The sequence below is a fragment of the Chlamydotis macqueenii genome, chromosome 1 (assembly GCF_036417535.1).
Source record: "Chlamydotis macqueenii isolate bChlMac1 chromosome 1, bChlMac1.mat, whole genome shotgun sequence".
In the NCBI taxonomy this organism is placed as follows: Eukaryota; Metazoa; Chordata; class Aves; order Otidiformes; family Otididae; genus Chlamydotis; species Chlamydotis macqueenii.
Genome location: NC_141556.1, coordinates 82,351,288 through 82,495,466, shown reverse-complemented (window position 1 = coordinate 82,495,466; position 144,179 = coordinate 82,351,288). Strand labels below are relative to the sequence as shown.

The 144,179-nt window shown below is 39.9% G+C and overlaps 2 protein-coding genes and 1 long non-coding RNA gene across 3 annotated transcripts; 2 read left to right on the top strand and 1 right to left on the bottom strand.

Moving 5' to 3' along the window:
• Positions 1-54,892: 54,892 nt before the first annotated feature.
• On the top strand, positions 54,893-114,987 carry NTF3 (neurotrophin 3). The gene is made up of 2 exons (XM_086758353.1): positions 54,893-58,802; positions 113,863-114,987. Exons 1-2 carry the CDS (start codon positions 58,785-58,787, stop codon positions 114,655-114,657), a joined length of 813 nt encoding a protein of 270 aa, XP_086614479.1. The 5' UTR covers positions 54,893-58,784; the 3' UTR covers positions 114,658-114,987.
• Positions 58,814-129,326, bottom strand: LOC147602176 (uncharacterized). Its single transcript, XR_015260058.1, has 3 exons — positions 129,222-129,326; positions 86,412-86,467; positions 58,814-59,035 (listed from the first exon to the last, which is right to left on the bottom strand). It is a non-coding gene; the product is annotated as an uncharacterized LOC147602176 (long non-coding RNA).
• LOC147602177 (uncharacterized) lies at positions 66,218-73,672 on the top strand. Its single transcript, XM_086739894.1, has 4 exons — positions 66,218-66,239; positions 67,201-67,251; positions 68,674-69,548; positions 73,493-73,672. Exons 1-4 carry the CDS (start codon positions 66,218-66,220, stop codon positions 73,670-73,672), a joined length of 1,128 nt encoding a protein of 375 aa, XP_086596020.1.
• Positions 129,327-144,179: the final 14,853 nt, after the last annotated feature.

Below are 144,179 nucleotides of genomic sequence, written 5' to 3'. Positions count from 1 at the left end.
AACAACGGAAGCTCTAGAGAGTGTCAAGATTTGTGATTCATGCCCAGGAACCATTACAAAGTAAGCAGCAAATGACCCTAGGAGAGATGGTGTGGACTAAGGGGAGATGGCGGGGACTTAGAGGGTCCTTTTTCTCTGAGTTGTTCCACATATGAGGCTGAGAAATTTCAGCAGCAATTCTCTTATGAGGTAATAGAGTCACTGATCACTTATGATCACTAAAAATCTCTTTGCTAACTTTAATAGGACTGGAGTTGGCAAAGAGATTTAAGATTTCAGTGTAGCTAATTACGTTCTACCTGCTCAAATTACTCTGCATTTTCAATACTAGAGTATTATATTCCTGCAAATTGCTGGGTATTAATTTTAGGAACAATAAGGAGAGCTACTCAATGACAGATGACTAGCAGTTGTTGCATATAAGTCAAGAATAATGTTTGTACCTACAGCTGGGCAAATACTGCTGGATATTTAAAAAATTATATTTCAATTAACCATTGTAGGAGTAATCGTTTATTCTTAAAGAGAAAGAAAGAAAGAAACATATAGTTGTTGAGATATATGTCAGGTGGATATTTATATTGCTCTTTTGAAATTTATTTCTTTTCCTGCTTATAAAAGTTTTAATTGTCCAACCAGGCAAATTAAGTGACCTGTGGCACAACGGAAAAATAGATAACACCAGACACTTAGACAGTTTTAAATCAAGAGTTTTCTGGTAAATAGATGATTTTTAAAAAATCTTACCTTGTTTACTGAACAATTATTGGTAAAAAAGAGAACCATAAAAATCAATACGCAAAAGGCTACATTTGTCCCCAAAAAAATCACGAGACTTGCACACTTCTTTCCAAGTATGATCTTGCTCTGCTTGTAAAGACTGTAGGGATCCTATGGGATCAAAGTTATTACATAAGTCTGAGGATTTGAATTAGAATTAAAAATTCTAAGACATTTTATTTCAAGTGCTGCAATGTTTCAGTGACAAGCACTAAGTAGAAAATCCACCTCACACAAAGACTAGAAGGGCCCTCCCACAACGGTGTCACATAGAAACAGCATTATTTCTCACCATTATGTTTGCTGTCTGGAATCTTGCCACAGGGAATTGGGTAGACTTGTCATTGCATTAGCTTTGACCTTAGTAAAGAAAGTCATTGCTATCACATACATGCTCAGTCCTATCAGTCAATCAACTGAACTAACAGCACACAAGCTAATAGGTCAGTCTGGAGTTCCAAGCCTACACAGCCACTCCATTGGAAATTTTTTCATGCTGTTCATAATAAAATTTGTCTGATTTTGAAGTTTCCTATGCTGGATACTTCAGTTAAGCACTTTAAGCTAAGTCATATCACACATTACACTTTGTGTTGAATGAACCAGGGCCTTGGTTCAAACCAACATAGAATCATAGAATCATAGAATGGTTAGGGTTGGAAGGGACCTTCAAAGGTCATCTAGTCCAACCCCCCTGCAACGAGCAGGGACATCCCTGACTAGGTCAGGTTGCTCAGAGCCTCATCCAGCCTGGCCTTGAATGTTTCCAGAGATGGGGCCTCCACCACCTTTCTGGGGAACCTGTTCCAGTGTTCTATAACTCGCATCGTAAAAATTTTTTCATAATTTCTAATCTAAATCTACCCCCCTCTATTTTAAAACCATTACCTCTCGTCCTGTCGCAACAGGCCCTACTAAACAGCCTTTCCCCATCTTTCTTGTAGACCCCCTTGAGGTACTGGAAAACCGCTATCAGGTCTCCCTGGAGCCTCCTCTTCTCCAGGCTGAACAGCCCCAACTCTCTCAGCCTGTCCTCATAAGAGAGGTGCTCCAGCCCTTTTATCATCTTTGTGGCCCTCCTCTGGACCTTCTCCAACTGGTCCATGTCCTTCTTGTGTTGGGGGCTCCAGAACTGGACACAGTACTCCAGGTGGGGTCTCACCAGGGCAGAGTAGAGGGGAAGAATCACCTCCTTCGACGTGCTGGCCACGCTTCTCTTGATGCAGCCCAGGATGCGGTTGGCCTTCTGGGCCGCAAGGGCGCATTGCCTGCTCATGTTAAGCTTCTCATCCACCAGCACTCCCAAGTCCTTCTCCTCAGGACTGCTCTCAATCTATTCCCCACCCAGCCTGTATTTGTGCCTGGGATTGCCATGACCCAGGTGCAGGACCTTGCACTTGGCCTGGTTGAACTTCATGAGGTTGGCACGGGCCCACCTCTCCAGCCTGTCAAGGTCCCTCTGGATGGCATCCCTCCCTTCCAGCGTGTCGACGGCACCACACAACTTGGTGTCGTCGGCAAACTTGCTGAGGGTGCACTCTATCCCACTGTCCATGTCGCCGAGAAAGATGTTGAACAGGGCCGGGCCCAGCACGGACCCCTGAGGGACGCCACTCATGACCAGTCTCCACATGGACATTGAGCCGTTGACCACCACTCTCTGAGTGCGGCCATCCAGCCAACTCCTTATCCACCGAGTGGTCCCTCCATCAAACCCATGTCTCTCTAGTTTAGAGAGAAGGATGTCGTGCGGGACAGTGTCAAAAGCTTTGCACAAGTCCAGGTAGATGATGTCAGTTGCTCGTCCCTTGTCCACCGATGCCGTCACCTCGTCATAGAAGGCCACCAAATTGGTCAGGCACGATCTGCCCTTGGTGAAGCCATGTTGGCTGTCACCAATCACCTCCTTGCTCTCCATGTGCCTTAGCATGGTTTCCAGGAGAATCTGCTCCCTGACCTTGCCAGGCACAGAGGTGAGGCTGACCAGCCTGTAGTTACCTGGGTCTTCCTTATTCCGCTTTTTAAAAATTGGGGTTATGTTCCCTCTCTTCCAGTCATCGGGGACCTCACCAGACCACCACGACTTCTCAAATACGATAGCCAGTGGCTTGGCAACTTCATCTGCCAGTTCCCTCAGGACCCGCGGATGGATCTCATCAGGACCCATGGACTTGTGCACCTTCAGGTTCCTTAGATGATCCCGAACCTGCTCTTCGAGTACAATGGGCGGTTCTTCATCCTCGCAGTCCCTGCTTGCACCTTCTACAGCTTGGGCGGTGGGACAGGAACTCTTGTTGGTGAAGACTGAGGCAAAAAAGTCATTGAGAACCTCAGCCTTCTCCATGTCCTGGGTAACTAGGACACCAGTTCCCTTCTGGAGGGGGCCTACATTTTCCCTGGACTTTCTTCTGTCCCCTACGTACCATGTACCCCTACGTAACATGAGCAGCTTTGTGTTGTTCTACCTTTAGGCTGACCATTCTCTTGAAGGTTTGTGAAGGCAGGTGAAGCACTGTGGTTTGAACTATTTCTTTCTTTTGTAGACTTTTGGGTTTTATGTAATCTACAGTGAAACATCAAGCAAAGCTAAGTCCTGGATGGAATCCCTACAAGCAGAAACTGGAAAACAGTGCCTTTGAGCCAAACACATTGCTTTGGTGCATTCAAAACTTGCACATAGGTCAGTAGAAATAGAAGCAAAGTCCCATGTCCACACACTCTGGAGTATTGCCTTTTTCCAACTTCCATTATCTTTTAGTGATGGCTTGTATCTTCAAGGCTGGTATATACAGCATCATGGACTGTTCCCTCTATTTGAAAGTTGAATAGTTGACTGTCTAGGTATGTTGGTAGTGGACAGGTAGGCTGGCATAGCAGTCAAGATGTGCTTGAGAAAACAGGGAAATAAAAATAGCCTAGGACACTTGCCTCAGAGACGTATCATGGCATATCATTTTCGCAAACCACTCAGTTTCCAGTGAACTTAAATCTCTGCCAAGTGTCTGCTTAAATGTTTGGTCCCAAAATCTAGGCCTACCTTGTTAAGAGTTTGCTATCATCTAAGTGCCTTCTTTCTTCTAGTCTTTTCTTTTGCTGCTCCAGTCAAAGTTGGTTTTCATTTAAATGTGGCAAACATAACAAGCCCTTTCATGAAACGTTAGAGGTCAAGTACACTCCCTATTTTATTTAGTGTATATTTCTTTACTGCATTTCAACAGCAAAACCGCAAACTGAAACCAAATATCATCAAGCATTGAAAACAAAACGGTGCTTGTGGGATTGGAGTGCTGGGAAAAAAAAATAATCCCAAAGCATGCAGAAAAGCACATTTGATCTTCTTATTTCATTCTTTGGTGCCTGATATTTCAGCCATCCATCCTGACTAAGTCAGGAACAGACTTTACTAGCTGGGTCAGGGTGCAACATTGGCTCTGTTCAGGTTTTGGGGGTTCTCCATACATCATTGTTCCTCTGTGGCCTGCATATCTGTGCCTCTGTATCTCTCTGTGTGTCTCCTTTTCCTTTCTGCCCTTTCCCCTTCCTTTCCAAATACAAGTTTTTTAAACCAAATATTAAATCTTAGCCATATTTTTCAGAGGACTAGAGAGCTCAAAAATGCCAAGTCCTGAAACACTTTGTAAAAATGAGCTGTTGGACAGCAGAAAGCTTATTAGTTCTAATCTTCTATCATTATTAATAGAAGATCTGTTAGTTCTTCAGTCAGGGGAAGAATGGAGCATGAGTTCAGTCTTTGTCAGCTACAAGGAAATCCACACCAGGGATCAAGCTTAAGATATTAACTGTGAACTGTGTTAAATTCACTATAAATAGAACAAGTTTGAGCAACACTTAGAGGCTCCTTGACAGATTGGAACATTCATGCTCTATGTGTGAAGTTAGGAGCTCTGGAGACAAAATTGCCATAGTAAGAAGCTTTTTTCCTTGCATCTAGAAATAAGAAACATGAACATAGGTAATGTGATAAATAGCACATTGACTGGGAATGACCTTGCTTGGGAAGCTTGTGATTACAGCAAGAAAAGCATAAAAGTTGTAACTGTAAATCTGATAAAATCAGTTTGTGTATGTGTGTGTAATAATACTAAAGTAAACCTAGATAGATCTAATAAAGATATTCAACACTGAAAAGAGAATTAGTAACTTAATCTGATAACATGTTCCATGTGGACTTCAAAGTCACATGACAATAGACCAAATAGCATGTCTTTTATTTTGTTTGAATCCACATAAAGCAAGTATTGCTTTTAAAACTGAAATTCTGAAATAGTCTAATACTTCAGTCCCTTTCAGTTTGTCTAAAATTGTGCCTGTGCATGCTTCTGTATTCACTGATAAGTAAAAAAACTCTGTGCGTTTTTTAATTTATTCTATTTGCACTGTTTGGAATGATTGAAGGGAATAGTACAGAATGGCAATATACTAGGTTCGTGTTATGCTATGATTTTCCCTGAAGAAGCAAGGTTTGCTACAGTAAGCAGGATTACAGTTACAGAGGCATTTAGAGTTGAATTCAGAAAGGGTGTGTACAGGTTATGCTTTTATGAATTTGATTTTGATGGGACAAGTTCATGTGCAGGATTATATTGGATTCAAAGCAGTACTTGCATATCCTCATATTTCAGTGTTACAAAACTCCCACAGATCATTTCCTACCATACAGCTCTGATAAAAACAGCTAAATATGGTTGGAATGTAACAGATGAGAAGAGTTGTTTTTAAAGGCTGCTTGCTGTACGTTAAGTGGCAGAACAGCAGTTTTTCATTTATTCCTTTGTAGATCTGCAGTGAAGAATACCAGTGAAGGATATAGATTTAGCAACAAACAGATGAAGTGGTTGGGATGTCTTGGTCTAATGATGTTTTGCAGTTTTTTTTTTTTTTTAATTGAGGACTTTATTCCGTATTCTTATTCAAACATTTATTTGTTTAAGCAGTTTCCACAGCAATTGGCCACTGCAAACACACAGAGTCTTAAAGGGCTAGCATAATGAGCCTGCTCTTAATTTATGAAAATAAATCACCACTTACATGTCACTTTGCAGTTCTGTGTAGGGAACTGAGAGCCAGCTGGAGAATTTTAACAATATGGTAGTTTCCCTTTTTTTTTTTTTTTTTTTTTTTTCCCCATACAGTGGCAATGAAATTTGTTCTCAAGGTTGACCAAAACCCCAGGACAACATAACAGCATCAACACTAGTTAGTACAAGCCAATACTTTGGGTCTTCATTGCTTCCAGTGTGGAAAAATGGCTTTTGGTGAATTGTACGTTACAGAAATCTTCAAATTGCATAAAGATGTAAACAGATGCCATATAGTTGGATATCTTTACAATATAAAGTTACTCCCTGCTGTTGATTTCCTGAAGCATCTTCCCCAAAACTGGCAACAGGCACCAGCTAGAGCTGCCTGGAAGACAAGAATTTCAATTTTTATTAACATCTTAGAAACTTCAGCATTTGTTTTGTCCTGCTGTTTTTGGAAGAAAAAGCTCATTGGAATGAAAATTGCATTGGAACAAAATCTTGCCCTCTTAGGAGAAATAAGAAAGACCAGACCTACCATTGGAACACACACTGAGGGACAGAAAGCACAACTGTGCCACTGTGGGACACTGAGGTTCAGAACCCTGCTTTGTCTCCTTCGGCTACCTGGATGACTGCTGTGCCTTCTGGGCTACAAAATCACCCTGTTGTCCTCATTAATAGACTTTAAAATATTTATATACTAGCAAAATCAATGCCAACCAAAACAAACAGCTTTTGTTGAAGTATTAATTTCCAAACCTACTGAAATACCTCCACAACCACAATAATTAGTAGTTGTTCATAAAAAAAACACAGAATCCATGAACCCTTTATTTGTGCATGTAAAATAAGACAAACTTTATCCAATGCACTAAAAGCTAGTTAAAAAAATAAACAACTCTCTTGCCCCAGGATGAACTTTTCAAAAACAGATAAAGGATAGGGACATCCATTATTGACAGAGTATTTTTCACTAAATAATTGTTCTATTTCTGAGCTGACAGAGATGATTTTGCAGAGAAGCACATCTTTAAAATGTGCATCTGGAAAGCTGACATTTGTTATTCTATTAGATACTAAAACACACTGGCCTGATGCAGATACTGGTTTTAAAGCTCATTATAATCTTGTTGCCCACATGCTGATCTCTCTCCGTGTCACCTGCATAGCAAAATAACCCTCTTCTCTTAATTTAACTGCTCTTTTTCATCTCAATTCAACTAAATTATCAGTCCAAATGGAAGGATTCAAGATCTTTTACAATCTATATTTAGCTTTAAGTTTCAAGCTGTGACAGACCCAATTGTGTGAATTTTTATTCAGTAGCTTGCTTCTCTTTTCCAGCTATGCCTGCTGGACTAAGAAGGCATTATATTTCCCTATTACACTTGCTTCTGTTTCTTCTCAGAGTATTAGTTACAACATTCCTGCTATTAAGTTGTATCCTTCAAGTTTCATTTCAATTTCTGATCGTTAGCATTGAAGGTGAAATCTAGTGTTCGAATCAAATTGTGCTGTATCATCCTCCTGAAAGGGTCTTGCAAAGCTTTTCTGTCACTGTCAGTAGTTGCTGTTACATTTAAGATACCATATAATGCCACATAAACTGTCTTCTATGTAATTCTTGTATACTATAAAATGATAAAATAAATAAAACGAAAGCTATCTGCCCATTCTGCTGCTGCTCCAATGATGCTGTTCTCAGCTCGCTCTCCTTCTCTCACTGCTATTGCATGACGTGCTATTGCTCGGAAGGCAACCAGTCAACACCCTGTTTTAACACTTAGAGAGACAAACAGACATCTGCAAGACAGACTGGAAGTAGAAGGCCTCTGGATTTTAGAGAGGTGAATGAGAAGGGATGCACCAGAAGGGACTGACATAAATTATACAAACCATGCAGTTTAGTTTATTTTGACCTATAATTCAGAAGCAGAGGGAAAGCAATAGAATTAGAAGTCAGTAAATTTAAAACTGATAAAAGAGAAGGGATATTTCATTAGAAGTTCAATTCAGTTACCTTTTATCTGTATCTATTTTTTCACAGCTAAAAAGAGTAAAAACTGGTAAGAGAATAATACATTCTTTTCATGTTAGAATGTATAACTGAATATACCCCAGAAGTAGCTATCTTGAGGAAAAATGTGTCAGACTTATAAAGCTACTTTAAAGATACTAAAGCGTACTAAGCCAGTTATTCATAGGATCAGTCAATTTTTAAAATACTAATGAATACATATTTTAAAACATAGATTGCATAGTTTATAGTTACTATAAAGGGAAAACTATAAATCTAATACAACCTTTAAACTCACTTGTTTCTGGACTTAAAATGTTCAGACTAATAAACAGCAGGGATAATAATCAGTCAAGATAATGACTGTTTGAATGTACTTATGTGCGTGTAAGTGGGAATACTACGTGTGAGGAAAGAGAGGATTAGGTCTCATTCACTTTAAAAATATTTTAAAAGATTAAAAATTATGATTTTAAAAAATCGTAAAAAAAAATCACTCACTCTTTAGTGTAATTGAGATAAAAATGTAGGCTGCCATAGAATTTAAAAGGTCATCCAGTCCATTCTCCTACCCTAGACAGGATTACATATAAGCAAACTTCAGTCTCATAATTCACCTGGCAAATGTTTGTCTAAATTACTCTTTAAATCTCCAGTGAAAGACTCCATAGCTTCCTGAAGCAAGCTAATCCAGCACTTCACTATCTTGCCATTAAAAAGCTTTCCTTGCTAATGCCCACCCTAATTCTGTTGAGGTAATTCAAACACATCATGTCTTGTCCTGTTCATAGTGGCTATTATCATGTCTCTCCACATTCTTCCCTTCCCTAGACTAAACAAACCCAACTCTTTCGATCTTTTCTCACAAGTCATGTTTTCTGGACCTCTAATAATTCTTGTTGTTCACCTCTGGATTCTTGCCAATTGGTACAGACATTTCTCGAACTGTTATCTGCCCTTAGCTGGACACAATATCCTAGACAAGTCTTTACTCATATGGCAAAGAATTATTACTTCCCATACTTTATATAGTACATCCTCATTGATAGTGTCTGTATGAGGTTTCCTTTTTTTGCAGCAGGATAAATCTGCTGACTCACATTAAAATTCCCTTTTTTAGGTCTCAGTTTTTCCAGACCTTGTATTTGTCTCTTGATTGCTTCTACCAAGGTACAGCACTTATTCTTCCTCATATTTTTCTTATCATTGGGGCGTTTCTTTGAACTCTTGAATTAAATAAAAGAGCAATTCCTAAGTTCAGAAGATGAGATACTCCAATCCAAAAGAGGACTTGTACATAGGTTTATAATGGTGGAAAGACAGGGAAAAAAAATGTTGCATATAACTTCTTACTTATCATTCATAAAAAAAAAAAAAGTTATCATTAAGCAAATGAATGAATAGAAGGACTTCAGATAAATGCGAAAGGATGTATGGGTTTTCCAGCCTTATCTAGAAAATTTAGGAAAAGAACTGCATTTTCTTTGCTTCCTGTTAAGTTTTTAGAGTAAAAGTTTTCATTCCCTTCAAATGAAAGAATGAGAAAGTCTTTATTCAGAAAGAAATACTTCAATCACAAGTCACCTTTCCTAGGAACATGAATCGTTCCATGATCAGCAAAATGCCTGAAGCCTGATTCTTGTGAAGCTCCAGGTTTTGTGGTTGAGCTGTCCTCTGAATAACAAATTCTGGCCAAAGCTTTTTTAATTACTAGAGCACTAACGTTGCCTTGCTTCTCTGTTGCCACTCTGGTTTCTGAGATTAAGTTTGAGCTTCTGCTCCAGGTTTTCTCTCAGTAAAGACTGTGTTGGATCTTCTTCTGTCCCAAACACCAATTTACTGAAATGTGCAGTTTAATGCCTCTGAAAACTGAAGTTATCTGTCAGATCTAGCTGAAATTGGAAAAAGGTTTCAAGATTATGAATAGAGAGAACAGTAGCAGACATCAAAACTGGTTGTTAACATCAATCTTATTTCCATAGGAAATCAAACTGGAAAGCCTGCTGCCGTCTATGCACTATCACATATCTTCCTACAAAATACAAACTGCATTGTACAGGCTTTCTAGAAATAAAGGGGACCAAAGAGAAGTCTTGCTATAAAAGAAACTTTTTGAGGATGTGAATGTGAGATGAAACCAAGGAAAAGGCTCCCCTTGACCAGAGAAAGTTTGGGTAAAACTGGTACAAACAGTAAGACAAGGGGTAAAATGAAAACTGAAATTTCATGCTTAATTCTAGCTGACATCAGTGAAATCCCCTCTCCTAATTCACTCTGCAGCAAGAGTAAAAACATTATAATGACACTATCATTTAAATATCAGTGATAATAACACAAAAGAACAGACATTAGAGTTTCAGCTGGACAAAGCTTTTATGTTTTCCATTTAAAATAATTTACATATTTCTGTTACTTCCACCTCTCTATTTAGAGCTATTGGCAACTGTCAGGTGACAAAAGCAAACTGTGGAAAACCTGTGAAAAACACTATGAAAATTTATGAGATCTCAGGCATTTATGAAATGTTTTCTATGGTCATGTATCTGAAAAGTGAAACAGTAATCTGCTTGGCAATTTTCAGTTCTGAGGTATTTTCTTTTTCAAAAAGTAAACAAAATCCAGTCCTCCTCTCCTCCCTTCCAAATCAAGGAACTGACAGGGTCACAATACATGTATTTCCACTTAAACATTTATTTCTGAAGAAAAGGATTTCTAAAAAGACAGAGGAAATAAACTAGAAAAAGTATCTCTGATCTGTTTTGAACTTGATCATTACATTGAGAATTTTTCCTACCTTCTTGCTTTTCCAAGGTCCCCTCTGTCTTTCCTTTGGAAATTCCTTGCATTGTTTCAACAGTAGTTCCTAGTTCATTAAATCAGGCTTAGGCATCCAGTTCTTTTAAAACAGGGTTCCCTCAATCATTTTCTGGTCATGCAAGTAACCTTCTTCTCAAATAGTATTTTTTTTTTCTCTCAAAAGCAAATCCACCAGTATTATATTTCCCTATTGGAGAACAAATATATGAATTACAAATTCTTCCTTCTCCTCCCCACAACAGCCCATTGATTTCATGCACAGTTTCCCAGAAAATCCAGCAGCTTCACATTCTCCCTGCCCCCAAATCCATCAGGTTTCCCATTCCCACAGTCTACTCCAGCCCCTCTGAACACACCGTGCTTTTATTCCCAAGGACTCAATAAACAGCCCAGAACCGGGATGTCTTCTCTGGCAGCTCTTCTGTATAACAGTACCAGCATGACAGTGGCAGCAGATGGGCTGCCTTGCAAGCCTCTGCTAACAGCACGACGTGACAAACCAGCGTTCCTGTGGGACTCTAATTTTTGGCTGGTTGGCAGGCTAGGAAGTGGGAGAACCCGACCTCCCTCGCTTCGGTACATCAGACAGGAAACAAAAGCCTTCCCCTCCCTCACTGATTTCAGAGAGAGACGGGCTTAAGACGTTCACATTGTGCAGACTACATAGACTGTCCCATTCTCCTTTGCTGAGCTAGAGAAGGTAAATGCTTCCTGCTGCTACATCACCTGCCTTCCCATGGCATGCTGAAAGTATGATTCCTGCTGTATACACCTACAAACCACAGAAAAAAGACAGATTGCTGTTCTCATGCATCAGTGATGAGCAAAGTATAGTGTGAGTGTGTGTGTATGTGTGTGTGTATGTGTGGTAAAGCTCTGCAAACCTTTTAGAGATACTTGTTTGAAAATAATAGTAATTTATATCATGATACCTCACCTGCAAGTAATTAGTAAATTTCCAAGTATTCTATTTCTTTAAGTTGTTTGCTTGTTGGTTTTATTAGGTTCAGTCCTCTAAACATTTACAAATGTTTTTATGTTACTAATGTGATTACATGGAAATCAGTTCAGGCAAATTCAAGCAAGCCAAAGAGAATATGTGTTAAGGAATTTGACTGCAAAAATCAAAGTTATTATAATGAAAGAGAAGCTCTTTTATTTACCCACACGGCAGAAACAAAATGAAGGTCATAATTTGCAATGTTACTTCAGGGAACAAATCCCGAAAGCTCTCTTTTAACATCCTTTCAAAGTAATTAAATTACTTATTATTTGATCATCCAAATATGGCATATGGAACTCCATAATAAGCTCAGGGTTCTGTATTCTGTTAATAAACATAACTTAATCAGCATTTTCATCACAGTAACACTAAATATTTAAGACATGAAAAATTGTTTCACTGAGAGTAATATCCTAACATAAAAATAACTGATTTCTCACAGTAGCTGATCTATTACAAATACCAATTTGTTCTCTTCTTTCTCTGCTTTGGAAACACACTCCAGTTCTGATAAACTGATAGACCATAAAATAGCTACAAGCTAATCCTTGTGGACTGAAAACTCCCAAGACTTCTTTTTCCCCCTTGGCAAGAATTAAATACTTCCTCTTTCATATGGCAAATCTCCTTCTCCCACCTATTTGCTCTTAGACCTGTGTTTTACTAGGCCTTTTATCTTACAAATCCAAATTCTTTCTGTTCTGTTGTTTGGTTTTTGTTTTTTTTTAAACTGAAATCCATATGTACAGGCAGTAGGAGTAGTAAGAATACACATATTCTTCCTCCTCTTTGAAGGCACTCGGCTCTCTAGTGTCCAGAGGTAGTTGGTTCCTTTACTTGCATCCAGTATCATACAGAAGAGAACTAAGAACCTTACGCTTATAAGTTCACGTACACCTTGCATATGTGTAAGAAAAATGCTGTGAGTCCTGTCAGATTGCTCGTTCATGTCACCTGTATCTCCACGGACCATTTTACCTCTACGCCCATTTCAGTTGCTCCCTTGCTGCTATCCCAAAGGAGAACAAACAGCAAATAGCTGAGTTGCGGAGGCAGCACAGATGTAGAAAAAGTTGTTCTGCCTTGATGGAAGAAGTACAGGGAAACCAGCATTATCCCTAGTTTTACATTACTTCATAGCTGCTAGAAACCCCTTTGGTTCCGTGGTTGATACCTCGTTGCATCAGTGAGGCTTGAAACTGCAACAGTCCACCTTCCACACGAAATCCATCAATAATGTTTCTGCATGAATATAGCCTAACAGTTTATTTATAGTAGTTCCCATCCTTTTCTCTCGGAAAAATATGCTCAGGTATTACCACTCCAACTGCATGTTCATAATTCTCCAGCTGCAACCTTTAAGAATCTGATTATGTGCAGATCTATATAGCCACATTATATGTGGATTCAGAACTCCCCTGTAAAATTGATCAGAGTGTTTGTAATAGGCTTGCAAATGTTTCTGTCAAATTAGTCACATTGTGACTTTTACAGTGTGAAATGTGCGGCAATTATTTTTTCCATTATCCATCTCTGTTATCTTTGGTGAGATGAAGCTGGATGCAAGTCGAAAGCTTGCACATTCTGCAGCTAACCTACAGAAGGAAGAGTCCTTCCAAAGCAGCTTTATGAATGGGAGTCAACAGATATGCTAAAAGGGATGTCAAAGGTGACACCTCAGGTGGGATATTACCCTAGGTGATTCTAAATGCCAGCCTAATGTGGAACCAGCCTTGCTTTGAGGCTTTTTTTCCAGGCTGCTACTCACCTCTTCAGTAATACTTTTTGAAGAGGCTTGACCTGGTGTTGGGATCATACTTCTTTCAGAACAAGTCATCACATCCAAGCTGACAATGGATTTTGCCATAAGAAATTGCCTCCTGTCCCACCTTCTCCATTAAGACCCTCAAAGCCAGCAGCGTTAGAGCACTTCAAACCTTCATCTGCCTCTCTGTTGGTGCTGCTCTGTGGATGTGTCCTGCTACGTGCTAAGCATGCTCTACAAACTGTGAGTGAACTCACTCGCTGTGATGTAAAGATGTTGGCAGGGGAAATCTTCAGTTGCTGTTTTTAAAGCTCTACGGCTGTGCCAGAGCAGGAGGCTTAGGATGGACCACAGTTTAATCTGTCTTTGAAATGTTTGCTTTTAGCCCAGTTGTTCCTTATTAGAAAGCACTTCCATTTCTTCTTGTCATTCATCAGAACTTTTGTTTGAGCAGTGTGTTTAATGGTACACTGTGAGCATCAACTTAAGACATCAGCTTTTTTTTTTCTATTAAAAAAATCGTTCTGTGTTGAAATAAATGGTATGATGTCTGAATCTTGAGGATACATTATTTAAAGGAGCATGTTTTATGCATTTTTATGTGCCAAAAATGCATGCACCCTGATTTACGGCATACATATTTATACATTTGTGTAAGTAAACAGACTCAAACACTAACTCACAGACAGTCTGACTCAGTGCTTCATATGTAAATCAAAGCATCATCTTCACATTCCTGCTGACTGGTCCATAGGGGAACAGAGTACTGACTTTATCACCACTCCCTCTCTACTTTTCCAATAAAAATTCATAGAGGAATAAAGCAAATAGTGCATGCACTCCTAAGTCTTATGACTTTGACTTTTTATATGGGCTGCCTGTTTTGTGGGATCTCCTCACTCACTACAGATCTGCGATAAAATCAAGAAGCATTTAGCATCATGAAAGCAAACTGACTGACTGCTGCTATCTGTCCCCCACCATTTTCCTACCTCCTGTTTCACGTTTGTGGCACAGGTCTTCCATTTGCTGCTTCGTTGCACCAGATCCCTAAAGGTGCTCACTCAGATAATGTAGATCCACTTCATGTGTAGATCCACTACATGTCTCTTGCCTTCCAAGAGACATGTATCTTCACTGATTCAGGTCTTAAAAGTGAGCCAAAAATCCTACAGAAATATAGATCTTATTCCAGCTGTTGCTAAATTTGTAAGGACTAATGTGGATGAGGATCAAGCTACTTTTGCAAACTGATGCGTAGACTGAGAAGATTATAATCGAAAAATGTAATTCAGAAAAGATTTTAAACTGTGCTTCATTTACACTTGTAGGCAGTCTCAAAGAAATCAATGGGATTATTCATGAACATAAAGTTAAATGCACCCATAAATCTCTGTGAAGCTGTGACCCAAGGGTCCAGTCCTGCATTTATCTTCAATATGAATTTTAGTACTAGAAGCAATTTCATTGATGACTTACATATACTCATACATAATAGTAGTATCTCATATTCATGGCTGCATGTATCTGATTGATCAGGTGCTTAGATAATATGTGGAGTGGCAGAAAAGAGCAATTTTTTTTTTTCCTGATTTTTAGTATTGTAACCTCAATCAGCTTTAAATACTTCTATTTCCTTGCATTTTAACTCTGAAAAAGCAGAAAATATTCCCTAATACTAAGTTAATCCATTTCTTCAGTCTTCTTCAGGACTCCTGATTTCACCAACCATAGCTCTTAATTTTAGTTTATAATTAGATTATTAGTGATAAATTGGTATCCCCCTTACACATGTTTGGACTAGACCATATTTGATTTTTTTTATTATGGCTGATTTAGTGTTCCCTTTCCTGTAGGCATTTCCTTTCCCTTTACCTGGGTAAATATGATCTACCCTCATGTTAAATGCTTTGGTTTTGACCCTTTGACACTCATTGATGTATATTCAATTATCTGCAATTAAATATAACTGGCCTAAACAGGGAGCTGACCTCATATTTTTACAGCTCTATCACAATTTCTTCTCTCTAATAAATTCATATTTTATTTGTTACTATTCATCACTTCACATTAAAGATATATCAGAAAAATCTTTTTTATACTTATTGTGGGACTCTTGATGTTTATGCTCATCTGCCCTAAAGTTCTAAAATTTCCACCAGGTTTATTAACTTTACCTATTTTCAAAGAATTAACTGGGTTCTGATCACCCTCCTTTGAAGGATTGTTATCTGAAAATTTTCTGTCTTCAACACTCTAATTCTGTCAACCTGAAAGACAATTTTTCCTAATGAGCCTCTTCATTAATACTGATTAATACACTCTGCCATTGAGTCTTAACACAGTATAGCTCCACAGACTTCAGTAAAATCATACTAAAATTGAAACATTGTAAAAGTAGAGAAAGAGACAAAATCATATGGTTTGGAACCATGATTCTGGTTTTCCTTCATGAGTTCCACAAAAAATGACATATATTAACTAATAGTAGTAGAATTATATTGGTCAAATACCTGTATGAGATCAGAATCAATCCTTACATAATGGAGAGGACTTTTGACATGTGCATGTAATGATAGGACAAGGGGTAATGGCTTTAAATTGAAAGAGGGTAGACTTAGATTAAGCATAAGGAAGAAATTCTTTACTGTGAGGGTGGTGAGGTACTGGAACAGGTTGCCCAGAGAAGTGGTGGATGGCCCCTCCCTGAAAGTGTTTAAGACCAGATTGGATGGGGCTTTGAGCAACCTGGTCTAGTGGAAAGTGTCCCTCCTCATGGCAGGGGGCGTGGAACTAGATGATCTCTAAGGTCCCTTCCAACCTGAACCATTCTATGATTTCTGATCTAAGATAATGTGATCAGACAGATGGAAGCTGGAAAAAAGCAATTGTTCAAATTGACAATTATCTGCCAATCACTGTATATTGCTCTGAAAAACAGGTAGCAGCTGTAACCTGAATTTAACCAGTTAATAGACTCCTATATGTGTCTAGGCATATAGTGTCCACAATGCTTTAATACAATGATGTATTCTTTTCTGAGTTAGTTAAGTTTGATTTTGGTAACATTACTTGCCACTTTTAGCTAATCCTTCCATCCACCAGTCACATTCTGGATTTACTCTAGCAGGGAGGCTGCTAGCTCTTCTGTCCTGTGAAAGCTGTGCTTGCACTGCATATGCTGTATTGCAACAACTTGGGGTTGTTACTCTATAAGGTTGATTTAATGTGTTCTAAAATCAGCCCACAGGCTTGCATTTTTCTGATATCTCCTATCTACATGCACGTGGATGAATCATAGAATCATAGAATCATAGAATGGTTAGGGTTGGAAGGGACCTTCAAAGGTCATCTAGTCTGTCGTAGTTCAGCCCCGATCGGGACCAGACTATGCAGTCTCTCTCTCGCTCCCCCCACCCTCCGAGAGAATAGGGGGAGATGATATAAGAAAAACGGCTCAAGGTTTGAGATAAGGACAGGGAGAAATCCTTAAAGTTACCGTCACGGGCAAAACAGACTCGACTTGGGGAAAACTATTCATTTATTTCTAAAATTAGCAGGAGAATGAGACAGGGAACAAGATAACCTCCCCCCACCCCTCCCTCTTCCCGGGCTTAACATTATCTCTACTACCTTCCCCTCCCGAGCGGCACGGGGGGGGAAAAGGGAATGGGGGTCGCGGTCAGTTCATCACGCGTTGTTTTACGCCGCTGTATCATCGTCGGGGGAAGAACTCCTCGCATTCCTCCTCTGCTCCAGCGTGGGGTCCCTCCCACGGGCCACAGTCCTTCGTGAAACTGCTCCGGCGTGGGTCATCTCTTCCACGGGGTGCAGTCCCTCTAGAATAGCTGTCCCAGCGGGCCCTCCACGGGCCACAGCCTCCTTCAGGCCTCCACCTGCTCTGGCGTGGGGTCCTCCACGGGCTGCAGGTGGATCTCTGCCCCTCCGTGGACCTCCATGGGCTGCAGGGGGACAACCCGCTCCACCATGGTCTTCACCACGAGTTGCAGAGGAATCTTGGCCAGGAGCCGCATTACTCCTCCCCCTCCTTCTTCACTGACCTTGGTGTCTGCAGCCATTCCTCACAACAGGCTGGCAGACGCCTCTCAGGATCCTTTTTACATCTTATTCACTTCTCATCTCCTCTCCACTTCTTGCAGCCGGGCCGGGCCGAGTTGGGCCCAGTCGGCTGCCCGGTGGGAGGCCAGAGGGTGAGGCCTGCAAGGCCCACGAGGCTCGCGCCTCCCCCTCTCTGCCCCCCGCTCAGCTGCTTCACATCTTCTCTCCTCTTTTTCCTGTTTTCCCCTACTTAAATACGTTATCGCAGAGGCGTTATCACGGGACATTCTGCTACCAATTGGCTCGGCCTTGGCCAGCAGCGGGTCCGCCCTAGGCCCGGCCGAGTCCACTGAACAAAGGGGAGCGACTTCTAGCAGTTTCCTACAGAAGCTACCACCTTAGGCCCCCCCCCACTAACAAAACCAGAACATTCCACCCCTCGCCTCTGCGAATTACGTATTTAAGTATTATAAGTAAAATACACACACATCAACAGAAGAAAATAGAATTCCCTGCACCAAAATCAAAATAATATCCTCACAACACCAACAGTGGGTAGACAATTAACAAACAATTCACCACTTATCCCTTCACCACAATCAGAACATAAATTCCCCATAATAATTTTGCTCTTTTGTCAAGTTCAATCCCTGTTTTGCCCGTTACTGCTCCCAATTAAACTCAATCCTTATCTCAAATTCCTCGAGCCCCACGTTGGGCGCCAAAATAACTGTCGTAGTTCAGCCCCGATCGGGACCAGACTATGCAGTCTCTCTCTCGCTCCCCCCACCCTCCGAGAGAATAGGGGGAGATGATATAAGAAAAACGGCTCAAGGTTTGAGATAAGGACAGGGAGAAATCCTTAAAGTTACCGTCACGGGCAAAACAGACTCGACTTGGGGAAAACTATTCATTTATTTCTAAAACTAGCAGGAGAATGAGACAGGGAACAAGATAACCTCCCCCCACCCCTCCCTCTTCCTGGGCTTAACATTATCTCTACTACCTTCCCCTCCCGAGCGGCACGGGGTGGGGAAAAGGGAATGGGGGTCGCGGTCAGTTCATCACGCGTTGTTTTACGCCGCTGTATCATCGTCGGGGGAAGAACTCCTCGCATTCCTCCTCTGCTCCAGCGTGGGGTCCCTCCCACGGGCCACAGTCCTTCGTGAAACTGCTCCGGCGTGGGTCATCTCTTCCACGGGGTGCAGTCCCTCTAGAACAGCTGTCCCAGCGGGCCCTCCACGGGCCACAGCCTCCTTCAGGCCTCCACCTGCTCTGGCGTGGGGTCCTCCACGGGCTGCAGGTGGATCTCTGCCCCTCCGTGGACCTCCATGGGCTGCAGGGGGACAACCTGCTCCACCATGGTCTTCACCACGAGTTGCAGAGGAATCTTGGCCAGGAGCCACGTTACTCCTCCCCCTCCTTCTTCACTGACCTTGGTGTCTGCAGCCGTTCCTCACAACAGGCTGGCAGACGCCTCTCAGGATCCTTTTTACCTCTTATTCACTTCTCATCTCCTCTCCACTTCTTGCAGCCGGGCCGGGCCGAGTTGGGCCCAGTCGGCTGCCCGGTGGGAGGCCAGAGGGTGAGGCCTGCAAGGCCCACGAGGCTCGCGCCTTCCCCTCTCTGCCCCCCGCTCAGCTGCTTCACATCTTCTCTCCTCTTTTTCCTGTTTTCCCCTACTTAAATACGTTATCGCAGAGGCGTTATCACGGGACATTCTGCTACCAATTGGCTCGGCCTTGGCCAGCAGCGGGTCCGCCCTAGGCCCGGCCGAGTCCACTGAACAAAGGGGAGCGACTTCTAGCAGTTTCCTACAGAAGCTACCACCTTAGGCCCCCCCTCACTAACAAAACCAGAACATAGTCCAACCCCCCTGCAAGGAGCAGGGACATCCCTGACTGGAGGTGCTGCTTGTTTAATCACAAGGGGTGCCTAAATATCTAGCATTGACTGGCTACCTGTAAGATACCAATGTGAAATAATGTAAAATCTACATGAAGAGAACTTAAAAATCTCATTAAATGAAACATAACTAGGAAATGGAAGTCCCAAATTTGATGTTATGCAAAGGAACAGGAAAATTGAGGGGTTTTGTCCATATGTGAAATGCCATGGATGTGCTTTTTTTTTAAAAAAAAAAAAAAAATGCTGCATCTTCTTCAGTCAGGCTGCCAGAAAAGAGTTTGACAACATTTTTTGGCCAGTTCTAGTTGTAGCCATGTGGGCTGGTCTCTGGTTTTTTCATGCTCAGTGTCTGAAGCGTGCCTCATTCCAGGAGGGCTACTGTTCATCAGGGTTTGTAGAGCGCTCTGGTCAGCCAGACAATGATAACTGATTTAGAAGCTGCAGACTTACAAATTGTATGAGTTCCATGAGAACAAGGTTACAACATGCAGAAGCTTACAAGCGCTGAAGAAACCACAGATTCTATAATGTGATTTTTTAATTTTTTTTTTTTACTGCTAAAATGTTACATACTGGACTTCTTAAGCTCTTAAGGACACATTATATCTATATTATTTTCATCTTCTCTTTCTCTCCACTTCTCTGATAATATTTAGTGTTTCACAGTGGGATACAAATTTTATTTTTTAATTTTCCAATAAATTTCAGAAAATATGTTCCACTTGTCAGAGAGATATTCTCTAGCTTTAAAATACTACTGAAGTTTTATGTGATTGCTTCTTTGAGTAATTTTTGGATGTTGTAATGACTCAGGATGGCAGATGCCTAGAAATTTCAGAAAAAAAAAGAGCTCACATTGTGTAAACTTTTCTGACTCACTGACTTATTAGACTAGCTGAGGTTTAATGTGGTCTGCTTCTCTTTGTGATGCCAGCTGTATTACTGTTTTAAATGACTATTTCATAAAGCTATCTAGCAAGAATGTCCTATGAATCATTAACAATATTGTTCACAAGATTACTTTCATCTTCCTCATGGTTTGCTGTAGTAAATTTTCACTTTAATACAAACCACAACTACATCCTTAAGTGGAAATTCATTACCCTTAAGCTGAGTGGAGGTATCTGCAAACAGATTAAGTTTTGCGCTTGTTAATTATTAACATTTAATAGGCTCTCTTATGAGGACAGGCTGAGAGAGTTGGGGCTGTTCAGCCTGGAGAAGAGGAGGCTCTGAGGAGACCTGATAGAAGTCTTCCAGTACCTCAAGGGAGCCTACAAGAAAGATGGGGAGAGGCTGTTCAGTAGGGCCTGTTGCGATAGGACAAGTGGTAATGGTTTTAGGATAGAGGGGGGTAGATTTAGATTGGAAATTAGGAAAAAATTTTTTACGATGCGAGTTATAGAACACTGGAACAGGTTGCCCAGAAAGGTGGTAGAGGCCCCATCCCTGGAAACATTCAAGGCCAGGCTGGATGAGGCTCTGAGCAACCTGACCTAGTCAGGGATGTCCCTGCTCGTTGCAGGGGGGTTGGACTAGATGACCTTTGAAGGTCCCTTCCAACCCTAACCATTCTATAATTCTATGTTCAGTCAAGTGCAAGACAGAACTGAAGACAGCCCTTTGACTCAGTGATTTTTAAAAAGTGACAGTGTTAGCATATCAATTCAGACAGCTAGGGACAAAAACTGGAGTTACAAGTACCTGTGGACTTTATTCAGACACTGATTCTGTAGGTAACAGGATCCTGCCAGACGCACAGACAATACAACTCCTACAGATTACTACTTTTGTGGAGGCTCTTATAGCTCAAAAATGTGAGCAACAGTGTGAGTAAATCTCTTTGATGGCACAGAGGAGGAAAATTTGGATAGGGACATAACAGAAATACAGAAATCCATGGCCATGTAGGAAATGATCCACTGAATTACTGGTTCTGAAGTGGCCACATTCATGTTTTATAGATGCTTGGGCTGCTGGCTCTGGTTCATGACTACTCATGAACTGCACATAAAGTAAGCTATATTGTGGACATTTCATCTAAAACTTTGTCTGATCATTGAAGTCACAGACATCATAGATAGCTGCTACTGTGTTTTGGCCTAGATTGTTTGGTCTGTCTTTTGCCTGAATCATACCGTTCTTTCATTGTGCCCTTCCAGCTGGATTGTAACAAAACACCTATCTTTTACAAGCCAAGTAAGGTTGAGTGCTCCCATTCTTAACCCTGAAGAAAGATCCTGAACATTGAAGAGAAGAGACGGTGAGAAGAGAAATTGGATATGGCAAGTAAGGGAAATTGTGTTGAGGTCACAGCAATTCTATATTTTTGAAATGTTAGCATATCTCAACAGAGAACAAAGGATAACATAATGGCAGGTAGCTTAAAGCAATGGTGGAGCTTTGCAGTAATTTTCCAGGCATTTTTGCAATTTCAAAAATAAAACATGAAACACAAGCAAACCTGTAATTGATTAAAAATAGTTTTTATCCCATTTATTTTTCTGAACTTGAAAAGTCAGTCAAAATTTAGATAATTTGAAACATTCTACCAGCTTTCACCAGTACTCTTATTGACATCCTTATTATTTGTATTATAGCACTAGGTAGGAGTTCAAATTATGGACTAGACTACACGGTGTAAATGCAATGCTATCATAGTCCTATTGTTTCTATATAATACAGGAGAAAATATCACTCAAGAAAAACAGAATGCCAGAAGGAAGCAATGCAGCAATGCTGATTAGGGTAGCAGACAGATCAATGTGTTAACCACTAACTTCCCTGTAAGCATCACGGCAAAAGAGAGGCTAAAAGTGGAATGTGAAGAAAAGTTGCAATGTTTTGCTAGAGGTAATTCCATCAAAAGGGAGTAAAGTTTGAGAGAAGGCTTGGGATGACTGTCAGTCAAATTTGATTAATGATTTGTAGAGACTGGCATAAAGGAGAGATGGAAGAGTCAGCACCTAAAAGAAAATAAGAAAAGAAAGTCTGAATGGAAACTGGGCACCAAATCCACTGAAAAAAAAATAAAATCAGTACCTTACTTAAAGACAGGAGATTAAAACAAAGAAACAACATTCTGAGAATATCCTCTGGGGACTGAGGAGCTACAGAAAATAACAAAGCCAAGATTTCCTACAACTCATTCCCCAAAGAAAACCAAGCAGCTTATTGCTGCGACACAGGGGATCAATAAATGACCTAGCAGAGCACGTGCACTCAGTGATTAGTGCAATACAAAGGTCTGGTTTGCCTTAACTAAATGCATTTACAGAGAGAAGTATTTGTAACTTCTGAGAGAAGTTCTGGGAGGAGTTTCTGATAGTAACCATTTCTTGAAGCTGGATAGCATCTTTGAGTTGCTCCTAGCAGAACCAGACATACGACTGTAGTGTCTCTCCAAACACAGGTTGTGAGATGTTTTTCTATAACATCAAAGAGCAAAAAAGGAGCACAGGCAACATAACACTACTGAGCTCAGTTTGTTAAGTGGGCCAGCAGAGGGATAGACTGCATCAGGAAAAGGTTTACACACAAAGACACACAGTTACAGTTAACTGAGACCTGGTTACTGCTCCAGTGAGACCACACTGTCAAGCCTGCGGAAAATGTGACACTTCCTCTGACTGGTCTTGGGATCTTGGATGGTGGCTTGACCCAACATGTGGTTCCACCTACACCTTCACCACTGCTTCTATCAGCGTCAAACATCTAGGTAATGATGTTCCTCCACTGATCACTATTACCTCATATGTCTAGCTGATTTAGAAGAGCAATTAGAGAAACCTCCATATACTTTAACTTGTCTTCTGAGTAGAGCTTTCCTTCTAAGCCGTACTAAAGAAGTTGATAGTCACTCTAGTTGTAAGAGTCACTCAGAATTACAACATCATGAACAAAGGAACAAACTGACAGGCAACACTTAGAAGAATCCCTCAAACAGGGAGGCCCTGACAATCTCTCACTAGTGACCCAGAAAGAGGAATATGAAAACTGAAATTTGCAATATACCAAACCTCATGGAGAATAAAGTCTAACCCTACATGTTGGGATATTGTGTATGATACTACTGTATTATCCACAGACACATAATCGGTTGGCCTACACACATTTTACTACTGAAAATCTTTTAAGACATATTTTCATATTTCAGAATTTTCTTATGAAGGTCTCAACACTTTTATATCTCTTTCCAAAGTAAGAATAATTTAAAAATATATAAAATTGTAGAAAGAATATTTTGAATTTTAAATATTTCTAAAAGTTTCTTAAAACTTCTACATAGAAAGGTCTGTGTCAGTCAAAATTTTAATTTGAAGTGTACTTTTCAGCCAGGCACATTTGTATTCATATAAACCCTGTGTGCACTATGTTGAGTTGTATATAACCTGATGTGTCAGATTTAGCTTTAACATTAAAACAGACTCTGTGTAACAGCCTTGTTTCATACTGTTTTCTTGTTTAAGGTTTCCATTTTGAATTTGAATATAGCATGCTCAGGTTCCTTCTTATAAATATAATCAAGAAACAGTAATAACTATACTTTCTGAGATTAATAGAATTCAGACAAACCTGGAGGATGGGATGGATTCTTTAACTTAAGGTCCGTTTTAGCACTGATCATTCTCTGTAGGTTAGAATAGACATTGGATTAACTTCAGTGGCACTGTTTTTAATTTAAAACAGTGGGAAAACAAAGTCAGGTCTCTGCAATGACTCACCACAGGTATTATAATACGTTATCCTGCAGTCTGCCTGTTAGGTCAACAGAGTGGCTATTGACTTAAGTTGAACAACAGTCAAAGAGGTCTCTACTGAGTTAAAAGTTGTTGAATGCTTTTAAGAAAAATGTGTGATACTATTTAATATTAAGGAATACATCATGATAGTAAAAGAGATGTAGAAACACCCCAAACTTTTCACCTCATAAGTTTATTTCATTCATCCATTCATTTGTTCATCTTTCCTTTAATATAGTCCTCCTCATTTTAATTATTACTTGATTTAAAGTCAACAAAATGAAAATAATCTGCAGCTGAAGACTACTGTGTTTATTAGCTAAGATTAACCCGGAACTTTATGTGAAATTGGTCATGAAACATAAATAACTATTATTTGACTGTCTTTACAAACCACCCACTATCGTCAATGAGACTACTGTCTCTCACATTAACTTGTATTTTGCCTATAATCTCATTCTCCTGTGAATGGTTCATGGCTTTGCCTTGAAGGAAATTTTGTTCACTGCCACAGACAGCAAGCCTGAGTGTCCCTGTTTCCTTTTTTTTCCCCCCATAAAATTATAAAATTCTGACTGTTTAAGAGTTATATACTGGGTAGTTACAGCAGGAAATGTTGTTAAGTTTGAAAATTTGCATTGGAAAAACCATTAACAAGAGACATTTCCATTCAGCTGAGTGGAAGATGTGGGGATGATCTGCAAAGGACCTTCTTGGGGTTGCATATGTGAGGATCTAGGAGTTGAAAGTAGAATTTGGGGGCCAGTTTATCCAGTGAATTAAACATGACACTGATGCAGCGGTACAGACCTTAACACTCAACAAGAATCAAAACTTCTTTTCCATGCCAAAGTAATCTGTCCACTCTAATAAGTAATGGGGGGCAGAGAGGGAGAGGGGAGGAATCCAGATGCTCACAGACAGATCCCGAAGAGGGGCTTTTCAGTATCTTGAAAGATAGTAGTGCTTCAGAAATCACCAAAGACACCAGAAAAAAACCCTAAACTTTTTCTTGATACACTTTGGGAAGTGAAACTGGCCAATTGTTTTGTGATTCACTTTGGGAAGTGAAAGGACCAGGCCTAAGCTGCTAGAGCTTTGAGATAAAGGATGTACTACTCCGAAGTATCAAATTATAGATAGGAGCTGGCATAGTCCACAACAGATTGACTGGTCCACTCTTTCTTGTCCAGAAAGATTGGAAGCCCTTGGTATTTTCTTCAGCTCCCCGATGCTTGTTTGTGTTCAGAATGACCCTGAGGACACACCAAGGCCAGGCAGTCTGCTGGAGAGGGTGCTTCTGCGAACTAGTACTCATCTTTTGTTGTGGTTTAGCCCTAGTCACCACACAGTTTCTTGTTCACACACCCCAGTGGGATGGGGGAGAGAACTGGGAAGAAAGGAAAACTCGTGGATTGAGATGAAGACAATTCACTAGAATAGCAAAGGAAAATCACAATAATAACAGAATATAAGGATACTAAAATATACAAAATAAGCAATGCACAATATCTTCCCACCTGATGTCCCGATGACCAATACAGCCCATCCCAAGCAGTGATCATGGAAACGAAACTGAGCAGCAAGAAAAGGAGTGAGAGGGAGAGTGCAAGGGTCTGATGTCCCCCTGGGCAACCCTCACTTACATACTGAGCATGACGTTTATGGCATGGAATACTCTATTTGGCTAGCTTGGGTCAATTATTCTGGCTATATCCCTCCCAGCTTCCTACACCTGCACATTAGTGAGATCTAGAAAGCCAGACAGTGCCCTTGGTCTCATTAGCAACTACTCATAACATCAGTGTGTTTTATAAACATTCTTCCCATACCAAATCCAAAACACATCAGTTACTGAGAGGAAAATTAACTCCATCCCTGCCAAAACCAGGACATCTTTCTGTAAAAGTAGCTACAACATTTGCTCACTCCTCAAATCCAACTGCCAGAGTATAAGCAAGGGTGAAACAGCCAATTACACATCGTAAATGTATAAAGTTTAACAGCATCACATCACCTCTAAATTTAGAGCTGCTTAGAGCTGCTAGCAGGCCTTTTCCATGTTCCCTAGTCACAGTGATGTTGGAGTTGCTTTCTGAAGTTTTAAGTAAATGTTTTCTTTCTTCTGTTGATCAATATAAAAACAGGGTGAGAGTGCAGCCAAAGCTAACAGCAAGGTCTTTGTGAGCCCAGTTCACCCTGTACTTGCTTTTCACAATTGAGAAGAGCTGAAAACCTTACCTAGAAAGCTTGCTTATGAAGAAATTATTTCCAAGAATAGCGTTCCCTTGCAGCTTCCTCAGATAAGGCTGGTTGCAATTTTCCCTATGGGATGTAAAATAAGTTTAGATATTGCCAAACAAATAGGACTAACAGTGCTGTGTGTTGCATTGTGTGTCTAGTAAGACTTCTCCAAAGTTCAGAGGCTGGATTCTGATTCATAAGCCAATGGAAAAATGCCACTGATGTCCACAAATGCAAGCACATTCTACCTGAAGAGAAAATGAGTTGTTCTAGTTGTATGTGAAAAATTCCAGTCAGCAACAAAATAAATATATTCCAGGGACAATAGCAGCAAATACCAATTCAGTGATTTAAGACAGTAAGGGAACCTGTGTGTCAATCACAACAAATACAATATGCCTGAGAGGAATAATTACTTTAATCAGCTAAAAAAGGGTAATTATATTGGATGGCAACAATTCTGCTAGTTGGAGGTGACAATGATGCACATAAAGTTTGAAGTAATAATATGCTTTAATATTTCTTCAGTTCTTTGTTTTGTCATTTGGATTTGGTGTGTAAGTTGAGTTCCTAGTATTGACAACTTTATAAACTCACTTGACATAGATCAGCATAGCATTGCTCACTTCCAAGTGGCAAAGTTGATTTACATGGGTGCTGGCCTAGACTTTTCTAATGTGTTCACATAACTTTGTTCCTGCACATCTACAGTTTTTGACTGCCTGTCCATGTTACATACACAATAGCTTTCAACCCCTAAAATAAAGATTTATTGAGAGTACCATGGAAAGGTTTATTAAGATAGAGTTTGAATTTGAAAATGCTAACCACAGACTACCCGAACAAAATCAGTGGAACTGCATCAGTTTAGAGCAGTGAAAAATCTGATAAAAAAATGTTCGTTTTTTTTTTCCATTGGGAGATCTCTTTGGTTTCTCTTTCTACTTCTTCCTTTAAACATAAATTCTCTAAGGACTGCACAGTAGAGAACTGTGTTGTGTTACAGAGGTTGAACTTCTTTTTCTTTTCTTCTTTTTTTTTTTTTTATTCAAAGTACAAAGGCTGAAGTGCTAAACTTTATGAGGCCTATAATAGGTCTTTGGCCTGAAAAATAGTAGGGAATAAAAATAATTAATAATAATCTAATACCAAGCACTTATGTCATGCCTTTCATCTGAGGAAGTCAAACCACTTTATAAACAGCAATGAATTAATAGAGGAATGTTTTGCCACAGGCAAAAAAGCGAAAAAAGAAACCATCCCTCTACTCCCTGCTGCCTCCTGAACTCCACAAAAGCAATAATTCTGTGAGTGAAAATTATACCACTTTTTAGTGTTTATTTCTTAGCACTTCTGGAAACTTGGGTCATGCTATTCCTCTACACAAAGTCTCTCAATGTACAAAGAGCCATGTGGTGGGACCGGTTCAAGACAGGGACTTGGGGAGAGCTGAACCTTTTCCTTACAAAAATACTTAAAAACACCAGAAGCACTTTTTAAAACATTGAATGAGGGTATATTTAATTATAAAGTAGAACAGTGCCCAAGTTTTTTGAAACAGACAAAGTTTTTAGTTAATAGTTTAACAGAAATGCTCTGAATGTATTGTGTCTATGCACCTTCCAAGGAACAGTCAGTTAATAGAGTACTCAGCATGTTTTGTCCAGTATTCTGGCAAAGACAAATGAGTCAAACCTAGGGAGATGTACCAGACTCATGTAATCATGCTTCCTTCTTGCATAGTCATGAAAACAAATCCACTAGTTTCACAGAAGTGTAACCATATTGCTCTTAGTTCAGTAGAAGTTAAGTGTGTTTTGCTTACTTACGCCCTCCATATGTAATGAGGCTCTTTTTGGGGTAGACAATGATCATCTTGGTAATGGTAGACAGTGAAACTTCCGGTGTAGTTATCGCTTGAGACAATATATACCTAAAGCATTGCAACCAGCTAATCACACTGTTAGAATTTTCTCAGGAGGTTCTCTTGAAAACAAACATCAAAATTATGCCTAGTAAGCTATTTAGACTCTGCTGAAGCTGGGGGAGGTGGATATACTGTCTCTTCATTGTATCTGGTCTGTGTTAGATACATCACACAATTTAGAAAAGAAGAACAAAGGGAACAGTACAGGGAGAAAAAATAGGATGAGAGATGCTGGATATAGCAAAAAAGCTGTTACTGTTTAGCTAAATGGGAAAGAAGCAGGACATGATACTACGCTACTTGTGTAAATATACAGAATTCAATCTACTGATGAACTCCAGTCCTCTTCCTCCAGTCTGCTTAGGGAAGGGCAATGTGGCAGGAGGTTAAGTGAAATCTGTGACTGCAGAGTTCATGTGTGCTTAACCTATCAGAGACCAAGAGTGTCAAATGCATTGTGTACCCTGCATACAGCGATACCTTTATTTAAGTACCACTCGTTTCCTCCTAAGTTCCCTGACTAACTAGGGGACAGAATAACAATTTTTCAAATAGCAGTTTGGAGAATAGAAGGCAGACAGCTGATTTGAATCATCCTCTGGGGGAATCTTTTTCTTTTTAGTGATTTTGGAAGAAGTCTGACGTGGCTAGAATTAGGAAAATGCCCTAAGTATAAAAACTTAATCTTTGTGGCTGTAAGCATGAAATATCACAAATAAATTTGCTACTGTATAATTAAAAGTATTAGAGAGATAAAAACATGAGGTTTTGCTCCCAGATTTCACAGGAAGTTTTTTACCTCTGGAAACTGGGGACACCAAGCTGCTTGCAATGAATGGAACAAAGGCTGTGGTAATGTACTTGTGTTTTACGGAGTTTCCAGTTCCAAAATCAGGCCTTTGGAGACTTTTATCAGCTTATAAAATCAAGAGGAATTTAAAGCTGCATTTTCAAACTCTTTCACCCTGTTTAGAAAGCTAAGTGTACTTTCTTATTTGCTACTTCGTGCTGTGCTGCATGCCATACACAGAATTTTTTCTGCTTACATGTAAGAAGTGAGGCCCTGATCCTCTCTCTCAAATATACTAGCTCTTGACATATAAACTAAAGAAGAACCCATTTAGACACTGACAGCCCACAGCCTGCGAAATGCTAATGAAATGTTTCTATTCGACAAGAGATTGCAAGCATTTTACCTAAATAATTTCCATCTTATGTAGCTTCTCACCACGTAGAGGTTTGTTTTTTTTCCTTTCAGCAATTCTAAGAACTGCTTGATTGTGATTTCTAGCACTTTTTATTTCCAATGCACGCATCCCAGCACTTTCTATCAGCCCAGAGATGATAACGTTTCCAGAAGTGCTTAAAAATGCTTCTAATGATGTAGAAACATCGACATTTTTCAATAGAAACTTCTATTTTTTATTTCCTCTACTGTTGCACGTTTGAATGCAACTGTCAAGGCTAAGACATGCATTGAAGACTGCCATTAATTTCCAGAAGAATAAAGGGTAAAATTAATAGGGGAATTGCTTATGGAAGTTAATAGAATGTTACTTTTTCAATATTTAGGAAATTTACATTTTGTGTAAAAAATGCACCATAAAAATTTGTCTTGGCAGGTGTGGCAAGAACCCTACATAACCCGAACCTGAAGATGTATTTATCTCTACCTTTTCCTTTGAGTGACCATACTGAAAACAGTAAGAGGATTTTCAGATTTGAACTTCCGTGTTATCAGGATACATAACCAGTACAAAGTCACTTTTCTAACAGAACATAAAGCTCTCTAGAAAAGACAAAATTAAAATTTAGGAGTCAATAAATAAAACTCCCTTGGCTAACTGACCAGTTTCTTGTGAGGCAGATTCTTCCCTTTGGACTTGTTCTCAGGCCAGCAGATATTAATGTCTTCCTGAGTTTCAATAAACTCATCTCAATTCCCTAGAAAATCTGTGCCTTTTGACCACCCCTGAGTTTAGACTGTCTGCTGGTCCCTGCCTTCCTCTGGTGTTTCCCAGTTTTTACTTCTTTCTCTCTTTTTCATGGCACTATAGATGACTTCCAGCCATAGACATACCCTCATCAATGTTACAAATTCCTCTCCTTTCCTCTGAAGCAAAGTGCAGCGTCTAAGATGAGACATGCAAAGTCATCTTCCTACTTCCTGCCATAGTCTGTCAACACAGCAGGATGTACAGCAAATGGGTGAACACAGAAATAGAACAGATACCATTTCACAAGAAACAAATCTCAGTTTTTATGTAATACTGCTTATCACAACCCTCACATTAACGTTTGTTGAGGTGATTGTTGAGCATATGATTTATTTAAAGAAAATTTCCCACTAGTCCTAGTTAAAAGCACTTAGTTCCCTATCATTGTGATATAAAAGAGGGAATGTCTGAGGCCCCATACACATCACGACACATGTGGGAAAATGTTGGCTTAATAACCCCACATAGAAATATACCTCAAGCATTTAAGAGGGTAGTGCCTTCAGCACTTTCAACTATAATATCTAGGAAATAAAATTGGAATTGAATGTAGTGTTGAACATCACCAAAAATGAGCCAACCAAAGGGTCACATTTAATTAATGCTGGGCAGGAGGAGGTTGAGGAACTTTTCTTAACATAAAAGACAACTAAAATGTATTTGTTCAAAAGGCAGGAGAGAGAGTGGCTCTGAGTGTGCCTTATGAGTAATATGGGCAATCTCCAAAGGATGAAGCATCCAGAGTTAGATATTTCATCTCTGTTTATGGTGAGAAAGGATCCTGAGAAGGGCAGTAAAAAATCTCTCAGACTTACTGGGAACCCCCTGAATTAGTCAACACGTAACTAAAGCCATATGTCTGAAATATCACTCACTATCCAACGGTCAACACATCTGAATGAGATCTGTCCATCACTAGTGTAACCAGCCTGCACTGAGGCGTTTTTTGGACATCATTTTCTTCCAGATGAGTAGTTCAATATTTGTTCTAGTCAACATTCAGCTACATGGGTGACAATCTTCTATGACATAAGAGCAGTCCTCCACAAAGCAGGGGAGTGGAATTCATTGCTTTGAAGAGAACAAGCACAAGTGCTTCTCAGTCATCAGCTTAAAGGTGCATTTTGTCCTGTTTTGAGAATCATTCTTGTTTTTTACCAAATGTGTTTTCAGTGTGCATAGAAACAAGCCATTAGCCAGATACATGAATGACCATGAGTCTCTAGAGTCTTATTCCTTCCTGGGATTACACATCCTGAACCCTATAAATTTCTGTACAATTACAAAGCTTTAAGAGAACAGGAAGAATGCATTCCTGACATTGCTTATAATGCAAATAGTGCCCTTTTCTGAGCTTTTGTGGGTTCAGTCTCTTATGCTGAGGCAGGTCTTGGAGACAAGACTTTGGCTTTCTGGGTCAATATGCTACTCACTTGTTCATAAAATGTTAATCCCATACTGCTGTCTTTGGCTGACACAAAATTTTGAAAAGGGAACATCCACTCCTGCCAGTGTTTGGAAACAAGTGGCATAGGATCCACACTGCATGTTAACTAGACCTTGGTAGTGCTCTAATGAGAGCCAGGTCCAAGTTGTGGCAACACACCTCCATGCAGATCAGCCATATGTGTTGGGGGTGTTTAGGAGATTCACACAATTTAGCATATGGACATCTGCACCCTAAGCTTAGTATAGTTGTTTTTCATCATAGCCAAATGAGGTTAGACAAATGCACAAAGGTATCCCTGCTGATATCACCTTTGTAAGCACAGAATATTTCAGTGGTATTTTCTAGCAGTTTTATTACTCCTTCTGACTCTGTGCCCCAAAAACACTACTCCTCATAGCATAGAAGGATAATTTTATTCTTCCATCAAGATGTGCTTGGTTTTGTTGTTGTGTTTGTTTTTTTTTTTCTTCCAAGAGTACTGAAGTCTACTAATCAGGAAGCTTTGTTCATCTATCGCAAGAATATCAGCTGCATCACTCAACTTGGTGTCACCTGCAAACTTGCTGAGGATGCACTCAATCCCACTATCTCAAAATAGTCAAATAGTTACAGGGTTCCTTATTGTATTGGATTGTATGTCTATATCTCGCTCTATTGCATGTGCATGCATGCCTATACACACATGCACACAGAAAAAATATGCAAGGGGATATGTAGAGATATGGATAGAAACTCACTCTATTTGTCAGATGCTTTTTTAGATTCTGTATCAAGTCCTGTAAATGCATTGCATACTTCAACTGCACGTAATATCTTACAGACCTTTCATAGTTTCATGAAAGAGTTAAGAGGCACGTGTGTACAGGAAGTTACCACTAGGGTCACTAGCAGCTGTGCTGTGCAGTAGGTTCACAAATGATGCAGGAGTGAGAAGGTTGACTGGGACAAATGTTGAAATGAAATTTTGATAAATGAAAAAAAGTGTACATGGGAAAAATTATATTCAGGATTCAAAAATTGAGGTAGGTTCTTACTTGGTGTAACCGGTATCCCTTGCTTCTGACCCCAGGCAAGATACTTGGGTGACTCTGAGGGTGTTATCTTGAAAGCACCAGAGAGGACTGAAAAGGAAAGAGAAATCTTTGTTATGCCACTGTATATGCGCTGAAATGCTCAAGGCCAGGTTGGATGAGGCTCTGAGCAACCTGATCTAGTCGATGTCCCTGCTGCTTGCAGGGGTGTTGGACTAGACGACCTTTGAAGGTCCCTTCCAACCCTAACCATTCTATGATTCTATGATTCTATGCATTGCTATACTGTGCACAGTTTGGGTTACTGCACCTCAGGAGAAACTCCATAGGACTAGGACAGATCTGGAGAAGGCTGGCAAGGATGGTCAGAGAAATGAAATATCTTCCACATGTGTAAAGACTAAGCAGATTACAACTCTTCAGCTTGGAAAACAGATATCAGAAGGGAGCTATGACTGAGATCTATAAAGTAACAGATGATGGTAATAAGGTGACTGGGAAATCATCCTTCATTATTTCTTACAGAACAAGAACTTCAGAATACCAGAGGTAGGATTCAAATGGAAAATAGGAAATGCTTTTTCACAAAATACACAATCAATTTACAGAATTCATTTTCACAGAAGGTTATGTACACCAAATATTTTGACACACTTAAAAAGGTACAAGAAAATTCCTGGAGGCTAGGCAGTTATTAAACACTATCTTACAGAAACAACCTCCAGATCTGGAAGTTTTTGTTCATGGTTGTAAAATAATACAGAATCTCAGAATAGAGATTACTGTATACATCCCTGTACTTTAACTCTTTGGGTTTATTGGGCCAGATGGATCTTTGGTCTCACCTAGCACATCATATCTCATGTTTCATTAATATCTATCATCTTATATGCATTAGCCAAAATAGAACTGGGCTTAACTGATGCTTAAAGACTGACTACCTAGTTTTAGATAGAGTATATTTTATTTCTTCAGGAATAACCTATATCGTTTTATAGATTTAATTTAATATTTCAAAAACTCCGTGAAACCTTGTATGCAGATATCTTATCAGATAAAAGAAGATTCTGATCAGATTTCTGATCATCTATCTGTCATCAGAGGATTTTTAGGTTAGGTTAAATCATCATGCAATAGAAGGATCGCTAATATATTTTTATTGCAAGATAAAGTTCTGATTCAGGAAATTGCTTCCTCAACAGATAAAGTTACTATTAACAGCGATACACCAAAAATTAAGCCTACCATTTTATGGGCTATTCCTCAGACAGTTAGGACAAAAAAAAATGTAATTGCCCTGGTAAATTGTTAAAGAAAATAAAAATAGCCAGGAATGTCTCAAACAATCAGATTGTAAACTGAAAGACCTGACTCCACGTCAGAAGAAATTGCCTAGTATTACCATCTAAAAAACCCATCCAAATAGTCATGCTCCGGACTGAACAGGAACTCAGTTTTCTGCATAATTATACTTTGATAAGCGAGGTGGCTGATGCTTAGCATCACTTTCTTTTAAAAGACTGTAATAGTTTAGCCCCACTAAGGACCAAGCTACACAGTCTCTCTCTCACTCCCCCCACCCTCCAAGAGAACAGGGAAAGATAATATAAGGAAAAGGCTCGAGGTCTGAGATAAGGACAGGGAGAGATGCTTAAAGTTGCCATGATGGGCAAAACAGACTTGACTTGGGGAAAGCTATTTGTTTATTGTTAAAACCATAGCAAGATAATGAGAAAGAGAACAAGATAACTTCCCTCCACCCCTCTCTGTTCCCAGGTTTAACTTCATATTCAGTTATCTCTACCGCCTTCCCCCACTGCCCGCGAGCGGCACAGGTGGAAAGAGAGAATGGATGTTTATGGTCAGTTCATCACTTGTCGCTTTACACTGCTGCTTCATCCTCAGGGGAAGAACCCCCCACATTCCTCCCCTGCTCCAGCATGGTGTCCAACCCATGGGCTACAGTCCTTGATGAACTCCTCTGGTGCAGGTCGTTTTTCCACAGGGTGCAGTCCCTCTGGAACAGCTGGGGCCCTCCATGGGCCACAGCCTCATTCAGGCCTCCACCTGCCCCAGCATGGGGTCCTCCACAGGCTGCAGCAGGTGGATCTCTGTTCCTCCGTGGGCCTCCATGGGCTGCAGGGGGACAGCCGGCCTCACCATGGCCTGCACCACGGGCTGCAGGGGAATCTCTGCCAGGAGCAGCGTTACTCCTCCCCCTCCTTCTTCACTGACTGCGGCGTCTGCAGCCGTTCCTCTCACAAGAAATTCTTCACAATCAGCAGGGAGATGCCTCTCAGGTTCTCTTCACATCTCCTCTCCTCTCCACTTCTTGCAGCCAGGCTGGGCCGAGTCAGGCCCAGTCGGCCACCTGGCGGGAGGCCAGAGGGTGAGGGCCGCAAGGCCTTCAAGGCTTGCCCCTCCCCTCTCTACCTCTGCTTCAACTTCGTCACATCTTCTCTTCTCTTCTTCTTCTTTTATGTTTCCTCTTCTTAAATATGTTATCGCAGAGGTGTTATCAGGGAACATTCTGCCACTAATTGGCTCAGCCATGGTGGGTCGGCCCTAGGCCTGGCCGAATCCACTGAACAAAGGTGAAACTTCTAGCAGCTTCTTACTGTAGCCCCCTTCACTAAACAAAGCCAACACAAACACCGGATAGGTGTAAAAGTAAGGAATCTAGCAAGAATATTGTGACTTCTGATCTAGAGTATGCTCAGGTATTTTCAGTATCATTTTACACAAACGAGGCCACCACACAATTCAAGACAATAAATCTGTCTGGCAAAACAAACAGCCTGGGCTTGCCTAAACAGACCTAGAACTAGGTCTCCTGACAAATTGGAGTCTAAGGAAGATCTTCAGCAGGTTCATTATGGGTCCGCAAAAATGCTACTCCAAACAGGTGCAGGCACAAAAGTTCAGGTGCAAAAATGGAAGAAAATTAAGAAGCCTTTAAAAATAAAAAGAAAGATTTTGAGACTAGCTTAGGCCGTTTTATGCTCTCAGCATTGTACATTTTGAACAAGACCCATATTTGTACTGGGAATCTTATACTGGCATAAAATCAGCATCTTGCAGCTATGCCAGAAAGAAAAGAGATGTACAAGGACAGGCATAAGAAGAATTTGGTTGCATGTCACATTCTAGGTTATATGACATGGTTTGGCAGCAATTCCTCAGATGATCTCTGGAGTCAGGGTGAGTTAGAGTTGGCCAAATGAGTTAGGAATAACAAATAAGGCAACAGAAGAAGCTTATGTAAAAACTGATTCAGACTTCAAGCCAAACCAAGCACCTTTGTAAAGCGCTTAAAATGTAATTGGAAGTCACATGAAAACGAAAATACACCAAGAAGCAATATACCAAAAGAAAAACAAATTTAACATTTTGAAATTATTTGAGTATAATTAGTGTTATAAACTATTTCCCAGGCTCTGGTAATGTCAGGTTATGTCACTTGCATTAACATTTATTCCTTTAGTTTGTGAAAGGCACATCAAAAAATAGTATGTCAAATCTAGCAGATATGTCCATTTCACACATGCAAAATGTAAAAAACCTTGTGAGCACATGCACAATGATTTATCTTTACTCATACAAGCAATCCTAAAGAGCTTGAGGGAATTGCTTTAGGGAGTGAAGTAAGCCCTGTGTGTTTGGATGGGAAAGGAAAGCTTTAAACATCCTGCACATAGGGTAAGATACCATTTCTTATAGCAATCCTTAGGAAAATTAGTAATTTCAATCTTTTTTTTTCTTAACATATTCCAGTTGCACAGCATTTAGGCATATTTTCAAAGTTGCAGTTAGGTTCTTTTGTTGCTTGCTGGAACCTCAGTGTACAAATGTACTGGAGACAAACTGGAAAGAGTTCAGAGGGAAAAAAACCAACATTGATCAAGGGGCAGGAGTAACTGCCACATGGCAAAGAGATAGATAGCTTTAAGTAAAAGCTGACAGAGGCAGAGGGAATGGCTGCCTCAAAATACAGAATTTACCAAACAGAGAATGAAGCAGAATTCAGGATGTTATAATGAGGGGGAGCGTTCTACAGAAACAGAAGTCAGTTAGGTTTTCTGTTGCTTTGGCTGTATAACAGAAAGCTATGCAGAGATATCCAAGGTCTTCCAGAGATAAACTTTGGACAAAATACTTGTTTCCCAATTTTTGGTGAAATTTCCTTACAAATGAATTTGGAATGATATATCATTTAATTAAGAACCAAAGTCTGTTATTTTCGTTGTGACTATTGAAAAACCTGTTTTAACAACAACTGACTTTCAGATAGTTTTCTCTTTTTTCTCTCTGTTTTACATTTTTCCACTTGCAGTCTGCATAAAAACAAAAATTGCATTTGGGGAGACAAAACTAAAACAAGCAGACAATTAAAACTGGTTATTCTTCAGGTTAAATAAAAATTAGCAAAAATATCACTTTAAATATACACACTCACACACAAAGACAAATAGGAAGAAATGTATAGAAAAGCACCAGAAACTGTATATCAAAACCAATTTTCTTCTCCTTTCAGTATAATACTGTTGATTACAATGAGATATTCTCTTCTCAGTTTCTATGGATCCAAGTTTTTGTTCTGTCCCTGAGCTGATGCAAGCAGAGTTGCACAGCTGTAATGCTGCTGCAGCAGACTGAGAGCAGGTCATTTCTAGTCATAATCTGCTCTCATGTGTCCATCAGTTGTGACGTGAAAAGCACTCAGCACATCACTGATTATCTTGCATGCTGAGCTATATATAGTTCCTTACCAACATATTAGTGAAAAAGAAAGAAAGCTTTGCCAATACCATGTTCCAGATGATGCCCATTGTTTAGGAAGTGACACAGTACCTCAGATGGATCCATTTTCCTTCCCACACTACACTGCCCAGCAAGCACTGAGGAAAGAGTAAAATACAAGAAGACTATAATCATCACATTCAGTGAATGATATCAATATCTGACTTGGTTTATTCAGACCGGTGCTGTATTTGCTCCTGACCATCAGCAGAAGCTGCAACAACAGCAAGCAGAGTGACTCAAACGGCCATAGGAAATCATTATTTGATACTATTATGAGGCATAGGTCTGTATTATCAATTAACTGTTCAAGTATTTTTGAAAACAATTTGTTCCCTGCAAAAAATGTCATCCAGTAATAACTCAGACAACAGCATGCACAACAAAACTAAAAGCAGAAAAGGCAAATTAGGTCTAAAAAGCCAAAATATTTTATAAGTAGAGGTATCTGCCTTTTGCTTAGAATGGGCATCATCAAGCAGTGATTTTATTGCTTTGAAGCACAAAAAGCCTCTTCTTTAAAATGCAATTTATAGGGAGTAACCCAATGTATCTCCAATACAGTATTTTCAGCCTCTCTGCCCCCTCAACCTCCACTCCCCATGGTTAAGTAGATCTTTACAGCTCTAGAAGAACTTTGGCTGTTATGTGGTAGGTGATAAGGTTAATGGAAAAATCAAAGCCTGATACATGCCCAGAGGGTACAGCAGCAATGCTGGCCAAAAAGTTCCTTCAGCTGCAGACAAGCAATTCAAGGCAGTAGGAATTCCTCCCTGTGGCTGAATGTTGGGATTGAACTCTTCCCCAGGTAGCACTAGCTTGATGGTATAGCAGTTTCAGCAGCTTTGCAGCATTTACAGGTATTTCATTACTTTTCTACACTCCATCCCCATTTTAAGATTTGTTTAATCATTTATGTCTGTGTTTCTAATGGGGATTTTTATTTCAAAATGGGCTTGAAGCCAGAGATGTAAATGGAGGGCACAATATATTGCTTCCTGAAAGATGACATGGGGTGGAAGGGAGGAAAAGAGGAGACCACAGAAGGAAAAAGGAGGAGGGGTAATATGTGGGGAAAAATATCTGTTCTTAAGATTCAGGCTAATTGAACACACCAACAAAAGAAGATACATGATCCTCCTGGGCAATTAGCAGACTAAGCAATATTAATAAAAGAGTCTCTTAGAGGAGACCTTCAACAGAGATAAAATGGCTCAGATGAAGCAGCTGAAAAGAAGAGCTCTGGAGAGTGATGTGGGAGAGAAGTGAGATGCACAGAGCAGCCATTAAATCAAAATAACTAGATTTGCAGCATTAGAGCCAAGTGAAGAGGGAGGTGATGCCTGACAGACAGGATGGCCCTTCTGAACATTACAAGGATGCAATTCAGGAGGACTTAGCCTTCCTAGAGATGAAGAGTTTCCAGTGTGCTGGGCCAAGATATAATGATAATGGTAAATGCAGAGTTGGCATTGGATCTCTTTACTAAGCAGCTCTTTCAGTAGCATTTATGCCTACCTGCAGCCCACTGGCTCCTGGTACAAATGACCCAATCTACAAGAAAAATTGGTCAGAACTTGACAGCTGACTTCTGGACTAGTTTTTTGTCTGGTCTTCTTTTGGGGTTTGTTTTTTTGTTTGTTTGTTTTTATTTTCTTTTTCATTTTAAACTCTGAATACCCTTTCGTTAGAACCATAGGACAGAGAATTGAAAGGGATTTTTCAGAATCATTGAGCCCTAAGTACTGCAGTCTCAGGGAACATTCTGCAATCTCGATTACAAACCCATGGAACTCTACCTTAAAACCAGCTTGGATTGTTGCCTCACTTCCCCTTTGCTCCTGCTGAACAGCTGTTGCAAGAACCTCTGTCCTTGAAAACTTAGGAATGCTTATCACATTTCCAGCCTAGATATATTCCTGTCTAAATTATACCCATTTGTTCTTCTGCCAATGTTTTCCTTTAATTTAATCACTCTTCTCCCTCCTTAGTGTTTACTTAATTACTTTTATCTGCTTGATTTAAGAGCTTGTTATGAAGTGGTTTTAACTGTTTCTTAGTTTGTTTCTAACTAGACTGTACAATGCCCCAAGGGGTTTGGCAGAGGCTTTCTGTTGTCATAATTCTCTGATTATTCTTAATCCCATGAGCCATTCCTCTCTCAGGGATGGTTTTGAGGTAATTAGAAACAGCACTGTCATGGTGTCACTGCTTGGACCAGATTACTAAACCAAGAATACTCAGTTAATCAAAATCCAGTTGTGTTTGCAGCCATGAAAATTCAGAATGCAGGCTCATTGGGGTCTATGGGGTCCTATCAAAATGATGCTGAGACATTTTCCAGTTTAGAGCAACTGAACTACTTCTTGGTCCAAGGAATAATTGGACACTGTTCAAATGGCTAGGGATATTATTAAAATGTGACTGAGGTCTAAGTGTTAGCTTTCAACAGATATCCTCAGAAATAAAAGTTATATTATTGATAATATTCCTGTTAAACATTTATATAAATAAATACAAACTTAGATCTCTTAGTGTGTACAAGAACCCCCTGCTCTTTCCTCTCTCCAATATATTGCCATTACTTTACCAAGCAGACTGTATCAGAAGAATAAATACTGTCCCTCCTATTGACCTGCATTTTGAATGCAATTCCTACAGCTAGACAGAGATGACTGTGTCTTTCACACCGTGAATACCTAAACCAACAGCAGTTCAATGGAAGTGTTTTACATATGGAAAGCATCACACCAGTAACATGTCTGTAAGACTGATGTCTTGCATTGAATTGTTAGAGCATTTCACTGCAGAGTAATTCCCTGGTTGCCTCCCCTTTGCTGGGACCCTGCAGCCTGACTGTGCTCGGTTAGGCAGTATGAGCAGGTGAGAGATAGCTGTAAGCTGGCCATGTACCTGTTTTGCTACTTCTGAGCCAGCAGACAGCATATCTATTTGATTTATTTAATGAATGGAAGTCTAATTATAAAGCAGAGGAAGTCACCGAAGCATGAATTTATGGGCTCCCTGAGATCACCTCACACGTTGTCAGGAATTAGTGGTAGAAGTTAATGTTGTGGCAGCACCAAAGATACAAGGAAGAAGATGTATACCTGCAGGTTTTCCATGACTTCTGGGTGGAGGGGGGGCAAGGCTGACGAAGTGCCAGCAACAGAGAGGTTCCCTTGGCAGTGGCTTGCAAGCAAGTATCTCCTTGAGTTCAGGATGTTATGACAAGTAAAATACGGAGACTTGGATAAAAAGTCCAGCATGTTCTGACAGCAGCCTTTCCCACTGTTTGGATATAACATGAAAAACTGAGTCATAAAGGACTGAAGCTGTACAGAGCAACTTTGTGCCCATTTTTGGCTACATCTTGAATTACAAAAATTACAATGACTTTTTAGAAAGGAAAGCCTTTCCTTTCTGCTAATACACTGTAATATTGCTGGAAGGGAGCCAGTGTGTCAATTTAAGTACCCTCTCAAAGTGTGAGGGACTATGGTATTTCCAAGTCACAATGTTAGCTCGATCCCTTCTGGAATGTGTGCTAAAGTCTTTCCACTGAGAAGAATGCCTTGCATGAAGCGTGTCATCCCTGAGCTCGCACTCAGCTCCCTCCCCAGCCTTGGAGTCTCAGCTTTAACCTTCGTTCCTGTATCCCGTTTCTCAGACCCATGGAAACAGCCCCCATCCTCCTTTTACATGTTAATGTGAAATGAAAAATTCTCATGGCTGGCTGTTGAACAAGAACAAGGCAATCCTGCATGGAGAATTTCAGTGCCACATTTTTTTCATAACCTGGAGGCTGCTAAGTGTGTGCAGGTTGTACTCATCAGTACAGCTGTAGGTGTCCAAGGACTCAGCCCTGCAGAGGCATTCATGACTATCCAAAGGTCCAGATTTGAGCTGCCCTGATGGAAAGCAGCAGAAGTTTTTCTGGGTACATCTTGTTTCAGAAAGACTTTCTGAGGCAGGATGTCTCTGTCCACAAGAGCATCTCCAGACTTTTGTTACTTCCATTGATACCTCACATATTTAGAAAGCCAGCTAACCATCATGCACTTGTAGTTTAATGGAAATAAAAGGACAGTTCATTTTAAGTCCTGACTAACTGAAACTCAAGCCCTTAGAAGAATATAATTAGGTATATTTTCAAATGAAACCGAAATTTTTATGAGATCAAACTCCCAATCATTGATGATTCCTGATTTGGACCTCATGAAATGTAATTTAGTTTGTATGATTTTTCAAATACAGCAAGATATTAGCCTGCATCTTGACTTCTTTGGGCCTCAAATATTGTCCATTTAAAAAAATAAAAATCATTAGAATCAAGGCAGGGGGGTGTGTGTGTAAGAATGAAAAGAAAGAAAGTACAAAAGAAACATTACACAGCAAGGAGAATTTACACTTTTTCTGTAAAAACAGGAGTGGCAGTTGCCCTTCTAGATCACAGAGACGTAAAATGGAAAGGCACAAAGAAAAGAAGCAAAAGCAACCAAATCAAACCACTGTCACAACTGATTTTTCTACAGTCTCTTAATAACTGAGCTGATCCTTGGCAACTGTCATTACAGGCACTGCTGATTTCCTTGATTTCAGCTTCAGTTTCCCGATATTCTGAATGTCTACTGTAGTAAGAAGATGAACTTGAGAATGTCATCATTCACAATTAGTTTTAAGTAACTTTTTGTAGTATTAGATGGGGGAAAAAACCTAAACTAATTTAAGGAATTGAAAGACAATGATCAGAACCAATAGGCTTTCAAAAATATACATTATAATTAAGTTTATAATTTAGAGTTCTCTGAAAGTGCTGCAAAATCAGTAATTATAAAATAGAAGAAAATCTTATTTTTTTTTTATCTAGATCTTTCTTTTTAAAACAGATTTTGGCAGGAAATTATTTTTTCATTCCCACATATCAATGTAAAAAAATCCCCAAACCCTACTTGGTACTAGGGGAGAAATTGTTCAGGTTTTTCTTAATTAAGGTGAGACGCATTACTCACAGTTTAGGATACTCACCTGAGAAACAGGAGACCTTGATCTGAAATCTGTGCATCTCTATACTTCAGGACGGTGCCTAACTAATAGTCTATGGGCTGTGTTGCATGTTTCGCATAGTTTTGATTGCATTCCTGTTACAGTCTTAAAGATAGCCACTAGTAAACTGCTTTTTTAACTATAAAATTTGAAACGTCTGTTGTATCTTGCCATTCTAGGCTTTGGCAATGATATTGTAAAGAACTCCTCTTTGAAAGTAGTGTATACAGTTGTAAGATCAAGGTTTCTAGCACACATAGAGAAACACCACCTGTTTCAGTAAGCAGTTTCAGTAGTCTTCTTGTCAGAACATCTAGGTTTGAAAAAAAAGTACAGGATATCACAACTGAATAGCAATGAGAAAATCACAGGAATTTCACATTGGTATGAAATTATTAGATAGGTATAAGTATTCTAGGAAAATGGGACTAATAAACCTGATCTTGTAAAAAGCATAATTTTAATGACCACCTCCCCCCAGGGAGGCCAACATACACACTATGACACAAAGTGCTTATTTTCATCTTGAGTTTACATGTTCTGAGGTGTGAAAGGAGACACCTACCACAGTCAGCATTGTGATATTTTACCCCATAGTTGGCCATGATTTTATTCCCAAGTGATATGCCTTGTTCTTTAGTGGCATGGGTTTTTATTTATTTTCCTTTAAAAAAAAAAAAAAAAGGATTCAGAAAGAGAAAGAATTAAGTACCCTGGAGCTCTGATACCATTATAGATGCACATCATAAAGGCAGCGATTATTCAGATAAGGTGAGGAAAGACCTAATCAGTAATTTTTTCTCCTCAGAGAAAATAATATGGGGGCAAAGCCTAATTCTGTTCTGGATTTGGCATATACAGCCCATAAGAACTGATTTCAGGTGTTACATAAAAGATTAACAATTCTAAACCTCATTTAAATACAGACATACCATATTATACATTTCATAGCTCATGTATTCACAGAACTCAGCATTTTTACCACCTCTGTTGAAAGAGTTACAAAATCAAGGCAACTTGCATTGGGTTTTTCTGTTTTTATTTTGTTACTCAGTCCATCACTTTTCTTTTACAATTAACATGGAAATATCAACTTTTCCCCCTAGTTAGATCTTTGGAGGTTTTTGTTTTGTTTGTTTGTTTGTTTGTTTTAAATTAAGAGATACAGTAAAGGAGATAACTCCACTGTTGCAAATCAAGATAGTGCCAGTTATTTAAACGGAGAGAATTCTGAAACTGACTTAGGATCTAGTGTTTAGGGTATGCATTCTCCTTTAGCTGGATATGGTATAAATTAACACAAACAGATTTCTGCAATTGCTTAAGCTCACAGAAAGACAATAGATTAGGCTGAGAAAGAATACATATATATATCTGAGAAAGACTACATAGATATATATGTAATTTAAATGTAATATATACACAATAAATGTATTTACTTTAAATATAATAAAGAATAAATAACACAAATACACTATTAATGCATTTATTAGTTTATTGATGTTCAAATTTATTATTAATAATAACATTTATTAACATTAATATTTAATATATGTATATCCAAAATTTGCTTATTTACTGGGCTTTTTAGGATGTAAAAAAAAAAAAAGTTTATGTCAACTTTATAGTCAGAAGAATCTAGCCAGAATAACACAGATCAAAATTCTGAAACCCACATGGGTACAACAGGCTGACCATGAACAACTTTGGAGTGTATTTTGTCAAACTTTTCCTCAGGCATAATTTGTGATCAAGTAATAAAACTGAAAAAAAGGTATGTATTGTCAATTAGCAGCCTTTGCTTAGAGAGGAGAAACATCTTTGCTAGTGGCTAACTTGGCTTCTCCTTCTTCCTTAGGATAACAGCTTTGAAAAACTGGTGGGGTCTCACCCCTTAGACATAATGCAGTCTGAGGATTAGGTTCCCTACAGATGAGGGGCTGGGACACCCTTTTCTTTTCTTTGCAAATGAGAGGAACAAGTTGCTTGGATTATCCATAGAAAAACTCTGAGTCCATTTCCCACACATTTTCTTTGTTCCTACACTATCTTTAACCTTAGGCTGCCATAGACAACTCACAGTCCCTCCAGAGAGGGTCGAGCTCTCTTCTGAGTTATGCTGGTGAAAATCCAGAGACTGTCTTGGAAGTATCCTGAGTTTTAATCTTTGTTTGGCTTTGGCTGCCATGGGAGCTGATCCCATAAGGCGCGGAGTTCTGCTGTTAAAATTAAAGGTCTTGGTTGTGATTTTACACATGCTACTTTTTCACTACTGCAAACCCACTGGCTTAATTGCAGTTGTTACTGATTTACACCTGCGAGGAAGCTTTACGTAGCCAGAGCAGCAGCTGAATGAAGTGACCTCCTTGGAGGAGTGGGCCTTTGGTTTGTTTATGAGAAACTGATAGGGGGATGAAAGCTGGAGTGGTAATTACATAAACCGCTCGCCTGCTTCAGCTCCATCCTGTGTGCCAACAACAACAGTGTAATGCGCTTTCAGAGTCAAACCTGCACATGAAGGCTGGGGATGAACAGAGGCAGCAGTCAATGAGCAGGACTTCTGCCAGCTTCCAGCCAGCATAGGCGTTTTGTTCCTTTTTAATTCACTCATTAGCCAGATTACGCTTGTCACTGGTATTGGGTCCAATTCAGAGGTGTCGCAGGAAACCAACAGGAATGTTTTGAGAGCTTTGGCACTGTCCCCACTGGCAGCAGAAAACATCCATTCAGTGTTATCTCCTTCTTTTGTTCATCTTTATGATGTTTCTCAACTCCTTCCAGCCCCTAATTTAATTTTAACACTGAATAATGTACTGCAGCTTATTTGACTACGTCTTCATTACTAAAATTTGAATGCTTGCATTTCCTTGCCTGTATTGATTAATGAACTTGAGACACAGCTACTGTAGGGGGAAGAGTCAGGAATAGAAATACTATAGATAGTGTAAATAAACAGATTTAAGCACAGTTACCTTTAATAACTCTTTCTATATATATTTACTTTAATATTGAGAGAGAGATGTATACATGTATAAGCTGCCTGTAAGCACTGTCTACAGAGATTAACTTTTAAAAATACATAAACACTTGTTGGGGAGCAAACAACACTTAGTTCTTTGTCACTGAAAGATGTGATAGAAATGGAAATGAACCTTTGAAAATGACTGGGTAATTTGTATGCTGTACTGCTCACCACTAAAAGAAGACAAAAGTCATTACAGTAACAATGAAAAGGAGTTCAGAGGCCAGCATGTTGGAAAAGCAGAGATGATAAAGGCTGGATCATCACCTGCAATAAATCAATACGCCTTTGATTGAATCAACAGAGCTTTTTCTATTCCATGCTCTTTCCATGAAGTAATTGTTTCTTTGTAAAAATTTTCCAATGCATTTAGGGAGGGAAAAAGTGAGGCAGATTTTTATTTAGAGAACACAAACAAAAAGTTGTAAAATTTAATGTTACAAATCTTGTAGCTCTACTGAAGCAAAAGAAACAGCTGGTTACACCTGCTATTGATCTAACACAGCTTAGCACCTTTCTAAAACATCTTCTAATGTCTACAAGCACTCGCTTGAGGTTTTGTCATTTTGTTTTAATTAGACAAGGGGAGAAAAACCCTCTAGAAAGATAAAGGCAAAGGCTTAAAGGAATGGAATGCAAAGATCTGTGGGCTAAGAGGAAAAAAAACCAAATTTGTTTTAGAAAAGGAGAAAAAAGGTAAATACTAAAATTTCTCTTGTGAATATATTAAAACTATTAAGAAATTGGAAAACTCTTTACCTGTAAAACTCCCTGAGTTTCGGAACTGATCCTAAAAAGGGATAAAAAATATATATATGGAGAACTACATCAGAATTACTATTATTTATAGCATTTTAAGAGAGGATATGATTCTATAAAGGTGATATTAATAAGATTTGCTTTACATTTTTGCGAAGAGACAAAACACTACTCACTATCTCTCGTACACATAACTAGAAACTACAGGCAGATAAATTGCATTTATTATGGTTTAAAGACTGTTCAAAACTGAAATTCATGTGGTAATATTGCAAAACCATTAGACTCAATTTGAGTTAGTTTTATTTAGTGAGGGGGCTATGATGGCATCTCCTGTAAGAAGCTAAACCATGACAAAAGCCAAAATATTACTTTTCATATATATTTGTCATTTAACTTCCAGACCAAACAAAAATAGTCCCAAGCAAACTATTTGGGAAAATATTTCTTTTCAGCTTTGTTCAACACCATCTCTCCCCTCACTCAAGATCTCCTAAGGGTTCATAGGAACTGTATTTTAAAGTCTTCCTGTCACTATTCTTTTGCAGTCTTGGGTTAAACACTGTTTCCTGAGATACACTTTGCTCCTCTGGTGCACATGATCCTCATTTTTTAGACATTAGGGTTAAATGTGGTCCATCATGCAATGAGTTTGGCCTGCACAGGAAACTAGTATTATGAGATAACCTCAACTGGAGCTCCCGGGAATATTGTAGAAGAAAAGAAGAGCCTGATTAGTGTGAAAGTACACCAAAAGTAAAAATTCTACTTGAAAAATATTTTAGCGTAACTAATATCAACACAAAAGGAGTCTCTTATTTTTTTTTTCCCCGCTCCAGTGAACAACCAAAAAGTGTGGGGAAAACTCAAACTTCCTAAAAAGAAATACAGTGGTTTTCGTAGAAACTCAAGACAAGTAGTCCAAGGCAGGAGTCTGATTTACGCTGTGATATCGCTCTGGTAATGAAAAGGAGATATAACATGATCAAGAAATTACCTTGGGTTCACCAGTTTTATTCATTTTATTTTCAGCTGGATGTAAAACAATTTTATTCTCAGTGGGTTTTAAACACTTTAACACTAACTTTGGAGCATAAAGAGAGTTTCTGAACATCCTAAAACCTGATAAAGGGACCATTTTACCTCTCTGCTGGTAACAAAGCTGTTAAAGTATCAGTACACATACTCAACGCTCACAGAACTGGGAGACTTTCATAATCATATCTAGTGGAAGAATAAGGCCTTTTTGCTTCGTATCATTCCTCCAGCAACCCAGACCAAAAGCAAGGACATTTCTCAGCAGAATAGCCACTCGCCAGCAAGGAATCACAATGTTTATCTACCTCCCTGGGGGCTGAAGTGTGCTTTTCTGCTCTTGTTATGCTAACCCCTAATATCAAATGTTAGTTTTGCCTGCCTTGTGTATGACATTGGCAGGCACAAGGGAGTTACAAAAAACAAAGATTATTTTGGCTCTTCACAGCAAAGCAACAAAAATGTAGCATGAGTGCATACTTTCAGATGCTGTCCTGTGACTGCTAAATATCTTCTGGCTGTGTTGTTTCAGTCATACCCATCCGTAATAGAGAAGGTCCAGTACTTTTCAAAGCTGTGGACATTTTGTTTGAATCTTAGATATGCAGTGCCCAAGAGGAGACTTGCATTACCATTCTGCTCTCTTACAATGAGGCGAGGTCAGAACAATCATTGCATAAGCCAGTAAATCCCAGAAGTTATTAACAAAATATTCAGGATCAGATTTCCTGTGTCATTTGTACTGCATAATGCCAGAACAGAGTCATCAAAGGATGTTAACATTTTAATGCAAGCTGGGTGGAAATGTATTAACCAAAATACAAGTTGTGCATTAAATACAGAAAGATAAGGTAAGTATTGCAGTAATATGTCATTCTTATTGAAGCTTTCCCATCCTTTAGCTTAAAATACTCACTGAACTTTTTTTTAATATCTGATCCAGATTGATCTTACGGATAACTTGGCTTTCAAGTGGACTTGAAACTGAACTGAATCCTTCAAAGTACAAACATTTCAAAACCAAAATAATCTACATTTTTTCCTCAGATAAAATGTTCGGGTTTTTTTTCCACAGAAACAAAAATGTTGTATATTTTTGTTAAAATACAGTGACAAAGTGAACATCTCATTTCAGATCTTGGAACCATTCAGTACCAGCACCAGCTGTTCATAATAATCTGGGACTAGTGGCAAAGAACTATGTTTTCATGTCAGAGCTAGACTCTGGGTGCATTTTTGAGTATAGAGGATGACTATTCAATTGTAGATTTTAACAACTGGCCTGAGTAGGCAGTAGTGTGAAATAATCGCAGAAGTGATTGTGTCTCAGGCCATTGTAGAAGCCAAGTCATGTCTTATCATCTTCCTCTGCCTGCTGACATGATTTTGTAGCCTCAATGTGCACAAACAAAGTGTTATCTTTGTTTCTCTAAATTCTTCTAACTGCAGTCATTCTTGTGCTTTTCAGTACTACTTCCTTCTCCAACTAGCTATTCCATTAACTTGTCTTCTTGTTTGCCTCCTGCTTCCTACACACTATCCCTGTACTTCATTTTTTTCACACAAAACTCAGAGTTGTCTTATGAAAGGGTAAGCGATGTGTTAAGCACTTGGTTTGGACCACAGAACATGTGTTATACACATAATCCCACACTGCAGAGCACAAGGAGGTGAAATTGTCTGTAAATATGGGTCAGTGATCGCAGCCTGCACATTGAACAGCAGTTGCAATGATAGACTAGCACTTTAGAAAGAAGTCACTGTAGATCACAGTATTGGTATATCCAGCTCAACTCTGTTGGGAGATGAAAAATAGCCATGAACTGAAAAACAGCCAAGAGATTTTGGCTCAAGGTACCAATTACGTGCAAGCTGAAATTCATAAGCATGAAGTGCACCATACAACCCCATCAAAACACAGACCATACAACCCCATCAGGCATGAGGGCAGTGAAGATCTCTGCTGGCATGCAGTAGTAAAACTTCTTAATAAATTCACACTTAAATGCAAACCCCAATCTTTGAATGTTTTTTTTTTTTTATCTTCCTTTCACAAGGACAGCATGGCTATCCCCACTTTTCCTACACTCCCCATCAATCTGTACATCCCACACAGCCATACATGAGACTGCAACACAAGCATTAATTGCTAACCAAGCTCCACAACAGTAGGGGGTATTTTAACAACATAAACCATTTACGTGTGAGCAGTCTACTGCCTTTTAATAAGTAACCCAAGGATAATTCCATGGAAGTTTTGAATGTTCTTCATTTTATTGAGCTGATTCAGAATATCATCCCTGGGAAAAACACAGTGAAGCATGGAAATTGCCTTAAAGAACATGAGATGGGACTGCAATAGAAATGGCATGTGGCATTTCTCTCAGTGCAGAGTAAGGCTTGTTGCATGGTTATTTTTTTCCAAGTGAAAAAACTACAACTTGCTGTAGGTATCACATCACAAGACTAAAGCCTGTGTGTGTAGATAGGACTTAGAACTGCTTTGCATGCTGGGAAATATGTTGGTTCTAGCTGGGCACTTTTAGGAGGATTTTCTGAAAATTAGTCACTTGCTTAGTCAGAACCCAGATCTGTTACCTTTTTAGCTACAGTACAACATCCATTCATTTCCTGAGATATTTTAAAAAATAAAAGTCTTGCATGGAAGAAGGGAAAAGGTTGCAAAAAGTTATGGGAAGATACAGGGGAAGGGATCAAGATACAATGAAGAAAGTGAGCTAATCACTGAGGATGTGGAGTTTGGTATGGATAAATTTAAATGTGTGATTATTTATTTAACATTCTGGGCCTAGCCCAGTAGAGTCATATTTCTATAAAGAAATTAGGGATTCCTGGAGTTTTGCTTTATTTGAGATTGATGGGAGCCAAAATATTTGTTTTTTACCAGCTGTGTTCTGATTGCAACACTGAGTAGTGCCTTACTTCAAGAATAATCTCTAATTTCAGAAGAACTAGTGATGCAAAAAAGTTTTATTTGCTCTTAGGATAAAAATTTCACCTTATTCACTTCATAATATTTAGGCAGGTACCATGATAATTAAGGGAAAGCCAAGATGCATACGTAAACTATAAATAGTTCCATGAATACTGTCCTTCATACCTTTAGATTGCAACTACTTACACACATTTTAAGCCATTTTACAACATAATGATGTCTTGCTTTATATTAAAAGCAAAGCCTGCAGGGATAGACCCTGCCTTTAACAAACAGTGCTGGCTACTGAGAGAAGCCATCCATACTGGGGAATTACCTTCAGAAGGAACTTCCCAGCAAGGAGAAAAAACATTGAATTAAACACTAAATCAAAGATAAAAATCAAACATGGCATGTGCATTAGAGAGAATATACATGCAATAACCTTGTAACAGTTGTAAAGCCCCATAATATTTCCTATTGTTACTTGTGCAACCAAGCTTGCATGACTCATGTGTTAGGCGTTGCCAGTCATGGACAACTGAGTGACCATACCCATCTTGCTGTAATAAACACTCTCTGTTGTCCTCTACTAACACGTGGTTTCTTCATTTTCTTCCTCGCTGGGCATTAACCTCAGTTGCTATTCTGGTCCTCATGGTGCTTGATAAAGAAATTGCTGAAGTACAGAACTGGAATGAGACACATGACAAACAACAAAACGTGAGTAGGAACCTTTTATAAAATCACAGGCGTGGGTTAAACATTGGTGATACTTGGGAACAGAGATTTGCCATGACCATCTAGCAGGACAGTATTTGGCATGAGCTGCCTTAGAGGGCAGAGAGAAGAGTTAGTTATAAACTAAGAACTTAAACTTAGCTTCAGGCATGGACAGCCTGAAGCAGAATCAGCCTCAACTGCCAGTAGTACTATTCAATTAAAAGAACATGTTGGATTTTTCCATTCAGCCTCTTTTTTTTTTTACCCTCTCCTTCTATGATGAGAGCTGGGAATTAACAGCCTAGCAATTCCATGCCATCAAGTGTTCAGACTGAGAAGAAATTGTCATTTTAAAATCCGCTATGCCTTTGCTTCTTTCCTTGCTCATCCTGATTCCTTACAGGCTAATTTTTTGCTTCCTCTCCTTCCAAATAAAAGTGGAGAAGGATGGATTCTGGGCAAAAAACATTTGTGTGTTTACTTGGTTAAAAAAGAGACGCATGACAATGAAAAGAAGGTATTCTCTTTCTTTGAATTGAGATCAAAAAAGGCTCTTAGCAGGCAAAAAACCCTGTTACCTGTTCACACAATTCCTGAGGAGTGAATGGTCTTGACTTTAAGTGTAGTGGATCCTTGATCAGATATCTTCATGGGCATCTCTCAGGCTGCATGCAGACTTCCAGCACATACCTTGCCTGAGCTCAGTACTGCATGATGCCTGCCAACTCTGGTCCTTGGAGCCCCACAGGTTCTGTGGGGCAATCTGTGGCTATGCTAGAAGCTGCCTTTGCAAGCTCGCTTTCCATACAGAGAGCTAATCTGGGCTTGAGAGCAGGCTCTGGACTTGTGTGTTTCCACTGAAGCCCATGGCACTTGCTCAAGCAGAACTCTTGCAATAATGCACCCTAACGAATTCATATTGGGATCCTGCTCTTACAATGCATGGAAGATCCTGTTGAAATCACTGCTTACATCTAATACTAATAAACTAAGCATTCCTGGCACCAAGGCCAACGGGCATGTAGAAGCCCACATCCATGCTAACAATGTGCCTACAGGAAGGTAGGCACGTAGATTGCCAGCTGGGGATGGGCTCTGAAACAGTCCAGCTGCCAGCCCTGGCTGGCAGCTGTTGGGGAGACCACTGTTTGCAACAGTCCCAGTTCAAGCCAGGGACCTCCTAACAGCTCACCAGTTCACAGACAAACACAGTGAGCTTAAACTAAATACTACAGACAGATGCATTAAATGTTTTGTCTATAGACACTAAAAGAGTATTTAGGCAGATAGATGAGCATACTGCCTAAGTTTGGGAAATATCCTATTTTGTAAAAAAAAGATAGGCCAGGATTGACAGAAAACATAGCTTGGCCCAGAATTGTTTAAAACCCGCTGCCTGTACATCTGCATTAGCTCAAACGGGACTTTCAGTTTTAGCCTGCTTGAAAGTTGATCCATGCCATGTTTGGTGCCCTGCCCCTCCTCCAGCAGATATGATTTCACACTAAGCTTTTAGAGAATTAAAACATAGAAGCTCAGCCAAATGGGCATCAGCATCCATCAGATAAAAAGTTTGAATAAAAATTGCTTTAATTCAAATAAAAGTGTCTTGTAAGGTCAGAACACACAAATATTAACTACAGGGTATACAAGCTAGTGATGAGAAATGTCCCATTGACTTAAAAAGCTGACTCCTGCTATTAAACACACCTCGTGAGCTGTACTTTGAACTGAGACTTTTTCTGTTCTAGCAAACACAAACTCAGAACAAAAAGAAGACCCTTAACTGAAATAGTTTAAGAAAAATATCATTGCCCAATTGTATTTCGATCATTATGCTAAATTTTTGTTGCTGCTTGCAAGCGAGTAAGGCTGCAGGGGATTTCTTTTCATCAAGTGTTTTACTATTTTACCTTCCTTTCTTTGCTTTGCTATGTTTTCTATTTTTTCCAGCAGGGGAAACTAACAAATGAGAAGAATATCTATTTTTGACACAAAAATTAGGAACGTCAACATAAAAGTCAGCACACGTTTCCCCGTGGCTGAACTATTACCAGATGTATTGCATGGAACTATGCCTTTCATTTCAGTGATGGGTTACCTGCTTGAATTTAACAGACACAGCTGATGTCATGTTGGCAATCCAGCAATGCTCTGAGGCCCTTCACTTTGGAACTGCTTGACACAGTGGTAGATATTTTTAATATTATTATTTTGAAAATATATAGTTGTCTTCTCCTTTTCCTTCATTCTCTTTCAGCTTCAGATATTATAGTTCCACTGGACCTCTCAGATACAGAAGCATCAGTTGAGAAGAAAACACCAGATACCTCCCTGCTGTGGATATATTACTGTGTGCTAGATCTCTGTTGTGTGGAGCAGTCAGTTCCCCTAGTTATGACATCTCTTAGTGTCCCAAACCAAGGCATATAGATAACTAAAGGAAACTTCCTGAAGTTTCCTGAAGGAACACTGGAGAGTTTTCTTCAAAAGCTAGGTCAGAGTACTAGCTATATGATATTCCAGAAAATATTTATTTTAAGAGATTATTTAAGTCATACAGTCCTGGGAAAGATGGGCTGAGAGAGACTACCTAGACCTTCACTTGCCCCACTATATGATCAGTTACAATCTTGTGGGTCCTGACAGATTTCTGTAACCCTATTGGTGTGGACCTTAAATGAGGCAGATATCACAGTAGCCCCAGGCAACCAACTCTGAAGCTTGGGCTTTCCAGTTTTTCTTCATGTCTAACTTGAACCTGCCTTGCTGCAACTTGTCAGTTCTTGTCCCAGTCTTTCAGGATATGAGCTGGTAAGTATTCAATCATAACATCTTGCAAGTTCTCTCTTCTTTGGTAAGCAATTCAAAATTTTCATCTTTCATCATATGTTATGTTTTAAACTATATTACACATTTAATCATTACTTCTGTCATTTTTCAGGTCTTCTCTGACTTCAGCTAGGTCAGAACTAGACCCTACATCCCAGGTGACATCTTATCAGAGTACTTTATGTATCTTGTAGACTAGGCACCTCTTTATATGTCCCAGTGTGGAATTTATCTTCCTTGTAAAAGAATGATGCTGTGATTCCAAATATCTTCTTCCTCATCTAGGATCATTAAAAACCGAAGATTTTCTTAGTTCAAGCATAAGTACTGGAACCAAATTTCTTCATGTACCTTTAATTTGACTTTTTTTTTCTTAGCATTTATGTAAGTAATAAATGACTTCTTTACAGATAGGCATGCAAGTTCTTTTGAACTAATTTGGTAATCATAACAAATGAGTAGCAAGTAAAAGTATGCCTATTGTTAAAGGAAGATTTTTTTTTTTGTTTCTTGAAATGGTGCCTATAAACTAACCTTGTTTTGCAACAATTCTTAATTATGCCTGCAATAAAGACTGTGTCTGGAAAAATTAAATACCATCAGAAAAGGACAAATATGTGCTAAACTGATAAGTGATGTAACACATCAGTATAGTAGAAAGATTTGTAATGATCCATAACTCTACTGCCAAAACATAGCTATATATTGTAAAGTAAATCCTCTCTTGTATATTACTTAATATAGAGCTTTATTTTGATATAGGAGTACAGATGCCTACATTTCATTAAACAAAGAAACTCTGAAATTAAACATTTTTGTAGAACACTAAAAAAATTTTGACTGAATACTGCTATGTTCTGTGTAACATATTGACTGAATACTGCTATGTTGTGTGTAAAATATTTCACACAAGAAAGTGTTAGTGGTTGTACTTAATAGGTACAAAATAGTCTGTTTCTTTTTATTTTAATTAATACTATATTTATAATCCCACTTTATCTCACTTTGCTAATTCTCAGTCAAGAAAACAGGTTTACAGGTGAACTACATAAAACACTGTAGAATGTATTGCTTTTAGGAATAGCTCTGAAGAGCAATGGCTTTCAGATTGTGACCCTAATTCATGGTTATTGTCCTGCATTTTTTCCATCATACCTCTTGACATGTCCACAGCTCTGGGTTCATGTTTTTCACTGTGTCATCTTTGATCTACCATGTTAATTGTTATAAGCTGTTGTAATTATTTTAAGAATTTATCAGATTAGTTTTAAATGAAAGAGTAAAAACTGCAGAAGACAACTTTCCAATAAATGTGTATAAGAACCAAATAAGACCTCATTTGTGAATCTTGCTTGGAATTTCATTTGAATGCTTCTAATTTCTCTAGTCTGGGTGCAAGAGTGTAAGGAAAAGTCAAATGTGAGCATACATAATGGCTGAAGTTCAGCACTAATGCAAGCATATGGAAGGCCAATGTCAATGAGTTTTCAGCAATTCTTTCAACTCTGAAATGGTACCATTGGTATTCTTAAAATAATATTTAAATAAATAATTTCTAAGATAACTTATTCTTTCCCACCACCATTTCCACCAATCAAAGAAAATCATACTTGGATTAATTTTTACTTTTAACTAAACATTTACGACAAAGGTCAAGGAAATTTTTTTTTTCTAGAGATGTTGTCAGACTTTTTATTACATTCTGGATGGTTGAAATGCGAGTAGCCTCCTCAATTGAAGTTCTTAGACAAAATGTTCGGAGCTAATCTTCTGCTTCCACTTCTTCTTTGTCTTTACTTCAAAACTACCGTCTCATAAATGGAGGACCATCTCAGGTAAGTGCGTTTGTTGATGCGTATCAAAACCACCAAAGGAAGAGCACAAACTTACTGAAGTGCATGTGATATCCCTACAGACATTCCCCTTCTCAGTATCTATTTGGGACTTCAACCACAAAGTGGTGCTGTTGCAAAGCTAACGGTTAATGGGGAGCTCCAACTCTACTTTTGTAATGACCCACGGCATGCATTAAACTCAATAAATTTTTCATCCATTCACATACTCACATGCTATCTTTTCTATAAATATTCATGTTTTTAATATCAAAAGCAATTACACTAGTATCTGTTAGTATGTAGTGAAAAATATACATCTTCAAAGTATATAAAATGTTACATATTTTGAAGTGTCTAATTAATCAGATCAATGTATAATAATTATTCCAATTAAAATTCTCAGAATTTAAAGATTGCTTTCTACAGCACACTTCAAGTAATATTTTAAATTCTTCAAGACAGAACAGAGACTTGTTCAAAGCAACAAATTTCTTTTGCCATGTCAGAACTCCAGGTCCAAGGGCTTTGTGTAAAATAAGGTGACCATTTGGGAGCTTTATTATTTCTCATCAAAAATTCAGAAACATGTTTAAAGTGTAAAAACAAAAAATCCACTTGTGCTAAGGGTTAGCATAAAAAAAAAAAAAAAAAGAATGACACCCAGGATAACAAATGAAGATGCAAAAATATCAAGGAAAAAAAAACAGCTTCAGAACAACAGAAAATTCTTTAGAGGAAACGTTGGAAAACTGCAAGGACCAAACATGTCTCCATTTTCTATAGCTGTGAAAACACCCTGTCTACAATGCTTTTTACAGTGCACACATATTTGGCAAGATTAAGGTGTCACATCTCAACTTACAAGGCGTCTGATTGCCCACAGACCCAGACACAAATACAGGGCAAAACACCTTAACTTGTGCAAACTGCCTGGTTCTGATAGATTTGCTTCCCATCAAAGGTAGGCAGCCCCTCTGCCTAGGACGTTTACTTGTAGCCTACTTATTTTCCTTCTTTTTTTTTTTTTTTTTTTTTCTGGGCTAGCTGCAAATGCGAAGTTCCCTGTCTAGGGCTGGCTTCAGATGCTTAACCCTTTGCCTACCTCTGGGGGAGCATTCACCAGTCATAGGAAAATTTTTTATTCCTAGTACTGTTTGTCTACTTCAGGACATTAAAAGCTGAGTCATATTTTAGGCATTTCTCAGGTCTGAGTACGTTGCCAGGGCTGAGGTGAACAGGATTTAAATCTGATTCCCTCCTCTTAGCTGAGAAAGCTCTATAAAGAATTGAAACCGTATTCAGCCAAATGAGGAAGACAAAAAGGCTCTAGAGTTATTCAAGGTTTGAGTGTTTTTTTCATCGGCTAAGCAGCAAGTTTTAGTAGAAAATTCTTAGGAGGCAACAGTGGAAGCTGACTCTTTCCTTCTGCATCAGGGCAGTTAGAGGAAATAAGCGACTCAGGCAGAATTAATGAGATAGATAGAATTTGCAGAGTTCAGAGTTACCCTAAATAGGATTATTTTATGGTTGAAAAAAAGTCAAATAAAGGACAACCACAACAAACGATACCGACTGTGTTTCAATCCACAGTGGAAAACATTTCAATAAAGCTGTGACAACTATTTAGGTAGATTAAAATGTCTTAAAGAAGATGGTACAATGCTTTGACAGCATGAGAGGGCTAATGATTCTTACACACTGAGGGGAAAAAGGAAAAAATCCTGGGTTAAATAACGAAAGAAAATCTTCATGAGCTGGTAAAGGAAGTGTTCTGTAAGGAAACAAATTGATGACTCTTAAGATTTGAAGTATTGTATCATATCTTACATGAGCATGTTCTTATGGTTATGACTTGCTCGATTATGCTTGAATCAAACAGAAAAGAAAGATGACTTAAGCATGTAAATTTAGAGGGAGACTTAGAGGCATGCAGCTAAATTTATCAGCCATCTCTGTGAGCGATCACTCTAAATAAAAAGTTTGGAAACCAGTCACTGCTGGTTGCTTGATGAACTTTCCATGTTTTTGGCACTCGCCATCCTTTACTTAATGGACTAATCTGCAAATCAAAATTGGAGGAATATCTGGACACAAATCTGTTCTAAGCTCTGTTCTTAACAGTGGATATTTCTCCCAACAATTATTTTTTGTGTCATGGGGGGTGACTTGGTTGACAGAAATGCTGACCAAATAAATAAATTTGTCTAAGATTTGGAAGTAATTTTAAAAAATAAAATTAAAAAAGAGGAGCCAGAGAGAGAGAGTAGAGGCTTATGGCATTCTAGTTTAGCGTCTCTATTTCACCTGTTTTACTTGTCCTATAATGACTTCTGAATATGGGTAAGAATAGCAACACATGCTGGCAGTTTGACCACAGCGTGTGCGTGTGCAAGTGTGTGAGTGTGCATGTGGGAGACAGAGGGGGGGGGGGGGGGGGGGGGAGGGAGGAGTGGATGGACCATTAGAGTGCAAACACAGAGACATTCCTGCAATAAAATACTTGTCTTCTGAGAATCACAGTCCGGAAGAGATGGTTATGATTTAACAAAAGAATTCTCTGAAATGTTCCCTGGTTCTTAATAATATGAAAAGATTTTGCCAGGAAGAGGACTAAAACCATCAATTGGATTAAAAAAAAAGAAAATAGGCACGTGATGTTTCTTTTTTTTAAAGCCCACAGGGGAAAAGATGACCTTTACGATGGTTTTGTCATTTTAAAAAAAATGCCTCGATCTCTGAAATTCCCCAACCAGGCAAGATTATTACAAATGATAGGTAGGGAAAGTGGAGTGTGGCAATAAAGGGGTTAATCTGCAGAGCACAGAGCCATCTGGCTGAGCTGGTTTGTTATAATCGAGCAGATTATGTTCACGGGACTCAGAGTTTAAGGCTCCTCTCCCATAGAGCAACTCTGCGCAACCCAAGCAGACCAACTTTGGGACTTTGAATGAACATATTTACATCCACCTTTCTCTTCATGTCGACTTTTCTGGAAACATTCACACGGATGCCATGGTTACTCCTACCACGGTAAGGGAAATTTGACGTTTTCTAATAGGGTCCTAAGAGAGAGGGGAGGGGAGTCGGGGTAGAAGGGTCCTCTGAATAAGTATAAGGGGGGGGGGTGTAAGCAGTAGATGTGTCCCAAATGTTGTTGCCTTTTGCATTGTGCCTCCTCCTTCCTCCACCCCTACTTGCCCTACAGCTTGCTTTCGTCCTGAGGTTCCTCTCTCCTCCTGCTCCGCACGCTGTTGTTCAGGTCCCTGGCAAGAAAACAGCAGAGGAGAAATATGAGGTGCTAAAGGAATCTGATTTAAGAGGCAAAAGCAAAGGAAACTCTTGGTTTTATTGTGAGAGGGAAACCAGCAACTTCAGATATAACAAAAGGGGTTGCAAATCTTGAGCGTGGATTGCAAGAACCAGCCTCAGCACACATAGCATGCTTGCCCTCAGGGAAAGTTAGAGCCCATGACAAGCAAAGTCAAAATTCCCAATTTCTATACCTCGCCTGCCTCAGGTAACTAACTTCACTGGAGCTTTTTTTTGTGTGTGTGTGTGTGTATGCCAGACACTGAAATCCCTATTCATGACCTTTGAATCGATCCCCATTCTCCTTAAACCCAAACACTAAGTTCTCTGGGAGGAACAGGAGATCAAAGGATTCCCTGCGTCTCTGTGCCTAGGTGAAAAAGATACACTCACTTTGTGCTGGGATGGCAGGAAAACTATTCTTACGCTGCAATTTCCAGCCTTTGGTGAGTGCCTTCTAGGAATGCAGCACACAACTAATCAACACAGACGCACATACAGAGAGCAAAATAGAAAGCTGTTTCTCATCTAAACAGCTGAAATGCAGCTTAAAGCGTCAGTTACTGGCGAGTCCTTATGGAGACACAAAACTGCTATTCGCCAAGAGGGGAAAAAGTCCGTGAATGGTTTAGATAGTTTTCTGATCAGTTCTTAATCCTTCATTAAAATAAACGGGAAAGCTCTGTGTTGGTCCTATCTCTTGAACTATAAATATGCAGTATCCGGAGAGATGGATATTTTGGATTGAATAGGGCTGCTATGTGCACATTCTCTGGTTCCTATATTGCAAAACCAGTTATTTAGAGATGACTGTGTGTGTGTGAGGGGGGTTGCTTTCCCTCCTCCCCCCTATTAAAATAGACAGGGATGTGTGCTATATGGTCCAGTCAATTGTTATGAGCTACAACCTTTCAGAAAGCACTCTTTGCTCTTAGGCTCGTGTGATTTGTTGAATGAGGAGTGCAAATGGTATGTAAAGTTTGCCTTTACATTGTGCCTTCAGGAAAATACCCAGACAAATAGGAGAGACGTTCTCAGGCACAGAAATACCTGATCTGTGCAAGCCTGTAAGTGGAGGAGTCATGCAAGAAACACCTATAAATAAAATGCAAGTAAAAGGAAAATGTAATAATAATAAAAAAAGAAAAACTCACTTTGTGACAAGGCAGACAAAAGTAATAGAGAATGGAAGAGAATTCGGCATGGTTCCAGCTGCTAGTAGTAAAAAGATCGGTCTTAGATACACGTTTCAGTACCAGGAGCTTTGTGTGTGAGCATGGCGGAAGGGAGGAAAACTAGACATGATTGCAGGTGATGGACCTAAAATATGGGAAGAAGACGATGTACCAGCAGAGCCAGGGGGGAGTGCTTTGTGTACAAGGGTGCTATGTGTTGAGGTATGCAATATATGCAGGTTTAGGATTTGTTTTGTTTTGTTTTGTTTTCCCAAGGAAAGATGAACTGAATGGTACATGGAAAGATAGACATAAGGAGTTTGGGGAGAAATTGTTATATACAGAAAATCAACTAGTATGTATTAAATGTTGTGTATTGGGGTAATAAAGTCAGATCAGCTATACAAAGATGGTTAAATTAAAAGGGGAACTGCTGCATGTCAACTGGAAAAAGAGGAGCTTTGTGGGTGGAAAAAAGTTTAGGAGCTCAGAAGGGGAAGTAACACTTCAGAGGGATGGGAAAAGGTGCAGACTGGAGGGTGGGTGAGGATATGAAAGGGACATCCAAAGATACTAGGGTCTGCCAGGGGGAGGCAGGGTATGGAGTGGGAGTGGAGGGAGAAAGGTGAAAGTACAGGGCACAAATGATGTTCGGAGGAGGAAGAATAATGTGAACTATTGTCTATTTGAAGAAAGGTATGGAAAATAATCAGCTACATGATGCTTGTAGGGGGCGTGTAAAGGAGACACCTTTGATTCTGTCAAGAAATAGATACGAGGATGTATTTACGTGGAAGGTGTTAGAGTATGAAAGGGAAGGCTTGCATGGTGACGGAAACACATGCCGAGGAGAGGAATGCAGAGGAAAAAATTAGCAGGTTCTAGATAGGGTGTGGTGATGAGAAAAGGGTATAGGGACCCATAAAGGTATGTGAGGGGGTAGTTGCTTAGAGAAATTTCAGAGGAGATTTGAAGCGTGCTGGAGTAGTGCTATAGACATGTGCTGCCTGGTTGCGAGGGAGATGAGGAAAAAGCCATGTGAAGGTGCTGTGAGAAAATGCAAGATAATGGAAATCATGGGGACAGGGTGAACTGTGACAGGAATATAAAGATGTGGCAGGTCTTGAGAAGCATGAGGATGAAATTAAGAGCTGTGTTTTCTGTAAAGATGCCTGCGCAAAACGCAGTTTAGAGGACTTAAAGGGCAAGAGAGCACAGAGTGAGACAAAATCTACTTTTGTATCGCTTTGTAGGCAAACAGATGAAGTACTGCAAAGGTGTAGGAGTGGCTTGGCCAGCAGAAACAGAGGATGCTTCCTTACTGAGCAGCTGGGATAACAAAGGGGAAGAACAGGCGATATGTTACAGGCAAAGCAGTTGGGGAAAGTAATAGAAAGTAAGTAATAATGTGAGGGGTGTGGAAGGAGGAGAACACATATGCAAACAAAAAGGAGTGATTTACTATTAAGAGAGACGTAACAAGTGTGCTTATATCTCTATGGTAGGTACTGGCTAAGTGAAGCAGCAAGAGGGAATGGAACAAATGTGTTAGCAGAGAAATGACTAAAGATATAGAGAGGTGGGAGGAGAAGGAAGGAGAGGGATAACTACCTGGAGGGCTGTATAAGCCACATGGCTGTACTAAAGTCAAAAGTAAAGTGTGAAGTGTGTGGGGAGGCAAGTGGAGTTAGGAGTTGTAGGGCACGAGGTGGAAGTGAACGGGAATGATAGTTCATGTTATGATGAGTAAGAAGCTTAGTGTAGGCTGACACACGATGGTGTGCAGGCAAGGAAAGTACCCGCCTGTTTGTGCCTGCTTGTAAGGGCTGTGCAAGGGAAGATGAAAAGAGTGAAAAGTTGTGCCTGATAAGACAGATCTGTGCACACAGAATACTCTAAGAAAATGAGGTAAGTATAGGTAAGGATTGCAGACCTGGGTGTGGGGCCTCGGCGAAGGAAAACAGATTATAGAGGAGGGAAGAGTGATGAGGAGTGGGAAAAAGTTTATGACAGCTTAAGCCCTCTGTAGCTGTCAGCCTCTTAGTTTAAGGGAGGTTGTCTAAGCGTGTAAGGGGCCGTACATTCACGCATAGCAGCATGAGAGCAGGTTGGGAGTTACATACAAGGGGAGAGCAAGTGGAGAGCAAGTAGGAGGCACAGGTAAATTCATGTAGTCAGTGATAGGTGCATGGATATATGAGATGCTGGTTTTATCTGCGGGTCAGGGACAGATGTGTTCAGTGAGCATTGTACCTACATGACTGGCAGAGTTGCAGAGGAAGGGAAGGCACATGATGAAAATGATCCAGCCAATCTGCAGGAAGAAGCTGAAATCAGTGAGGGGCATGTAAGAGTACTGGGTTGCTGTAAGGGATGTATGTCTGCCTGGAAGTTACACACACACCCCCAGGAAGTCGTGCTGGCGTGTAAGATGGCTATCAGAAGCCAACTGGAGAATCCTGTATCCACTGTGTTTGTGGCACAACTCTCTGTGTCAAAATAACTTATGTAAGACACACAACAGAGGTGAGTTTCGTGAGTACTAAGAAGAAATGTTTGCATTGGGAAGGAGGGTAGGGAAAGATGACTAACTGAGAACATGGTTTGGTGCGTGGGTGGCGATAGGACCAAATGTGTGCTAGATGTGCTTGCCTTCTGCATGACGTGCACAGCAGAGACACTCTCCTTTAGAGATTTTACAGGCTTTTTCTAAAGAACTAGTGAATAATCCTGAGAAAATCCCAGGATGTCTACCTAAAATATTTATGCCAGCTTAATTTTGAGGCATATCAATGCACCTTATTTTCATGCCTTAAAACTTCAGTATTCTGCTGGCACAAAATGGCAGAGAGATTTCTCTAGGACTAGTTAAAAGGGCAGCTGGGTAGTTAAGAGGGCTGTTGGATGAATAACCATTGAGTTGAAGTACACATAGGGAGTGCAGATGTCAGTCAAAGGAAACAAGAAAGTATTAGCTTTATCCATCACTTGAAGCAGTACTGGAGTAACGTGCAGCTGAGGGAAGGTTGATAACAGGATACATCCTTGGGTGTGAGTGAGAAACACTAAGAACATCTTTTCCTTCAAAACAATCACATGTATTGAAAAACTCTGTTCTTCAAATCTGCTCTATGAATATCTTCCAATTGTCCGGCTTGCCTAGGACTTCGATATCTTCTTAAGCACTGTCCTCCACTGGGTAGGAAAATGCTCATTTCCATCCATAGCTGATCAGAAGATTATGAGTAATCCTGCCAGACCTCCACTGGAAGAAGACAGTCTGATCACACCGAATTGCTAAGCTTGAAGGCTGAAGCCCCTGGGCCCAGACCTTACATGGCATCAGTCATATGAAAGTTCATGGATGCCTTTCTGGTTCATTCCAGTGATTAACTTCTGCCAAAAAAATTATAAAATAGGTAGCCTGTAAAATACTTAGCTTAATATGAAGTTAGTGTTTGTGCAGCAATGGGCTGTGTTGGGAACCTGTTTTCCTACTTTATGCACTGGTTTCCCACTGCAGAGTCCAGTTCAAGCTCTCCAGCTAGATAATTTTTTTTTTACAACTTGGAGGTGGTTGTATTCAGTGGAAAGCCCCTTTCTCCTCTGGTGGCAGTGAGCTTCCCTGGCAGGGGTGGGGACAGTGAAGCAGTTGCCCATGACGGGGAGACACATGACTGCAGCCAACAGTCCCAGTCACTGGGATTCAGCTGGGCTGAAACCATGGACTACAGCCTGCTCAGCCCATTGCCACCAGCACAGCCCAGGGTAATGCCCTGGCCTCTGACCGCTCCACTTCTTCCCCGCCTAACCACTGAGAAAATAAAAAGCAAATGGCGGCATCAACCTGCCAGCTGTCCAGGAAAAGAGAAAGGGATTGATGGGTACAATTAGTGCTGGACTGTTGTGGGAAAGGGATCAAAGCATGAGTGACCAAGCTGTGTTTGAGTGCTAAGAACATGGGATATTTGTGCCCGCCTGGACTCCTTTGTAGCCAAGACACAGCCAAAGAAATATGTTTGCAAGAACTGGAACATCTGACTGTCCCTGCAGAAACTTGCTGGTGTGGAGCCATGTGTGTGTCTCCTCATGGTGACTAGGACCAGACAATGGAAAGAAGCAACATGTGGGTAGGGATGACAGAGGTGGATGGCAGCTGTTTCTGTGTGGGAGACAGACATCTCTCTTTGTACATCTGTCAGTGGGGGATGTGGGGATAAGTTACTTTCTGAGGGGACAGATGGGATGTGCGTGTGAAGAGAGAAATGGTAAGAGTGGATATGGAGTAGTTTCAAGGTTGTGAAATGAGTGCTAGAGGAAACATACACAGCTATGTTCCTGATTGTATCATGAGCCTTAAATCCATAGCAGAAGGAGACTCCTCTGCAGAAAGTCTCAAGGAAGATTATACTTCTTGAGGAATTAAAAGAAAAACATACCCAAGCATCCAGTTCAGTTAAGACTCTCCTCTCCTTCACATGGTATGAGCATCTTATTGCATGAGCAAGCTAAGCAAGGTAGCCATCTCTTTCAGGGCAGTAAGCATTTGGACAGATCAGAACAAGACTGTACACTCCTCCCTCTCTTATCTTTCTCTACCTCTCTCTCCTCTCCACCTCTTCACACATAGGCAAAAGGGTCTTTCCAATTTGACCTCTAAGGTTGTGTTTGAAATTTCCCTCTCCAGAAATGTGTAATGAAGATATGTGTGAATGAGGACACTGGTGTGTTGGGGAAGGTTGTGTGTCTGTACATGTTGAAACAAATTTCACTGGCAGTCATCTGGAGCTCAGAGAAGTAATGTGTTGGTTGCACTTCAATACACATGGAAAGGACAGTAGGCAATTCCATATTTCCGTCAGGCAGCACTGGGAAACCAGCATGCATGACTCACTGCCACTCTGCCTGTACTTTCCAGGGAGTCACTGCCTGCCTAGTTGTGTAAATATAGTCTGTAGAACAAGCTCCATTTGTGTTATCTATTACAAACCTGTACCAGAGGTGATGAAAGCATTCTTGAGGGACTGCATCCTACAGGGTAAGATTTGCAGCAGTCCTCCAGCATTTTCTGTGCTTCAGCTGTACGTGTTGCCCGTAATGGAACCACAGCAATAAATATGCTTCTTCTCAGTTGCTCTTTCACACCTTCTAGCAATAAATTCCTTTATTTTGGGTTTGTCTCTGCTATAGATTTTAGATGTTTTATCTTACATTAGCTGAGTTCGCACATGAGAAGATGTTAATCTAGTTAACTCAGAAACATATATTTCTAGGCTATGCCCTACAAAAATTCACCCGCAATTTGCTGGGAGTCTAAATCAATAACTTCAGACGTAACTGGCAGTTAACTGGAGAATTACAGAAGGAAGACATACATTGTACTCTACATGAATGTTTAAAGGCTTGTCTATACTCAGAAGTGAATTCAGGTTGGGAGTGTGAAATTTAAATCCAACAGCTGCTTCTGAATAGCTCTGTGGTTAGACAAGTTCTAAGATAGCATCCTTTCCTGTGGCTTCTGCCTCAGCCAGGAGGTGGACAGGCACACTCACAAGGCAAAAGCAGCTTTTTTCCCCTTGAGAGATGGGATTTGGTTTCTCCTCCAAACCAAGATCAGATTTTATGGCTTTCAGCTATCAAACACAGACCTCATAAATCTGGTGGAGACGTTTAACCAGTTTTCCCAGTATGCTGTATTTGAGGTAAACATGTAGTACCACTAGACACTGAGATATGTGATGAGCTTGGTTTCAGAAATACTAAATGATAATTATAAAACCATTGACTTAGGGGAATAAAATAGATAATGTATAGCCAGGTGAGTAAAAAAATTGTTCCTTAGATACAAAGGCTACAGTGGAAATACTTAAGAAATGCTTTGGAAGAATGTGGAATCATATGTCTGTGTCCTCTCTCTACCATTTTCCACACTTTCCTGCCCACTCGTAGCATGTAAGCAGTATGCGCAAAACCAAACTGCAAGGTAACAGAAAATTCACCCTGCTCTGGATTAGGTAACAAAACTATGGTCATTAAGAGGGACATGTCATTCCATGTGCTGGAGGTCTTTCCTGGATTTGTACATTTAAAAGTTAGAAAAAAATTACTCAGTTCATTGTTTCCAGCTCCTGTGATAAGTACAAAACTATTTCCTTCATTCATTTCTCAAACAATTTGCAGTCTTATTTTGCACAACTGACTTTCCAAAAGGATGATGCAGATAACTCCATAATATTAAAAATCTTCCTGAAAGGATAGGGGTTTTTTTTGCTGTTTATAGATATTTACATGTTCTCCCACTTAAATCCCCCAACATCTTGAGCAACTTTCCTTCCTTGTTACTGTTTACTAAATATATTCTTCAAATACTTGACATGAGGTGTTCTTTGTTTAATCACATTCTTTGTCTTACAGAATGTATATGATTTTTTTAAAGGTTTTTATTCTATTTTTTTTAATTATACTTTTTTCAGTTTTCTGACTTTTCTCAATTTCATCTACGTCTTTGCGGCACTAGAACATTCAGGAATAAAGGTGATGTTCCAAAAACAGGAGACATCTTTCATCTCTTTCTCTGCCTTCTATAATTATACTGACTTTTTGCACTCTCTAGTTCTCTCTTCTTTTTATCTTTTCTACTATAAAAGAACTTCTATGTAATAAATCCAGCACTAATTTATTGTTAAAATAATTTTCAATATTATTCCTTTCCAACTTCCTCCCTGACATTTAATATACAGGCTCTGAATTGATTTTCCCTAGACCCATTATCTTAGGCTTTTTCCCAGACTTATTATCTTAGGCTTTTCCCCTCTCAGTCTCTCATTTTCTTTCCATTTTTCTAACCACTCTTTGTCCTTATATATAACAATTTTTTTTTCTGTCCTTTCTATCTTTTCTATCCGTTTGCAGCCCACTCCTTCTCTACTGTTGTTTTTCTGCAGCTTTACCCCTTAATGCCTTCAGACTGTTCAGCTACACAAGTGAAAAGAGTGGTAGGTCACCAGACACTACCCCAGCCTTGATAGTGATAATTTACCAGCTTTCTGTTTTATGGCTTACATCCAGTTTTCAGGACAGATTTGTTTTGCGGAGTAGATGGGGGACACGTATAAACTAAATGTACATATGTATGGGGATGATGCATAGCATCATAGAATCACAGAATGATTTGGGTTGGAAGGGAACTTTAAAGGTCATCTAGTCCAACCCCCCCCTGCAAGGAGGAGGGACATCTTCAACTAGATAAGGTTGCTCAGAGCTCCGCCCAACCTGGCCTTGAATGTTTCCAGGGATGGGGCATCCACCACCACTCTGGGCAACCTCTTCCAGTGTTCTACTACCTTCACTGTAAAAAAAAAAAAATTTCCTAGTGTCTAATCTGAATCTACCTCCCTCTATTTTAAAACCATGACCCCTCATCCTATCATATGTGTATGCAAATGGAAGAGGATGGGTCAATATGTGACTGCACTATGAGAACACTGCATCTTATTTCTTTGTCTTCCTCTTTCTCCTTCCTAGCACTGTCCTTGCCCTCCCTGTAGGCCATATGAGAGTGCCCTACAATCACCCTTTGTTTCGTTGACCACCTCATTTGCCCTCTTGGAATTTTTCTACGAGCTGTTACCTGACGCTGAGTAACTCCTTCTCCACCTCAGCTCTGCCACTCACACAGGTATTATCTGTTCATGGGCCAGGCTCCCTCATGGTGCTTCCACCTTGTCCTTCCTGACCACCATCAACCCTACCCATTTGTCCTCTACCTTCAGTTCTCTCTAAGCACTGATTTGTTTCATTACAGAGGGAAAACAGCTGACTTAGACTGGAAGAAGTGAGATCTCTTACTTTGGACAAAATAAACTTCTTTAAGAAAAAAATAAGGAAGAGAAATTTTCATCTGATGAGCAGTGCGTGTTATTAAAATATCTCCTCCTCACAGGGACTACCTAGCAAATTCTTCAGACATATACAAAGTTAAAAGCAGCTGTAGTTGAAAACTCCTTGACTTTAGTACCAATAAGGGTTATCAAATTTTTTAACCTAATGGCCCTAAGGTCCAGAAAGCAGGATTTTCCAAAACAGAGTTGACACTTTCAGTCCAATACTATGAGGATCTGAAAGTCCTGCAAACTAGAATTATTTTAAATATTCTCAGCCATGTAAATAAGAATATGAATACTTATAGTTTACAAGTCTGTGTGTTAAGAAGAGTCACCCTCTCTGCTCAGGCGTGTGTGGTGAGTAGCACCATCTGCCAAACACAGCCCTCAGTTCTGAGTGGCACCTGCACATGGTCCTCACCAGGAAGCGGGCTTCCCCCAAGAAGACTGTGGCAACCCAGACAGAAGGTCTGCCCAAAAATGCGGCAGTTCAGGTCTCTGGCTGCAGGGAGTGCCTGTGCCTGCTGCTGCCAGGAGAGGACGGGAAGGATGCCACCTGTGCGAGGTGTGAGCAGCTGGATGAGCTGCTCAGTCTGGTCGTGGAGCTTAGGGAGGACATAGAGAGGTTACGGAGTATCAGAGAGTGCGAGCGGGAGATTGACTGGTGGAGTGACTCTCTGCGAGAAAGACGCAGAGATTGCACCCCCCGGACTGAGGGAGTAGTGGACACTCTCCCTTGCCATAGTCAAGCGGAGAGGGACTGCTTGAGAGAAGAGGAGGGATGGCAGCAGGTCCCAGGTTGGCGTCGCAGGCAACCCCCATCCCGACCTACCTCGGTTCCCCAGGTCCCTCTGTGTAACAGGTTTGAAGTCCTGAAACCAGAGGGAGAGGCGAGTGAGGATGACGTGGGAACGCCGCCTCCTAGCTTGCATAAGGTGAGGCAGTCGGAGCCACGCTTGAAGACTGCCTCCTCCAAAAAAGAAAGAAGGGTGATAGTTGTAGGTGACTCCCTTCTGAGAGGGACAGAGGGCCCAATATGCCGGCCTGACCCTACCCGTAGGGAGGTGTGCTGCCTTCCTGGGGCCCGGGTCAGAGACATAACCCGGAAACTCCCACAGCTGGTTAGGCCCACTGATTATTTTCCACTCCTCATAGTTCAAGTGGGCAGTGATGAAATTGCACAGAGAAGCCTACGAACTATGAAAAGAGATTTCAGGGGTTTAGGGCGTTTGGTTCAAGGAGCAGGAGCTCAAGTGATCTTCTGTTCTATACCTTCAGGGTCAGCGAGCGGCACGGAGTGGGCTTGGAAAGTTCCATTAATGAATAATTGGCTTAGAGGCTGGTGTCGAGACAGAAACTTTGGGTTCTTTGATCATGGGGCAGTTTACTCGGCCCCTGGCCTGTCTTCTGTTTGTGGAACCCATCTTTCTTACAGGGGACAACGAATCCTAGCACAGGAGCTGGCGGGGCTTATCGACAGATCTTTAAACTAGCTACGAAGGGGGAAGGGGACAAAACAAGGCCCTCAAGGGAAGAGCCCAGGGGAACGGTGCTCGATCTGGGGCTGAGGCAGCCGTCTCGGCTGAAGTGCATGTACACCAATGCACGCAGCATGAGTAACAAACAGGAGGAGCTGGAAGCGATTGTGCGGCAGGATAACTATGACCTGGTTGCCATTACTGAAACGTGGTGGGACCACTCCCACGACTGGAGTGCTGTGATGGAAGGCTACAAGCTCTTCAGAAGGGATAGACGAGGAAGGAAGGGTGGTGGTGTGGCCCTTTATATTAAAGACTGTTTTGACGTTGAAGAGCTTGGGGTTGGGAATGATACAGTTGAGTGTCTATGGATAAGGATAAGAGGAAAGGCCTGTAGGAGTGACATCGTGGTGGGGGTCTGTTATAGACCGCCTAATCAGGATGAAGAGAAGGACGAGGCGTTCTATGGGCAGCTTGAGCGAGTCGCGCAATCGCCAGCACTCGTTCTTGTGGGAGACTTCAACTTCCCTGATACATGCTGGGAATATCATACAGCGCACAGGAAACAGTCCAAAAGGTTCCTAGAGGGTGTGGAAGATAGTTTCCTTATGCAGCTGGTACGAGAGCCTACCAGGGGTGGTGCCCTGATTGACCTACTCTTTACTAACAGAGAAGGTCTGGTGGGAGACGTGAAGGTTGGGCACTGTCTTGGGCAGAGCGACCATGAAATTGTAGAATTCTCTATTCTTGGAGATGTCAGAAGGATCACTAGCAGAACGGCTATCCTGAACTTCAAGAGGGCGGACTTTGACTTGTTCAGGACGCTTGTTGCGAGGGTCCCTTGGGAGTCGCTCCTTAAGGATAAAGGGGTCCAGGAAGCCTGGATGCTCCTCAAGATGGAGATCTTAAAGGCACAAGAACAGGCTGTTCCTGAATGCTGTAAGGCAAGCCGTAGGGGAAGAAGACCGGTGTGGATGAACCGGGAACTATTGTTGAGGCTCCGGAAGAAAAAGAGAGTCTATGTCCTCTGGAAGAAGGGACAGGCTACTTGGGGAGATTACAAAGAAGTTTCTAAGGTATGCAGGGAGGAAGTTAGGAAGGCAAAAGCTCAGCATGAACTCAGATTGGCCACTGCAGTAAAAGAGAACAAGAAATCCTTTTACAAATATATCAGTGGTAAGAGAAGAAATAAGGAGCATTTACACCCTTTACTTGATGCAGCGGGGAATGTGATCACTGAGGATAAGGAGAAGGCTGAGGTCCTCAACGCCTTCTTTACTTCTGCCTTTAATAGGCAGATCAGTTATCCTCAGGGCACTTTATGCCCTAATCTGGAAGTCTGGGATGCCAGGCCAAGTACACCCCCTGTGGTACAGGTGGAGACAGTTAGAGAGCTCCTTCTCCATCTGGACTGCCACAAGTCCATGGGACCGGACGGGCTCCATCCTAAGGTGCTAAGGGAGTTGGTGGGGGTGATTGCCGAGCCGCTCTCGGCCATCTACCAGTGGTCCTGGTTATCTGGGGAGGTCCCGGAGGACTGGAGGCTTGCCGATGTGACTCCCATCTACAAGAAGGGCCGTAAGGAGGATCCGGGGAACTACAGGCCTGTCAGCCTGACCTCAGTACCTGGGAAAGTTATGGAGCAAATCATCTTGGGTGAGATCACTCGGCATATGAGTGGCATCCAGGGGATCAGGCCCAGCCAGCACGGGTTCACGAAAGGCAGGTCGTGCTTGACCAACCTTATTTCCTTTTACGACTGGGTGACCAGACTGGTGGATGAAGGAAAGGCTGTTGATGTGGTCTACCTGGACTTCAGCAAGGCATTTGACACGGTCTCTCACAGTATTCTCCTAGGGAAACTGGCTGCCTGTGGACTGAGTAGGTATACCCTTCTTTGGATAAAGAATTGGCTAGGGGGCCGTGCCCAGCAGGTGGTGGTTAATGGAGTCAAGTCCAGCTGGCAGCCTGTTACAAGTGGTGTCCCCCAGGGGTCGGTACTTGGGCCCATCTTGTTCAATATCTTTATTGATGACCTAGACGAGGGGATTGAGTGTACCCTCAGTAAGTTTGCAGATGACACCAAGTTGGGTGGCGGTGTTGATCTGCCTGAGGGTAGGGAGGCCCTTCAGAGGGATCTGGATAGGCTGGATCACTGGGCTGAGCTGAATGGCATGATGTTCAACAAGGCCAAGTGTCGGGTCCTGCACTTTGGCCACAATAACCCCATGCAGCGCTATAGGCTCGGAGCTGAGTGGCTGGAGGACTGTGAAGAGGAAAGGGACCTGGGGGTGTTGGTTGATGCTCAGCTGAACATGAGCCGACAGTGTGCCCAGGTGGCCAAGAGGGCCAACGGCATCCTGGCCTGCATTAGAAATAGTGTGGCCAGCAGGAGCAGGGAGGTAATCATCCCCCTGTATTCGGCACTGGTGAGGCCGCACCTTGAGTATTGTGTTCAGTTTTGGGCCCCTCACTACAAGAAAGACATTGAAGCCCTGGAACGTGTCCAGAGAAGGGCAACAAAGCTGGTGAGGGGTCTGGAGCACAAGTCTTATGAGGAGCGGCTGAGAGAGTTGGGATTGTTTAGTCTGAAGAAGAGGAGGCTCAGGGGAGACCTCATTGCACTGTATAGCTTCCTGAAGGCAGGTTGTGATGAACAGGGATTTGGCCTCTTCTTCCAGGCAACAAGCAGGACCCGAGGAAATGGCCACAAGTTGTACCAGAGGAGGTTTAGATTGGACTTGAGGAAAAACTTTTTCTCTCAAAGAGTGGTAAGGCACTGGAACGGCCTGCCCAGGGAGGTGGTGGAGTCTCCGTCCCTGGCAGTGTTCAAGAGGCGGCTTGATGAGAAGCTACAGGATATGGTTTAGTAGCTGTGGCAGCAATGGTAGTGGGAAGACGGTTGGACTAGATGATCTTATAGGTCCCATCCAACCATGTGATTCTATGATTCTATGATTCTATAAGGCAGCCTACATGAGGCAGGTTTTGGGTGCCAGTACTTGACACTGTATCCTGGCCCTACTTTATTTATTACTACAAGTGCCACCTGAAAGTCAACCCTGGAGAGGTTCTGTACTGGTGGTATAGAGTGGCTGGTACAGTTTGACTGCTTCTGTTAGCAGGTGTGATTTGCAGCAGACAATTTTAAGGAGTAAAACACTTTCAGAGAGATTGCAAATATCTCACAATATCAGAACACCTTTAGGAAGTATGTGCTTCCTCCTCAATAGGGTCTATATGTATTAAAAAAAAAAAAGTTGAATTAGTTTATTAATACCAAAGCTACTCATGAAGCCACCTGGACAGAGACTATTTTTCTGCTGAGAGGTTGTGTTTTCTGTATTCAAACTGCCTTTATAAGTTTGAAACACTCAAGAACAATGTTTAGCTTTTGTGTTGAAAGAATAACAGTTACAGCCTCTGAGAAAAGCAAAACAATCTAAATAGTACTACCAGATGGGGGTTGTGTTTCAGTTTGGGGTTTTTTTTTAACAAAACAAAACAAAACCAAACAAAAGCTTCATGGAGTTAAATCTTGCCCTGGGAAGCTAAGGCTGCTTTTCACATCTGCTAGGATAGGGAGTAGTCTGCCTTGGAAGGGTTTGCATTTTGGGGAAACATATATTTTTATAGTCCAATAAAATATTCAGATTTTTCTTACTTTTTCTGTCTTTCTTCTACTAGGAAATATTCCTGTTCATTTTGCTATTTTTTTGTCATAGCTTGTTCTCATTTGCCTCATTCCTCTGAAAGTTGGTAACTTTTCAGTATTTGCTGTCCTTTGAACCACCATTAAGCAAATCTGATTGGTTTATTTGTTCTTTGGTAAATTCATTTTTTTACCTTAATCCTTCTCTGTGTCTCTGGTTCAGATTGTGTCTTCACTGACTCAGCCTCTGATGACAGGTTTGACACCAGCACTTCCGCTGAGTTCAGTGCATTTAGTTCTGAGTCCCCAGAGGAGCAAATGTAGAAATTCATCTGATTTCAGGCCAAATTCTGACCTCAGTTGCACCCAAGCAATCCTAATAGAGCCTGTAACCAACCATTAAATTTGAGTCTTTGTGTGTGTTTGATTTTTTTTTTCTAAACCATGGATGCACATCCAAAGCATTTTAGTATGTTGAATCACAGAAATCAGAGAGTGGAAGAGAATATTAGATGACTGGTATACTTGATTGGAAAAATTGTAGCAAATCCATTTCTTTGCTGGAATTTGCCAGTTCCTCTGAAACAAACCATTCCCCAGTTTGTTCTACTAAATCTTGACTAAGTCTCCCTGGACACTAAAGTTTAAAAACCTGGCAGGCTTCCCCCCTTGCTCAAACCTGTGTCTCATTGTTAACCCATCTGTTGGCTGCTAGAGACACTAGCCATCCACAGACCAGGAAACTAGTACTTGCAGCTACAAGTCAAAGCCAGTGAAGTCTGCTGACCTGGAGCAAACCAGGGCGTGATACTGTCCCCTCCAAGGTGACTCTGAAAGCTGCTGGGCTTGGGAGGTCAACTGGGATTCCTCAGAACTGGAGAATCAAAACCAACAAAATCCATCTCCTCGTACAGTCTAATACCTCCTCGTATCATCTGTGGTCCTAAGATCCAGCCCAGCCAGACAGCATATTCTTCAAAGCTCTGTCATGTCTAATTTTAAATTCATCAAATGACTGGGCTTCCATCACTCCATTTAAAATCTTCATACCATCCCCTATCCAACTTGAGTGCCATCCATTGCTATAGTATTGAGTGCTTTTCCATGTAGAAATTGTTTGCAGCAACACAGTCCTGGGTGGCAGTAGGATGACTGGCAAGAGATGTTTCTATAGTAGAGATTTGGTTTCAATTTTATTTTTTCATTAGTTAACTTCTAGTGGTCATTTTTTATAATGTTAGTCTTTGAGTAAGAAGTAAAAATAAAGGCTATAGTTGTTGAAAATAACTGAAATATTTTAATAAATAATCTATTCTTGGAGAACAGCTCTTTTTTCAAAAGAAAGGCTTAGCAGTGTTTCCCAAATTCCCAACTGAGGTATGTCTATAGCCTGGCAGCAATCTGGACAGAGATCCAGAAAGTAACTTTATACAAATTGGCATGCCTACACAATACAGCATCTTGCTCAAGGAGAGTCTCCTGATCCTCCAATCAACTAGTAAAACTGCACCAGGATAACTAGTCTTATTTCTGCTGGAATGGCATTGCAAAGCTCTCCAGAAACAAATTGCCTAAAGACGCTCTGTAGATTGATGTTAAGACATCCTCACGTGTAAAGAGGCCAGGTGAAGTGGAAAGACAGCACTTTATGGGCCTGTGTCCTGCAGTGCCTGCAGCACAAGCAGAGGCTCTGCCACGCACAAGACAGCCACTTGCTCTGCCATGTCCCTCCAAACACACTGAGGTTCCTCTCAGGTATTCAGACTGTTTGGTGGAGCATGTGAACTAAGCTACACTCTTTTTCCAGTTTCCTCAGGACAACGTGCTCTTTTAGGATGACTGCAGTTAGAAAACTTCTTGGTCCTTAAAGGGAACCATGCCAAATCATTGACAAGAGAAAGATATGGACAGCTTCTTGGTATTTAAGATATTCAAATAGGTACACACATGTACCACAATCTTCCTTCAGCCAGGTCCACACATTTGATTATTTTAATTTTTATTCATCAATATCTCTAAATACTTGTTTATTCTAATTGCTTTCTGGATTTTTTCCAGGTTAACTGATATTTTTTAGTAACACATGGGAACTTACAGACTACAAAGTAGCATCCAAAATTTCCTGGTTATTGGGCAGACTTATATTGATGGATTTCACTTTGGTTTTTTTTTCTCTTTTCCCATCCATCAGCTTCTATCATCCTCCTTCTGAATATTCTTAAATACTGTGTTGCTAGCTCTGGAGATAACTAGCTTAACAAAGGCCTGAGTCTGACCCCCACTTACATGGAAGAAGCCTAATGGATCCACACGGAATAAGTTCATCTTGATGCAGTGAAAATTTAGACCAGAATCAAGATCTGATAACTCAACAGAGAAACTATTGCAAATAACCAGGGAAATGAGAGTAGTTGTTTCTGCACAAAAAGTTTTATTAGTGTAGAAAGTTTTACAAATGTGAACTAGCACAATTCCACCTAAATTCGGCTCTGATTTGTCTACTTCTAGATGGTATCAAATGTTATCTTATCACAAGTCTGATACCACTCTTGTTTCATTGCTTGCTTGCTTGTTTTGTTTACTCTTTTTGCAACTATGTGCTGATGTGATGACTCCAGCTCTTTCAATTTTTCCATCCGTGAATTTCATCCAGATGAATTATCTCAGGCAAAACCTGAAAAATGAAACTTAGCATTATAGCTTTGATCTGAGGCAAATAATTGTAGGTGCCATCACCAGCCTTCCAGAGGAATGTGATCCAGAATAAAGGACTTGAAAAGAATCTCAGAGATCCTTCTAAAAGCCATGAAATGTTTTCGTGATTTCATTTTTCCCTTCCTTTTTCTTACTGAAAAGGAACAGATGGGAACAGAAGTAAACTCTGCCATCTGGAAGGACTGAAAGATTAGTATGAAAAGGGCCAGGTGTCAAGTTTGTTCAGCACCAGTCCATCTTTGCCAATTATCAACATCAAAACGTAGTCTCAACAAGGGCTAAATTATACTAAAGATAAATGATTTTGGAAAGCCATTTTTTTCAGTATCTTTTTGTAATCTAATTACTCAACTATATTGAAAACTCCGGAGTTATGCACAGAAACACAAAGGAAATTCATTTGAAGTTTTATCTCTTATGTCACAGGAAATTCTTTGCCTCGGCCTTTTCTACAGTACATTTAACACTGCTGTCTGGATTCCAGTTAAAGTTAATTAGCTGTGTCATAATCTTTTAATATTATGCTAATTAGAATTTATTTACAGGTAATTTGGACCTTATTCTTATAACAATCTGGAATGGAAATATGGCACCTGTAAATCTTTGAGTGGGAAATCAGAAGCCTAAAATCCATCATAGTTCAGTCTCTCGATGGTGACTGATCCACTGACATTTCTGCTTTAGATATTTGAAATTATGTTTGTATATGTAATATATATATGTATTATACACAGAGATGTGTATGTGCACATGTATATATGTGCATATGTATATGTGCATTGACTGTACATAGAACAAGACTGAAGATGTCCTGCACCTTATTTGAGCAGATTTTCTATCTGATTTTTTACATTACAATTATGAGAATTCACAATGTCTTTAGTTTAATCTTATGATTACATAAGCAGGTATTCTTGCTTTAAACTTTCCTCTGAAGGACACTTGAGCAAGTAATATACCTTCTCCATACTAATGGTAATACAGACCCTCAAAATATATTTCCCCCCAGAATATACAAATAAACAATCTATGTCAAGCCTGGACCATAGATCTAGGTTCTGGGAAATCACCATCATCGGTGATGTGAATTCAATTTATTAAAGCTTTTTTTTTTTTATTTTGTATTTTGATCCTCCTACACTCCTTTGATGTAGACATATTGCATCTCTGCTTCACATTTTCCACTTGTGTGTACCTACTTACCTTAAAAAAACCAACAGTCTCTCTTAACTTAAATTTAAGGACAACCTTGGAATAAAACACCATCACATAACACTGTAACATTCCTTGAAGCTTTCCCATCATTTGAAGTTTCACTTCAGCTTGGGCACAGAACTAAAATGTGTAAGTCAGAAAGTTTTAATTTGGATTCAAGGTAATGATACAGATAATATACGTTAAAAGCTATTCAACAGTTCCCACCAATATTACTTCTTCTCTTCAAACATGCAGAATGCATACACACCTGGAGTTTCTTGGTAGATACTCTCAGTTCTGATTTGCCATCTTTTACAGAACAATTTTGCTCTTATTTGCAAAACAATTTTTTTTTTTCCAAAAGCTAGAGTTGCATAAGCTGGTACTATTTTTTCACACATAATACAATCCTTTATACTTCTTTTACAAGTTGGCTCTGATTGCATTTTGTCAATTTTTGCTTGTAGTCTTGAATTTTCTCCGATGTCCAAAACCCATGTTTTTCCTATACCCAAACCCATGTTCCTATGGGTTTGTGGTTCGGTAGCCCTGTCAGCTGTTGCCTTCTCTTGCTCTCCCTCCAAAACATGCAATTTGTTTTGTTTCTGCTGTGCAGCCTGGCAATTTTTTATAGCTTTTTTTTTTTTTTTCCAGTTATATATTAGGAGTTTGTGACTTTTTTTTTTTCCAGTTTCATGCTTTTGTGTCCCATCACCATCTGGAGATAAGATCCACAAGCTCCCCTGAAATTGCTTGTTTGATTGAAAAAAGTTTCAAATATGTTGTATTAAAAAAAAGTTTGGTCCTATATCATGCCGATACCTTTTAAAATATTCTTCGTTCTTTATAACAGTCTGGTAACTGCCTTGATCTTTGTCTTTTAATGCAATACTGTTAAGCAAATCTAGGGCCTCTCAACATAAAGACATAAAAGCTGTAATTATTGTTGCTCATGTTCTTTTTCAATAGTCTTCCTTATATTTGTAAGGAGACAAATTCTTGCTTGACTCTCTTCTGCTTGACTTCAGGAAAGGTTAGGCTATTTGGAGACCTTTGACATCTCTATTTTCTCACTCATCATCTTCTTTCTGCTCTTGATACTCTACATATATTCTTCTTTTTCTCATTTTTCCTCCTGCTACAATGAACTCTGCTGTGATGATGGTTAGACAAAACTCAGACAGAAAAAGCAATTAAGGAAAAGGTATCTCCGCATCCCTCTCTCAGAAAGACAGAAATGGAAACTAGTTTTTAATGGTTAAGATCAATATTTTGGAAACTGTTTAAAGACACAGAAAAAAAAGATGGCTGCAGGAGACTTCCAAACTTCATCTCTAGTAGTGCACTATATAAGCCTACAGTCATGATTCACCACAACAGTTTGACCTGAGGGACGTTAATAAACCAGTTGTTGGAAATGTTATCCTTCAGGGGGCTCTGCCCAGAAGGAAGAACCACATTTGTGAGTAAAATTGCTACAGTAGAATGTTGTACACAGAGAATTGCTGCTTAATTTGTCACTGAGTTTAGGGAAAAACAATATGAAAAAAAAATAAAAATAGAGGGGATGGAAAATTCCTCCCTTTCACTGCTCTTGCATTGAAGAGTACTGTAGATTATATCAGCCATATCATTACTGTGTTATCTTACCATATGTAGAACACGCGGAGACATTCTGTTGGTGAAAACAGCAATAACTGGTCTAAATTAGTGTTTCCCTTATTATTGGCACTGCTAGAGTCACTCTCCCTCTCCCTTACGTTAGGACTTTTTTGTGCTTTTCAAGAAAATCAGCCTCTTTCTGAGAGATTTAACTGTCTCTGGAACTGCTGATGTCATTTCAGTATAAAGTGAAAGAACAAAGCCAGAGAAAATGTCTGCCAATTTCGACCCTTAAATGTTGCTTTCGGTTAAAATCAAAACAGGTAAAAGTAAGGTTATTTTAATTCTTTCTTTTTTTTTTTTTTTTTTTTTTTTGAGGAAAAAGCTGTGGACTTTGTAAAGAGATTAATGATTCATATCCACAGCACACTGCTGCAATATCACAATTTGTATCAGAAATCCTAAAAGTACAGTTCTTGGAATGAATGTAAAAAATGCCTCTTTCACAATTCCTCTCCAACAGAACAGGTGTTCCCAATTATGATTCTTTCTTTAACTCATTTGTAACTGCCTTTATCTCTTGACAGAACCAAATTTTAAAGAGACTACCTCCTGCATTTATAACGCTGATTGCAATAGGTTTTTTTTAGCAGATGCAGTTCCTATTGGTGACTTGCATCTTTGCTTCTCAGCTATTTCCATGTTTCATTTATGTCCCTAATTTAATATTTCATCTAAGAATGCAAGCAGGTGAATGATTTTATGCATGCAGACACCTCCTAATCTAGAAGGGAAAGAGGCTTGCTCGGTTTGAAACTCAGTGCTCCACTACAACATGTATTAGAGAAGTGGGATTTGCAATTAAGAAAGCAAGATGCAAAATTTTGACTATGTCTTACTGATAGAACCAAAGAAACACCCTTTGCAAAATGATTCTAACAAATGGTAGGAAAAGACACTTTTCAGGAGCACAGGCTTGATACTTCCAGCTGTCCTGAATTAAATTATATTTAAATCTGTATTCTGAATGAATGACTTAGATGTTATTCAACAGCTTTCAAAACAGAAGCCATGTAGAACTTCATCAGATGATGATTTAACTGTTTTGTTTACTTGCCTTCCCATTTCATGAAAGACTTTCAGGAACTCTGACCCTTGCTTTGTTCTCTCCTAGATGTCATTGTTCATATAAATTTAGTATAAATATTATGTCTTCACTACAGAATTAGAATAATTTATCCACAATAAAAAATTGTATCAACTTTTCTTTAAACTTGTTCTTGGCAATGTCTAATTTGTATAGAGTCAAAGTTTTTGTTCATGCAAAAAAACAAAACCAAAAACCCCTCAAACCAAACAATCAAATGCGTTATTGCAAAGCCTAAAATGTGAATTTGAAGCAAGCTATGAATTTACTAGCACAGCCACGTGCGCATAATCTGGTTCTGGTATAAGAGTGTCTGGTTTTGAGTTTAACATAAATCATTTTTCAAGTAACAAAGACTAAACTTGAACAAGTTGTTCGTTGGCAGTTACATGAATGAAGCCTGGTTTCTTATGAACTTGTGTCCTGTGCCTATATCGTTCCCTCAGCTTCACTCTCTTTCATTTTGCAATACCTCAGCTTCCTCCTACTCTCCTGCTCTCACATCCTCGTCCTGCAAGCACCTACACAATGTTTTATCTCTTTTCCATGGTCTCTGAGTATTAGCTTGGCAGGAGTCAGCATATGGAGCTATTGGAGAGTGCTGCCTATGCCTTTGCACAGCCTAAAAGCTCTTTGAGTGAGACGGTCACTAACCTGACTGTCCTCCTCCACCAATTATCAAGAAACTTACAGGAACGTAGTATTTTGGACAACTTTGCACCTCTAGTGTATTTGGTTAAAATAAACTTGCAAATTTAAAAAATACTGTGAGGAGTTAGTAGGCAATGTGATTGCGCAAAATTTTCCTTAGTAAATCAGGCTAAAAAGGCACAGTGGGAGCGCACAGGGGGAGTTGCAGGGTACAGCAATACCTATATTGTTAACAAATATTTTTGTTCCATTAAATATTTTTATATCTATTCTGTGATCAAATATATTTTTTTACAATTATTTAGGAGCAACTAGGAGTAAGTCGAGACTGTCTCTAAGGCGGGAAATTCTGGAAAAGTGGCAATCTCTTCATTCTTTATTGTTTTCTGATGTTTACTTGCTCCAAAATAATTCAAAGATGGCTTTATCCTCTAGTTCTCAAACAGAGTCAAACTGTTCTCTTGTTTCTTTTTTTTTTTTGATTGTACATCACAGTGCTGGAAGCACAGACCAGACCAAAAGCTTCAGTGCTGACAGCCCAGCTCATATAGTTGTCTCATTTAGTGCCTTTGTAAACCCAATGAATTTATAGTGGTGCTGAGTATTGCTCTGGGTCCTGGTACTGGAAAATAAATTTACTTGTCTGACTTCCTGATTAGTACAGCTGTTTCAGAGGGATTGGCAGTCCCTGGGAGTTCATAATCATGCTATCAGAGGAAAACTGGGACCAAAGCTTTCAAGCTCTTTCCCCCACAGGTAGGAACTGGCACTAGCACACAGCCATAAATTGGCAAGTTCCTTTTATGACATGATTGTAGCAGGCAGTGCATCTGAAAAATACAACCCTTCTCCACTAGGCGTGGGTATGCATTTTTTTCCCAGCTATATGCATCCCAAAGGAGAAGATACTACCCGAGAGGCAGCACATTGGATCATATTATAGTGTGAGATCTGTCATAAAGACTTTATCTGTCAAACAAATGCCAGCTAAGTGTCCCATATAACTGGGTGAGAGTCTTCAAGTCATGGGCTGAGATAACAGTTGATAGACAGTTCTGTATTCACCACAGAAGCAGCCATGGATTCTTTAAAAATAACCAGATCAGTTTGTTTATGTGTTTTTATATCTCTAAGTTCTACTCATATGAACTCACTGGGACACGTATTTTCATGTTGAACTCCTGAATTACAAATATTTTGGGGTGGGAATTTTCGTATCCACACACATGCATTCACATTCAAACCAGTTTGAATGAATGCTTTAAGGAAGATTTCATGAGCTGTAATTAGTAATGCATAGCTAGAACCTAACTACTGCATGTTTTAATACTCTTTCATTGACTCTTATTAGTAACGCATTGCTAAAACCTAGCACAGCCTTCTGTCATTCATTCACCCATTCATTCATTCATTCATTAAATCATTCATTCATTCATCCTTCCTTCTTTTACTCTTTGGGGTAGATCGTTTTCCTCTGTTTATACTTTTCGATTAATTTGTTATTTACTCAGCTCTTGGAGTATAAGATGATTCACTCAGATGAACAAAAAAATTTGTAGTGATTTCAGTTGGAACAGACTTCATCTTTCAGGTATCAGCTGCAAAGTTCTCTTTGGCCTCCATTTCTAAAACTCCATGATTAGAAATTTTGTGAACTCATTGCTAAGACCCTTCTTGCATTTCAGGTGTAAAAATGTCATTTATATTGACCTGTGTAGCTTCAGGTGGTGCATCTACTTAAAAAAAAAAAAAAAACAAAAAACAAAAAACAAACCACACAAAACCTCCAAAATCAACAACTTAAGAAGTATTGTCTGAGAGAATAGAAATGTTTCTTTTCTTAAACAGGAAAATAAAATGCCTATCAAAATAATTTTGACAGTGTTCAGTACCCCTTTGTGCTTTGCTTTACATAATCCTTCCCTCAAGTTCATTTATTTTGAAAGGAATTTTGGACTTTGAGCCCATAGCGGATATTACAGATTTGTGAAAATGAGTATCTGCATGGGGACTTCCTGAAAGTGGAGTCTCTGTTGGAGAGGATGGGACAAACCCATTCCATACATGACTGATGCATCTAGCAGCACAGCCTGACATTTGAGCAATATGCATACAGGGCAAGGCATAGGGCGAGCAGGGCCATCACTTGAGAGAGGCACCAAAAAAGATGCGTGCTAGAGCTGTTGTCTCTCTCCAAAAGGAGGGCCTGCATATCTCTGGGGATGCAGGAGTCCTTGCTGGCAGCAGCTGGAAGGAGCCCAAAGAAGAGGGAAGGGAGGACGAAGGGTTGCCAAAACAGGCTCCAAAGTGTCTTGCTGTGACTCTGACCAAGTGCTTACAACAAACCGTCCAGGAATGAGTTCCAGCTCAAAAAATGCAGTCACTTAGTGGAAGTTATTTGGCATGCCTGCCTGAATAACAAATACATCAAGGTGGGGGCAGGGGTGTCATAATCCACTTAAAACCAGTTCTCAAAGGCTGAAGCTCACCCCTTACAGAAAGCCAGCGATGGACACTTCCACCACATTGATCATACTTATGGTCTATTATTCCAAGAGTTTAGCCTAAGCTCAGCCTCCTTATTAGTCTTCTAACAGAGTGAGTTTCAGACAGAAGGAAGAAAGGGAATTCATTGAATATATTCCTTTTTTTTTTTTTTTTGGCATATTCATTCAGTTCTCCACACCTTAATGTTCTGCATTGATCTGGTAGTATCTGGGCCACGTGTGGTGGTTCCAGCAGTATCCAAATTTGCTCAAGTACCTATGAAAAGTGGCTTGTTATGCATAGTTTGGCAGTTCAATGTAGGTAGTCTGACAAAACGAGACAGGGACTTTATCAGAAGGAGATGGGAAATTCTCAAGCAAATTTGGGAGTTAAATTTTGAGTTAGGAGTGTTGACAGGCACAGATTCCTCTGTCTGGCAATTATCAATTCTCCCCCTTATAGCTGCAGAGTAAATCCAAGTGTCTTCAGATTTTGGCTGGGCAGGAGGTGTGTTCAAGACTTGGTTCTCCATAGCCATTCTGGTTCTGCAGTTTCGGTTCTGACTTCAGTCCAAAAGTGCAAGGGTCATATTCCCATGCTCCAGAAATCTCAGAGCAGCATCTGTTGCTCATGAAAGATTTCCACCCAACATGTCAGAAATTTCAAAACATATCTGACAGGATTGTGACATCGTCAAATTAGCATATAAATTCAACTCTGGACTACATTTAATCCAGACCAAAAACACTGCCTAGGAAGTATTAGAGGTGCTGCTGCAAGTCAGTAGGCTGTTTTTTCTCTCTCAGGTATCTGTAGGGTTGTTTTGTCTTTTTCTCACCTGTGCATCACTTGGCTCTGCCAGGTAACTAAGAAGTTGTGATCAACTTTAGTTGTGAGGATATTAATGTCTTTGTGTTAGAATCTTGTATGATTGCTTCAGCACCAGACAATACATTCAGACACTAGTAGAAGTATGATCAGACACAAGGTGAATGACAGTTTCTCTTGAAGTGGAAAACTTACTCGATTTTCCGCTCAATTATTCTGTCCCTATTGGCAGTTTGTTATTTCCACAGACTTGGCTCATAAATATTGGATGTCTGCCTAGCTGGGAAATTGCATTTCCATTTTCAACACCTGCTATGTGCTAGACTTGAATGAGAGGGCTAACTAGTCTTCTGCAAGGATGGGATACTTACAGTTAAAATTGTTACTCATTACTATTATTAAAAAGTAGTTAATGCTCATCTCAGTTTTATCTTTCCTGCAAGGTGACTTCAATTTGCTATTAATTTTGAAGTATGTTTGGGATTCTTATGTGACTTTTGTTGTTCTTATTATGTGACCATGTAATCATGTCTCATGCAGACATATACGATTCTATGCTCTTCCTTATAAACCCAGGCTATGATTTTCTTGGCCGATATCTCCCTCCACATCCCATCTTTCAACAGTGTGTTTGTTAGTGGCTGTTCAGCAAGATGCAAGCATTTGCATTTCAGGGTTCTGTATCTATAGAGGCTGCAGAGAATTCAGCAGATCTACTGAAGTGTTATGTAAACAGAGGACATTTTTTATAATTGTAATTATACATGGTTGCACACAGTTATTCATGGAAGCTCTGAAAACATTGTTATATATTTTCTTTATCAGATCTCAATAACTATTTTAGTAAGACAGACACATTCAGGGCTAAACCTATTCTCTGTCAGGCTGGCAAACCTGGATTTCTGCCCTTACACAGCATGGGTACAGAATCAGTACGATATCTTTGGCTTTTCTTACAAAATGATGCATAAATATGTAAATGAACTATTTCCCACCAGCCTTACCAGAGCACACTGAAGTGCAGAGTCCCCTTAGCGCTATACGCCATGGAAATATCCTTCTCTTCCTCCTTCTTACCTTTAGTCTAAATCTGACAACTGCAGGGGCAACACAGGAGCATTCCTTCATAGTCTCAGTAGTTTCATCTCGGTAAACAGATGAATGCAGTCATGTATTAAATCATTAACATGGCAAATCAGTGCATATCTTGTAGCCTCATGCAGCCTAAGATGATGTTTTCCTTTCCTATAGTTCAGGAAATCCAGTAAACTTAAATTGGTTTTTTTGGTTGATAGATTTTTTTTAGGATCTGTTCTCTTTTGCTTCCCAGTGAGTTTACAAACGCAATGAATTCAAGAAACAGATATTTATGCAGAATTTGAAATAACATATCACAGCATCTCGGTGAAAGTTGTGTCATCTATCAACCATAAACTTGCAAGCACGTTCTTATACATAAGACACACTTCTCTCTCCTCTTGCTGCAACCCTAGAGTTCTCAAAAAGAAAAAGATCCAGTCAAGAAAATCACACAGACTCAGAAATGGACATGAAGAGATCATCATTCTCTTGCTCACAGACTCTTCCCTGTAAATACATATCTATTTATCTCTCCTGTTCTCAGTGGCTCCCAGGGATGAAAACTTAACATGTTTTCTAAGCAATCTGTTTCTGTCCTGTAGCATGCATAGCTGTTAGGACATCCTGTGCCTGATCCTTCAGCCAAGCAGTACTGATCTTGCTCCGCTGTCACATAAAAGGGTCAAAAATCTGTTCTGGCAATTTGAGCTCATCCTTAATGGGGGAAATCTACAAGATCTGGAAAACATGAACTGTGACTTCTCTGATGTAAAATACCTTGTCTTTTCTATATACATATGACATCGAACCATAAAGCAAAAATATTAGATATCGGCTGCTCATTGCAATCTCACTAAGATTCTTTTTCATAGACAGGAAGGGACAAATTCAGTTTTCTGAATTTCTTAAGAGCCATTCGTGATGCCTGAAATATTCATGGAAAGCTTGTCCTAGGTTATCAAAGACCTATGCCCTTCTAGAGCAGCGTGCCTTATTGGAGGCTATGCAGAATTCCTTTGGACATATCAAATGGAAATAGAGGCGAGTGGGTGAGCACCTGAGTAAAGCCTTAGCTCCCTGTGGCAGTTACAAGCCAAATGGTCTTTACAAAACTGTCTCCTATGTTGAGAGGCTTCTGGAAATATCTACAATGATCATCAAGCTTCCTTGGCTCATGAAACAGTCACTTAGAAACACAGGTATAAGTACAGGTCTTATAAGTACTGGCTCATAGCCAGGTTATATTAGTAACAGAATTTGACTGGAAATAAAACTCAAGTTTGCTGGACAGGTAATTAATAACTTTTCTGCATCTTATGATGTCTTATTCTCAGTTGCAATGTTCAGCTTCATCCTCAGACACACACTTCAGGTTCTTCTCCATTTCTTAATGCTTTGGCAGTGTTAGTATCACCAGGTCTGTGCAAAGCCTCACCTGATAGTTCTCACAGTTGCACCATGTAGTCAAGACTCCTCATCCATATGGTACAGCTGTGGAAAATGGAGGCACAGAGTTAAAATGACTGACAAGCACAATGGCAGGAGATTCCTGTACTTAATGGATTTGTTGCTACAGCCTTCGAGTCTGGGTTTCGCTTACAGCTGACGGTAAAATAAAGATGAAAATGCAATTTCCTGCCTCCTAGACTGAGTGAAATACACCTGGGAATGACAGATCTAGGGGAAAATACAATTGTCTGGAGTCCTTGAAACAGAGGCTTGGTGGCATATAGGTTTTGCTGTGGTGCTTTCCACAGGAATACATTTATCTGCTGTGTTCATTCCTTTGGACTATGCTAAAGGTTATCACTGTTCTAGCTTTTAGACTGGTTTCAAACATTTACACACTAATCTGCAGAGATATGGCACTGAACTTTTCCTCGGAACTTTTGCGTATTTACTGTCTTGCATGACATATGTATATATCATTACTGGATGTTGATAAGAACAAACGAGAAGGAAATATTTAACAGACGCAAACAAGCACTATACTTAGCACTTGATTTATAAGTTTAAAATGGAGTCCAAATGCTAGTAGTGGGAGCCTTGTAAACTGCATATGCACTATTATGTTCTGCATCACCATTTAAAAATGAAGAATTAAACATTACTTCCATTTACTTAGGCTACAATGAATATCTTCAGTGGTTTATGAATTACTGAGATGTGCTTTCATGCCAAACTGAAAGCAAAAAATAAAAACCCCAAACACCTACAAGAAAACTCAAGTCTCTCCACTTTACAAGACTTTTTGAGTCAGAGACCAACATGTGCTTATGCCATCAGAGTGTAGTCTGGTCAAAAACAAGACAAAGCAAAGTATTGCATCATAGATGAAAGCAAAATAATTCACTGGGAAAGTCCTCTGCAGGTCACTCCTGGAAGGCAAAGAAAGTTATCTCCATTTTCAGCCCTCCCCAAAATAATCACTTAGCAGCATTTCACAAGGTCAGGTTAAGTGGTCTCAGAAGGAGATGGAACAAATGGAAACACATTCCAGTGCCAGACTTCCCTCTATAACAGCTAAAAATGGGATTTTTAATGCAGAATAACAGTGAAGGAGAGAAAAGAGAGTTTTCATATGAAAGGAAAGAATAAACAGAGAGAACATGCCTTCAGAGAAAACAAAGCAAAGAATAAGCAATTTTTTCTGTATGTTCTTAAACTGAAAACGTTATGACCCATAGACCAATCCAAATAATGTTAATAGAGAGATTCCTAAGGACTTTGGTGGACTTTGGAGTTATACTGAACTTCTGATGTTTCACGGGGAGGTTTCTGGCATGTGGGTAGGACGGATTCAGCCCTGTCCACCTTATTCCAGAAATAAGGCAACCAGTTCATCACAAACCTATGGGGCCATGTCCTGCTTGTCCCATGGAAAAAAACTAGGCAGGCTTTTGTGGTGGTGACAGTTTTTTTTCCTCTCTCCACTTCACAATAACTGTGAACTGAAAAGCAGGCATACAAAGCAAGACAACACTGTTGAGGCAGATACAAATCAAGAGGTAGAACAAGCTATGCTAGCTGGTGAAGTTATGGTGCTTGGGGAGACATGAAACATTGCTGAGATGGAGTGTTTACAGAAAAAATCCCACAGCTCATATTTGTATTATGTATTTATAAATTCCTGGAACTCGATTTTATAGGGTTTTTGATTAATGGCTGTACTGCAGTTCAGCTCCAAGCCTATTGAACTTACTGTACTGGAACCGAGCAAGACATACACTAGCCAAATATGAACACTACTACTGGACTGTGATTTAAACGTGGTTCATTGCTCAAAGGCATTGCTGTTGAGGCTCTGCTTATTGTACATGTAGAGCTCAAAGCTAAAGGAGGGCCTCTCAGAAGCCTTCTTAAAATCAGAGTCAGATATGCGTTTGTCTTGGATATCTCCATGGCAGAAGACATGAAGAAAAATGAAAAATGCTGTGATTTCCCCATCCATTTTACAATAAAGTGGGTGCAGCTCTTGTTGATGTACAGATTCTCCTAATTATGTATTTATGTCACTTCAGTCACAGTATCTTCCAGGAGCATGGCCAAATGCTCAATTTTCTTATGCTGGTGCTGTATGCCAAGTATTCCCACACTGTGGTATTTGACATTAGTGCTGTTTCTCCCACACTTCAAATAAGACATCTGTGGTTATGGCTGGCAAATGCCAACTTAATTGTTGATTATCATAATAATATAGTAAAAGCAGTCTCATTCTGTTGAGGTGGGAGTCACTTCATTAAATACAGTCCTTATGGCTATTACAATTTGTGAGGTGAAACTTGATGCCTGTAATATCTTAGTGTGCCAACTGGAGTCAAATGAAGGCAATGTAAAAAAAAAAAAAACCTGGATGAGAAATCTGAAGATTTGCCCACATTGAGAGAAACTTCTGTAGTCCCTTGGGTTGTAGTCTTCCCAGACAATGCACACTTCAGTCATAAGATGGAATCACTTTAGAAGGTTCAAACTTTATTACATCCCTCAGCTGGTATGTGAGAACAGGATCACTGGGATATTTCATTCACCCTCTTACAATCACTTCTTATGAAAAATAAAACAGAAGATTGATAATCATTGTTGATAATACAGATCATAAGAAAACACAAGGAACATTTGTACTCCCTTTGAAAATGTAGGAGTTAAGGCAAATAAATCTGTTTCATCTCACCTCTTTCTGAGTATAGCATAAAGATGAAGCTGCATGTGAAATTTGGAAAACGCTCAGGCTCTGTTAAGAGAATAGCCTCTTCCATACACTGTATAACAACAGCAGAAAGCAACCCAATCCCCTATACACAGAGTAAATCCTGGAAAACTGAATTTGCAAGTAAAAATAAATACTGAAGAATTGTTTCTAAGAAAGATTTTCTCCTCTAGTAGTTTGGTTTTGTGTTTTTAAAAACATGAAACAGTTGCCATGATGCTGGCTTACTAAATAGCTGCAGTCCAAAAAAATGAAGGAGTATAGAGTTGCTGAAATTCATTTAATTACACTTCTGCAGCATAATGGGCTTGTCATGAAGACAATGCCTAGTCTGTTTTTAATGAAACTGTTACTAGTTGTTATGACTGCTTGCATTTGGATAAATATCCTTTATTGTTAAGTCTAAAATATTATACATGGGTAATTAGTATGATCTATTTATGGCAGCATGACTTTTTTGTTTTGTTTTGTTTGTACAGGGTTTCTTCAGTACTCACCTTCAATTAACTTCATTTTTACTTAGCTCTTCTTATTTTCTTTGAGCTTTGCAAGGCATAGTGGCTGTCTTTTCTGACTCACGGCACTATTTTGAAAGATAACTGGAGTCACTTGTCTTTTTAAAGAAAACTTTAATTTGTGTATGTTGAAGTCCTTGATTTCCAGATGGTTCAAATATAAAGCAGCATTTTTCTTGCTGTGCCACACTGTTTCTTGCACTGCTGTGATGGTTTAGTCACAACTAATGGCTGTCAAGCAAAAGAGACTCTAATTTTTTATTTCAGAAGTCCCTGCTGCATGATTTCAGGGTGTGAAGTGGATCGGCCACCAGTCAGACATCGCAGCAGACAGTCAAGTTCCAATAGGAGTGACAGTCATAAAGTTGCCATTTTAGTGGGAGAATACTAGGGAAAAAAGAATTACAGTCTGAGTAAGTTAACTCTGGGGGGAAAAAAAAAGTGGCATTTTAAAGAGGAAAGGCAAAGACATCATGAGTGTGTTCATATGTCTACAGACTGGCAAGGTTTTAGACTGAGTTACCTTCCCAGGCTTTTGAGGCTTTCAAAGTAGGGATGTTGTGAGGTAGTGTGAGTGTATTTGAAAGTAATAGAAGTTAAGAGTTGAGCCTAATGATTAGGGTGAATGCAGTGTGCAGAAGACCATTCGCACTGGATAGTTAACTTATTCACAAACTGGTGATCCTTGCCATCTTGGATGTAACCATGTCTGGGAGTATCAGGGACCAAAAGAATGGAGGAGCCATGAGTGACCTCACACTTCAACTCCCAGAATTAACATCTCTTCGACACAGTACTTAGATGAATGATGTAAAGGAATGACACCCCTGTGACACCCGCTGTGAGTATCATGGATTTAGAAGATAAACTCTGGTCTCTAGTGTCTTGACAGATGGTATTACGGAAAATATGAAGGATTAGGGAATACCAGAAGGATCATGTATTTTCATCCTGACTTATTAAGTAATTTTGACTAAGTATTCCCAAAGGTTTCGCCAGTGTTTCTCACAGCTTTATCAGTCCAATTCCATCTCACCAAAAGGAGACAGACAGACTTCTACTGACTTCTTCTGGAGCTGGATTGGTCCTGAAACATGCTGCATACGGTATATGCAGCTATTTGCTCAGAAGCCCAAAAATAGCTAAAAGTATATTAACAAAGTGCATGGATGCTCATGAATTGGAATTCCTTTTCCTTAAATCATATGCATTTTGTAGTTCATGTTTCTGGCTGTCAGATTATAAACCAATCACCAAAACAGAAGGCATAAAAGACTAAGAAAAGCACAAGATCACAATCTCTGATTATGTCATGTATCCTGTGTGAAAGGAGAACAAGGACAGCCTACCTTTGGGGCCAGTGAAACTATTACCAATTAACACTATTCATACTTGTAATTCATTGCTGCATGTCCATTTATTTTAGGGTGATACCATTTTTCTTCAATAATATACTTTAACTCTAGTAACTAGAAGCCACTATTGTGCTTTCTTTTGTGAACTTAGTGTGAAAATTAGGGGAAAGTACTTTCTGAAACATATTGCAGTGATCCTATGCACTAACCAAGAAAAGTATTTGCTTTCTGCAGATCAAAATTATCAGCAGAAGGTAGTTCTACACAAACTTCATGTACTAAATCTCTTAGTACTATGGTTTATCATACCAGATTCTAGTTTATATCAATTCTGCATTCCAGTAAAGCTGTGTCTGTGTCAGATAAGATAGTAGCAGAACTTGCCCAGATGGTAGATGCAGAGTGTAAAGGCGCAGCACTCATCTCATTGATACTCCTCAAATATCTAAACTATTTAAAAATATTGAGCCATTTTTTCAGTGGCCTTCAAAGGATAAGGGGTCTGAAGTTGTTGTACTTTCCTAGAGTTTTACAGAGCTCTTTGGTAACCCATTCTGAGATCTGCAAAGTCACCAGAAAACTTTGGGCAACTGAAGGAGTGAGCACCTTTAGACAAGTTTGAAAATCCTACCCATGATACTGGTTTTTCCTCTTTGTTTACAAAGGTGATGACTCACTGAAAGGAGTTGAACACGTTTGTGCTCTTTCTTGAACTCACATTTCAACTAAGTCATCACTGTGAGGTTTCACCATGTGTAGGAGGTGCTGAGCCACAAGAAAGCTTTGCTGATGTTGTTGTGATCACCGCAAACATTTTCTCACTGATAACAAAGAGGAGGCAATACACATTTTTTTTTCTAGTGCATACACTAGAGAATTAAGAAGATCATATTTTGATTTACGTGGAATTGATTCTGCGGGGCCTTATGTAAATCCAAATAAGGATCTATGAACTAAAAGTAGTGTCTGGATAAACTTTATTAGTAAAATCAGTGTCATGGTTTTACATAAACAAGCCCAAACACATAGTCTACCATACCATGAGCAAAAACCACTGTTAGTATCTCTCTGGAGGTAGAGGGTGAGTAGGTTCACACCTTTCCCAGGCACTGTTCAGGCTACACACAGACCATTTGATCACTGTCTACATCAATCATGAGTCTACTAGGTCTGCATTTAGCAATATAATTTACAGCTACATTCATGTAAACCTTTATTACAGATATACTGCAGCTAGGAAAATAGTGGCAGGCAATAACCTATCTTTCCCCTAGGTTTTATTTTTAGGTTTTGTGACACAGATGAGTGAAATGCGGAGTGGAGACAAATCTCTAAATATATTTTTGCCCATACATGAATAAATCCAGGGAGCCCTGAGTACAAGAGCTGCCTTCATCTCCCACAGCAGCTCCCACAACAAATACAGTCTCTCAGTTTTTGCAGTGTACTCAACAGTATAATCGAAACAATGCTAATTAGAACTATCATTCCCATTTCACAGGTAGAAATGTAGCTTTAGAGAGCTGCATTCCTTTTTTACTTTAGAACCACTAAATGCACTCTAGCTACCCAAGGTGAAAACTACAATGAAGGCAAAACAAACAAAAAAAAACTTCAACTGTGCTGCTAAGAGTCAACTTCAGCAAATACATCTCAGACTAAAATTAACATGTTTTGTTTCTACTGACATAATATTGTGGCAGCTACATGTTTATCAGTAATACTACAGTATAAAAAAAAAAAAAGAAGAAGTTAATTTTAGCAGCGTAAACAAATCCTTAATGGCTTTCCCAAACTTACAAAGGCAATTCCCAGGGGAGCTAGGAACTGAACACAGGTTAGTGACCTTAACCACCAGACACTCCTTTCTGACTAGTTGAACACTGAGAAGAAATCCTGCAAAATTTCTGGGAACTGTCAGCTTTCAGTTGGCCTTAGCAGTACTTGAAGTCATGAGCATTCAGCATTTGGAAAGCCACAAATACAGTCTGCACGATGCTGAAGCCTAGTTCTGACAAGACTGTAGATCTTCGTAACATTCTTCTAAAACTGAAAAGCCAGATTTAAATTTCTTGTACATTATTCAGTTAGCTATGGTAGATTTTTAATTATTACTGCTATTGCAGTAACATCTGGAGGCCTTCATCAGGATCTGGCCTCACTGCCCCAAGACTGTGTAAGACACAACTTTTCTGACTTATAGTGAATGAGACCCGGCAGACTTCATTGTGTAAGGGGAGAGGAAGTGGGGACATGCTTCTGGCATCTTGGACTGGCGAGCAACCAAGATGCTCTGGGACTGTCCGATGGGCACATGTCCAGTCAGGAGAAAGGCCACAGCACTAGGCTGCAGCTGAAAATAAAATCTTCTTGTAAGGCTGCTTTCACACACAACCCCATAAGGTGAAATATTCAGCTGCAACGCAGGCACATTTCTCCTGCTCTGCGACCTCAGTTAATCCAGCGTGTAGGTTCACAGAGCAAAAGAGAGGCCACAGCAGTGTTCAGTAAAGACAGGAGGTTTGGTCTTCCCTGCTTCTAGTGATAGGAGCCTCACACTTAGTGCTCCGGGTTTGACAGAGCTCACGTACAGGCATGAAGTAAGGTGTCAGTCTCCATCTCTCAAAGCTCAGAATCTGACAGAAAAGATTTAACATGTGGCTTAAGAAAACAAGGCAGGGGAGGGGAAAGGCTGAGAAGAGAAGAAGGTATATTTAAGTATGTAGCTGGGTGCACAATTCACAGACATTCCCTCAGGTGGTCTGTACCAGCAAACACAGAAGTAATCTGTACTTGTAAATATATATTTTTGCTTACTCAAACTGTAAACAGTGATGACAGCTGGGAGAAGAGCAAAGATGGCTAGGAGGATGGAGAGATTTTTTAAAAATTTCTTATGAAGAAAATTTGTCAGTCTCAGAACTGGTGAAAAAGTGCACTGGCATCAAACCATAAAGCAAATCCTGCGTGGCACATGCTGACAATCAAGGTTTGGTGCTTTTTTTTTCTCTGAATGACATCGTTTCACGAAGCATTGGAACATTTTCAGTTAAGGGTCAGATCCTCACAGTGATGCAAACTAGAGTAATGATGCTAGTCAGTGATTCTATACCACAGAAGATATGGGCATCTAGGCAAAATTCAGATGCCTGTATTGTCAGACAACTTCCCAGGCTTTTAAATACTTGCCTCTCACATTCTTTGGACAGTTTTGAAAGTTATTATGATTCCATTGTAATGACATTATCCTTCAGGTCATTGACTTGCTAGTATCTAGCAATCAAGTGAGATTCTCACTTTGTAACAACCACGCCATACATCCCAGTCTTCCCAAATTCCTGAAAACATTTTGAATCAGAGAAGTCCAATCAATTAAATTCAAACCGTGTGGAAGGAAAGCCTATTCACTTCAAACAATTAAACAATTTGTGTTTCTAAACATATTTTCTGTTTGTTTATTTCTTTCAAAGTTCAAGTTTTGATCTGTTGAACCCAAAATAGTTTCAGATGGTCAACTTCTAAACTTTTTGACATTGACTCATGTTTTTGCTTGTCAAATTAATGACTTTTAACTCTTTGATATTCTCTCAGCTTTTGAGATTCCTCTCCTCGATTTTAATACTATTTCAAATTCCATTTTGTTTCATCTTTGTAACTAAAACATGCTCCAGTGATTTGAAACATTTCTGACCTTCTGCAATACCAAGATTTAGCTTTAAGAAGTTACCACTTGCTTTGTTTATTTGTTCTATGTGTTTAATCTTGTTTCCTTCTTTACGTACAATTCTACTCTATATAGGTTCCTACACTCTCTTCATCAGCAAAGTATGTAACTGCACTTTGATTTGGTTGGTCTTTTTGATTTTTTCTTGTATTTTAAATTAATATTCTACTCTTTTTTGTTTTTACATTAAAGAAGTAAGCTTGTGCACTTGCAGTGCAGTAAGCTTGTTTCTGGGCTTAAACAGGCTGACAGGGTCCTGCAGTCTATACAGAAAAGTTAGCATTGCAGTAGACATTTCTATTGAGTGTAAAGAGAGGATTTCTCAGCCCTTCATGAAGGGATTTGACTCAAATGTTCTATAGAAACAAATAAAGATAATGATATAGAACAGAAACACCCACAAACCAATTTGTGCAGGGTCTGATTATTATACAAGTCAAGTTGGAATGAAAGTACTAAATCAAAGTGCAGAGTCTCCGTACCACGGCATACTGAGTCCAAAACTGAGATCTTGTCCCAGACTTTGGCATCTTGATCTTTATTTATACAGAGAGTTAATTTGCACTCAAATGCAAGATGTGCACTGTTTGTGCACACTACAAAAGTGATTCATCTGAAACAGTGTTTGAGGGGATGTCAGACAGCTGCTCTCTTACTACCAGAAAAATTCCAATACAAGTAGGCAAGATCCTAACATCAGTATCTTCTGTACAACTTAAATAACACCATCTCAACTTTGTAGAGCTCTAAGTGACTGTATGTCAGCTCAAGAACTGGAGTAGAGGTATAAACTTCAGTTGTTCTCTGCTGATTTGTTTCATTTTCTGCATTCAAAGCCTGGTCTCCTTAGCCCACCTGGGCTAAAGTTTTCAGGAACTTCTCTGGAGTCAGAAATTATTTGCTTAACAACATGGGAAGAGAGGCTTATGTTTTGCAGCTCCTATCCTTCCCTCTGGAAGTCGCTCCGCAGAGATGGCAGAGAGGAATGTTTTCTACCATTGCTCAGGACTTTTGGTAGAGTAGACATCTGGAGGAGCGTGGGCCATGTCAGAGAGAGTGAAATAACAGTTGTGTGCTAGAGAGAGCCAGAGGCTACAACAATGATAATGGGGCAAAGAACAGAAGTGTTTCTCCATGTCTTAGCAACACGTAGCCCATCTCGTCCAACTTCCAACAATCTCTGTAATACATAAGACTTAAGTAGTGAAACAGTCTGTGTGTCTGTTCATAAGTCCTCCCTCCCAATAAGTTTTGAACTTGGCTGTTGTTGAGAGAGGATCTTAAGGTGTTTGGCTTTTATGAAGGTCATGGAAACAGGTGGTCAGAGAGAAAAGATGGGAGGGCTATGTTAGTGTTCCCACTGAGGGAAGTCCAGTCAAGAGCAAGAAACTTCAGTACCAGGCAATCCACACAGCATAAAAAGTTAAGAACATCTAAACTGCAGCAGGAGTTTCAATTGCAGTTTGACATTTTAGGAGACCAAAGAAACCAAGCACAAGACACTAAGCTACAGTAAAGCAAACTTCATTATTGGTACTACTCAAGGAAGTGTACTACTTCAGTGTACCACTGATTTTAGCCATCGAGAGCTCAATGTGCAATATCCCAGCAGGTCCAAATATAGAAGCTGCTCTGGCTACTGCTTATGTCGGCTCATTTCAGTCCAACATTTAGTCACATCACAGGCCTTCTGTAGGTCTCTGGCAGGTTAGCTTGTCTGTTTGCCAGGCAATTTTTTACCTGTAAAACAGGAACTGGAGCAGAGTTAACCTTCATGGGCATATCATGAAAGTAAATACTATAAGGATATCAAATCATAAGTTTTATAAAGTTAAGGAGAACAGAAGGGGTTATCTAGAGACACAATTGGTTTGCACAAGTTTAATTGCATCAGCTGCAGTGGAGTTTCCCCCATTCTAAACTAGTGTTAGATAAAGAGGCGAGGCACAGGGAAAGAGTCCACAGTGAGAATTTTTGAATTGGCTAGTGAACCAAATAGTCTGGACAATATTTAAGTGTATATATTTCTTACACAAAAGCCTGATGAGAAGACATAAAGAAAATCATGCTTGTGAAGATGCTAAATGCGATTTCTTTCCAAGGCAAAAAAGTATCAAAGGGAGTATTTGCCCAGAAATAAATTTATGTTGTATGCATAATATAGAAAAATACTTGTGAAGCCACTGTTAACAAAAAAAAAAAAAAAAAAAAAAAAATCCTCTTTGACATCTACTCCAGAGAACAGCAAACAAGAAAAAAGAAGATAATAAGCTTCTGTGTTGCATTACTTTAAAAATTCCCTTGAATGAAAGCAAGTGGTATAATAATGGACTGAGTCAGAGAGCACTGTTCAATTAGATGTAAAATTTAAGAGAGTTTATAATAGCAACATTATAAAGAAAGACTTGGTTGGGCTTATTGTTATGAAAAGGGAAAAAAAGTTGTGGTGAGTTAAATGACATTTATAAAATAGGAGAGTCTGATCAAACTGATCCAGATTAGTCCTCCACAGCAGTAAGACCTTAAAATTAGGTCACAGGGATGAAAGGAGAATTTAGTCTAAACTATTTCATACAAAGGCTATGTGACATATGGAACATGTTACCCTAAAGAGTAACTAAAGCAAGGAGCATGAATGTTTTCAAGAAAGAAAACTACAGGGAACTGCATAAGGAAATTTCCAACCATGGAAGCTTCAAAAGAAATACAATTCCTATTTATTTATATATTTATTTAAGGTAGTCAACCATTATCTGCATTCTGAAATGAAATTATGACAAGCAATATTTCTTCTTTCCCTTCCTAACTATGGTATTTGTGGGATTTAGTTTGTTTTGTTTTCGTAGAAGGGCTGCAATTTTTCCTTCACAAAACATAAAGGAAAAAAGCTAATCAAGTGTTAATGACTATGTATTTTATTTCAATACATAATAGTTTAAAATAATAATTCTTTGTATTCTTTTTTACTTTCACTAAGAGTTTTATGAGTGTGAAGATTTTTTAGTACAAAATGGGCACTTTACTTCTTTTTACATATCTGGAAAAACTTCACGTCCTGAAAATGTTCTCATGACTTAGTCTGTCTAGAATTAGCTACCACCAAGAAATCACCAGAGCAAGCCACGGGACAATTTGTGATAGTACTGCTGGTCCTGTTCTGCTGTTCCTTGAACAAGACTCAACATTCTTGCTAGGTATCTCAGATACTGTTTCCTGCATTACAAATTGGGCTAAAGAGGTACAGTGCTTTTTTGATTACTATATATTGAGCACCAGCCTGTAACGTAATGTTTTAAGACAGATGCAAGGACTAAATTAAGTAGAAAAAGAGAAAAGCTGAAAACAGATCAAAACTGCAACCTGTCATGTGAACCCTTTCAGCCTGCAGGAGAAATCAGATTCCAATCACAGTTTCAGAATAGCTAATTCACAGTGGTGCAGATTTACCTCACCTCACACAAAGCATACCATTTAGACAACTCAGCGGAGATAGGCTGGATGGATATTTGCCTTCAGTGTGCACACTGGAAAGGATTTAAAGTTAACCATCAGTGATGCGAGGGTTTAAAATCCCTTAATACAACCATGGGGGTTTGGAACTAAAATTGAAGAAAAATATTGAAAATTAAGCCAGAAATTTAATTTCAAATCTTGAACGTCAGACCTTATTGTAGCATGAAAAATTCTCTTCCTTTAGAAACCAATTAAATAAAATTGAGAGACCTTTTTCTTTATACTATGAATAAAACTTTTCCACTGCCAAGAATTGCAGGTTAGGAAGAAGGCAATGAAATTACAATATATTTTTGTGGAATGGTACTTGCATTTTAAGGTATTTCTTTCATTAGAGTGTAGACAAACTTGCCTCCTTTCTTGGAGTAATGTTATTTTCTTCCCTGTACGTAACTGTAGACCATCTAAACAAGCAAAACAGACGACTCCAAGTTTCACAGCATAGTGAAAGTAAAGAATTTGGAGAAATAACAATCTTAGTTTTAGCTTGTTCATAGAACACAGAAAATAGGACAAGAAGACAGTATGTTTTTACTACCTTATTGTTCAGAAATTCCATATATTCCTTCCTTCACTTTTGTTAGAGATCTGATATGGAAAGATCTTCTAAACACAGAGTCACATTTTCTTCTAACTTGTGCCAAGGTAAATCTGAAGTAGCACCACTCAAGTCAATAGAGTTATTTTAGGTCTAAACAAGCAACTTAATCAGAAGACATAATATTGTTACTTAAATTCCTTAAATTTTTTTTGCGTTATGTTGATTGTGAGCATTAACACCTGACCCATTCCCTACTGGATTTCCTCATAACAGATTACCAGTACTGACATTAGCTTAATAGAAAACCGAGCCAGTTCAGACACTATGCCAGATTATGACCTCAGTTATATGCAACTCAGTCTACAGTCGCCTGCTTGCTGTGTGACCAAAAGCAGAATTTGGCCTTGAGCTTTAATTTTTAAGACTTGCATATACACAATTGTCTCCAAACACAATACCATTTAATAATTTAAAATGGTAATAGATGTTCTTTGCAATTTTCCTTAATTTCTACCAGTCCCAAAATATGTGTCTTATCTTTTCTAAATAACTATAGCACAGTATTTGGCTTGTAAATCCAAACTCTGCATGTGCACTTCAATCCTGTAGTCCAGATGATCTCAATCCCTCAGTCTTGACCTGTCAGGTTCTCTTCTGTTTTCCACTCACTTGTATCTTAATCAAAGCTATACCGAAAGTTTGAAATCACAAACTGTAGCCCTGTATGTACACTAGCAAGAAAGAGTCCTTCATAACATGGTCAAGAAAGACATTTCTGAGACTTGATGTGCTTTCAGCCCAGAGATGGACATTTAGGGTGCATCAGAGCATGCGACATAAAAAAGGTATGTGTGTGTTTTGGTTTTTTCTGGGAAAGCACAGGAGATATTTTCTGAGCATGTGTAGGCTTCCCATGAGCCCCAGCCACGGGAAAAATTGCCTTCCACTGGAAAATCCCTTTACTTCTGCTTGTAGCTCAGCAAAGCTCTTTCTGTTCCCATTGTCAAAAAGGCCTGAGAACTTATTATCCCCTTTACGTCCAGTTATCCCAAGATGTTGACTGACCTCTCACCTTTAGTAAAGAGGTTCCCCATATGTTTGCCTCCCAGAAGTTCCTAAGGATGTGATTGCTTTGTTTTGTTTTTGCAGTGGGCTCCCGTCCATGTTTTCTAGTAACAGACTGAGATCAGGTTAGGAAGATTATGGTCTTTCGCAGGTTTCAGTGAACACGCTCCCCCATTTTCTAGCCCTGGCAATATCCTGCATCATTTTATCATGGGCCTTTAACTCTGAATCTGTACAGAATATACTTGCTTGGTTAAACTCACCACACATTGCCAGGGCCAGTACCTAGTCAGATAGGAATATAAGAGAGAGGGAGGAGTGTCCCTCCCTCTCCTCCCCGCTTTGCTCCCATGACTGTTCGAGTTCAGCTTGCTCAGTGCAGCTCTGCCTGCAGCAAGGAGAGCAGGGGCTGCTCACCCAATACTCCCTGCTGAGAGGAAGTGGGTGGAGAGGGGGTGTTAAGATGACAAAAGTGCAGAGAGACCAAGTTTCACCTCACTCCACTTCCTCGCTAGCCAAAGTAGCTGGCTGGGAGCATGGGAGAGTAAAGTGCTCCATGAAAAAAAAAAAAAAAGATTAAGTAATTAACTCTTGTAGCAGAGCAAAGGGAGTCCGTGTGGTGGTGGAGGGAAGATAGTGAGGAATTGTGACTCTGACTCGCAACGTATTCTGCACTCTGCTCCTGGGGAGATGCAGCTGTGCATCTCCTCTCGTATAGGCTACGCTGTAAGGTTACACTGTCATCCAAAGTAAGCATCCCTAATTCTCCCACTTCCTGAAGCACAATAGCATTTGGCTCCTTTTTAATCAGGGATTTCTACTGTGCAAATTGAAGTCTAGGACCAAGCTTTTCCTATGTGCGGAATTAAAAATCTCTCCCTTGATTATTTTGTTGGTTCCTGGGGAAAACTACTGAACTGTTAGGGCCGATTTACATTGGCCTGCTCCTTTTTTAAGGCTGATTCCAAGTTATTCTTAATTCCTCAAGGCACTTGAGATCTTCTACATAGACACCTTTGGCAATGTTTTCTGCAATCTTTTGGCAATCCTTTTCCCTCTCTTTGCTTGCTTCCCAGTTACTTCTGAGTTCACTCAGAGTAAGGAATGTTTCCCTTTTCTACTGCTTCAACAGGAAGAATATGGCATAGAAGTACTTCTGATTTTGGCCAGCTGACTCAATGGACTTTGGTTCGGGCCAGCAGAGTGCTGGGAAGAACCTGAAGGAAGAGGCTGGTCCAGTGGGTAGAATGAACCACAACCTAGCCCTCATGAGAAGAATGTCCACGCTCCCATTCTCTTCTCACATGTCCTTGGGCTCGGATAACCTTGGAAAAGTCACATAACTTGTCTGAGTTTTCATTTCCAAACCGTAAAACAACCGCAAAAGCACTTGCTCACCACAGCCATTCTTAATTATGAAAAAAAGCTTGATGCTGCAGTGTTGCCATGCCTGCAGTAAGACTGCCAGCAACTTTCTCTTACCCTCTGTTAGGTCTCATGCACTAACAGCATCTGCTTTTGCAGTGGGGGTTGTATGTCCAAGCATGATTTCTTGCCTCTAACAGCAGTGAACACCTGATCTCTCGCAAAAGAATTAAACTCCTGCAGCAGCATCTCCATAGCTCCTATCTAACCTATGAATCAATTATCCAATGATGCAACTAACCCTTGTGGTGATCAGATGTCAGTAGGATTCTTTTCTGAAATGTGTAAAGTGTACATATAACAACAGGTGAACAAAAGTTTATTTAAAAAATTACTTTTTCTGTTCCTAGTTCCCATCCCCTAAGTATTACTTTATTCTTGCCCTTCTATAGATAAAATTTTTCATAACCAGGATTTCTTCAGTAAGAAGAAATTTTCTAAAAAGACATTCTAGCTATTGACTGTATAAGGACAGGCAAAGCCAGCTGCTGTACATCTCATTTGTTTCCTTCCCATGCCCAGTTTAAAACCTTGCCTTTCTATCAAGTATCTGGAGATCATAAGCCTGGCAAGAGACAGCATGTGTTAAAGTACTCCCAGTTCTAAAATTCTTCTTCCAAAGATTTTTGGCAAGGAGGAGGAGGGACGCATTGTGTATCAACAGCAAAATGGCATCTGGATCAAAAGATAAGAAAAAACAGGGTGATTTCCAAAAACCAAGTCAGTTTTCAGATGAGTTTTGGACCTGGCAGAGCTGCAGAGCCCGCACTAATGCAATAGGGGAACACAGAGATCACGCTTTGATTTCGGAAGGGAGGGCTCAATTCTGCAAATTAGCAGACAGGATGGATGCAGTTTAGCAGAGCATTCAGCCATGGGCTTAATGGTGAGCAATCTGCATTTCAATGGGGCAACTCACGGGCTTAGAAAACGTACACTCTGCTAGATGGGACCAAAATGGTCCCACAATCTTTCAGCGTTAACCCCTAATACAGTCAAACTCACAGCAAAGTGGTAACTGAGGATTAAAATTAGAAAACTTCCACGTCTCGAGGAGAATTGCATACTGGAAATTTTATCCACATGAACATTGATGAACTCGGGGACGCACAAGCAAAGTTCTACTTCAGGCAAATTTTTACAAGCAAAAAAATGCAGAGTAGCTAGATTTACTGGAATAGCCTTTACCCTCAGGACAAACCTACATGTAAACAATTTGCTATAAAGTAATGCCAATTAGTAGAATGATTTTTTTTTTCTCTAAATGGGCAATGGCTTTTTTAAAGATTCAGATGCAACGGGAAAAAGCACAGCAAGCGGTAACCCTTTTTTTTTTTTTTCAGCGATTTCACTGTTTTCCTTACTTAATGAAAGAAAAAATAAATTGGAAGGTATTAAAAAAGATGGAAGAGGAAGTTTCCAGTTTCTAATCCAGAACGAAATAGAAACTCTTTTGTTTTCAATGTAAAATCCATAAAAATAAGGGTCTTGGAATTCACAGCTTGAAACACTTTTCCTCTTGAGCTTCCTAACATCAGAAAAACTAAAAAATAGGGTTTTAAAAATCTCTCAATTTTTTTTCTACAATTTTTTTTTTTCCTACAAAATGAGTTATCCAGTAGGAATGTAAATGTAAAAACATGTCAGATCATCCTACATCACAGGGTCTCTAGAAGGCTCCTCTTTCGTAGCCTAGCAGGAGAGGGGCAAAATTCTCATAATCAGAGAGGTATTTCCCTTTCTCCTCTTGCTACCAAGTTAGAAAAAAAAAAAAAAAAAACACCTTTGGCTTTTAAAAATAGAACAACGAGAACAATCTGTTATGAATGTCGACCACTTCATCTTGACCCTTTCCATCACTTCCCTTGCTCTTTCCAGAAGGATACATCAAATTATAGTCATGTTTCTGATATATCCAGGCACCAGGCTTGAACCACCCAGGATTGTGGGGAGGTGAAAGAAGTGAGTTGCATCTGGAAGACTGCTCTTAACTATAATTATGGAGAGCTTAAGCCCTCAAAGCATCTCTCTGAGTGAAAATAAGAGGAACTGCAACTATTGCCTGACTTTAATACAAAACAATTAATCAGCCCTGTTTGAGCCAAAGTAGGTCCAGGTTGACTTGAAAGGTTAATGAATCTTCAAACTGTTTTAAAAAAAACACTTAGATGGAGTTTCAGGGCTGCAACGAAACATGAAACCAGGCCTCTTTGGTGTGGCTTTGGGCTTGTTACAAACATCTTGCAGAGCTTGCAAACTGCTTTTGATAATCAGCCCAACTTCCCTTTCCTTAGTTTAATCCCATTTTTCCTGATTGCACTCCTTTGCCGCACCCTAACGTGAATGTTCCCCTTCACCAATTATTACGCTTTCCAGATCTTTGTACTGGGTTTTCTGTTGTGCCCTTTCTGTCAGCTCATAGCAAAGGCTTGCACGTTCAAGGTAATTTCCTCAAAGGTCAGTTACACAGCCTTTCTAGTAATTTTTGCTGTTTTTTCCTAATTTTCTTTTTGTATTACAATACCTTCCAACTTTCAAGCAACTTTCTCGATTTTTCTGCTGTGCTACAAAAAGCGTCAATTCCTTCCTAGCTCAGCAATGCAATGTAATTTCTCAGTATTTGCATTTATTAAATACTGTGCCTTTCCAAAGTTTTAGATCATTCCTGGGTCTGATTAGGTATTGCTCCTTTCTAAGTTTCTTTCCCCCTCTGCATACCATTGCTCAATATCACTATTCCTCCAGCATGCTGGCTTGTAGTTTCTACTTTGACTTTCGTTTTGTAATTTTTGGCCAATATTTTATGTCTCCATCTCCCCAGTAGAGGTTGTATTTCTCTTTACTCACTGCTGTTTGCATCCCCTCCAAATTCAGCTACAAATTTAATTTGTTTGCTGCTTGGCCCTGCCATGAAATGATTAACTAACACATAAACAGTTTATCTGCTTAAATTATCCACTACCATGATTTAGTTCCGGTGCTTTCTATTCTTCTGTTTCAAAGGACTTCTGAAAAAAAAAAAAAAGACAAGTGCAAAGCTCTGGGCAAATCTTCTGTTTTTATAAAATTAGTACACGTCTAGTCAAGTCATTGGAATTTATTGATTTAGCTAAGGATATGACCTTTAGATTTCTTGTTACTTTGGACAGTTTTCAGAGCTACAGTGAATAATATGTAGAAATACTTTAGCTTTTGTGGAAATTGTTTACCCACTATGGCTTTAATTCTTTGTCATGACTAAGATGCGGCTGACTGCTCATCTCAGATGGCACTGTTTTTATTTCCTTGCATTTCATGCTTGTCATTGATCAGTCAAACTTCTGTACAGCATTAGAAATGGAGTTCTCTGATCCAGGCAGCACAACATGAAAACCCCAACTTGCAGCAGAATACCTGTATGACCTTGCAAACATCATCTGACTGCTGTGTATTCCAATTTCTGCTCTTTAAAATAGGAACAACGACAGCCCTCCTACTTTGTTGGTATTAACCAAGATAAATGCTTATGGAGTGCTCAAATATCAGTGACATGAGAATAGTAAAAGAAAACAGAGGATGATTTGCACTGAGAATATTTATGGAAATATATTTGTTAAGTTGCCTCGTTACTCTCAAAACAGACAGGCATCTCCCACGCAGCATGCAGGGCATCGTACTGCGATGCTATTGTGCCTTGTGTGGAGAGAGGAAATCTTTACTTTTGCTCTCTTAGTAGGGCAACAACAGCCAGCTCTTTGAGGGAGAAAACAAAGGATGTCAGGGTATATATAACTGGAGTAATAAAACCCCAACACCATTCCACAGAGTTCCTTACTGTGCAGATGCAGAAAGTAATGAACAGTGGTCTTGGCAGGTTTCAGTAATGAACAGAGATTTTGACTTGACCAAACTCTTTGAACAAAGAGAGAAATTAGGATCCGAGGTTCCCAATCTCTTGTTCTGACCTTCTCAATACACAGTATACCATGGCAGCTAGGGCAGAGACAGACAGGTGTATATATCATGTGACAAATATATGAAGAAAGGAATTTAAACAGAGAAAGACCTAGTTGTGACTGAGAAAAGCCTGCCTACTTCCGTACTTGATTACAGACCTGGGGATGTAGCTAGTACAGTTGATATCGTACCGGACATTATTCATAGTCGAGTCCCTCGGCGGGATTGCTAGAGGATGCTGGGGAGTGTCAAATACCTCCAGGGGGGTCTCGAGTGCCCTGAATTCCCGACGAAGTCAGTGGCGGGGGAGGAAGGTGCAGGGCCAAAACCTAACAGAATTAACTTTGCACAAGGTGTGAGAAGCAGCTGCTGTTCCAAGTAGTGAGGTAAGCACCAAGGAACTACTCCTGACCTTTCGCTTGGAAACAGGCAGGTATGTGTAAGGCGATCGCATTTTGATCTCTGAAAATATATATTTATGGGAAGATCAAATGTAGACACATATGCCACTGCAATCACCTGTGTCTGAAATGAACTGATACTCTTGTGATTCTACACAGTGTGTTCAACTGCTCAGAAAAAAGATTACTCCTCGTAGCAGATGTATTATCACAAAACTGTCCCTCAGAAAGATGTCACCAGTCGGGAGAATTTTCCTTAATGACTAGTAGGGTCATGGTCACAATGGTAATCATAAATAGTAATGTAGATTGGTTCAAAGTGCAAATGAGTTTTTCATACTTGGTTGAACAGCTGTCTTGCTGTACTTTGCTCAGCCCGTCATTTAAAGAGGAAAAGGAAATGTCAGTGAGTCAGTAGGCTGAACTCCTTTTCCGTAAGAGATTATGTGTATAATGTTCACTGGAGGCTACTGAGGCTCAGCACTGAGATGTGTCTTCTCTTTTGAAAATGGCCTTGCATAATGCATGATTAAAAGCAACTGACCTGCTGCAGAGATTTAAGAAACTTTGATGGCCTCATCCTCAGATACAGTGTGTAGCTGCACTCCCCAGTCCATCTGCAAGAGGAATGCATTAGTTTCAAATTCCTTTAACTTACAGTTTGGTTGGCCCCGAGGATGGGATGTTTAACACTTAAAGCTCCCACAACTCAGTCCCACTTGATTTTGTCTCTGAATTCTTCAGCTTCTTAGTGGGTCTGGCTCTTGCGAAAGCTTTAGCTTCAATCCATATGTGTTGAAATTTCTGTATCTTGAGAAGTGGAACTGTTCAGGAGGGTCATAGCATCTCTAGGGGCATTCAGCACTCTGCAGCAATCTACCGTAATAAATCCTTATACAGGCACATGTTGCACAAAAAGTCGATTACTATCCTGAAATGTGGTGCGAATTTTCATATGCGATTATTTCATACTCCTCCCATCTTTCTGAATATTCAGAATGCAGTGATATTTTTCTTGCTCTGTACCTTTTCACTGTCCACCTAAGTAGACAGGAGAAAGGCTGCATTTCTTCCCAGTATAGTTGTTAGGATGAGGGAATCAACAGGGCATTCTGCTACTCCTTGCTTACTGTGAGTCTGTGAAAACAGTGCTTAGCAAACAATGAGAACAATTACACTGTCATCTTTGGCAAACACCTGAATAAGCTGTCAGCCACTACAAATGATCATTACTTGCTGGGTCTGAAGAACAAAGACTGCTCTTAAATTTTTCAGAAAGCGACAAATTCTTCAAGCTGACTTACATAAATCATGTCAGGTATTGCAATGCTAAATGTAAAATTCGCCAGTCACTTTTCCTTCTATTTCAGTTCCTCTTAGCAATTACTTGAAAGTAAATACTTAGGCAGTATCTCACAATACTAGGATTTCATTATTTTCACAGAACATATTAAATGACACTTCACTCTGCAGCTGTGTAGACTGTTCAGAGACTGATCAGAATAAAGCAATACAGATTTTTTTTCGTAATCACCACAAACAAAACAAAACTCTCCAACACTATGTAAAGTGTTGTATTGGAAAAGAGTGGAAAGTGATTTGACAGAGTCTATTGGGGATTTATTTTATTGATGGAAGCAATAAGTAAGCTTATTTACTTTTCCTAAATTTAGACCTTCCCTGAGACACCTAAATTATACAGCATTAATACCCTGCTAACACCACCATGATAGCCAGGAGTACAAACCATTAAAATAGAGTAAAACGAAGCTACAGCTGGAATATAAACAACTTTGCAATGCATGAGCTTTTCTTTTCTATGATGTTTGTTTTTACCCACTGTGACACAAATGTCAGCAATCTCTAGGTTAAACTTGTTCAGCGCAAATTAACAGCTGTTCTGTGTTATCAGGATATTCTGGTTTTTCTGCCATGCTGTGATGTGTGCTCCCACAAATCCTCTAGACCATTCATAATGCCTAATTGTCACTTAGTTCTACTCCTTGTTCCTTTAAGAATCTTCTTTGCTTCTGTTGCCGTGTCTGCAATCACTTTTGAATGCTGGGGTAGTGTTTCTGAATACCTGAGGACTGTCACTATGCAAAGGGACCAATCTGGAGAGACTGATATGTGTTCCTGCCTTGGTGTCCAGTGCTTTTCCAAATTGCACATAGCAGAGTGCTTTCTGACCACTTTTAAAAGCTGATTTGAGAGCCATATGCCTCCCAGCCCCTTTTTAATTACCTCTAGCAAGAGCTCAAAGCATCAAAGGTGTGTTCGAATATCTAGAAGGGCACACAAAACAGCACAGCACAAAAGTAGAGCTGGTTCAAAGCTTCTCAGTGGCTCAGGAAAAATAGCTTTCAACAGCCCTTGCTGAACTCCTAATATGTGAAATAGAAGAGGAATTGTGTGATATAGGAGGAGAGAGACAGAAAATGGGGTGGATATCTCAGCAGCAAGACGGTGTCAGGCTGCTAAAGCCTGCCCTAGGTAGCTGCCTGCTCTCTTTGTGGCACAAGAACAAAGCGAGACAAGTAATCTACCATTACTCCTGTTGAGGAGTTGCCAGTCAAATGATGAGTTCGTCATAACCAGATAGGTCAACGAATACTTTTTTGATGTGAATCCAGAGAAAGTACTGGATCAGTTCTCCCGGATTCACACTATGTAAATTTTTCTAAAACGACGTGGCTTCTAGGACAGGTATGTGATAGGTACTGCACAGTAAGATGATTATACTGGTTCAAATGGATGTGTCATTATATCCAATATATATGGAAGACTCATTTAACTCATATATCAGGCAGTAATCAAGTGGAAGCAGTCACTGATTATGGTCTTCTCTGTATCTATTAACACTACTTCAGCTGTTACTAGACAAGGGAGCACACTGCTGGCAAAGCTTGCCTATGCCTGTTTGGGGCCCAGACTCAGACCTCAAATATAGTAATCTATTCTGTACTTCCCATAGGAGTGTAAATATTATTGCGTCCATTTCTAGGACCATTCATCACACTTACTTGACTGCAAACAGTCCACAAAGATGCCTAAAATTAAACTTTTCAGGCATTTACATATGGAAACTTCAAGAACTTTGAAGAACAACAAAAGTATCTCACCATGTGCAGCTAACTAGAAAAAATTTGGCTTGACCAAAAACTGTCTTTATACCTGAAATGAATAATATGAATTTTAAGAATTTTTAATAAGATAATATAAAAATTCAAGTGAAGAACTTGGAGGATTTTTATACCATTCTCCAAATGGTTGAAGAAGGAGCTATATTGTTTGTGCTGGAGTAGCTTCTGCTAAGGTGTATACAAGCCTGTGCCCCAGAAGCCTGAAAGTTTGGTCAGTCTTCTCTTAGACATGATAGCTCTGTTGAAATCTTGCCTCTGAGTGCACGTCTCCTCTATAGACAACTTACTCACTGGGCTATACTGACTAAACACTTTTTCTGTTTTGTGAATTGCATTGTGTAACTTTTGAAGCATGTCCAGAAACATCATAATGATTTACTTTGAAAATAAACATTTAAATGTTTTACATTTCCTCTCCTTTTTATTGTTTTGACAACACAAAAAAAAAAAAGGCATAAATTGCAAATTATCTTCAATTTAGACAAGCACAAATTTTCATTTTGAGCAAAGAGTCATTTGGCAAAAGCAATATTGCCCAGCCATACAAACCAATACACTTTTAAGGTGTCATACTCAAAATAGAGCCAAGGTAAAAACCTAGCTGTGGTTTCCCAGTAACGTCCATTTCTCCTATGTAGAATAGTGCCCTAGGTGCTAGACTTCATGGACAGCCTGACAATTTCGAGTCACGGACTGGAATTTCTCAACATGCCACTTATGAACCTCCTAGGTGAACTGTCTTGGAGGAACTCCCTGTAAACTGTAATCTCACCGAGTTTACATTTTCTTTCCAGATTTTGCACCTTGAAACATTTCAGAAAAACATAAAGATTGGCTCTGAAACATTTTTACTTTTGCAGCAAATAATTTGACAAGCACAAATGTGCAGAGCATTTGACGCTGTCCCACACAACATCCTTGTCTCTAAACTGGAGAGACATGGATTTGACAGATGGACCACTCAGTAGATAAGGAATTGGCTGGATGGTTGCACTCAAATAGTTGTGGTCAATGACTCAATGTCCAAGTGGAGACCGGTGATAAGTGGTGTTCCTCAGTGGTTGATATTGGGGCCAGTGCTTAACATCTTTGTCGGCAACATAGTCAGTGGGAAAGGGCTGCACCCTCAGCAAGTCTGTCAACAACACCAAGCTTGTGGTGGGGTCAACATGCTAGAGGGAAGGGATGCCACCCAGAGGGAACTTGACAGGCTGGAGAGGTGGGCCCATGTGAACCTCATGAAGTTCAACAAGGCCAAGTGCAAGGTCCTGTACATGGGTGAGAGCAATCTCAAGCACAAACATGGGCTAGGTAGAGAATGGATTGTGAGCAGCCCTGAGGAGAAGGACTTAGGGGTGTTGGTTGAGGAGAAGCTCAACTTGAGCCACCAGTGTGTGCCTCCAGCCCAGAAAGCCAGCTGTATCCTGCGCTGCGTCGAAAGAAGCGTGGCCAGTAGGTTGAGAGAGGTGATTCTCCCTCTCTATTCTGCTCTGATGAGACCTCACCTGGAGTACTGCTTTCAGCTTTGGGGCTTCCAACATAAGAAGGATATGGTGGAGAGAGTCCAGAGGAGGACCGTGGAGATGATCAGGGAGCTTGAGCACCTCTCCTATGAGGACAGGCTGAGAGAGCTGGGGTTGTTCAGCCTGGAGAAGAGAAGGCTCTGGGGAGACCTTATAGCGGTCTTTCAGTACCTAAAGGGCGCCTACAAGAAAACCAGAGAGGGACTTTTGACTAGCATGTAGTGATAGGATGAGGGGTAATGACTTTAAATTGGAAGAGGGTAGATTTAGATTGGATATAAGGAAGAAATTCTTTACTGTGATGGTGGTGGAACACTGGAACTGGTTGCCCAGGAAAGTTGTGGATGCCCCATCCCTGGAAGTGTTCAAGGCCAGATTGGATGGAGCATTGAGTGACCTGGTCTAGTGGAAGATGTCCCTGCCCATGGCAGGGGGGTTGGAACTAGATGATCTTTACGGTCCTTTCCAACCCAAATCATTCTATGATTCTATGAAATCATAATACAGGTTAAATTTCACAAAAGTCACCCTTCCCACCAGATCCACAAGATATTTTACTTTAGGTTCAGAAAAATACTTTTAAACATTTTTTTTTCCATCAATGGGATTCCTCCATGGACAAGAAAAAGAGCTTACTTGAACTGCTCTAATTCAGAGGTTCTTAACTCTCTTTTTTCTGTGCAGCATGACATTAAAGAGAGTCTGCAGGACTCCAGTCTTACTGTTCCCACCTCATCACCTGCTCCAACTTGTGTATTTTGCTAGTGCCACTTAGTTTTGAAACTAAGCAGACCAGTGATTACATGCAGCTGCATGCTGGCATGAATAATGCTTTCAGCTTTTGAGCTGAGCGTTGCTCACCATCCTACTCGTGGACTTGTGTGTCATACTACGTGTGGGTTAGCTCTTCTGAGTGCTGTAAGAAATCTGCTGAATGACATCAGTTTTATAATATTTTTCCTGTTTTTAAAAGCAAATAATTTACTGAGGGAAGACCAAATTGCACAGGAAGAGATCTTTATATACAGCACGGTCTGGGCTCTGACACCCTTCTACATTAAGTCAGTATTTATTTAGGTATGACAGAAATTGTATGGTAACTGAAAATCTTAGATTTTTTTTCCAAAGCATAACATTGCTGCAAGCAACAGTCTAGATTTAGGTGAACTCACACTGTGACAAACTGAGAATGGAGAAAACACATTTCTTGTCCATAAAAGGACAGATCACACATCCACAGAGAGTAGCTCTGATTTTGCTGCAGTTCCAAACTACGAAGTGGGGACTCACTGTTGCTAAAATGAGTCTTTCTTAGAGTGGACAGAGGATTCTCCAGTAAAACTTTTTTCTTTTTTTTTTTGTTTGCATTTTTAAACAAAAAATAATTTGCCTTTTTAAAGTGAAAATTTTCTGTTCAAGAGGTCTGATGTTGCCCAAATTTCTTCTGGGAAAAACACAGATTACTCATAGTGTCACCACCAGGTCAAGGAAAGGGATCCTTCCCCTCAACTCAGCACTGGTGAGGCCACATCTGGAGTGCTGGATCCTGTTCTGGGCTCCCCAGTACAAGAGAGGCATGGACATACAGGAGTGAGTCCACAAAGATGATTAAGGGACTAAGGCATCTGTCACATGAGGAGAGGCTGAGGGAGCTGGGGTGGTTCAGCCTGGAGATGAGAAGGCTCAGGGAGATCTTATCAAAGTGTAGAAATACCTGTTGGGAGAGAGTAAAAGAGAGTGTCCCACTCAAGGACAAGAGGCAATGGGCACAAAACTGAGATACGCTACAAAAACGTGATATTTTTGTGGGGTTTTTTTCTGCTGTGAGGGTGGTCAAATGCTGGAACAGGTTGCCTAGAGGGATTGTGGAGTCTTCATCCATGGAGATATTCAGAACCAGATTGGGCACAGCCCTCTGCAAGCTGCTCTAGCTTGACCTGGCTTGACTAAGCAGTAAGATTGAATTAGATGATCTGAGGATCCTTCCAACTTCATCTGTTCTGTGTTCTGTAACTCTGTGCCTTCATCCCAGAGTGCTAATGGTCTGACATGTGGTGGACATGTTTGCAGTGCAGGAGAATCAAGTTCAAGCCTATTGAGTCATGAAGCAGTACTACAACCAGGGCTTACCACTTCCTATGAGAGTGCTCTAACATGAGTTTAATATTTTCTCCTTCAATCCACTACTTGTGCAACAATTTTATAAAATGGGTGTGCTTCTAAGTGCATTATTTGCTTCTATGATTTAGAATTTTACATTGAAAATTACAGCATCCTGGCTTGTATCAGGAACAGTATGGCCATCAGGAGTAGGGAAGTAGTTGTGCCCCTGTACTCAGCACTGGTGAGGCCGCACCTTGAATACTGTCTGCAGTTTTGGGCACCTCCGTACAAGAAGGACATTGAGTTCTGGAATGTGTCCAGAGAAGGGCAACAAAGCTGGTGAGGGGTCTGAAGAACAAGTTTTATGAGGAATGGCTGAGGGATCTGGGATTGCTTAGTCTGGAGAAAAGGAGGCTGAGAGGAGACCTCATTGCTCTCTACAACTACCTGAAAGGAGATTGTAGGGATGCAGGTGTTAGTCTCTTCTCCCAAATAACTTGTGATAAGACAAGAGGAAATGGCCGCAAGTTGCGACAGGGGAGGTTTAGATTGGATATTAGGAAAAATTTCTCCATCTGTCCTTGAATATTTCTAATTAATGTCAGTTTTGTTCCACTTTATATAAATGTAATGAAGAAACTTCATTAAAAACAACAGAGAAACCATGCCCCAACCCTGCAAACAACCGGTACAAAATGGTCTGTGGATCCATCTGAATTTCCCACTTGTATTACAGAAGCCTAACCACTGCTTTCTGCAGTTCAAATATAAGAAACCCCACTTTGCTGCTTGACTGGGTTCTTTTCCTTCAAGAATACTTTCCCTTGTAGCACCAGAGAGAGAAAAAGAGAGAGCTTCCCAGTGTATGATGATACTCTTAGAGTAAAGATAAACACAAAGTCATTTGACAAGTAGGAAATTGAGGGATCCAAGAGATCTCAAAACACAAAACTTGACAATACCTAGCCAAGTCAGAACTTCTTTATTTTACATCATTAGATAGTCTACTACTTTGCATAATCTTGCAATTTTTGAAACAAAACCACTCTGTAGAATAGGGTCTGTGAAAGTAACTTGGCCTTTCTCTGCCGCCAAGACCTGGACATACTGTCAGAAGAGCCACCTACCTCAGTAGAGAAAGGACCTAATTGACATATATGCCACTATGCATGGAAAGAGGAAAAGTAAGGTAGTCCTGAAAAGTGCATAAAATAGATGAAACACTGAAAAAAAAGTCAGAAAACAGTTGCACTCATTATAAACAGTTGGACACATTATAAAGTACGATGAAACAGTATGTCCAAAGAAACACATAGCCTATCTGTATCTATATAGTGCAGATGTTATAAAAACAAATCCAAATTTTCATGTTTGCAGCCTCTGGTAAACTTCCCTATTTAATTGCTTTTTATGTTGACTTTCTGTTTCTTTGCAGATCTTACAGGTGAACAAGGTGATGACCATCTTGTTTTATGTGATATTTCTCGCTTATCTTCGTGGCATCCAGTCTACCAACATGGATCAAAGGAGTTTGCCAGAAGATTCAATAAATTCTCTTATTATTAAACTCATTCAGGCAGACATTTTGAAAAACAAGCTTTCTAAGCAGATGGTAGATATTAAGGAAAACTATCAAAACACAGTGCAGAAAGCAGACACTCAGCAAGACACGGACGGAGATGAAAATGTGAAATCAGACTTCCAGCCAGTTATCTCAATGGATACAGACCTCTTAAGGCAGCAGAGACGCTACAGCTCTCCCCGAGTCCTCTTGAGTGACAACACGCCACTGGAACCTCCGCCGCTGTACCTCATGGAGGATTATATTGGAAATTCGGTGGTGGTGAACAGAACGTCTCGGCGAAAGAGGTACGCGGAGCACAAGAGCCACCGAGGGGAATATTCTGTTTGTGACAGTGAAAGTTTATGGGTCACGGACAAATCATCTGCGATCGACATTAGAGGACACCAGGTAACTGTTCTGGGAGAAATTAAAACAGGCAACTCTCCAGTTAAGCAATACTTTTATGAAACGAGGTGTAAAGAAGCCAAGCCTGTAAAAAACGGCTGCCGTGGCATTGATGACAAGCACTGGAACTCCCAATGCAAGACATCCCAAACGTACGTTAGAGCACTGACTTCAGAAAACAATAAACTGATAGGCTGGAGATGGATAAGAATAGACACCTCCTGCGTGTGTGCATTGTCAAGGAAAATAGGAAGAACATAAATCTGCATCTCTGTGCTATATAAATTATTACTTTAAATTATATGATATGCATGTAGCATATAAATGTTTATATTGTTTTATATATTATAAGTTGACCTTATTTATTAAACTTCAGCAAATCTACAGTATATAAGCTTTCTCTCTCAATAAACAAGAGCAAAGGGTGTGTGCCTCTGCTGTGGGCAACTCCGGGTTTTTTTTAGACTATGTTTGTGACACTGCTTGTCGGCAGCATACCGTAACCTTACTGTAAAATCTATGTAAAATCAGTATTTTTCATTCAGTATTGTCAAGCCAGTGACTGTTGTTTAGTAAACTTGTTAAAAATCAGATCAATGTCAAGAGTTGTGTACATATTTATATTCCCCACTCTATACATTCACATTTAATGGATGCAGTATTGACTCCTCACCACCAAAAAAAAAAAAAAAAGAAGAACCAAAATACCTCTTGCAGCCTCCAGATGATGACAATGTTACAGACATCAAGTAGGTATAAAATCCAGTTTCTTTGTATTATGTCAGTTTTGCCAGTGAAATTACCATTTTCCCTCTGTTAGCATGTCAAAATGACTGCTAATAATCCAGCAGCTTTCATTTGTTTTTGAAGCACATTTGTTTTGCAACTGTTTCTAATGCTGCCAATTTGTCGTTGAAAAACTATGAAAAAAATCTAAAATATTTACAGCAGAAACTTACTGAAGCCAAGAACCAGTCTAAATTAATCATTAATATAGTACATAAAATATTATTTCTGCAGAATTTACTATTTATTGTGATGAGCCTTTTCCTTCCCACACAAATCAATTATCTTTTGTTTGCATTGTGGCACCATTCCTTTCTGTCTGAGTTTTTAAAGTAGAAACAAAGCTGGCAGTGTCAACATTAAAAGAGCCCTTGGCTTGTAAATTTTAGTAAAGATAGATATGATATTCTGACATGGCTGTCAAAGCCACACACCTGTACGAAGCTGTTCTCCCCAGCAATCACAGAGGGAAAAATGTGTAGAACTGCTCAACAAACCTGGTACCTTTCATAGGCATGTGAAATAATAGATCTTTTTGAGCAGTATGGTGACTAAAATCCAGATAGTCTGTAGTTATAACGAAGTTTTTCAATTATACAGAGCTGTTTCTTAGGACAGACAAATGTACTAGCATATATATACCTCAGACACTTCTTTGTGTTGTCATGTAGCTCAACAGGGGACAGTAATAATTACACTACTTGAAGAGATGGTCTATTTTGCATTAGCTGTATAATGCCCTGGATTATGGGATCCCACTCCCGTAAAAGCAAATGAGTAATCTTGTCACGGCTATCAAAAGAATTAAGATTGGACTGCGTATGTTATCTGTGTCTAGCTAGATCTTAACACAGAGTCAGGGCTGAAAAATGCCAGCGTTACAGCTGTAGTGGTCTTAGATTTTTACACTACGGCCTTCACTGTTGTAAGGGGTTCGGCATCACAAATGAAAATGAGATCGGAGCACTCAAAGGCGAGGTTGCAGGATGCCTTTCTTCATATATCTTTCACTATTGGAGAACCAACTTAAAATGCGCAACAGGTTATCAAAGGCAGCAAATTGTGTGGTCCTCTCTAATCCCTTACAGGGAGTGTTACACATCATAAAGCCACCAGAGAACTGGACAGGTAGCTCATGAGGCCAAGCACTGGAGTAGCAGTGTCTCTGAAAGTCAGGTTGGAGTCTGTAGCTATGATTCTGCAGGGGAGGCCATAAACAAAGGTTTTGCAAACCATCTCAGTTTTCAACATGAGACCAGGGTATTTACCTTACAGGAAATATCATCACCTTGCAATACTAAATCCTAACTTTACTTCAAGCAATAATAACTTCAGAGGTTCAATACCAAGGTAATCATTAAAAGGAAAGAGAGGATATAATATAACAAGGAACTCACTATCTGATAGATCTGACTATAGTTTTTCCAGTGTTCTCCTTCCTTGGCAAATATTAAAAAAAAAAAAAGTCCTGAACAGAGTTTTTTCTAGTTTTACTAGTAGGAAAGTTTAAGTTTCAGCTAAATTTTTCTGCTGGAGGGGACAAGTATATTTTTCAGAGTCCTGCCCCACTGAAATTTTTTGCAAGTTAAAAGTCTAATTTTACACCCTGAATTCCCAAATAAAGATAATTTTATGATGCTGTAAGTAATTGAGAGCAGATATTGCATGGATCATTATCTTTAGAGATCTCCATGCTTCAGTATGCCAGATAGGTATATCTTCAGAAGAGAAAAGAACTGAAGAAGACTGACTTATCTTGGTTAAATCCCATTGGAAACTACCAATCCAATTGGAAAGTACCTTGTTCCTACAGTGTGGGTCCCATGCATGTTTACATCACTGTAAATCCAGATTAATTCTATTGAAGATGGGTGAGAAAATGTAGGTTTATAGCAATAAAAACAACATCAGAGTTTATCCTAATGCCTTTATTTCTGCTCACTGAAAACCAAGGGAGGTTTATTTTTTGTAGGTTCAAAGAAAACAATTTATCATTTTGCACTGTAAATCCAGTAACAGGAACTGGTCTTTGACTCTTAAATTTATCAACACACCAAGTATTTTAAAAGGGGCCAGCAAAAATGTATCAGAGTAAATACAACGCCTGTCATCTGAAACACATTAAATGAGAAAGAAGCATGGTGCGTAAGGTTATTAGATCAGCTGCCTCTTTCCCACCTCAGTATAACAATGAACGGAAGTGTTACCCTCTGGATCTGATCCAGTTTTCGTTAAAGTAAATGGAAAAATTCTCACCTTCTCCAGTGGAATCTGGATCAGGCCCCACCAAAGGAAAACCTGCACATCTCCACCAGTGAACCGAGCAAGCGCACACATTCAGTTACGCATTCTTGTAAATCCTGTGTACGCATAAGATGCTGTATAATTTTGTAACAAGTTTGTAAACAAAGCCTGTAATAAATTTGTTAAGGCCTAATTCTGTTTTCACTGTAGCTGGGGATGGTTTTATTGTCAACTTTGGTCATGGCACGATGAATTCAAAGTTCCTATCCAATTTTTTTATGTGTGTTAAGTAATTAAGCAAAATAATCAGCTTGCAATGCTAGTTTAATTTAAGTATTCTGAAACTCACTCCCATTAGGCGGCTCAGATGCTCTGTCAATATTGTTTTGCCAATAGATCATTATAAACACACATTTTATTTAGCTTTTCTCCCAAATGACTGAATGCTATTCTGAAATTGCCTGTCTGTGTCAAACTGTATTTTCTCCATTTTTTTTCCTAGATTTTTTACAGTCCATTTAGTAACAGTAAAAAATGCTCCACTGAGGTTTTGGAAAGCCATCTGCATTTATTTTATCACCTTTGAACATGTGTTCAGGAATGAAGTCTGTGCAGCAAGTTTACTGCTACCAAGAGATTTGTGCGGCTGCACCAGGAAGAAACTTTGACTGGACTATACAGAGTGTGTGCTCAAAACCACTCTGCTCATACTCTGTTATTTCAATGCTTTAGCAATCAGTGTGTTTCACTCAGCATTGTGTACTTGCAGACAATACCAAACAGGGAACAAGTCTGATTGGGAGTTCCAAAATTAAAAATCTAACGATAATGACCTGCTATTTCTGACCTTTCAGCAAACGCATTTGCACAGCGAAGTAAAGCACATAACCATTCATTTCATTTAATAGAAACATTGTGGCAAAATCAATGGGATTCTGTGTTCTCCATGCTTGGTACGCGTATGTAATCCATCACGTATGTTGTGGGGGCACCGAGGGAGGAGAAGGAGGAGGAGGAGATGGAGAGGATAATAAGCACTACAGCTTGTGAGAAGTAAAAGGCTGTGCTCTGGGTTGCAGCATTTTAAAGTGTGGAGGGGTTGTTTTCTAAAATGTTCTGCCTGTATTTTGTTACAGCAGATGGCAGAACGATGAAGCAAGCACAGATGTGGTGTAAAAAGTCAAGCAACATAAGGGTAACAAAAACTTTCCTGGGAGATTCAGCCATTCACTACTGCTGTAGGTCTGTGCAGTTCTGTGCAGGTTATTGCAGAGCTCAGTTATGATGTTCCCAGTTAAATTATTTAACTAAATTCAGTGGCAATTTTTTTTTTTCCCCTGGAACTGGATGATTTTTTTTTTTTAACTGTTATGTGCTTTGATACCTCTGACGAACAGCAAATGGTAATCCTTTCCATGAAGGTGCCTAAATATAGATTTCTCCTTTGTTTTACTGCTGAGCTTTGAAGCCAGTGGCACCTGAAAGACATACTTTCACTGTGGAACTGGCCCTTTGATGTCATGACATCATGTTTCCGGTCATTTTGATCAGAGAGTCCTATTTTAGAGCCATTAGCCACAGAATTAGGCGAGATCGTGACCAGGCTGCTCTGAATCATGCTTGAGAAGCAGCTGTGTGCATTGCAGCCAGGAAGCAAAAAGAGAGCGAGAGGGAGGCAGCCCTATGCCATCTTTACATCCATCATCCCAAATCTCCTCCTCTGCTTTCACGTTGCATGCTGCTTAATCAAGGGTTTCTTCCTGCATGTCCAAGGGTTGAGATGCCAAGTAGACCTTTGACAGAAGGACAGTTTCTCAGTTCGCCTTTTTTTTGCCAGCCCAGAAGCATGCTTATGTGAATTTCTGTGGACCTTCTGTAAAAGAGTGCTGTAGTTGCAGCATGTCAAAACACATGCCTCCTTTCTAAAACACAGCCTGTGTCACAAGAAGGAGAGCATCATTGATAGACCAGCTCCATTATTTATAAATTACATTGAGACCATTTGACAGAAAACACTAATGTGTTCAGGGGAGGTTGCTAAGGAAGAAGGTAGGATGCTTCTTTCCTCAAAGCAAAAACATTTCCATGGAAGGTGGGAGAAAAGAAGGTAAGTTCTGGAAAAAACAGGGAGTCATAGCTGTTGGGTGGCAAACATCTTACAGAGATTTAGGAAAGCAAGGGAGGGAGATTGTTCTACTATAACCTCAGATGAAAGGATAAAGGCTCTTTCTTGCTATGATAAGGGTTAAAGAAATACCATTATATCATCTGAAACATGAATTCAAAAGGAAAATGAACCTCTATTAATTTGGGTCAATCTCACTGCCTTGATTAGGAATTAACTATGCTCACTGAGTACAGATGATGATGTCTTGCTCTCAGTTACCCTTGTGCAGCCCCTGTTGTCAGCACTTAGGACTATGAAGCTGTTAAGTGAGGGGAGAATTTGGCTCAGAAGGTATTAAATCTAAATTGAATGCATAAGGGAGAGCCTAAGTTGAAAGCATTATCCACCACACAAAACAAGCCAAGGTTTTAACACTAGTGTCATAAAAATTGTTCATTATTTTGTCTAGTTTCAGGGATTTAAGTTCCAAAAATAAGTTTTTAACTGTCTGATATGACCAGTACATGTATATTTAGCAGCAATTTACAAAAGAAAAAAAAACTGTCAATGGAAGTATGTAGTAAAATACTGTGTCTAGCACTGTAAAAAAAAAAAACTTCTGTTGATTCCTATTTATGTTCTCAGTGTCTGAGAAAGGAATTTTCATACAAATCTTGGTTTTGTTTTACACATGGTATTTTGTATAATAAGCACCTCAACTTACTGCTTGTAGATATTTGCGGTGTGCAATCTTTGTGGATAATGGAGCAAGAAAGATGGCTCTAAAGTGTGAAAGTTTTAAGTCTCACATTTGTAGAGTAGATAGTTAAACCAAATGTGTTGACAGAATCTGCTTCTCAGGCTCAGAAATTAAGTATGTTTTAAAATATTGAATAGCAGCTCTTGCCAAGTTATTACAAATACCTTGAGTCAGATTTATGTGTGACACAGCCCACTGCTCTTATGGAGTGAAATTTTTAAAATCTTTGTTATTGCACAAATATACTAAATGTGATTACCATTAAGTTCAGAAGATAGAAATTTGCTCATTTCTACACTGACAGAGTATACACCATAACCCAAATATACGGGCCAAATCACAGATCAGAGCATGATCCCTGAATTTATGCCCTGAGGAAAAATCTTCCAGGAAAGAAGCTGCAGGGAGTCTGCAGCTGCCACAGTGACAGTGGCTATGCCATGATACCACAAGGACCTGTGTTTGAAGTCTCAAGGAGGTAGAAACTGGCTGACTGGAGAGCTGAAGGCTAGAAGAGATGGGATGGATGGAGCAGTAATTATTACATTGGTAATACATCCTCAAACACATAAAATAGACTGTATAGCTATCATGATCCTTCTGATCTCAGGATCTGACTCAGAGGCACATATCCCCTAGGTCAATAATCTTGTCTGTCTTGGATTCCTGAGACTTGGCATCAGAACACGGTACTTGTCTTAGGCAGAGATAAAGGTGAAAAAAAGCGCCCTCTCTCATCATAATCAGATAATGCAAAAGGGAGTTCTCATGGGAACAGTTTTGTCTCAAACTCACTAATTTTGTTGTTGTTGTTGTTGTTGTTTTCCACAGAAATGGAAGATATGGGTTCCTGAGAAAGGCCTGCTGCATGTAGTTAGACATGTGTAATAATAGGTTAGTCAGAAAGAGGAAAATTCTCCTTTAGCAGAGTCATTCAGTGATCAATGTTCCCATTAGACCTCCTCTTACCATGCTGGTGGTTCGCTACAAAAATATATGGTGAAGTCTTCTGACGTAGATCCTGCTGTAGGGACCGTATATATGTGAGTGGAGAAGAGCACTGCAGTACCATGACTGGATTGAGAAGCGGGGCTCAGCAGTCTCTGTGGCTCCTTCCTCTCTTTTTCTGAATTCCATGGAAACTGGGGTTTGTCAGTGGCACAAAAACGAAGAAAAATAACAGTATAGCTACACAACACATTTTGCTATTGAAAACAGCCAGGCAAAGAGAGCATGCAGTCAACTCCATCATCTCACAAATTGATCCTAGGACAGATCCTTCTTATCCTTCCGTGAAATCTTTGAGGAGAAGAATCCACGTGGCCATTTCATAAATCAAATTTAAGAAATATCAAGGCAATCCTGCAATGGCTTGGACCTGGGTCACACAAAGTGGAAGACTAAAGAGGAAGGCAAAAGTGAGTAGGGTTGTTTAGCAATATTTACTCTTTAATAGTTTCAGTTGCATCTAGAATGTACAGAAAAAGCCAATCTAAATTGTGGAAAGTGTTTAATTAATCCATAGTTTTAGGGGGAACCACCACACACACAAATAATAAATACGTAACTCTATTCTGATCTCACGCCAGCATAACATCTGACTTCGGTAGAATTAGTCCCAGTTTTTACTGATCCAATAAAGCTTAGAATCATGCTTGTGTCGTTTTAAAGCAGGTGGTAAGCTCAGTACTTGACAAGACTCTCAGTTTCTCTGTACCACGTAGCTGCTGCCTGTGTAACTACATGATTAATATCAACTGAATTATTTAGTGTAATAGATTACAGGAGGCCTACACTTCTATGCTGTAGCAGCTTTAAATACATCTGCCCTGCATAGAGGGATGTTGTTGTCAGATCTCAAATTGATTCAATGCAGTTCACCAGGTAAACTTAGGGGCTTTCCATGGCACAAGCTAAATAGTCTCCCCTGATTAACTTTACATTTTGCTTCAGACATAACTTCATTGGGCCTTGTTTTGCTTGAAGAAGCACAAGCTAGATTTGCAAGTACTGGTATTCTGAATTAAATTCTGAAGTCCGTAACTCTTGTCAACACAAACACAGGAAAATTAAGATAGCATGTGCACACTACAAACTCTGTGAAGATGCTCTTGTTCAGAAGCAAAACTGCTTTAGACAACAGCAATCTAATCTCTGATAAGACACATAACCCAGTCCTGCTGAACAGAGATGTCACATGAGCTTCTGTTTAATTCACCAGAAAATTCACATTTTGTTTTTCCTGAGCATTTTTCAGTAAGCAAATACTGAGTATAATTAACATAATAACTTTTACTACATTAGAAACACTACAGAACTACAATCTGAAATAAATGTAAATTATTCATTCAGAGTAAGCCTCACATCCTGAATTTTGTAACCTTTATCAGCCTTCAGTAATGACTCAATTTGCAAACTAGGGCATAGAGCTTGACTTTGTGGGTTGGAAAACTTTGAGATTTTACTCTTTGTCTGCTTTTCCATAAAGTCTTCATAAATGCCAAAGATTTTACAATCCCTAAACATAATCTGAAGTGTCTGCTTCTGTCAGCCCTAAAGTAATTCATTATTTTATTAAGTGATTACTAAATATTCCATTGCCCTAAGCAATGACTTACTCGTAGTGGGAACAGTGCACGCTCCAGAACTGAAGAACTACAGCTCAGGAGGTGTGAATACAGCAAATAACATGGAAGCTGATACCAAGAAATTTTCTGGAAAGCCAAAACTGGAGTTTAACAAGGACAACAATAGGAGAGAGATGCAGAAGCTGAGGAAAAAAAAAAAGGTCTGAATTTTGTACTCTTAAGACAAAAAGATAAGCTGGATTTTGATTATAGCAATATTTTTTTTTCCTCACAGGGTTCATCCCTCTCTGATTACTGTCTTGTGAAATTCATTCCTTTCTTGTGAAACTAAAATATAATAGCTGAGCTGAAATTCTGCTTTCAAGGAGATTTTCATGCTTAAAACATGTAGTAGGTCTCTGCTAATAATCAGGGTAATCGCTGCTAGCAAATTCCTCGCTTAAACCTGTAATCCCACTCCGTCCATCTGGCTGTGGGAGTGGTTTATAGATTCATTCTTCAAAAAATTACACAGTCAGGATTTACTGAGAGCTAGTTCCATAACTTGGGTTGCATTTAAGTGGATTTAGTTTACTCAGTTTGCTTGCATAGGTCTTGATCCAAAATAGCCCTTAAGCATATGCCCAGTTTTAAAGAGAAGAATAGCTGTCTTGAAATTGGTAAGATTAACCCTGTGCTTAAAGCTAAGAGCATGGTCAAATGTTTTTATGGACAAGGGCAATAATAAGGTTCCTCTGTGATTTTATTACTGGAAACAATAGTGATTCACTGAAAAAAAAAAACCCAAACATAACAAGAATATGAGCAATCCTAATAGTTCCCATCCCATAAATTTTGCTTAAATTTCTTGGGGAAGAAAAAGCACAACAAGTAATCTGTAAACATTTAAGACTTCATCCAAGTTCCATGGAAGTTTGTAAAAAGCTCCATACATTTCCAGTGGGTCCTGGATTATGATCAATAAAGTGCCATGGAGTTATAGGATAAAGAAAAGAACACACCAAATAAAACTGATCTTTTTTTTTTTAAGTCAAAGAACAAAATTAGCAGATAAAGTAAATATCTGGAGTGCAGTAAAGTATTTGGCAGTACTTCACAAATTCTTACTTGAAAAAGTCATTCAAATAAACTTGGATATGAATGCAGTCACCTGGACGGGGAGCTGGGGAAAGGAATATGAATTACATGCAAAGATAACTAGAAATGTGCTGAACACAGCACAGGAAGAAGTCATTCAGTGGGTAACTGCGGAAACAGCTTTAGACCTGGAGTGAAATTATCAAGACCACCTCAGTGACTGAGGTGCCCACATCACATGTTTGAAGGCTCATTGGACACTTCCCTTCAAATAAGGGGTTTGGCAGCAGCACTCTCTAAAAGGTGCTGAGAGAAAATAAAATGTTTTGGGTAATCATTTGCGATTACTTTCTCCTTGCCTAGTGACTCTTATTCATTTAGCTGCTGAGAAGGCTGCTAAATCTGCAGATGAATATTCTAGTACCAATCCAAGACCTAAGCAAGTTTCTACAATGAGGTCCTAAGCCCTTCTGAGTCCCTGGTAGATGGCTCCAGTAATTTATGGAACATTTAAAGCAAACACATGGAAAACTGAGCGATTCCTCCAGCATAAGACTGCTTATCTAGAATTTGGACTGAAAGGGTCCTTGGCACAGCAGTCATGTTTCTTCTTCCTACATAGTAAAAGACCTAGGAGTAGAGTCACCCCAAGCAAGGACAAGTACTTTTATCCTCTCATACTGCTTTGCTCCGTGTACATAATGTACGTTGTATCCAAAAGAGAAGAAACTAAGCATCATTTTCTATATAAGACACAATGGAGTTTCTTATACACAAAACAGATCCTATCTTCCTGCCGGTTGGTAGCTGGGCTCAGAGTCCAAAAAATGTATTTGCTCCCACTATTAGGAGTGATTGTTGCTATAACTTGAGTGGCAGACAGTGGGACACACATCTGCAGTTTGGCCACCCCAGTTCACATTCATGAGCACTTTGCATGAAGGTACCTGACTAGGTGCTCTGGGGCCAAGGCACATGCATCTCTTCTAGAGTGAGGTGGATCAGGCCTAAAGTGGCCTGTCAAGGTAAGGTATCAGTTGTGCAACACGATTGCCCCAACCTCCTCTCCCAGTTTCACACATTTGGGAGAATTTTTACAAAAGTGATAAAGTAAATGCAGAGGTCCTTAAATCTAGATCCACTGCTATCACCAACACATCCTAAAAACAAGGAGTGGTGTGCCACCATTTGCATTAAAAATAGCTGATGCCAGCCTCTTGTCTTGCTGGCAGTGAGTGCCATGCAGACAATCACTGCAGACTTACTTCTGTCCCTAGTTCTTGCTCAGCCACAGTTCTTGGTGGTTGCTGGAAGAGGAATGTATGACCTACTCTTTAGGAGCAGAAAGGCAAGTACTTGTTTATGGGGCACTTTAGAGATCTCCTCCTCAGCCAGTGCAAAACACTCTAGTGCAGAGACTGCTTCAATGGCAGGAGATGGAGGAAACAGGCAAGGAGACTTCTCAAACATTGAATACAGAATTTTGTGAGGACAATGACAAGAAGTGCTGCGAGATCAGCATCAGCTTATCAGCAGAGAAGACTAGATATTGGGAGAAATGGAAGGACAAACACTCACCCTCTCCTGTCTCCTGTGATCTGACTAGTATTCCAGATGGTTAAACTTCATGTGGGATAATGAAAGTACTTGGGCTGTTTCCTTTCTGCATCTTCCTGTGTGGCTCCTTCCTGCACTTTTGACTTAAATGCTGTTTAATATCATTCTTGCTGTCAGGATAGGTGAGCATCCTTCACTGTGGGGATCTAGAGGTGTTAAAAGAAAAGGACTAATAGTTGTCACTGAAACTGACAAACTGCTGTTAAGATACCACTAAACTTGCTTTCACATCTCCCCTCTGCAGTTAATTTCTGATTTTGGATAGAAGTCTCTGTATTTCCTGACTGCCTTGGAGGGGCTGGGCAACTGTCACAACTGATGCAGGGAAGTCTGTGAAGTTATATGCCATGTAGTTAAAAAACTCCCATCTCAGACACAAGAAACAACTGATTCTCTAAAAAAAAATTCCAACCAATTCTAAATGAAAATTGAGCTACAGGGTGCTACTCAGGGTAAACCAGATTGCTCTTCCTTTCCTTAGTAATTAGTTCTCCAGATTAATGTATTAGTCTGTCACACACATCTGAGGGACTCTAAGGAAAGGTGGCCAAAAGCAGACTGTGAGATGAATTATCTGGCCAGCTGGAAACAGCTTGTATGCTGCACACTGGGCATCCCTGTCTTAGGGAGTGATGGATTCCATCACAGACTTAAAATGAGGGACAAAATGAAGATATATTCCTTTTCTCAGGATCATAGCCTCATTTGCAGACCACTTTGCCTTCCAGCCCAATATGCACCGACAGACTAAAAGTAGGAACTACATATGAGGAGAAAGGAGATTGGGCTTATTGAGAGAGATTTTCGGCACTGTCAGAGTCAAGTGCTCAGAAAACATGAACCTAGCCCATAAAGAAATAAGTTTTCCCTTAAAATAATTGAAGATATTGCAGTTCATCACAGGTAATTATAAAAGTATATACTTATTGATTCATTTTTGCCCTTGGTGTTAGACTGACTATGAGATGGCTGTGATTTTTCTTTTTTTTTTTTTTTTTACAGACCTACTCTGGTCTGCAATTCCAGGAGCCTCCTATGAGCTGGAAGACTTGACCCTAGTACAGCTTACCTACAAATCCCTGCTAAGTAAAGGAAAGTGGCATGAACTGAGAAACACAAGACCAGCATTTTGACTTTAGATGTTCTGTGAAAAGGAAGTCCCACATGTTTTCAGCAAATAATTTGAGCTCTGAAAATGAAGTTAAAGCTGTCAACATTGGCTGAAAATTGAAGGGGTCATGTGATGCATATATAAGAGACCAAAATCCCAGAGCAAACAGCTTCAAACAGTGAAAAAAGAGAGGGAGAGTGGGAGAGAGCAAGGGAGGAAGAGATCACTTCTTTGGACATTTGGCAGTGGGGACAAAATGCCATTCCTCAAATGAAAATATGTAGTTTACAATAGAGATGAAGTGCTGGGTACAAGATAACCATTTCTGGGCTGGGTAGGGGATAGGATAAACGAGCAAGAAGATTGACTAATGTTAAGGAATAGTTGAGGCCAAAAAGCTGAAGGCCACCCACACAGATCAAATGGGAAAACACTAATGGGAAAGACATCTTGCAAGTTAAAAATATAACCAATTCTTTAATCTGGGAACACAGAGCTGTAAAATAACAGCTGTAGAGCAAGGCAGAACAAAGTTTTCTTCAGTGGTTGAATGAAAGTTGGTTGAATGGAAATGATAGTTGGTTGAATGGAAAGACATCGTCTGCTTTATCAGAAATAGGCCCTGCCAGGCCCTCAGCCAGGATGGCTTTGTGTGAAGAACGGCAGAGTCGCATTCCTCAGAGATGGCAGCACAGCTCTGTCCCACAGGCCGGTGCAGCAGTCTTCAAAGTAACAATGAAATATTAGATGTTTTAAAAGGATTTCCCACTATATTGATGTTGTTCCCATAGCACAAGCCAAGGAGTAGGAAGGCAGCACATCAAAACACGTTTGCATGCACTTGGAAACAGGCGTCTCATCTGCACCAGATAATGCATTCTACTGCCTCTAAAGGCAACATTTGGACTGTGAGTCCATGAAAAAATCTTCCTACAGCATTTGCACCAGAGGCAGGATGCTAAGAAAGTAACCTCCATTGCTGATGGTATTTTAAGTAATTAACAAAACCCATGGGCGTGTTGTAGGGATAAACACTCTGGTTCTGCCCCAGCATCCAGCCTGACCAACTTCTACTGCTACAAGGACCACACCTGACGCTACGCTTTAGGATTGCTATGACTGTAGTGGCTGACTCTTTGTAGAGCATAGACATGAAATACTACGATTCAGACTACTTGCACAGCACTTGTGTGCATGTCAGTTCAGAAGTACAACTGATGCAATGCTGGCAAGATGTTGTTATGGCTGTGGCAAGTAGTTATTTATTCATCTGTCAGTGGCATCTCTGCTAGAGAGTGAGCACTGGTGACACCCAAAGCACCATGGAAGAACCACTGGTGATCAGATGCAGGAGCCTTCCAAGCTCCTGGGCTGAAAATGCTCCTTGTAACTATCGCATTTGGTAACATCACAGAACACAGTCACTGATACTGAGTGCCTCTCCACACTCTTCTTTCTGCCAGCTCAGTGTTCTCCACTATTACAGCTCTTAAATTTTTCTTTGAAGCTACAGTGCATGACAAATACAAAACAGTGACAACTTTTACAGTTTTTTATTTTACAGTCTTATCAGCTCTTTCAAAATCCCCTGTAAAGCTTTCAAGAGTCACAAAACAAAAAAAAGACAGCTATCTTGCAGCATAACTAGTGACTGCTTTATGGCATAGCTACTGCTCACATACTCCCCTGGGACAAGGTGTTAGCATGCCAGAACCGATGAGTAGGTTTCTGAGCTTGCTTATGAATTTTCTGTAGACTAACCACATTCATACCATGTAGACCATGTAGATCCCTTGCTGCTTCATCAAACATGAATTTGTAGACAAGCCTGTCAGTTATTTCTACTAAAAGTTCTGATTTGTGACGGAAATCAGGCTTCCAAATTTAGTTCCTCATATTTGCAAATACTATTCTTTATTATTCCAAAGTTATTATTCCAGTACCCTTATTATTTCTGTATCCTTATTATCCCAGTGTTATTCCATACTATTCTTCAGGAGTTAGTTCTAAAGCATTCTGTGGCATCCAGATTTTTAGCTGTCAAGGGTGGAAACATTTACTGATACTATTTGGAGAATCAATGCATGATAGAGACCTGAGAATGGCATCCATTGACATCTGTTTGAGATGAAGCATATCTTTTAGCTACCCTGCCTCTTATCACCATCAGCTGCTACCTCTGCCTTTTAATTTCAAATCCAAGAATACTGCAAAATGAAATTTAGTTATGCAATAAACAGGACACTTGTCTTGCACCTGTTTTAAGTATTTACCAATGACAGTGAAGCACTGCGTTGCCTGCGCTAGAGAGAAAAACAAAAACACTACTTAAAATTGCAAGGGAAAGAGCCTACAGAAGACTGTTTAATCAATGTAATCTGGCAAAGTGCTGCATACTGGAACAGACCCTGCTCTTCAGTACTGGCTAAAGAATAGAGACAATTTTTCAAGGCTGTGGACATTCTTTTAATACTAGCAAATGATGTGTTACAGCATTTTCACCATGATCAAACAGAAAAGAAAAGACAGACTTACCGCTGGATGAACCTTTTTCAATCACATGTGTGAGATGCAGGGATAAGGAGGAGAGGATTGTGGAAAAGCATGACAGGTACGAACCAGTTAGGAGGCAGAACAGGCACCCAGCAGGCAGCAGTTGCAAAATGGCTACGGTAAGACTGAGCAGTTCGGCTCAGTAAAACTTAAAGGGCCAGATTTATACAAGCACACTGGGGGAAAAGCCTGTGCAAGAGCATAATTCTCCACTGGGAGAACGCAGGCCCCAGTGCCGGAAATATTTAAGCATGTCCTTAACTCTAAGCATATGAGTACTCCTATTGACTTCAGTCTGTGTATTCCTGTACAAACAATTAAGCATGTGTGTAAAAGTCTGCAGGATTGTGTTTACTGACATACAAAAAGTTACCCAGGAAGGTGATGCTCTAGCACAGTGCTTGTTAGAGCTTTTTCACAAAACGAGTCCGGTACCGTCACAGTTACTTCCCCCTCTGGTGTGTTACTGTGATCACTGAATAGTATTAAGATACTTTCTAGGCATCCAGAAAGAAAAAAAAAAAAGATAATGTACTCTAAAAAGTCTCAAATTGTTGCAACATGCATTGCTCATGTATTCACTGTCATATTTCTATTTTAACCAGTGTAATACTCGTAATAGGCCCCTATCTAATTGAAATGATTCAAAAGCACTTTGAACTGGTCAAAGTAAGTGAAAGTAACCTCAGCTACTGATTTACAACTCCCATCTCCTCTGTAACTGAATCACAGAGATGCAGCCAATACAGTGTCAATATTTTTTGAGAGCAGAAACATCCCAATAATGGGACACAGGTATTTTTGTAGGCTTAGCATTGGCAAAGTGATCTTATGCATACCTGTGCTCTGCCTCAATTTTCTGCTCTTTATCAAAGGAGTTGTAACATTTCCCTCACTTGCAGCATTCAGTGACTTTATAACTGATAAGCACTTCAGATGTTAGCACTTACTCTTACAATAACTGTCGTAGTTCAGCCCCGATCGGACCAGACTACGCAGTCTCTCTCTCACTCCCCCCACACTCCAAGAGAATAGGGAGAGAAAATATAAGGAAAAACGGCTCAAGGTTTGAGATAAGGACAGGGAGAAATCCTTAAAGTTACCGTCACGGGCAAAACAGACTTGACTTGGGGAAAACTATTCATTTATTACTACAAACAGCAGGAGAATGAGACAGAGAACAAGATAACCTCCATCCACCCCTCCCTCTTCCCAAGCTTAACATTATCTCTACTACCTTCCCCTCCCGAGCGGCACGGGGGGGGGGGAAGGGAATGGGGGTCGCGGTCAGTTCATCATACGTTGTTTTACGCCGCTGCTTCATGGTTGGGGGAAGAACTCCTCGCATTCCTCCCCTGCTCCAGCGTGGGGTCCCTCCCACGGGCCACAGTCCTTTGTGGAACTGCTCCAGCGTGGGTCATCTCTTCCACAGGCGCAGTCCCTCTAGAACAGCTGTCCCAGCGGGCCCTCCATGGGCCACAGCTGCCTTCAGGCATCCACCTCCCCCGGTGCGGGGTCCTTCACGGGCTCCAAGTGGATCTCTGCTCCTCCGTGGACCTCCATGGGCTGCAGGGGGACAACCTGCTCCACCATGGTCATCACCACAGGCTGCAGGGGAATCTTGGCCAGGAGCCGCATTACTCCTTCCCCTCCTTCTGAACTGACCTTGGTGTCTGCAGCCGTTCCTCACAACAGGCTGGTAGGTGTCTCTCAGGATCTTTTTTTACATCTTATTCACTTCTCATCTCCTCTCCACTTCTTGCAGCCGGGCTGGACCAAGTCGGGCCCAGTCGGCTGCCTGGCGAGAGGCCAGAGGGTGAGGCCTGCAAGGCCCATGAGGCCTGCGCCTCCCCCTCTGCGCCTCTGCCCCCGCTCAGCTTTTTCACATCTTCTCTTCTCTCCCTTTTTTTCTGTTTTCCCATTCTTAAATACGTTATCGCAGAGGCGTTATCACGAGACATTCTGCTACCAATCGGCTCGGCCTTGGCCAGCAGTGGGTCCGCCCTAGGCCTGGCCAAGTCCCCTGAACAAAGGGGAGCGACTTCTAGCAGTTTCCTACAGAAGCTACCACCTTAGGCCCCCCCCTCACTAAACAAAACCACAACATTCCACCCCTCGCCTCTGCGAATTACGTATTTAAGAATTCTAACTAAAATACACACACATCAACAGAAAAGAAAAAGAATTCCCCGCACCAAGAATCAAAATAATATCCTCAAAACACCAACAGTGAATATACCATGCAATTTACACACAATTCACCACTTATCCCTTCACCACAATCAGAACATAAATTTCCCCTAATCATTTTGCTCTTTTGTCAAGTTCACTCCCTGTTTTGCCCATTACCGCTCCCAATTAAACTCAATCCTTATCTCAAATTCCTCGAGCCCCACGTTGGGCTAGATGGAAAGGCAACTCTAAATGCAGAAGATACTGAAGCAATAACAGAGGGTTTCAACAGAGGGCTCCCTCTTAATCCTTGCTGCCCGAGCTCATCACAACACGGCTGCATAGGACACTTGGAGCCTATACAGTGTGTCCAGCCCTTTGTGTACTGCCAAGACACTCTAAACAATGTGTGTGAGGTTTCCTTTCAGGCATGCCAAGTGGCATCATGACTTCAGGACAGTCAACCGGGCATGTCTGCTGTTATGTGACAGGAATAGGTGACAAATTTGGACTCAGGTTTTCTGTGAAGTGACTGTTCTATATGGCACAGGCATGCAGCTATCGGGTTGCAGATGGGATTTATTTGCTTATATTGAATAATATATGTAGTTAAATGTTGACAGAATTGAAATCCTAGGTTTTTGTATATATTTTTCCCTATGATTAGAAGCTAATCTTAGCAGTTTTCCCAATGTCATCATTTTCCTCCTGTCACTGAGTTTACTCTATACTCTGCTCAGGTTTCCACAAATGTGAAATCAACATTAGAGTCTATTGGAGATATTTTACTTCATAAAACTTCATTAAATTTGTATCACCAAATAAAACCCTGTATATGCAATAACTCTGACTTGCACAGAACCCATAAACCACTCATCTTTGATTGTCTCCAGACATAGGAGGCTATGACCTTCTCAAACATCTTAGCACCAGAGGAATTGCTTTGCAAGTTTCATTTGCTACAGTAAGTTTCAGGAAACATGGTGAGTTTTTCCTCACCAATTGAAATATCCTGAAATGTTATGAGACTCATTCTGCTCTTACTTACACCACTAACTTGTATTATTTCACAGTCATCTCAATGAGGGTGATATCAGACTCCAGTTCCCTATGCCTAGTCCCAGTAGTTCCCACTTCACATTTTGTGTAGCTGTATGGGTTGTAGCTTTTTTACAGTGTGTCATTCACATGATTGATTACATGTTATTAATATGTCATGAAAACTTGCCAGATGTTAAAATTAAAATTGGATTCTTAATGAATATCTAGGCCTGAATCCGCTTTTTCTTATACTTTGTCCACTCTGGAGCAGCAACTCTGAAGGCAATGTGCACTGGAGTGAGATTAGAAAGGATCCATGGTCTGAATCCTACACCCAAGAACAGCTCTGAAGATATCGGGGTGGGGTGCTGGACATTGAACACATGGCAATTGGAACCTGAATTTTGCTTTTAATATAACACGATGCAAACATTCTTAGTACGGTAGGTCTTCATGTATTCTTTAATCAATTAATAGGGTTAGGTTTATCATCTCAATAATTTTTAATAATAAAAATGAAATGAAGTGACTTCTTTATACCCTGCCATTAAAACAAAGGTTCCTTGTAAGGCATTAGTACAGGTGGGAAGATTTTACCATGCAGGGATAAGAAAATTAGACAGGAAATGTTCCAGTGATTATTTTAAATGTCTCTGGGTGAGGTAGCAGATAAACAGGGCTAAGGAACTTCTGAGAGTTTGAAACCTTTTGCTTTCTGAGCCAGACTGCCCTTCCCAGAGACAGGCTCCTAAAAAAAATTAGGTACCAAAAGATTTATTAGCTGGAGAGGGAAAAGTTTTAAAATATTTTTCTTCATTGCTTTAACATGAAGCAACTCAGTGTGTGTCCCCCTAGACTTGAATACAAAATAAGATTATTCCATGATACAACTATGCTTTGATACAATAAACCACTTTATAGTTTGCTATAAAGTTTGATTTAATTGTTTAAAAGCTGAATCTGTACTGCCTTGGATATATGCAGACATAAGAATTTGGTTAAGTAAGCATATACTTTTTTACTCTACTGGTGCTTAAAAATTCACTTTTTGCATTGTCAAATGCTATCATATGCTTATATCACACATATATACTGATGCCCAGTGTGCAGCTTCCTGCAGGCAGAGATGCAATGCTCTACACAAAATGGAAGTGCTGTTTAGCATACAATTGCCTGGTGACTATTTTAGATTATGTGAAATTGTCTCTTCACTGTTATTTCCAAAGGTAAAAAGGTTTCTGTAAAGACTGTTGGCTGAAAAGCAACATGATAAGGAAGAAGACAATGTAGTTGACAGTAGATAGCTGTTATATTTGCAAAAGGAAAAGTGAGGAAGCAAAAGAAGTAGCTCTGATGGAGAAAAAAAAAGGGAGACTATAGAAGAGATTTCCTGTCTAGTGAAGACAATAGGCACTTGCTTGAGAAAGCAGAGCGGAGCAGACAACAGCGGGAGAAATGTTTCCAGTGGTTCTCACAGAATTGGAACACAGCGTTTTCTTTGGCAAATGAATTAGCTGCAAGAGCCAAATGTCTTCAGAAACAGCTTATCCTCTGGTAGCTGTCTTTTGCTTAAACTCTCTAAAAAAGCATCTGTAAAGCACTGTGAAGCATGAAGCCATTCCAAATGCAATCAGTTAGATAAGGCAGTGTCCATTCTGACTTAGCCACTTGTTCTAACAAACTTGGTAATTCAAAGCTCTGTGGAGAAGAAACTTCAGGCTGCCTGCTGCGTGGCAGGACGTCATGGATTAGGTTCTTATATACAGGCCAAGTGGTTTAGCAAAAATTCGGCCCAGATGCAAAGACCAAAGGGAAAATCCTACTCTTAGATCTGCAGGACTGATCTCAGACCCCCATATCTATGAAATCAAAGTGCAGGTCTACGACTATACAGTTTTTCTCCCATCTGTATTCCTGGGAGAAAGCACCTAGTGCAAAAATAGCAGTTGCTTGCAAGGAGTTTACCCACTTGTTGTCTGCATCTGAAGTTTGATGGGAGGAGGGAAAAGGCTGAGGAACAAGAAACACTAGTCTCTAGCATTCCACAAGAAAGAGCTTTTCTTCAAGGGCATACATCAAAGTTCCCATATAGTCGCATTTTAAATCCATTCCTTACAGGGCAATGATCTGATAAAAAAGGGAAAGTCTCTGGGGACACACTGGCTCATGACAGGAAATTAATGACTAGCATGCAGCTTATACACTGCTAGTTACGTCCTTGTTTGTCAGATACCATCTATAGAGGCAATTAGGGAAATCCAAGTCCAGTTGAAGCCTGGGTACTGGTTGCTAGCTTGGTACTAGCCTCCTTGCTGTCAAGTCTTAGTTGACAGAAAGTCTCAGTCTGAGAGTGACTCAAATGTTTTCTCTCTTATATGTTTTATATAAATGATGAAAGGTACCTGAAACAAAAAAAAAATTCCTAGAATGTCGTTAGTATTACCTAAATGGACTTGGAGTCAGGGTCATGTGTTCTATTTAATTCAGCACTGAAGTATAATTTCAAGAACATACGTGGAAAAAAAGAAGAGTCATCTGAACCAAGATCCTCAGGCTCCACTTATATGAAGACTTAAACATGTGCTTAACTTCATGCAGTGCAAAAACAGTATATGGCGACACTGTTCGTAGGTTTAAAATTATGTCTGGAGATTTTGTAGGATTAGACTCCTCATTTGCTACTTGAAATGGAACTTCTGTAAAAGTGCTTCATATGTTGATGCACAAAACTGAATTACATTTTTAAAATTCTGAGGAATCTTACAGTCCCCTAATGAGTAGAAGTCATCTTTTTGTAACAGATGGGCAATAAATAATAATTTCTTTATTTTCACATGTATTATACCTTTCTCTGAAATGGAGAAGTATGAAATTAATTTTCCTTTTTAAGATAATATTTTACATCTGTTTTACTTCCTCTCTTTTGTCTTAGCATTTTCCATCTTTATGGTAAGAAAATTTTTCAAATATGAGAAGCAATGATTTGTGCTCTTTTTAAAGATGGAAGTCTGTCGAAGTTTGTTATTTATTGTAAGGGAGCTAGGAATTCACCTGGAATTTATTTATTTGTTTTAATTTAGGCACACCTAGTATTTCATGCGAAAGAGATGGTGGTATCCCTGTCAGATAGGACAAGGAGCTAGCTCAGGATGCAAGGACTGCCCCCCCTCACCACTCCTGAGAAGACCACGTTTCTATCTTCTCCGTATGTGCACAGTTATCAGAACAGAAGTTGTGTTTTCACTTTGAGTATTCTAACTTTCACCACTTCAGTTTGATTCCTTTTCCCCTTTCCCCAGAGGACTTATAAAATAATAATACATAATAAATAAAAACAGTCATACATAATAATAAAATAATCATACATCAGTATTGGGTTTGGATATATCTGTTTCCATGCCATGGCACTACTTTGTAGATATTACAGTGTAATTTGAATTACACTCCCATAACACCGTTGTGGTCAGATTTATTTATTCAGTACAAAGAGTGAGTGTTCAGCTCCTCTTTTCCATGCATAGAACTGCCAAAACCATTTAAAAAATAACAGAAGTCATAAGCACCTATGTATGTTTCACTCTTAAAGTGAAGATACTCTGTAAAGGCTTTCAATCAGAGTTCTGCTTAATATCCTGTATGTTCTGCCTCTTGGAAGTCAAAACAAATTTTTATACCTGAAAAGAAACAACTGAGTATGCACATCTTGGATCACTAGGCCAGTCCCAGGTAACATGAAAGTCGATGGAAACACTCTCCTTGGCTTCGGTAAGGTTTGAATCAAGATGCAAGCCAAGAAAAGAGTATAAAGGATTGCCATAACAGTTCCTCTCTTCTGATGGCCAGGCTTCAGAGATGATAAGGGGAGTTCTACAGGGCTTTTGACTTTCCTACTTAATTAGAGAGTCTATATTTAGCAATGGAAAATAGCTTATTTAGAGCATTTTGTAAATAATGTTAGTTATAGGCAATGAATTTTTTCCACTGCCTATATATAGTTATCTGAAATACTGTCATGTTCAGATCAAGAACAAAAAGTTATTTAATCTGGCTTAGGTTAATGCTTTAACTCACCACTAGAAGCAGTTGTACCCCATGATTACTTTTAATGTGCGTGTTCGTACAGTATTGTTAAGAGCACATCTAATTTACCAAGATCAGATTATCTATCAGTAGACAGCAAACCTGAAAGTGCAGCCCGAGGCACAGTCAGAGACCACCTTTGAAAAACGTTTAATTCCACATCCCAAATGAGCTGGATACAGCTTCATGGGCTGTTGATCCTCAGTTAGATAAGGGGGTACATCATAGGAAGACCCAGACAGGCTATAAGCACATAGGGCATCTGCGTGGCCAGGAGGCTCATCTTAGAGTACATCATGCTCCTGGCTGCTCCTCACACCATGCTTGCATATACACAGCCTGTGAGAACATTCATACTTCTTGCAAGATGAGATAGATATACCTTGATCGGTGTAAGACTGCTAGATTTTGTGGTTTTAATGAAGAATATTACTCTTGAAGCAGATTGCAAAGGAATCATCACTTGCACAAAACTATGTGAAATTTTCTGTATTCCATTGCCACGACTACGGGGTGGTTACTCAAAGGTATTTGAATGATTGTTCCTTTCTCTTTAGTCACACTGAATAGAGCTGTTATTTTCATTGTCTAAACAATAAGTCAGTCAATGTTTATCAGTAGTCCTTTAAGCCTTAGAATCTGAACTAATACCCATGGCACAAGGCATTCCACAAGCATAAAAGCTTCTATATTAAATAGGACAGACGCCAGGTGGTAGGAAAGAAACAAAATATCCACACCATTATACTGAATTATAAAACTCATTGCTGTAGGATATCACTGAGGCAAAACCTATAAATGTATTCATATTAGAAAACTATTAATGGAGGCTGGCTCTACTGACAGATACTTAGCACAATTGCTTAGATATCTGTTCTGGGTCATGACAAACAAAGTTTCTTCTGAAACAGAGAAAATGTTTGTGTTTCTTTTTCATCTTCCAAACTAACCACTTCAAATGGGCTGCTGGTCTAGACATGGGGTTTGGGGGGTTTAGAGCAATTAGACTTATGTTCAGCAGGCAATCGTGAGTGAAGCGACTTGTTTGAAGACACCAGGAAGCTTAGCAGCAGACCCAACTACAGAACTACAGCCTCCAAAATCCCAATATTTTGCTTTTTGAAAAATCTTGTATCCAAGGGCCCATGAGTGCATCCAGGGCTTTGGGAATCTTTTATGGATGACGAATTATTCTCCATATGGTTACCTTACTGAGTTGTTCTAGTATTTTATGGTTCTTATACACAGAGTTGGAATTAACCTTATCCTCTCTTATGTGAAAATATGTGTTATTTTCACATAAGAGAGGTCTATTTTAGTTAATATATGACTTGTTCTCTTTGACCCAACAGGAAATATTTAATGTAAAATATGTGGGGAAAAAAAGGGAAGGCAGGGCAGAAATAGTGCCACAAAACCACCAGGGAAGATAATGCACCTGCTTTGGTTTTCATGCAGTATCTCATGAAGTACATACAGCTTTCAACCAGGACGTGAAAACAAGGGTTCATTACTCCCCTTCCCACTCCAAAAGCATCTCACAGAAAGAGTCATACTCATTAGGCTACAGAGTAATGAAAAGAGGAGTCAGTGAAGGAAAAACAGTATTCCTCTTCTTAAGTTCTTATAAACACTCAGGAGAAGTTATTTATGCAAAATAGATTGTTGTGAGCAACAGAGAGTCACAGCATATTTGTGTGATTGTAGCCCAAAGTAATAGGGTGTTTTGGGTGCCATCCTGAGGAATATAGGTGGGGAATATCTCCTGAAGCAGAGAGTTTAATTAATTTTTAAATTTTTACTCTGGGCAAATGCCCCAGGTGCTAAACACAACATAGCAGCTTCCCAGCAGCAAAATGCACTTGAACTCTTATTCTTCTCCTGCACCTATTTTGCTCTTCAAGTCAATTTTTTTTGAGAGTTTCTGATGCTGAGTCTCTTCAGTGAACTGCATCTGAATCTGCTGAATACATGGAATTACATTTTTCACTACATTGGCTGTGATAAGAACAAAACGACAGTCATTTGGAGACTTCTATTAAAAATTTAATTGCATTAGCAAAAGAGTATTTACTAAAGTTAAAGACCCATGAATCATGCAGTAAAGTAACAGCTTCCTCTGCTGTGGCCTATGATATTGGGAACCACTCCTCCTCACATGCCAAAGTCCAGTTGTGGTAAACACTTTTAAGGAGAAGTGCAAGATGTTTTTGTTTCTTTCTAATTCATCTCTATGTGTTTGCTCTGGGCATTGCATGTGGAGGAGATGTTAGGATTTGCTATTTCCTCTCTTGCCTAACTCTGCAGTGGGTTTAAGGTTTACTTAAGGACACGTTGACTGGTTAGAATAGATTGTTTGAGTTAAATTTTGTCAAGGTGCCCAGAGTCTTTCAGAGCAGTGTGTGCTGGGAGCTGGGGAAAGAAAGGGACAGTGTTATTATTTACACATGCAATCACAACTCATTTCTGTTGTGCCCCTCCATCTTTCATGCCTGAGATGGGCCTGTCTTTGCTGGAGGTAACTCAGATGCTTGGCACCTGAGGCTTCAAAATTGGCAATTAGCTTGGACGGAAAACACCACTCACTCTACTTCTCTGCGTCCTGCCAGAGCAGGTTGTTCTTGAGAACTATGCGTTGGTCCTATGCATGAACTGTCCAATGCTCCTGTACTTGTCTACCAACTAGGGATCAGAATGTTTTGTATCAACTTCCATCTGTGCTGCAGCATCAAAAAATAGGAGCAGAATCTTGTCTAATACTGCAGACACATTCATCCCCATTGAAATTCCAGATTGACGTGTTTTAAGCACAATAATAGTAATATCAGTGAGAAGAGCAGAATCACAATACCGTCCCTTGTGTGAGCTGGGGCAGAAAAAGTGAAGGCAATCAAACTGCAGTTTCTTGTAAAAAAGACTGAATACAAATCTCTGGCTACCTGGAAGAGACCATAATGAATCCTCTTGAAATGCTGGCCATGCAGTGCATTGAGGCAAAGGGGAGATGTCTACCTTAGCCATCGAGGACAGACTAGCACTCCAGAAAGGGCGCTGGCCTGGTTCTGTGAGTGCTTCTTCACTGGGAGTGCCAGCTAAAGCAGATTGCTCCTTCTTATGCCACCAGAAGATATCTATGGGCCTGCCAAGTGAGGTGGGTAGAGGAGCTCAGTTAAGTTTAAGAGAAATTTTTAAACAATCCTGCTCAGTTTTGCAGTCCAGCTAGCTGTTCAACTGCACAACCAGCATCTGAAAGAAGAGTCAGCGCTGCTGCCAGAAGAAATCTCTGTGGAGTCATGGCCAGGAAGAAAATTGCCTTGGGGACCACATTTCTAATGAACTTACTCTCTTCTGGGTATGGTGAAAGAGAGTTCTGCCTCAGTGTCTTATAAAGTATAGTATTCAGCCCTATTTACATTGAACCAGTTCTCCAGTCCATTCCTTTAATGTCATTCCTTTTGTCCCAGGGAAGACATTTAAGTGACACACCCTCTGCCTTTTCCCTCTGAAGAAGACCTCTGCAGTCATACAGAGGTCCTATCTCATTTTCTTATCTCCTGTATCTCATCCATGTCCACAGGATCTTCACACAAAAAATATATCACACTTCATAATCACTAAGGAAACAAATGAGCACGAGGAACAAAATTTCATTCCTGCTTTCTAGAAATTGTAGTGGAAACATATCAACTCACCACTTCTAGCCCATGCCTCCGATGGGTGAAAAGCAGCAGTAATGAGAGAACCAAGATGAGAAATAAGGGACTGAATTTCTAATATAGCAGTGACAAGATGGATGACCTTGGCTCCATATCTCAGTTCCCCGCCTGTGCAGTGGGAATAGGATGATGTACAACTGAGAAGCACTGTATTAGAACTGAGCATTGCTATGTGACTGTGGAGAACAGAGTCTGGTAGGCTCCATTGACTGATCTCCCCAAAAAGAAGACTCCAAGACAGAGGAGAAACTCCTGCTACTTTTTATCAGGCAGTGATACTGAGAAATCCTTACACACTAGGAAGAGTGCAACTTTGGACAGGTTTTGAAAAAAGATGAAAGCAGACACAGCCACATGGAAACATAAATGACATCCGTTCAGAATTAGCTCTGCCCCTTTTATCTTCATAAGAAGCCAAGCTGAACTCCAACCTTTAGATTCTCTCAAGGCATTAGCTTTTCATCATGAATGAATGGCTGATCACATTATGACAGACAAACGATCGGCAGCAGAAGGGTTTACCAACATAGCGTGCACTCCCACAGTCACTGAGGGGGAAGTCTAATGAGCAAATAACCTGCTGCAACTTTCTACATATTTCCTGTAATTGAGAACTCTTCTGTACTTTGTCTGGAATGCAGATGCCTGTCAGTCATGAGGTCATAAATAGGATTAGGGGCTGTTTTTGGAAAGGCAGGCAACTAGCTTTAGATGCTCAGTTGAAAATACAGATGTTTTCTGGTTGCATGGCTGTTAGGCAGTGGTATCTCCAAGTCTGGTTAAGCAGGCTTGTCTACTAGCTCTTCCCTGAAGCCCTAGTTCTGCAACTGGTGCAGATCCCTACTGATTTTTGCCAGTGCAACCAATTGCAAGATCCAAGCATTAAAAGCTCTGTTTAAAGATACACAACATAGAACTGACTCTCCAGCCTCTATCAAAATGTTCTCTAACATCTAATGGGCAGTGAGGCTTTTTTTTTTTCTGTTAAGAGATTTGTTTCAGACCATTGCATGAAAAGGATTTAAAGTATAATCTCCCCATAAGGAAAATCCATAAGTAACTTTCCTAAGTTATCCTGAGAAATCTGATAAAATAATAGTCTCTTGAGAACTTTAACCTTCTGCATCCCAATTATAGATGCCATGTGTGTCAGAAATACACATGGCAGAATGATATTTATTTAGTTAGATTTTTTTTTTTTTTTGGCACTGGCCAATACATTTATTTCACCACTATAGGTGCAAAAAGCAAATATTTTAAGAACAGAATTTTTTTTTTGTTTACCAAAAAAAATCAGATGTCTTGGTTTGAGGTTTTGTGTGTGTGTTTTGGGGTTTTTTAATGCAATGTCTTATTACCAGCTGAATATCTTGTCCAGAGACTGTGAAACTTGTACAATTTTTATCAAAGTAACATGACCACTTATGGTAACTGACAGGTTCTGCCTCACAGCTTTGCTGCTCTTCTGTTTGTCCCTTCCCTTCCATATCTATATTAGAACTTATTTGTCTTGTCAGTACAAGCTATTTCTCCTGTCAGTAAATCTTATTTGGGGAATGTTAGAAAAGAGCCTTAAGATCCCAACCAGGATCAGAGGTGCTGAGCCATTTCATAAGCATGCAGAAGCAATCCTTACCCCAAAAAAGCACTTCAAATCTCAATATCCAGGCTACAAAAAGTATGGGATAAGAGCTACTACAGTGAAGCAACTTCCTCAAGGTCACACAGTGACCAGACCAGGAATAAAACCTTCACCTCCCACACCTCTCTGCTGTGCTGTATTTTACTTTAGCAGAAAGGAGCCAGTGTTGAAGCTTATAGGTTTCATCCAAGGTAAATTCCACTGGCTTTCACTGTAAGGAAGGTAAGGAGAGGGGTTATATCTGCTTCAATCAGTCTACCAAAGCTTACAAAACCCTTGCATGGAATGCAGCTGAGTACAAAACCCTCCCGTTTCAGCAGCTTGTTCAGGATATGCAAGCCAGATGGAAGTCTATGTATTACATGATTAAGTGTACTCTAGATCAGAAAGGAGCAATCGCCAAAATCATCCAAAGCAATGATATGAGAGAGGTCATTGTCTTCCATCCATCTATGCTAAGGTCACAAAAGCCTCCACAGAGATAACGGGATGTGGTCAGTGCCCTGAAAGCCTGACACACTAATTACAGACAGAAAAAAGGGCCAGAGGATAAAGCACAAGCCAGGGTAAAGGAATGACGCGGGGTGATGAGAATAAGGCCACAAGGTTATTCAGTAGAGACATGCTTAACAAGGCTGCCCGTGTCTTTTGCCAACGTTGGGTCGATCCTAGTGCAGACAAGGTTCTGCCTCTTTGGGGATACCATTGTGAAGTGACCATATCCAAATGCACCCTTTTGTCACAAGACACAGAAGAAGGTTTCAGAGGAATAGTTCATTCTGCTGAACAGTGTTCCTGTATTCTCAGATCATTGTCTATCTTTAAATCATAGACAATCTCTCTCTCACACACATACACACAGATACACACTGCATTTACAGTGAAAAAGATGTTCTACCTAACTGCCAGCCTTGCTTAGGGATTTTATTTCCAGGCAGCAGATCATCCTCAGCACAAATTCATATTTTCCAGGTAAAACACACTTAACAAGAATGTTGAGTTGGCAGCTGAGAGAGGAGGTGGGTATTACCATAAAATCCTTGTATTTTCCCTTATTATGTTTTACATTATAAAAGCTAAAACTATTCAAATTTTGGAATCTGAAACATTTGGATGAGTTTGAGAAAAAAAAAGAAACTGACAGGCAAGTTTTTCTCCTCAGACTGACTTTTTCCAATTTTTGATAGATCATCATTCAAACTGCCATGAAGAATGGTGATATTTTGTCCTATAGCTAAGTTAAAAGTTCTATCAAGGGTGAACCAGTCAGAGCAAACCTAGTTCAGTTTAATGTGATGTTTCCCTCCCTTCCCCTAACATTACATTTCCCTCAGCAACATCTTGCAGCAATGAATTTCACTTTTTATACACACTTGTGCAGGCAAAAGGGAGTGTTAAATGAGTACAGGACATAAAGTCCTTCATACAAAGGGACTTAACTAACCAGTAGTCTCTTGGGTGTTTCCATCACACAGCTAACAGCAATGAGGTCTAATTATTTTGCCAGTAGCAGAAAGGGATTGTTGCTTAGATACCTCAAGCAGTTAGTCAGAGGCTTTGAGACATGCTCATGATGGGCAGCAGACCAGGGTTGTCCCAGCTTCAGAAGTCCCCAGTCCTCATTGACATCCTCAAATTTCCCAGAATGTCAACATTTTCTTTCCCTTGACTACTTGGACTCCCACAGCCGCGAGGACACTGGAAGTCTATTACTTCAGGTCTGCCAAAGCCCAACATTTGTCCCTTGGGTTAAGAGATTTGTGGAGTAAATAGATGTCATATCTGTCCAGTTACTTTGTGACCACAGTAAGACCTTGTGATAATGGCCAGTAGGTTTGTAAAAATATTTTGATGCCTAAAGACACAGGTGGAATTAGCCAAAACTACAAAGCTATCTACTATCCAGTGCCACAGAAGTCATATTCCTCTGCCTCCAGGGAGCTAAAGAACTTGAGAAGTTTGACTTAAAAAGAAAAGGCAAGTAAAATAAACTTTGACTCTCTCTGATTTTCAATTTTGAGCAGTATTTGAGGTCATTAAAGAGAGTCTTTACTCTCATTGTTTTTCTTCTGTTTATGGGGTATTTTACTATAAGCTCTCCTTCCCTTATTCTTTCCTTGGGCTTTCTGTGTTAAATGTTTCATCATCCATGCCTGTGCACCACCTGGCTCACACCCATACTGAAATACATTGAAAGCCCGTAGGTGTGAACATACCCATGATCTTCTCAAATACCCGCTCTCCTCCTCGGGTGGCTGTTACCTGAGGTGGTGTACTTGGGTGATCATT

Excerpts from the sequence above, each read along its gene's own strand:
- LOC147602177 (XM_086739894.1), top strand. The coding sequence starts at position 66,218 with ATGCGCAAAACCAAACTGCAAG. Across the intron at positions 66,240-67,200 it reads GCGCAAAACCAAACTGCAAG|CTTTACCCCTTAATGCCTTC; the intron begins GTAACAGAAAAT and ends GTTTTTCTGCAG. Across the intron at positions 67,252-68,673 it reads CTACACAAGTGAAAAGAGTG|GAGAGGACGGGAAGGATGCC; the intron begins GTAGGTCACCAG and ends TGCTGCTGCCAG.